This window comes from Carcharodon carcharias, chromosome 12, assembly GCF_017639515.1.
Source record: "Carcharodon carcharias isolate sCarCar2 chromosome 12, sCarCar2.pri, whole genome shotgun sequence".
NCBI classification, from domain to species: Eukaryota; Metazoa; Chordata; class Chondrichthyes; order Lamniformes; family Lamnidae; genus Carcharodon; species Carcharodon carcharias.
The window spans coordinates 137497506-137641684 of record NC_054478.1 but is presented as its reverse complement, the minus strand read 5'-3'; the positions used below and the strand labels follow the sequence as shown (position 1 = coordinate 137641684).

The following is a 144179-nucleotide window of genomic DNA, read 5'->3' as shown; positions in this document are numbered from 1 at the left end:
GGCACAATTGTCTGTCATTTTACCTAGCCCGTCCAACCTTATGGTTGGCGGACGGACGAATCGGCCAGGCGGCCTTTGCATTTTCCAACAAACCTCATCCACGGGCGGGATGGGATTTCTGTGATGAAATAAAATATAAATAAATTTCTGTGGAAAGCATTTTCATAAGCTAAATTTTCAGGTGGCTGAGAGGGATGTGCATCTTAAAGTGGGTGAATTCAATGTCAAATCAGGTACGGAAAGAGAGGAAAAGAAAGATTGAATTGACAGAGGGAGATTGAAAGGAAATATTTGAAGTTTGACAATTTTAAGATCTCCAACATCAGTGAATACTTGAAAGGATGAGACTCCAGTTAGTTTTCAGTGTAACGCCAGTGTCAAATCAGCTGATGTCACAGTCTGCTAACTCTGTGCATGCTCGTAATGCCCTCACCAAGATGGCATTCAGTGCGGACCACGCCAGAAGTAGTGCAGACACCATTTTGGCACAAAGACGGCACCTTTGAGGGCTGAAATGACTGGCCATTCTTTGCCAGTGGGGTGAGGGTCACAATGGTAATCAGGAGTGGAAACCATGGCAATTTCCCTATTCCTAATCCAATTGTAATGTCCTTACCACTAACTGTTACAACCGGGATGGCAGGAGTGCACAGGATCCAGCCCCACGACTCCATAGGTCACAACATTAGTTTAAATATTCAATTCACTCATCAACACCACTGTTACCCAGAATAAAAGAGACTTTAACCAGGCTTCTTCCAATAAACAACGAACTTATTGGGCAGGATTTTCCCATTGGCGAGTGGGGTGGGTGGGGGGGGTGGGGGGGTGGGGCGCTCACCGACATGTAAAATTACGCAGGGTGATGTTGGGCAGAACTCCCAATGTCACCGCACCCCATTTCAATTTTCAGGTAGGCAGGGGCTCAGCAAAATCAGCTGTGCGCCCATCGACCAGTTGAGGCCATTGACAGAGTCATTAAAGTAATTAACGGACCTGCCCATCCAACCTTGAGGTTGGCTGGCAGGCTGGGAGCCCTGGAAGACATTAGAAAAAGCATGAAACCTTGTCCATGGGCGGGGTGAGGTTTCATGTAGATTATGGACATGTCCCAACTCATGTGACACTGTCACATGAGGGGACAAGTCAGGGAATTTTTTTTTTCCTATTTTTAATAACTTGTACATTAGAGCCAATCGCCCTGAGGCAGCACTTCGCCTCAGGGAGATGAATGCGCTCTGTCGTGAGCATGCGTGAAAGAGTGCACTCTTGGTTTAGGGATTCCCCCCCACCTGCACAGGGAGCACATAGCGTTTCCGTGCGGATGTTACGCTGGGCAGGCCTTAATTGGCCCGCCCACATAAAATGGGGCCACGCCCCCAATCGGGGGCTCCGATTGGAGGCACACCTTCGCGTGCCCGTACTTCAACTTCCCCCCCAATGGGGTGGGAAAATCCTACCCATTAGTTTATTATAAAACCAGTCTTGTTGAATAAAAAGGCAAATCTTATCATCATACAATGTGGAATATGAAAGAATAGAAATTACTCTTTCAAGATACCCTAAGCCACACGCACATGCACAAACACACACACACACACACACACACTCCTAAATAAATAAATAAAAATACAGGAATTTGGAAAGAGATTAAAAGTCAATAGTTCAAAGGAAAAAGGATAGATGATGGAGTCATTGAAATGGCATCCGGGCTATGTGGTTGGTCTCTTAGCGCTGATCCACAAAACAATCAATGACCCTTTCATTGCATTTTAGGCGGACTCGAGGAACAATTGCAGGTACTCGATCCCAGCATGTAGAGCAACCTAGGAGCAGCTTTTATTCACTTCTGGCTGTGGACTGGTCAGGACTGCAAAAAGGCTGCTGTCTTCTCCTTAAGCAGTTGGTCCTTCTTCTTCTCAACACCAAAACCAACTTTTAAACACCCTCTTCTAGGCATGGTTTTTCTCAGAGGCATAAAAACCACATGACTCCCTTTGTACACAGTCCACCAGGGTCAAGAGGTTTCTAACATCTTTACAACTGCTTAATTACCATTTCTTGTAAAAGGATTTTTTTCCAGGGATAGCAGTCGAAGTCCTGCATTAACCCTTTAAGGAACAATGTCTATTAAAACACAAGTTCTTCCAGAATGTTCTTAGTCCTTGAAAATCAGCCGTTTTCTCTCATTAAAGTATTCATCACACAACCCGGACTCGCTTAGCGCACACCAGGGGTTGAACTGGGCACTTTTTGGTCATTGTGCCTTAGAGTTGAAGATATTACCATCGAGATGGCCAATAATTGATTGTTTTGGAAATTTACAGCAAAGACACAGCATATAGACTCATTAATACAATCAATCCAAAGCAACAGGAAGAATGAGAATTAAAACCAGAACAATGAGCTTGAAACAAAAATAAATGCTGGAAATACACATCAGGCAAGGGAGCATCTGTGGAAAGAGAACAGAGGAGTTAATGTGAACCTTTCACTTGAGCTTCCATTATCCTATCCAGGTCAAGTATAAGCTGATAAAGAAAAACAATCAAGATGGTTTTGAAAGATGTGATATGGTAGCTCTCAGCTTCCTCACATGGTAAGGATATATAAAAGCCCAGTAATTTAAAATCACCTTCAGTTTTTCTTTGGTTTGGGAGAGGATTTGGATTAGTAAAGCATGAGTCTTTTGTTAAAATTCCCATTCTTTTCTGAATCATTGTGCATGACTTCGAAATGTGCTGGATAAGTTCAGCACCTGCATGGCTTTTTCATTGGTGTGCACAGTGGAACATGCCAACTCAAACATTTGACAGAAAATTGGCTTTGGAAGTGAGCTCTTTGCTCAATCACAGCATCTGGAGTCAATTTCTCCTGCTCCAAGTCTTGGATTGTGTACTTTTTTTGGCAAATTTTCATGTGGCATCAAAGTGAAAGATGTCAACGGTGGGGAATGAAGCACTTTCTGAAATTCTGTGTCTAGTGACAATATCAAGAATTGTCAGATCAGGTAAAGTGCAGGTCAGGTTGAAATGTTAAGTTCACGCTGAGCTTCTCGATTGAACCGTGCAGGGTCAGTCATAGGGTGAGTGAGTAAAGTTCCCTCTACAGTGACCCAACAGCACACCTCTATCAAAAACTCAGAAGGCCACCCCTCCTTATTGCACCAGTCCAATACTTTCCATTTGAAACTCCAGCCTCAGTGAGTGAAGATTCAGTGCCAAATTCTAAACTGAAATGTGATGTGGACTTACACAGTCCAGAAACTGAAAATCATTTCACACGGGCATCAATTAGGAGACTTTCAGCTCATCAGCTTGGAATGCATTTGAACTCAGGTCTACGAGGTGAAAGAACAGTGTGCTAACTCATGCACACCAAGTTCAACTACTTTTCCCTGCCACTCACACATGAATATCAGGCAGAAGTGTCCCAGCTCTTAATTTCTGCAGCCATCATTGGTTGATACCATACAGTCTTATGGGGCAATGGAGTTTGTGTCAGAGTTTCCATTAAGTTGCATCTATTCCAACATCTATTCTAAAACCTCCAGTTCCAAAAAATTCAAACAGAATGAATAAGAAATCCAAGTGCAGATAGGACCAAGTTGCTTGGGCTCCATGAGCTCAATTGGCAGGGTTTTGTTGGGTGGGGTGGGGGAGTAGCAGGACGGTGGGGGTGGGGGGGGGGGGGTGTGGTGTTACCTGCCTTGATTCCACGGGGAAGAATTTTAAGTCCCATGGGTGGGCGCGCACCCGACCTGATTGGGCATAAAGTCAAGCGAGATGATGTCAGGTAAGCATCCCGACATCATCATGCACTTGTGTGATATTCCGCTCGGTGGGTGCATAAAAAAGCTGGAAACATGCCTGCTGGCAATTAAGTGGGCAATTAAGCCCATTAACGGCCCAATTGTCTGCGATTTTTCGTGGCCTGTCCAACCTTACGGTTGGCAGACGGGCGAATCGGGCCAGGTGGCCTTTACCTTCTTTGTGAAACCTCATCCAAGGGCAGGATGAAATCTCTGTTAGGAAATAAAATAAAAAGGAATACCTGGGAACAGGATTTTTATGAGGTATGCTTTCAGGTGCTTTAATGTGATGTTTGGACAGTTGTTTTGCTGCTTTTTACTGCTTCATTTCATTGTTTGCAGGTCTGCAGCTCCCCGAGGCAGCTGTCTGCCTCCAGGGAGCTCTCTCGAAGCGCTCACCCGTGCCCGCTGTGATGTCGTTGCCCACTCTCTTCCTGCTCCCACCCTGGCAGTGCTGAGCTTTTCAGCCAATAGTCAGCTAGCGTGAAAAGCGCGCTGAAAAGCTCAACACTGCCAGGGTGGGTGGTGGGTGGTTGGGGGGGGGGCGGGGGGGGGGGGGGGATCAGGGAAGAGGGCAGATGACCAAAAAGTTCAGGCCCACATCTCTTAATACCCTCACTTAACAAAATCAGTTTTGGCATTTTTTATCGACATAGTTTACATGGTAACAAAAACAAAAATACCTGGAAAAACTCAGCAGGTCTGGCAGCATCTGCGGAGAGGACCAGAGTTAACGTTTCGAGTCCGAATGACCCTTCAACAGAACTAAGTAAAAATAGAAAAGAGGTGAAATATAAGCTGGTTTAAGGGGAGGTGGGACAGGTAGAGCTGGAGAGAGGGCCAGTGATAGGTGGAGATTGCCAAAAGATGTCATAGACAAAAGGACAAAGAGGCGTTGACAGTGGTGATATTAGCTAAGAAATGTTCTAATAGTGACATTAAGGGTAGAAAGCAGGACGAGCAAGGTACAGATATCCCTAGTTGGGGTGGGATGGGGGGAAGGGATCGAAATAGGCTAATAGGTAGAGATAAAACAATGGATTGAAATACATTTAAAAATAATGGAAATAGGTGGGAAAAGAAAAATCTATATAAATTATTGGAAAAAGGGGGGATCGGAAAGGGGGTGGGGATGAAGGAGAGAGTTCATGATCTGAAGTTGTTGAATTCAATATTCAATCTGGAAGGCTGTAAAGTGCGAGTTGGAAGATGAGGTGCTGTTCCTCCAGCAGTTTAGTTTACATGTTTTTTTTTGCAGGAGGGAGTTCCAGATTTCCACTCCCCTTTGTGTGAAGGGGTCCTAGTTTATGCAACCTGTCATCATGCTTGAAGCCTTTTATCCCTGGTTTCATTCTGCCGAATATATGCTGCACCCCTTCCAAGGCCAATATTTACTTGCTGAGGTGCAGTGCCCAGATTTAAACAGTGTGCTCCAGATGCTGCTCAAGTAGAACAACAGCGCCATAATCCCTGGAGTAATGGCATAAACAGTATTTACACCATTTCCTGGGGTGCTCACAGCTGTTTCGTCAATGTTGCAGTGATGATGGGAAGAATCCCCATGGAAATTAACCACTATGTATTCCAGATTTTAATGCAATGAGCCTATGCCCAAAGACAGGTGGTAGAAAGATAATTGGCTTATTGAAAAATCATCATGATGACAGGTACTGAATAGTGATGAAGAAACAAATAAAACAAGTAATCATAATTCATAGCATAATTACAGACAATTAAAATAAAGTATAAGATAATTAAAGGATTGTTCAATTCTCAACATTTCAGTTTATAAATAATTACAATACATTGCAAAGTGCAGGTCTCCTTAATCTATTAATTAAAAATGAAAGGTCTACGACACTGTGCATTTTGTGTTAAAGTCTGTAGATCATATATTGTCAGGTTGAGTTCATTAAATTTGCAATCATTTACACACTATGTATGAGTTTTATAAAGTAGGGATTTGGACTGTCTCGTAGACTATTCAGTCTATATCTTATTTGCAGAATGGTATCTTTTCTCCTGAATTCCATCACAAGTTACTTTCATGTGGTTGGTGCAAGAGATGGTGACAATGGGAGCTAGGGTTCAGGAGCTTTTTTAGAAAAGCCCAGACAGAACTTTCTTCACCTTTCAGCAGGGAAACACATATTTGGACATTTGATGATTTTGTCAGAGTTCTCTCCTTGTTAGAATTGTAAAAGGTTACTCCATGAATAATTTAAATTACTTTCATAAATATTTCATCATTTCTCTGATTATTCCTTGTAAAATTCTGCCTAACATTTGTATTCACAATCCACACAATGTTATCGGCGTAAGTCACCTGTCCACATTTTGAAAACTTACAAAGGACATTCAGTACTCTAAGGCTGAATGTGGGACGAGTTCCATGTGCTGCAAGGCACCTGTCAGTTTTTATGCCAAAAGTCAATTCTTGGCATTATTTTTAAATTGACATCAGTAAAAATGCTTAACGCGTTTTGAATGTTTTTCTGGACATGCTACACTGAAGCCTCTGTCTACCTGTGTATAAACTGCCTGACTGCGCAGCTATCTAATATCAGTCCCAGTGAAATAATGACACCATGCAACCTGTTTTTTTGGAGCCTCTTTGTCTACCAGCACCACCTGATTTAGTCCCAGGGGTGCTTCTGGTTTCAAACTATTCATCATTGAACTGGAGGCTTTCATGCTTTTTGTTCCTTAACTCTTCTCAACCACAATCTCAGAGGCAGCAAGAGGAGAAGCTTTTATGCACAAGGAGTGGTCATCAGGACCAGGGAGAGAAATCATGAACGTTGCTGCTTTTCCTGTTTCATTATTTCTGCATCCCCCATGTCCGCTGCCCCTTTCATCGGCCCCCTCAATCATGCATGATATTTTTTCCCCTTTCCAGATTCACCAATCAACTCACCAAACAATCACAGAAATGTCCTAGTAAAATGATAAGACCCTTTGCTGGCATCTGCTTACAAATATCATTATATGCTGCATGGGTCATTAATATTAAGAGCAGCAACTATATAATGCAGTGTCATTTTTTGTGCATCCTATTGGTGATCCCACTGTGACTATTAAACAAAACAGAGAGTACAAATTTTAACAGCATCATGCAATATTATTATGTTGACAGGAAAATATCCCATTGGTTATTTCTAACACTGTGCAGACAATAACACTGATGTTGGTGACTGCCTCAGCCCTCATTAACATGCCCTGCACATTGCACCATAGGACATGGTGATAGTAAATTCATATTTGGGGAAAAGAGTCAATATTTGCATCCCAGATAAACGGCACAAGATCTTTTCCATTCTGCAGAAAGAGTAAAAGACTTTCCCCTGCCTGGGTTCATGATATTAATCAATATAATTATTTTATACAAGGGGTGTATTTGGATTCTATTTTATCAGTAAACTCACAGAGTAGAAAGTCAAATGACTTCTAAGCAAAAATGTGGAATAATTGAACACCATAGGTCTTCACTGTCAATGAGAAGCATTGGAGCCCTCAGGTGCCTCCCTGTGACACAACTTTTAAGTGGTCAGAGGATAAAGTCTGAATGGTTCACAGTTGTAGCTATGGGCAGAATCTTCTGGTCGGTGTGTGGGCCCCGCCCCGTAAAATGAGACGCGGTGACATTGGGCGTGTGTCCCGATGGCACCGCTTGTCATTCCGATCTTTGGTTTAACGGATGCGCACCGGAGTCGGCTGCGTGCCCGCCGAACTGTCAAAGGTCTGTTAAGGCCATTAATCACCTCATTAAAGTCATCGTCAGGGCAGCCCGTCCAACCTTAAGGTTGGTGGGCAGGCGAAGAGTCCAGGCGGCCTTCGCATTTTTCATGGAACCTCATCCAAGGGCGGGATGAGGTTTCATGAAGGGTTTATAAGTTTAATAAAATTTTTCATTAAAATTCATTGACATGTCCCAGCTTATGTGACACTGTCACATGAGGGGACATGTCTGAATTTTTAAAAAATTCTTTTCTTCAACTTTTCATAATCAAAGTAATCTCCCTGAGGCAGCTCCGTGCCTCAGGGAGATTTCTGTGCTCTTACGCGTGCATGCGCGAAAGAGCACAGACCCCCGACTCTTTCTCCTCCCCCTGCCCGCACAGGTAGCGCTGAGCGCTTCCAGGTGGATGTCATGCTGGGCTGGCCTTAATTGGCCCGCCCATGTAAAATGGTGGCATGCAGCCAATTGCGGGCGGTGATCAGCTGCGCGTCTGCCCGCGCCTGCTCTTGCCCAGCTCACACGACAGGGAGAAAATTTTCCCCTATGTTTTCTTGATCAGTAAGTCTGAAGACACTGCTGATTGCTGCTTCTCACTACAATATATTTTCAATATCTGCAATGCAACACAATTTTATCATGATATTTCAAGACCACAAAAAACTCATAAAAAGCACCAAGATAAAGTGGGATAATAGATAAGTGGACATAAGGGCAAGATTGAAGTAAATGGAAAAGACTCTTGAGAATCATGTTCAGTGTAAAACAGGTTACTGATTCATTATGAGCCCATTACACACTCATATCCTGGCAATTTCACCTAGCAAAGCCTGCTCAGTAAACTTCCATCAGTAACAAAATAATCGGAATTCCAGCCATGATTCCACCCTCTGTTTGCAAGGTAATAATGGATGACAAAGGCCATCTAGCCCAGCTCATCTCATCTCATCTCATCCATCCATATGACATATGAACATGTTTTTGGAGCTGGAGTAAGCCATTCAGCCCCTTGAGCCTGCTCTGCCATTTGATAATGTTGCCTACATTATACCAGTGACTACTACAACTCAAAAGTACTTAATTGGCTGTTTAGCGATTTGGGACATTGTGAAAGGTGCTGTATAAATGTAGGTTTTGTGTTTCTTTCATTACACCTGCATTCAGCAGTGACAGTAACAATGGTGAAATTGGAGGCCCAATGCTGATTCTCTAAGGATAATTAATCACAGAGCAATCAACTGATGTTAGGAAAGTGACTGCAAAGAAATCACTACATTTACAAAACAATTCAACTTTATAGCTAATACAACCTTACCACTCCAACTTCTCTGGCACAAACCCACAACATGCCATAAATAGCACCTGCCCCTATTATGCTAATGACACTATCCCAGGATTTGTCAATCGTTCCTATACCAGCAGCTCAGGAAAAATATGCATTGAATTGTTGATTTTGAATTTTTCAGAGAAGAAAGATACATGGTACAAAACCTCAGTATGGCATTAACTCTAGAATTAGATTGTTTCCCCCCTTCCCCCAGCAGCTGTCATACGAATTGTGTTGTACACTCTGAATTCAGAGCCTATCTGGGGTGAACATAGGATGGGAGCAGAGATTTGTAAAACTTTTCTTCAAGCAATCTCCTAGTGACAAATAACTCACAGATTTTGCAAGAGTAAACACTCTGTTTTGCATCAGTCCCGGTTTTTAGGTTCTTACATTTATTTTGATGACGCTCAAGATTCTCAAGCCTCTGGTACATCAGCACTGCATGTCATCAGAATTGTGTCCAATTTAGGGAATAATGAAACTTAGGGCAGAATTTTCTGGCTGGCGGGCAGGCAGAGCGGAAGCGAGCGTGGACCTGATCGCCGCCCACGATTGGGTCCACACCGCCATTTTACGCGGGTGGGCCAATTAAGGCCCGGCCAGTGTGAATCGTGGCTCCCGAGGACAGCAGGAGTGGGCAGGCAGCAGCAGGGCTGCAGTGACCGCTGGGTCCAATGGTGACCTGGCGGCCTGTTTGAAAAAGCTGCTGCAGCCTTTCAAGGGCTGACAAACATGGCTACTAACAGGGCTCACCAGAGCGCTGCTGGTGAGCATGCCAGGCAGGGGGGCACAGTGCCCCTCATTTTTCAGACAATTGCCTTGCTGCCCTCCTCGAGGAGGTGGCAGCACGTCGGGAGGTGCTCATACCCCAGTACAGGAGGAGGAGGCCCCCCCGACATGACCAAATGTGCCGGAGGAGGTGACGGAGGTGGTGAGTTCCCATGACATGGTGTGACGCACGTGGATCCAGTGCCACAAGCGCTTCAACAACCTCTTGCGCTCGGGAAGGGTACTATGTTGGCATTGGTCATTTAATCCAGCAGGTAGGCTTTCCACCCCCAACCCCCTGCCCCCCCCACCCACCCCCCCCACCCCTCGTCAAGTCTGAGTGTAGTGACTGCATTGAATCATTGACGACATGTGTCCTTCGCTGGGTGGGCCAGCAGATATTGCCCATGCCGAGGTCACCCTGAGAGGGTGGTGATGAAATGGGTTCTGCACCCACAGCATGTGGTACACTGAGACCCACATGACTGGTTTGGGGGCAACCTGGAGGAGCTGCACCTAGGTGCAGTGCTGGAACTCCAGGACATGTCAAAGTCATGGTGATGAGATGCTGGGAGGGGAGCTTCAAGGTGGCGTGGCAGCGATCGATCTGCTGTCCTCTGCGCTCACGTACTTGCGCTTCCTTGCTATGGAAGTTTAGACCGTGTGGTGCCAAAAGTGATCCAGGCAGCATTTGTCCTAGTGTGGGTGTGGGGGTGGGCGACACGCCTGGCATCTTTGTGTACGCCTTTGCATCATTTGGGGTGAGGAGGCACTGGAGCCCTGCAATGTCCCACTCTGGTTGGGGTGGGCCGTCCGCGAAGAGAATCCAGGTACAAGTAGCACTAATCTATGCTCTTCTCTCCTCTTCAGGAGAAGAATGCACATAGTGCCACCGAGCGGGTGAGGACTGGCGGAGGGCTGGCCCAGGTGGTGATGCTTACCTGGTTCGAGCAGAAGGCCCTAGCTCTGGAGAGGAACCATGTGCCCAGGTCCACCAATGTCAGTGAAGTTGGGGTACCATGGGCAGGTATGTTTGCCCAGCAGTGAGGTCACCATTGTTCTCCCAGCAGCCATGGCAGTGCTAAATGTTCAGTGATTGAAATTTGCAACATGGCTTGACCATTGCATATGGAAGGATGGGCGCATTATGATCCGGGGGACAGGGATGAACATTGACATTGTCTCCACATTAACTAATCGCATGTCCTTGTTCTACCTTTCAGCATCAGCGGAGCAGGGCCGGGATGAGGAGCAGCCGGGGCACCCTCTCACAGCTGAGGACCCTGAAGCCTCGGACTCACCAGCGTCACACCATCTCTGCCAGGCAGGCACCAGCGCAGATACCAGCACCTCGGTGGGAATTAGATCATTGGCTAGTGTCCCGGGGCATAGCGATGAGGGCACTTCACTGCACCAGCGGTTGGAGGACTGCAGGGGGCCAGGCACATGCTCAATCAGTGGCTGATGATGTACCTCTGGAGTCGTCCACGATGCAGCAAACACAGGAAATGCAGCTGGGTGTATGGGAGCATCTAGTGGAGATACGTGACGCTATGCTTCGCTTGGTGTCCATGGTGGAGGAGTCTATGCAGACCATCGCTGATGCAATGAGCCTCATGGCTGAGCGCCATGCATCCTCCATGGAGAGAGTGGCGACTCACGTGGAGAGGCTCCTCCAGGAGACTAATCAGGGCTTCCTGGGGATGTGCTCCAACCAGCAAGCCCTCATATCGGCATTGACCTCAGCTGGTCAGTGCCAGTGCCAGCTCAATGCCCATCCATCCGCAGTGAGCAGGGAGGTCCAAACCGACCTCACATTGGTGCAGCAGCTGCCTGTCGTCTCTCTGGGCTCCTCTCAGGGCGCTCCGGATGAGGGCAGCAGCTCCTCCGCCCCTCTGCCAGTGACCGTGGCATCTGATGAGGCTGTGGCGACTGGGGAGATGCCAGCCCCCAGGCGGGGCCAGCACAGGCTCCACGGGCCAGAGGATGGCCGCCAAGGTCATCGAGGCCAACAGGACAGCAGAGAGAGCAGGCTGTCTCAGATGCCAGTTTCAGCGAGGGGTCAGCACCAAGACATAGCACCCAAGAGCGTAAACATAAGGCACCTTAGGCACACTACGGGATTATCACTGGTGCTTTTGTGTTGGCCCACAATGAGGTCTTTATGAGTTGGTGTGATGTTGAACATCTTTGTCATTTTGTTCTCTTAAGTTCCTTTTGTTGTACCATTAAATTCAGACATGTAACCATGAGGGTGCCTCTTTTCTTCTGCAGGTGGATGGTTACCAATAATGTTATGAGCAATTTGTGGGACAATCAGCTTTATTGACAAGGCCCTTAGTTAAAATATAGAAACTAGGAGCAGGAGTAGGCCATTCAGCCCTTCAAGCCTGCTCCACCATTCATCATGATCATGGCTGATCATTCAACTCAATAGCCTGCTCCCACTTTCTCCCCATATCCTTTGATCCCTTTCACCCCCAAGAGCTATATCTAACTCCTTCTTGAAAACATACAATGTTTTGGCCTCAACTACTTTCTGTGGTAGCGAATTCCACAGTCTCACCACTCTCTGGGTGAAGAAATTTCTCCTCATCTCAATCCTAAATGGTCTACCCCGTATCCTCAGACTGTGACCCATGGTTCTGGACTCCCCCACCATCGGGAACATCCTTCCTGCATCTATCCTGTCTGGTTCTGTTTGAATTTTACAGGTTTCTATGAGATCCCCCCTCATTCTTCTGAACTCCAGCAAATATTATCCTAAACGACTGAATCTCTCCTTATATATCAGTCCTGCCATCCCAGGAATTAGTCTGGTAAACCTTTGCTGCACTCTCTCAATAGCAAGAACATCCTTCCTCAGATAAGGAGACCAAAACTGCACACAATATTCTCACCAAGGCCCTGTATAATTGCAGCGAGACATCCTTGCTCCTGTACTCGAATCCTCTCACTATGAAGGCCAAAATACCATTTGCCTTCTTTACCGTCTGCTGCACCTGCATGCTTACCTTCAGCGACTGGTGTGTGAGGACACCCAAGTCTCGTTACACATTCCCCTCTCTCAATTTACAGCCATTCAGATAATAATCTGCCTTCCTGTTTTTGCTACCAAAGTGGATAACCTCACATTTATCCATATTATACTGCATCTGCCATGTATTTGCCCACTCACTCAGTTTGTCCAAATCACTCTGAAGCATCTCTGCATCCTCCTCACAGCTCACCCTCCCACCCAGCTTTGTGTCATCTGCAAGTTTGGAGATATTACATTTAGTTCCCTCATCTAAATCATTGATATATATTGTGAATAGCTGGGGTCCCAGCACCGATCCCTGCGGTATCCCACTAGTCATTGCCTGCCATTCGGAAAAAGACCCGTTTATTCCTACTCTTTGTTTCCTGTCTGCCAACCATTTTTCTATCCATCTCAATGCACTACCCCCAATCCCATTTTACACGCTAATCTTTTATGTGGGACTTTGTCGAAAGCCTTCTGAAAGTCCAAATAAACCACAGCCACTGGCTCCCCCCTCATCAACTCTACTAGCTACATCCTTAAAAAATTCCAGTAGATTTGTCAAGCATGATTTCCCTTTCATAAATCCATGCTGATTCTGTCCGATTCCGCCACTATTTTCCAAGTGCTCAACTATTAAATCTTTTATAATGGACACTAGAATTTTCCCCACTACCGATGTCAGGCTGACTGGTCTATAATTTCCTCTTTTCTCCCTACCGCCCTTTTTAAATAATGGGGTTACATTAGCTATCCTCCAATCTGTAGGAACTGTTCCAGAGTCTATAGAGTCTTGGAAGATGACCACCGATGCATCCGCTATTTCTTAAGTACTTCCTTAAGTACTCTGGGATGTAGATTATCAGGCCCCGGGGATTTATTGGCCTTCAATCCCATCAATTTCCCTATCACCATTTCTCCACTAATACTGATTTCTTTCAGTTCCTCTCTCTCACTAAACCCTGTGTTCCCCAACATTTCTGGTATGTTATTTGTGTCCTACTTTGTGAAGACAGAACAAAAGTATGTACTTAATTGGTCAGCCATTTCTTTGTTCCTCATTATAAATTCCCCTGTTTCTGGCTGTAAGGGGCCTACATTTGTCTTCACCAATCTTTTTCTCTTCACATACCTATAGAAACTTTTACAGTCAGTTTTTATGTTCCCCACAAGCTTACTCTCGTACTCCATTTTCCCCTTCTTAATTAATCCCTTGGTCCTCCTTTGCTGAATTCTAAACTGCCCCCAATCCTCAGGTCTGTTGTTTTTTTAGCCAATTTGTATGCCTCTTCCTTGGATCTAATACTATCTCTCATTTCCCTTGTAAACCATGGTTTGGCCACCTTTCCTGTTTTACTTTTGCGCCAGACAGGAATAAACAATTGTTGCAGTTCACCCATGCACTCTTTGAATGTTTGCCATTGTCTATCCACCATCATCCCTTTAAGTAACTTTTCCCAAACCATCATAGCCAACTTGCACCTCATACCATCGTAGTTTCCTTTATTAAGATTCAGGACTCTAGTCTCAGAATCAACTACATCACTCTCCATCTTGATGAGGAATTCTATCATATTATAGTCACTCATCCCCAAGGGGCCTCGCACAACTAGATTGCCAATTATTCCTTTCTCACTACACAATACCCAGTGTGTTCTCTAGCTGGTTCCTCAATGTATTGGTCCAGAAAACCATCCCATATACACTCCAGGAATTCCTCCTCTACAGTATTGTTACTAATTTGATTTGCCCAATCTATATGCAGCATATATCTATAACTATATATATGTATATACTATATCTCAATCTGAAACCCTCCCCCTCACACCATCTATTCAGCCACGTATTCATCTGATATATCCTGCTATTTCTACTCTGACTAGCACGTGGCACAGGTAGTAATCCTGAGATCACAACCTTTGAGGTCCTCTTTTCAAATTACTTCCTAACTCCCTATATTCTGCCTTTAGGACGTTATCCCTTTTTTTTTAACCTATGTTATTTGTACCAATGTGTACCATGACCACTGGCTGTTCATTCTCCCCCTTCAGAATGTCCTGTAGCTGCTCTGAGACATCCTTGACCCTAGCACCAGGGAGGCAACAAACCATCCTGGAGTCTCATTTGCGGCCAGAGAAACGCCTATCAATTCCCCTTACAACTGAATCCCCTATAACTATTGCATTCCCACACTTTTTACTCCTCCCCTGTGCAGCAGAGCCAACCGCGGTGCAATGAATTTGACTGTTGCTGCTTTCCCCTGAGAGGCCATTCCCCTCAACAGTATCCAAAGCGATATATCTGTTTTGCAGGGGAAAAGCCACAGGAGATTCCTGCACTGCCTGCCTAGTCCTTTTGCTGTGCCTGGTGGTCACCCATTCCCTTCCTGCCTGTGGACTCTTAGCCTGCGGTGTGACCACCTCTCAATACGTGCTATCCACAATACTCTCCGCCTCACGGATGCTCCACACTGTCCCCAGCTGCCGCTTCAGCTCCAAAGCCCAGGCTTCCAGGTTAACTTTAATGTTCCAACCTGGCAGATTTTGCACTCATATCGAGTATAGAGCCTGCAGCCCAGGCTTGTCCTGGAGGTCCATATGTGGCGTGCTAGCTGAAAGTTCATTGGATTAAAGCCTCCCGGGTGTCCCTGCCTCCCTGGAGTGTGCCTGGGTCAACATCTAGCCCCTCAGCATTTCCATGTGTGTACTCATCCTCGGACTCACTGCTGGACTCATCGTGTGCAGCCACAGCTATTGCGTCGACATCTTCGTCCACAGTGACCCCCCCTTTCCAGCACAAGATTGTGGAGAGCGCAGCATGCAACCACTATCAGCGACACACGGTCTGGGGGGTACTGGAATGCACCCTCTGAATGGTCCAGGGATTGGGAGCGCATCTTGAGAAGACCGATAGCTCTCTCCACTACAGCACTTGTGGAGGCGTAGCTCCTATTGTACTGCTACTCAGCTCTGTTCTTGGATGGTAGAGAGGCAACATGAGCCACCTTCTGAGGGGATAGACCTTGTCACCCAGCAGCCATCCATCCAGCCGGGCTGGAGCACTGAAGAGCACCGGCACCTGGGAGTGTCTGAGGATGTAGGCCTCGTGGGAGCTGCCTGGGTACCTTGCACAGACTTGTAGAACCTGCATCCTGTGATCACACACTATCTGCACGTTCATAGAATGGAAGCCCTTCCTGTTGACGAAGGCACCGGGCTCACCTGCTGGTGCCTTGATGGCCACATGTGTACAGTCTATTGCACCCTGGATGCGGGGAAAGCCAGCAATGGCCGTGAAGCCTCTGGCTCGCTGTGCCTGACTTGTCTGGTCCCAACAGTAGAGGATAAAGGTCAATGCACACCTGAACAGAGCGTCTGTGACCTGCTTCACACAAGTGTGGACAGCTGATTGGGAGACACCGCAAAGATCATCCACCGAGCCCTGGAAGGAGCCAGAGGCATAGAAGTTGAGGGCAGCTGTGACCTTCAGAGCCACTGGCATGGGGTGTCCACCCACACAGTTAGCAGAGATCTCAGGGCCTATCATCTGACAGATGGAGGTGACTGTCTCCCTTGAGAGACGGAGCCTCCTTCGGCACTGCACCTCAGTCACATTGAGGTAGCTGCTTCACCGCTTCACCCTGGCAGCAGGATAGTGGCGTCTTCTGTGGCCCCTTCCACCTTGGACTACCTCTTGGCCCTGCACCCCTTGTGCCTGCGCCTCTCCCAAAGGTGGCTCCCCCGGAGGCTGAACGTGCACTCCTGGCCTCCTCCCCCTTCCAGCCCTCCCTTCCTCCTCAGAGGAGGTGCCTCCTGTGGGCAGTTCAGTGTTCATTCCCAGGCTAAAGGAAGGCCTCCTGAAACCTGCAGGCCCAGAAACGATTCCTCACTGCAGAGTGCTGACCTGAAGGCTGTGTGTCCAGTCCAAGCAGCTGCGTTTTGAAGTATTGCAGGTCACACAGGCAAGTATCAGAAACTTTGAAAAATAAACACTTGACAGAGCACACTCGCAACCCCACTGAGCCTCTTATCCTGCCCGTGGATGAGGTTTATACAAATGTGTCCTACCCGCCTGCCCGTTGTACCCATGTGCCGACCCAAAGATCGTACGGGTGCCGAAAAATTGCCATCGATTGGCGCCTCAAGGACCTTAAGTGGCCCGTTAATTAATGGCGGGCGCACATCGCAGATCAACCCCCACCCGCCCAATGAAATATCGCGATGGCGCGCGGTGACATTAGGACACTCGCCCGTGTATCATTTTACACGTCACCGTGTGGGTCCCACCCCTGCGGCCAATGGGACAATTCTGCCCCCAAGACTGCTATTTATATGCTGCTTTACATTCAGGAGAAAATTTGGAGACATGTACGGTATTTAATTTTGTGGCAGTAAACTTTAAAAGTGACCCCCCCCCCAAACCCCCAACCCAGCTTACACCCCCCACACCACCCCCCACACCACCCCCCACAAACACCCGCCCTACCCTCACCCCCACGCAACTCCCACCCACTCACTTCAACCCATCCCCCTCACCTCAATTCCCCACATACACCCAGCGCCTCACCTCACACCCTCACCTTACCCTCAACCCCCTCACCTCATCACCCCATCCCCCCTCACCTCACACCCTCACCTTACCCTCAACCCCCTCACCTCATCACCCCATCCCCCCTCACCTCACACCCTCACCTTACCCTCAACCCTCTCACCTCATCACCCCATCCCCCCTCACCTCACACCCTCACCTTACCCTCAACCCCCTCACCTCATAACCCCATCCCCCCTCACCTCACACCCTCACCTTACCCTCAACCCCCTCACCTCATCACCCCATCCCCCCTCACCTCACACCCTCACCTTACCCTCAACCCCCTCACCTCATCACCCCATCCCCCCTACCTCACACCCTCACCTTACCCTCAACCCCCTCACCTCATCACCCCATCCCCCCTCACCTCACACCCATACATCCCCACCCTCATCTCACCCCCTCACCTTACCCCAACCCCCTCTTCACAACCCCCCCATCCCTCTCACACCCACACACCCCGCCCTCACACTTCACCCCCCACACACCCCACCCCCTCATCCCACTCCCCCATAACCATGCCCCTCACCCCACACACCCTCAGCCCCACAATACCACCTCCACCCTCATCTCACCCCCCCACAACCCCTCCCCTCACCCCACACACCCTCAACCCCACAATACCACCTCCAATCCCAGCTCACCCCCACCTCAACCATCCCACAATCCACCCACTCCACTCATCTCCACCCCTTATCTCATGTCATCCCCGCTCACAGCCCCACCTCTTCACCTCACCCCACACATCCCCACCCCCTCACCTCATCCCGCCCCCCAACCCCATCAGCTCACCTCCCACCCCAATTCCCCCACCCCTCACCTCACCCCCACACTCCTCACCTCACCCCACCACTCCCACCCCCTCAGTTCACCCCCCCTCCACCTTACCTCACCCCCACTATACCCCCACAAACCCCCAACCCTCTACCTCACCCTCCACACACCCACCCCCTCACCCCCATCCCCTCACCTCATCCCACCACCCCCACCCCCACCCCCTCAGCTTACCCCCCCACCTTACCTCACCCCTGCATCCCCACCCACCCTCCACACACGCCCACCTCACCCCCAACACACCCCAAACATTCCACATAAACCCCACACACGCCCACCACACTCACCCCCCACCTCACACTCCGTCTCACACACACACACACCCACACACAAACCCCCCTTCATACCCCCTCACCACATCTCCCCATCGCCACCCTGTCACTTCATCTCTCATCTTACCTCAACCCAGACAACCCCACCCCCTCACCCCTCCCCACTACCACCGCCCCGTTACCTCACCTCACCTGCTCACATACCCCCCACCCCCACCCCCCCACTTCCCCGCACACCTCTTACACCCCCAACGCCCCACCCTTCACCTCACCCCCACACACCCCCATCCCCTCACCTCACACCCTACACATCCCCAACCCACCCCCTCACCTCAACCCCGCACACCCCTGCACTCCCCCACATACTCCCACCCTTCACCTCCCTTACGCACCCCACCACCTCACTCACTCACTCACCCCCACACACCCACCTCCCACCCACACTCCCACACACCTCCACATCCTCACCTCACCCCTCTAACCCCTCACATCTCCACCCCCACCCTCACCCCCGCCCCTCACTGCACCTCACCCCACCCCTCCCCACACCTCCTAACCTCTCTCCCCACTCACACCCCTCACCTCAGCCTCTACAACCCTTCACCTCATCCCTCACCTCACACCCCCCCAAACCTCCCAAATCCACCCCCTCATCTCACCCCAACACACCCCCACACCCTCTCCTCATCACCTCACACACCCCTACCCCTCATCTCAACCCCATCCCCAACCGCATACACCCTCACCTTAGTTTACCCCACCTTCTCACCTAAACCCCTCACAATCTCTCACCTCACCTCAATGGACCCCCTCACCCCCACAGACCCCCAACCTCTCACATCCTCACCCCCATAAACCCCAAATACACCCACCCCCTCCCCACTACGACCCACCCCACACCCCAGCGTCCAATGAGATCTAAAATGATTAAGGGACTCCTCAGCTTTTGAACAGCTCTCCAATCTAGAACACTCTCAGTCGCTGCTTATGACCTTTGGGCACTTTATGTTTTTTTTGGCGGGCTTTTCAAAATCGGAACCATGAAGTTACCCGAAGGCCAGAAGCTGCAGTGCAGCAGCCTCACTGAAACTAAGCTGAGAAACCAGCTTTGAAAAGAAATCAGAACTCTCAGGCTGACGGACCTGTGTTTAAAAAAAAACATCTTTCAGGCCTGGCTCCTCACTATGGGTCATTACAACACCGAGCCCTGGTCCCCCTAGCACCACCTGGACACCCCATTCCCCTGGGCCCTGCCTAGGCCCACCCAGGCCCCAGTGTTTGGCACCATCTGCACCCCCTACTCCTGGGCCTAGAAGGTTCAGCAGCGTATTCATGCCCCGAACAACTTGCTGCATATTTTTTTTTCCCTCAAGTCACCATTGCTCCTTTTGCTAATCACCTTAAATTAGCGCCTTCTGGTCCTTGATTGTTCCATTATCTAGTGAACCACTGCAGCTTGTTATCCAGTGAGCTAAATACAGCTTGTTATCCAGTGAACCACTGCAGTTTGTTATCCAGTGAGCCAGTGTGGCTTGTCATCCAGTGAGCCAAATGCCACTTGTTATCCAGTGAACCACTGCAACCTGTTTCCAGTGAACCACTGCAGCTTGTTATCCAATGAACCACTGCAGCTTGTTATCCAATGAGCCAATGCAGCTTGTTATCCAGTGAACCACTGCAGCCTGTTATCCAATGAACCACTGCAGCTTATTATCCAGTGAGCCAAGGCAGCTTGTTATCCAGTGAGCTACTGCAGCTTGTTATCCATTGGGCCACTGCAGCTCGTTATCCAGTGAGCCACTGCAGCTTGTTATCCAGTGATCCAAATGCAGTTTGTTACTCAGTGAACCACTGCAGCTAGTTATCCAGTGAACCACTGCAACTTGTTACCGTGACCCAATGTGGCTTGTAATCCAGGGAGCCAAATGCTACTTGTTATCCAATGAACCACTGCAGCTTGTTATCCAGTGAGCCAATGCAGCCTGTTATCCAGTGAACCACTGCAGCTTGTTATCCAGTGAGCCACTGCAGCTCATTATCCAGTGAGCCACTGCAGCTTATTATCCAGTGAGCCAAATGCAGCTTGTTATCCAGTGAACCGCTGCCGCTAGTTATCCAGTGATCCAAATGCAGTTTGTTACTGTGACCCAATGTGGCTTGTTATCCAGGGAGCCAAATGCCACTTGTTATCCAGTGAACTACTGCAGCTTGTTAACCAGTGAACCACTGCAGCTCGTTATCCAGTGAGCCGAATGCAGCTTGTTATCCAGTGAACTACTGCTGCTTGTTATCCAGTGAACCACTGCTGCTTATTATCTAGTGAGCTACTTCAGGCTCTGATCCAGTGAACAACTGCAGGTTTAAAAAAAGTAAAGTGAACCACTGCAGGTCTGTCATCCAGTGATGACAAACTGCTGGTTGTTTCTCCAGTGAACCACAGCATGCGATTATCCAGTGAACCACTGCATGATGTTATCCGGTGAACCACAGCTGGTTGTTACTCAGAGGCAGGGGTGCATTTGGATGCGAAGGCTCCCGATGACCTGCTCTAACTGTCAGGTGATGAACATGTCTTGTGCGAGGCCCTTAAGAATTGCCACTTCCTATAGCTTCTGATACCCCCCAGCAACAGTCGGTGCCCTTCAGGAGAAAGCAAAGGAAAATCTGAAAAAAAGGGCCCATCCCTATCCATGTTGGCTGATTGCCCCATTCTAACTTCTGGAGGAATTGTGGTTAAGCTGTAATTACTCATGAGAAAGGGGAAATACTTTATACCGGAAAGCCACAGAAACTCATTAAATTCCTCATGCTTTTTCCTGTAATATCCAGACAAACACAGCGAGCTTCCCTTCTGCATAGTCAAGTGGGAAGAAAATCAACCACATCTGCCACTAATTGACATGCTACTTGTCGATTAAATCTTGTCAGGTTCAGATATAATGCTCCAGTTTATAATACTTTCCTGCTGTGATATATCAGCACGTAGAGTCACTTTCAATTCATTTAGATTTAATTTCTTTCGCTTGAAGCTGATAGTCCAATCACATCTGGAGATATATAGCTCAAATGTTAGATGGGTAATGATCTGTGATAAACTCCATAACAGAAGGCAGGAGCCAGAATTAGACAACAGTGAGAAGTTGTGATACTAACGCACAGAGTTAGGAGGGTCATTGAATAGTGTGGTACGGTATGTGTGCTCTACCTGAAGGTGGGTCCTTAGCTCATTGTCTGCTGATGCTCCATTCTGTACAGCTTTATCTTGGAGTTTTTTCTGCCAGTGGAGGTTTGCCGTTGCCTTCAGGGGCAGGGTGACAAGGCCAGTCTCCAAGGCTACCTCAGCCGGAGTGGGAATCGAACCCATACTGTTGGCCATCTAGCCAATTGAGTGACCTGCCTTCCTTACCGAAACAGCACGGAGGAGCAGAAATTTGCAAAGGTTCATCGATGGGCTAAGCAAGCGAACAAGACTGGCAGGTAGAGTTCAGAGTGGGGAAATGTGAGGTCCTCCACTTTGGACCCCAGAAAGATCGATCAGAGCATTTCCCAAATGGTGAGAAGCTCAGATTGGAGAGATGCAGGGATCCCAGTTGCACAGAAATACACTAAAAGCTGGTGGATAGGCACAAAATATAATTAAAAAGATGAATGGGGTGTTGGTCCTTGTCTCAAGAGGGCCAGAATATAAAGGTGTGGAAGTTATGCTACAGCTTAAAGCTCTTGTTAAGATCCTATTTGGAATACAGCTTTCGGTCCTGGGCCCAGCACCTCAGCAGGGGTGAAGGTGAGGGGGTACAGTTCAAATTCACCAGAATGATCCCGGCTTGAAAAGGTTAAATTATCAGGACAGGTTGCACAGTCTAGGCTTGTATTTCCATTGCACAAAATTATGGAATAATGTAATTGGGAAATTTAAGATGATTGAAGGAATCGATTGGGTAGTTAGAGAGAAACTATTTACCCTCGATGAATTGTCAGACCAAAGTAAACTCAAAAAGGAGGTCTGCTGCCTGCCAATTGAGTGTTGGAAAGTTTGTGGTCATCTTTTAGCTTTTTGCAGGATTTTCAATGCTATCTGTAACTGTTGGCAGGTGTTTAGGCTGTTTTGACTTCTCCTCTGAAGGTAATTCAGCACTGATTGCAGTACCTTTAGCGGCCACTGCCTAAGCTGGTCATAGGCTATTGCTTGACTGTGATGGTGGTGCTGTTGACATGGAGGAACCCTCTGCAAACGCTAAGCCTTTAATTTGAATCAATTAGTTCAGAATAATAAATTCCACGTACATCTTGACGAGCAACGGCAAATTGCTGAGGAATTTAAGTTTGAAAAAGACATCACAAGGTAGGGCCCAGTCTTCCATGATCCTGCTTACATTAAACTACAGCATCTTCCTCTAGTTGGTGTTAGCACAAGAAATGATGTCAACTAGAGGTTTCTGAACAATGGCCACAATTTTCACAGATGGTTGTAGTTGGCCAGGACACAGCAGGAAACCAGTAAATCTCGGACTGCAGGCTGAAAGATTCCTGTGTAAGTCGAGGACGGCTATTCTTTATATAAAACTCGAGTGATCGCTGAATACCAACCTGACTCATGCACAAGAAACAAAAGAGAGACTTGCATTCATGTGGCGCCCTTCACGACCCCAGAATGTCCCAAAGCATTTTACAGCCAACGAAGTACTATTGTCGTCACCTGTTATAATGCAGGGAATGCGGCAGCCATTTTATGCACAGCAAGCTCCCACAAACAGCACTGCGACAATGTAATCTAGGGTTGGGACAAGAAATGCTGGCCTTGCCAGTGATGAGCACATCCCAAGAATGAACAACAATGATACTGAAGGTCACATCTGTAAGTGAAGGCAAGGCCTTGATTCAACTATCCTGTTAACATATTGATTCCGTTGTCTAAATGGAAAGCGATCGATAATCTGGACAGGTATCAAAAGCAACCAATCAGCAATAAAAACATTATCACAAATTGAACAAGGGCAATTAAGGGTGGTCAATAATTGCTGACCTTGTAGCGATGCTCACATCCCAGAGATGAATATGAAAAAAAGGAGAGTTATCAAACACCAAGCCGTGTGAGGAGGTACAGGTGGTGTTGTGGGGCAGTGGGTAGCATCCCTGCCTCTAAACCAGAAGCTCTGGGTTCGAGTCCCACCCAAGGACTTGACAGCCGAGCAAGGTGCGTTCATAATGCGGCCAAACAAGTTGACCTGCAAGTCCTCCCAACACACACCAGTAGGAGGCGGTAAGAGCGGGACAGATTCCTGGTCAGCCATGTGATGGAAAGAACGTTGGACCCTCCACATCACCATCCTTAGCTCCAGACCACAACACGCATGGAAATATGTGTGTTGCCACTTGGAATTCCTGAGTGAACTGGAACCCACCACCAACACTCAAGATAATAGTCCCAGAAACTAATACCTATCAACTCACTCAAATATCTATTCAACTCTCCCATATATTTTTCCATTGCCTCCCTGATAGCTCATTCCCTCTACGTAAACAAATTAAAACAAAACTGAGAGTGCACCTCTCGTCGTCCAGTATGAGCCCTTACAATAGCTGATCTCGGAGTACTGCTGAGGTGTTGTCATGTAGGGTTATAATGTAGGGTATGCGGCAGCCATTTTATGCACAGCGACCTCCCACAAACAGCACTGCGACAATGAGCAGATAATCTAGGGGTGGACAAGGAGTGCTGGCCTTGCCAGTGATGCGCACATCCCAGGAATGAATAAAAATGAAATGGAAGGTCACATCTGAAAGTGAAGGCAAGGCCTTGATTCAATCACCAATGATGGAAAAGCATTCCATTCCCACCGCCTCACATCATCGAGCCTCCTTCTGTCCCCCCAAATTCCACAGTGGAGCTCCCAGTGAAAAGAGTTTTGATGGGACTTGGATATTAAGTGCGTGAGGGGATGCTGTAGCTAATAAGCTCCTTATGTTATCAAACTTTTCTTTAATTATTGCAATTCTTGGACATTTACAGGGAGATGGCAGCGTGGTGATATTGTCACTGGACTAGTAACCTAGTGGCCCAGGTTAATGCTCTGGGGACATGGGTTCAAATCCCACCATGGCAGCTAGTCAAATCTAAATTCAATTAATTAAAATAAATTTGGAACTGAAAGCTACTCTCTGTAATGGTGACCATGAAACTATCATAGATTGTCATAAAAACCCATCTGGTTCACTAAAGTCCTTGAGAGAAGGAAATCTGCCCCCCTCACCTGGTCTGGCCTACACGTGACTCCAGTTCCACAGCCATGTGTGGTTGACTCTTAACTGCCCTCTGAAGTGGCCGAGCAAGTCACTCAGTTCAAGGGCAATTAGGGATGGGTAACAAATGCTGGCTTTGCCAGTGACGCCCACATCCTGTGAGAGAATAAATGTTTAAAAAAATGACACCCGCTGTTAAGAGATGATGTTTTACGATAGTTGAACAGAGGATCAGTATGTTCTGGTGATCCCAACACGGGATAATTTGAAAAGCGTTGGTTTAGCTACATTGGAAGATTAGGCATGTGAATGAACGTTAACTTGCCTGAAAGTATTGGAGAGGGAAGAGTTAAAGTTTATTTTATGATCTTCTTTCTGCTGCCCTGGAATGGGCTGATGGACAGGAATGGGGTTCGAGTTGGGGGTGGCCTCACACTGTGTACACTGGAGGTGAGGAACATCAGTGTCGGTGGTCCACACTGCCCTCTGGTGGCTGATTAGAAATCAGCCTGGATGGCAAGAAAAGACAATTTTCTGCAGTGATCCAATCTGTTCTGTCCTAAAGTGGCAACTGAAGATCTACCTACATCTAGGACTCCACCTTGCATATTAATAAGGCCAACAGCAACTCACCAAGGCTTCTTCGACAGCACCTTCCAAACCCACAAACTCTACCACCTGGTAAGACAAGGGCAGCAGATGCACAGGAACACCACCACCTGGAAGTTCCCCTCCAAATCACTCACCATCCTGACTTGGAAATATATCAGCTGTTCCTTCACTGTCGCTGGGTCAAAATCCTGGAACTCCCTCCCTAACAGCACTGTGGGTGTACCTACACCACATGAGCTGCAACGGCTCAAGAAGGCAGCTCACCACCACCTTCTCAAGGGGCAATTAGGGATGGGTAATAAATGCTGGCCCAGCCGGCGATGCCCACACTCCAACAAATAAAAAATAAGGCTGGCGCTTTGGACAATTTACAGTTGTCCCCTGTAAAAATGGCATTGGTGGAGAGTCAACATTCATGGGTCAGACAGTCTACTGACCCTCCCCATACCATTTTGAGGCCACTGACACCTCGAATGAGCTCACAAAGCGTTGACTCCGGACCAACACCAGGATCACACAGTCAGACCGTCCACCAAACCCCACCACTGCATCTAGCGATTTGACAACGGGCCTCCCTCTCACTTAACCTCTTCATATCCCTTTGCAGACTCCTGATGTGTGCTTCACAAATTACTTTCCTACCTACCTTTGTGTCATCAGCAAATTTAGCAACCAAACATTCGGTCCTATCATCCAAGTCATTAATATAGATTGTAAATAGTTGAGGCCCCAGCACTGATCACTGTGGCTCTCCACTTGTTACATCTTGCCAACCTGAAATTGATCCATTTATGCCTCCTCTCTGTTTCCTTTTAGCTAACCAATCTCCTGTCCATGCTAATGCATTGCCCCCTACACCATTAGCTCTTATTTTGTGTAGTAACCTTTGATGTGGCACCTTGTCAAATACCTTCTGTAAATCTTAGTGCAGCACATCCATGAGTTCCCCTTTATCCATGTTGCTTGTTACTTCCTCAAAGAGTTCTGATAAATTAGTCAAACATGATGCCACGGCATACAAGGCTATGGGCCTAGTGCTGGAAAATGGGATTAGAATAGTTAGGTACTTGTTTGACTGGCACAGACTCGATGGGCCAAAGGGCCTTTTTCTGTTCTGTAAAACTCTATGATTCTACACCCAGAAACGTGTCTGTCCCTCACTGTAATTGTACCGTTAATATGCATCACATCAGCAATGAGTTCAGTTCAAAGAGGCTAGACTCACTGGCAAAAGGAATTCTGCTCATGTGCTATTGTTTGTGAGATGACCCATTTCTGATTTACTATCTCAGTGAGGCCACATCTGGAGTACTGCATACAGTTTTGGTCTCCTTACTTGAGAAAGGATACAATAGCATTAGAAGCAGTTCAGAGAAGAACGTTCACTTGGCTCATTCCTGGGATGAAGGGCTCATGAGGAAAGGGTGAGCAGGCTGGGCCTATACTCATTGGAGTTTAGAAGAATGGGAGGCGATCGTTTTGAAACAAATAAGATCCTGAGGGGACTTGACAGGGTAGATGCTGAAAGGATGTTTCCCCTTGTGGGGGAACCTAGAACTAGGAGGCACAGTTTAAAGATAAGCCGTCTCCCATTTAAAATGGAGATGAGGAGAATTTTTTTCTCTCAGCAGGTCATTAGTCTGTGGAATTCTCTTCCCTAGAGAGCAGTGGAGGCTGGGTCATTGAATATATTCAAGGCCGAGTGAGACAGATACTTGACTGACAAGGGAGTCAAGGGTTACAGGGGACAGACAGGAAAGTGGAATTGAGGCCACAATCGGATCAGCCATGATCTTATTGAATGGCGGAGCAGGCTCGAGGGGCTGAATGGCCCACTCCTAATTCTTGTGTGTGTTGTGTCATTGTTACTAAATAACAGACATATAATTGGTAGTCAGATCAGCCACATTCATATGGAGTACAATTAAATGCTTTCTCTTTTAATTATTAAAAAACTTATAATTATCTGTGTTTATAGTAAGGCTTCGAGGTTCTTACAGGTCTGTGTGTGGAAGAATCATCATGTATGTATTTAATAGCTGTAATATTTATATCCAGGCTCATTCAGAAGTAATGGTTGTAGCAGTGCTTTAAAGCTTGATAAATGAATCTGTTGCAGCAGAACTATCACCAGAGGCTTTGCAAGATAGTTGCACTATTCAGATTTATTTAAACAGGTCGTTAAACTGGCTAACTCATTTTCAAATTCAATTTGCTTTGCATTTCTCTTCAGGCAGCTCAACGGGTGAGACATTTTTCAGGCCACAGTTACTCATGCAGAGTCTCTGAGCAGACAATCTGCAGTAACAGACACACACCCGCACACGCACACACCCACACAGTCACAGAAACACATACACAGAGAGGCCACATTCACACAGATACAGGCCCACAGAGAGGGCACACTCACACACAGACACACAGACACAGACCCACAGAGAGGCCACACTCACACACAGACACAGACCCACAGAGAGGGCACACTCACACACAGGCACAGGCCCACAGAGAGGGCACACACACAGACACAGACCCACAGAGAGGGCACACACACACAGACACACAGAGAGGGATACACTCACACACAGACACCCAGACACAAACCCACAGAGAGGGCACACTCACACACAGACACACAGAGAGGGCACACTCACACACAGACACACAGACCCACAGAGAGGGATACACTCACACACAGACACAAACCCACAGAGAGGCCACACTCACACACAGACACAGACCCACAGAGAGGGCACACTCACACAGACACACAGAGAGGGATACACTCACACACAGACACCCAGACACAAACCCACAGAAAGGGCACACTCACACACAGACACACAGAGAGGGCACACTCACACACAGACACACAGACCCACAGAGAGGGATACACTCACACACAGACACAAACCCACAGAGAGGGCACACTCACACACAGACACAAACTCACAGAAAGTGACACACTCACACAGAGACACACAGACACACAGAGAGGGACACACTCACACACAGACACACAGACACAAACCCACAGAAAGGGCACACTCACACACAGACACACAGACGCACAGAGAGGGACACACTCACACACAGAGACACAGACACAAACCCACAGAGAGGGCACACTCACACACAGACACACAGAGAGGGCACACTCACACACAGACACACAGACCCACAGAGAGGGATACACTCACACACAGACACAAACCCACAGAGAGGGCACACTCACACACAGACACAAACCCACAGAAAGGGCACACACACACAGACACAAACCCACAGAAAGGGCACACACACACACACAGACACAAACCCACAGAAAGGGACACACTCACACACAGACACACAGACACAAACCCACAGAAAGGGCACACTCACACACAGACACACAGACACACAGAGAGGGACACACTCACACACAGAGACACAGACACAAACCCACAGAGAGGGCACACTCACACACAGACACAAACCCACAGAGAGGGCACACTCACACACAGACACAAACCCACAGAAAGGGCACACACACACAGAGAGGGACACACTCACACACAGACACACAGACACAAACCCACAGAGAGGGCTCACTCACACACAGACACACAGAGAGGGACACACTCACACACAGACACACAGAGAGGGCACACTCACACACAGACACACAGAGAGGGACACACTCACACACAGACACACAGACACAAACCCACAGAGAGGGCACACTCACACACAGACACACAGAGAGGGAAACACTCACACACAGACACCCAGACACAAACCCACAGAAAGGGCACGCTCACACACAGACACACAGAGAGGAACACACTCAAACACAGATACCCAGACACAAACCCACAGAAAGGGCACACTCACACACAGACGCAAGAGAGGGACACACTAACACACACACACAGAGACACAAACCCACAGAGAGGGCACACTCACTCACAGAGGGACACACTCACACACAGACACACAGACACAAACTCACAGAGAGGGCACACTCACACACAGACACAGACCCACAGAGAGGGCACACACACACAGACACAAACCTACAGAAAGGGCACACTCACACACAGACACCCAGCCACAAACCCACAGAACGGGCACACTCACACACAGACACACAGACACACAGAGAGGGACACACTCACACACAGACACACAGAGAGGGCACACTCACACACAGACACACAGAAGGGACACACACACACAGAAACACAGAGAGGGACACACACACACAGACACAAACCCACAGAGAGGGCACACACATACACAGACACAAACCCACAGAGAGGGCACACTCACACACAGACACACAGAGAGGAACACACTCAAACACAGACACCCAGACACAAACCCACAGAAAGGGCACACTCACACACAGACACACAGACACAAGAGAGGGACACACTAACACACACACACACACACACACAGACACAAACCCACAGAGAGGGCACACTCACACACAGACACAGACCCACAGAGAGGGCACACACACACACAGACACAAACCTACAGAAAGGGCACACTCACACACAGACACACAGAGAGGGCACACTCAAACACAGACACCCAGACACAAACCCACAGAAAGAGCACACACACACAGACACAAGAGAGGGACACACTCACACACAGACACACAGACACAAACCCACAGAGAGGGCACACTCACACACAGACACACACAGAGGGACACACTCACACACAGACACACAGACACAAACTCACAGAAAGGGCACACTCACACACAGACACACAGACACAAGAGAGGGACACACTAACACACACACACACACACACACACAGACACAAACCCACAGAGAGGGCACACTCACACACAGACACAGACCCACAGAGAGGGCACACACACACACAGACACAAACCTACAGAAAGGGCACACTCACACACAGACACACAGAGAGGGCACACTCAAACACAGACACCCAGACACAAACCCACAGAAAGAGCACACTCACACACAGACACAAGAGAGGGACACACTCACACACAGACACACAGACACAAACCCACAGAGAGGGCACACTCACACACAGACACACACAGAGGGACACACTCACACACAGACACACAGACACAAACTCACAGAGAGGGCACACTCACACAGACACAGACCCACAGAGAGGGCACACTCACACAGACATAAACCTACAGAAAGGTCACACTCACACACAGACACACAGAGAGGGCACACTCACACACAGACACACAGACACAAACCCACAGAAAGGTCACACTCACACACAGACACACAGAGAGGGCACACTCACACACAGACACAAACCCACAGAAAGGGCACACTCACACACAGACACACAGAGAGGGCACACTCACACACAGACACAGGCCCACAGAGAGGGACACACTCACACACAGACACAAACCCAAATAGAGGGCACATTCACACACAGACACAAACCCACAGAGAGGGACACACTCACACACAGACACACAGACACAAACCCACAGAGAGGCCACACACACACAGACACAGACCCACAGAGAGGGACACACACACAGACACACACCCACAGAGAGGGACACACACACACAGACACAGACCCACATAGAGGGCACATTCACACACAGACACACAGACACAAACTCACAGAGAGGCCACACACACACACAGAGGGCACACTCACACACAGACACACAGACACACACCCAGAGAGAGGGACACACACACAGACACACAGAGAGGGACACACACACAGACACACACCCACAGAGAGGGACACACACACAGACACACACCCACAGAGAGGGATACACACACAGACACACACACACACACACACACACACACACACACACTGAATCAGCCAGACAACCTTTACATTTTTCATCAAACCTGACCAAGGGTTGGATAAAATCTCCATTAGGAAATAAAATAGAAAGAAATAGCTGGGGATAGCATTTTTATGAGTTATATTTTCATGCGCTTGTTGGGATGCTTGGGGCATTTTTTTGCAGCTTCATTTCATTGTTTGTAGGTCTGCAGCTCCCTGAGGCAGCTGTCTGGGGGCACTCTCTGGCTGTGCTCACCCCCGCCCGCAGTGATGTCATTGCCCACGCCCACCCCGGCAGCGCTGAGCATTTCAGCACGTGTCTCATGCCGACTGGCCGTTAATTGGCTGGCCAGCATGAAATCGCGGCCGGGGGCCGATCGCAGTCTGAAATCCGTTTCCCGGCTGCTCCTGGTCCCACCGATTGTGCGTACCCAAAGACCGAAACATTCAGGCCACTGAGTATGAGTGTGAAAGAGTTTGAGTGTGAGTGCGTGTGTGAGCATGAATGTGTGAGTGCACTTGTGAGAGTGTGAGCATTTTAACATGCGTGTGCCTGTGCGAGTGTGTTTGTGTATGTGAGAATGAGGGTGCGCGTTAGGGAGTGAGAGTGTGAGTAGGAGTGTGTGAGTGACAGTGAATGACCGTGTGTGATAGAGAGTGAGAGAGTGAGTGAGTTTGTGTGGGTGAGAGAGTATGAGAGTGTGTGAGAGTGAGTGTGAGAGTGAGTGTGTGCGTACGGGCAGAATTTTGCCCTCGTTGGGCAGGCTTGGCAGGGGCGAGTGGCAGTGGTCGGGAAGCTGACCACCGCCGGTGACCAGAGCCCGACCCCGATTTCACCCCAGCGGGCCAATTAAGGCCTGCCCAACGTGAGCTGCATGCCGCAGCGCTCGGCGCTCAGGGCTGCCTGTGGTGGAGGGGGGAGGTGGGAGGAAGGCGAGTGGGGAACTTTGCGCATCTGTGCGGGTGCGCGCTTGACAATCTCCCTGAGGCACTGAGCTGCCTCAGAGAGCTGAAGATTTTTGAAAATTAAAAATAAAGAATTGTAAAATATTAAAAACATGCCCCCTCATGCGACTCTGTCACATGAGCAGGGACATGTTAGAAATTTGTTTGGATTTTTTAAAAAATGTGGATGGAAACCTCATCCTGCCCGTGGATGAGGTTTCGCAAAAATTCCAAAGGCCGCTTGAGTGAAAAATTGAACTTAATTATTACTTTAATGGCCTTCAGAGGCCTTTTAATTGTCAGCAGGTGCACTAAAAACTCCTGTGCATGCCCACTGACCGAAATATTGTGCGAGTGCACAATAACGTTGGGATGCTTGCCTGACACCATTGCGCGTCATTTAATGCTCATTCAGGTCGGGTGTGCGCCCGCCTGGTGAGTGAAAAGTTCCAGCCTATACGTCTGTGAATGTAAGTGTGGGAGTATGAGACTGTATATGAGGACGTGTGAGTGTATGTGTGTCTGTGAGTGTGTCAGCATGAGAGTGTTTATGTGAATGAGTGAGTGTGAGTGTGTGGGATTGTCACTGTGAGTGTGTGTGTGTGCATGTAAGATTGTGTGCATGTGGGAGTGTGTGCACGTGGGGATGTATGCATACATGTGTGTCTGGGAGTGCATGTGTGAGAATGTGTATGTTTGTGTGTGTAACTATGAATGCGTGAGGGAAAGTGTGAGAGCACAAGTGTGAGAGCTTGTATATGTGTGTGTGTGTGCCTGTGTGTGTGCATGAATGAGACTGTGTGCTTGTGTGTGCTTGTGCATGTGCACACATGCGAGAGTGTGTGTGAGAATGAGAGTGTGTGAGTGTGAGAGGGTACATGTGAGGGTCTGAATCTAGGTGAGAGAGAGAATGCGTGTGTATTTTTGTTTATGTGCTTGTGTGAGAATATGTGAGAGAGAGTGAGTGTGAGTGTGTAAGAGCGAGTATGGGGGTGCGTTGAGGTCTTTATCAGTAAGGTTATAATATCTCTTGTCAGCTATCTGTTTTGCTGCCATTAGAGCAGTTTTTTATAAACTGTTGGCTGACCTTTTAAAAACAATTTGTTTTATTTTCCTAATTTTTAAAGGGGGTTCAAGCTTTATCAAAATCTCACAAGTGTTTTCTGAGTTCCATTAAACTCTGCTTCCTGCTATCTCTCCACACTGAGCTTGTGGCTGTTTTGATGTTCCTGTCATTTTTCTCCCTCTTTTGTGAATTCCTGTTGATTTCCCCTCTGCTTGTGTAGTAGCTGAGCTCCGCCAGCAGAGGGTGGTGTTGTATCACTTTAATCACAAGACAGAGAAACAGGTTTGAGGAGGGGACACTTTGACCCTTTTTTAATTCATTCTCCCCCAGAGACAAAAGATCCCCCATTGCAGCAGCCAGCTGCTTCTGAAATGACTTTAGACTCTTCACTCCCAGTGCCAAATCAGTTCCTGAAATGATCTATTCTTTTTTTCTCCCTGGAATTATCTTTCCCTTTAATTAAACATCCTGTCCCGATTCAATTTTTAAAAATTCGGAATTTAAATTCGCAACAGCCTAGTGGTGGGATTTGAAACTCCAATTCACATGTTGACCCACGAGGTGACTCCACATCTTCTGTGATTGTCCGGTATCTCATGTTATGCATATTACAATCACCCTGCCTCCTTTGTGCGTCTCAAAACTTGGAAAATTATTCAGCCATTTTGGTGAAACATTTCATTCTTTTGGGGCAATTCCTGTAAACAGCTTAAGGAACACTATCGAATTCACAGCTTCTTTGGACAACCAAAACTCACATCTCCATTCAAACAACCCTATATCTGCCTGCGCAAAGCTAACTCACAATTCCACAATGCTGGAATGTCAGCTTTTGTCACAGTCCCAATACACCTTTTCCGGATGGGAAAAGTAGATTTTGTTTCCGTGGGATGGCAGTCTTCTGGATAGATATGATACCACGAAAGTATAATAATTTTCATAATATTTTTCTGGTTTATAATAAAGTAGGTATATGGAGTTAAGTATAGTTGGGTATGTCTGTGTGAATTAACTACATTTGAAGTTAAATAGACTGCAAGTTTGACTCATCAAAAGAAGCTAGGTGCTTGACTTGCTAATGAGGAAACATGGATGCTGGCTTAGCATGTAAGGTGTGGAGGGAATTCGCATTTTTAGATAGATGAAGGGAGATTTGGATTTCAAAGGGATCTCAGTCTGCTTAACAGCTAGCCAGATAAGCAAGGCTAAGGAATGTGTTTATTTTTCCTCAAAGGTTACTGACAATATATAGTGGCAGCATGAAAGTTTTTTATATTGTGAGGCAGATACCGTTTCAGAAACATATAAAACAATAGAATTTACATATTAAGAAGGAGAAAAACATATATAAATGGGAATGAGTCTATGTGTCAGGAAAAGGCCTTGTGAGTCTAACAGTGTGGAGTAGCCTCAATGAAGCCTCCAGTATCTGTGCATAAGTCTGCTGTCTACCAAGATTGAAACTGGAGAAAATAATTTGGAATTCCACTGACCAGGGTATTGTGTTAATTTGTTGGATCTGTTTAAAATCTAAAATCTATGTTTGAATCAAGGGGTGTAACTGGGAGCCAGGATAATTAGGAATTTAGGAGTTATTATAGTAGTAATCTGTAATCCTATGTATGTACTTGCGATCTTTTCTTTTGTTAATAAATATTTTAATTTAGTTTTTAAAAAATCTCTAAAAGTCTTGGCGGACTTATTACTTCTGAATTCAGTGCACACATCTCGAAATAAATACAAATTGCAAGAATGTTGTGATAGCGTGATCATGTTTCCCTCGTGGATTTGATCTGTCTGGCACACATCATCAGCTATGTCATAACAATGAGAACATCTTATTGCAACGTTAAGGTACTGTACATATTGAGAATAGCAACATTTACAGCATCCCAAAACACAAAATACTTCGCTGCCTTTTGTTTGAATCCAGCTGTGAAATATCTGCAAATTTTGCTTCTAAGCACTGACAGTGAAGGTGAGAAGTGTTCAACTTCTCCATGGTTTATCATCTCTGCTTCCTCCACCATCCTAGGCAGTGAGGTCCAGGTCATTACCACTGTCTGCGTAATATGTTCCTCTTCACACCCCGCCTCCGCATCCCCCGTGAAATATTAAATCTATTCCCAACAAAGACAAGAATGAAAGGTTTAAAATGGAGTTGGGGGCGGAGGATGCTGGGGAGGGTGGGGGAGAGTGCTGGATCCCTTCACTACCTTTAAACTGTAGCAAGGCACTGGTTCCAGAGTTAGTTAAGGAATGAAGCTGGGCAGCTGGAAAGGGTATCAGTGGCAGAGCATTTTAATGATAGTGATCATCATTTAGATTTCAGAGTAATTATGGAAAGGCCAACAGAGACAAAGAACACAAAGTTCTCAATTGGGGAAAGGCCAATTTTACTAAGCAAACATGGACTGGAAACAGCTACTTGATGGTAAACCAGCACCAGAGCAAAGCAACTATGTTCCCACAAAGCTGGAGCCCCTTGAATTTCAAGGAGGCACAGGGCAGAATAAAGTGAAAAAGGGAAGTTTATGTCAGATACTGAGAACTCAACACTGCAGAAAGCCTAGAGGAGCGGAGAAAGTGCAGGAGCAGAATCAAAAAGCAAATCAGGGAAGCAAAGAGAGGGCAGGAAGAAATATTAGCAAATAAAATCCAGGAAAACTCAAAGATGTTTAATAAATACATAACAAGCAAGAGAGTAACTAAGGAAAGAATTTTAAGAACCAAAAAGGGAACCTGAATATGGAGGTGGAAGATGTGAGCATGGTTCCTAAAGATTACGCTAGGTGTGTGTTCACAAAACAGGGCGGATGGACGCACACACAGACAGACAGAGAGACACACACAAAGACACAGGCACAAACAAGACACATTGGGAAGTGAACACACACAGACAGGGACACGCATGCAGACACAGACATACCCAGAGAGGGCCGCAGACACATACAATTATGGGAATTTACATGTGTGAATGTACGTTGAGGAGGAATAAGTTAGAAGCTAGCCTGTACCTTAAACCAGGTTTATTTCCTAGGTAGAAAAGTAGAGTCACAGACTCTCCCAGATCCTCCCAGGCGCCCAGAGTGAACTGGTTTTTCTCCTCATGCAATGATTCCCTAATCCTTCCCCAATTGGGGACAGCCAAACTTAATTACCAACTTAAAGCATGCATTCTCGGGCAGCACAATTTCAACATTAACAGATTCCCTTCCTTTTTTTTTAAAAAAGGAAAAACACAAGCGCATTTCCTGTTCAGAAAAAAAAGATAGAAAAATAAGTCACCCATTTTCAAAAAAAACTTCACACTCAGTCTTCCCTCTTCTATCACCCCCTATAATCTTTCACTATAAGTATAACTTTTGGTGAAACAATCTGATAACTGATGGCTTGAATCAACCCACTGGAGCTTAGATATTTCCTTTTGCTCCACCATTTGTTTTAGACTTGCAATATCAATTTGTCATCTTCTTTCACTCTCACTCTTTGTGGAGTGTACATTATCCCAAAGGGATTGACTGTCAATATAACATTCTATTGGGATATTTCCTTCATCATTCCCCCATACAGTATTTCCCCTAACCTTTTAGGTAAAAAGAACACTATGTCAACCGCCTCTTCCAGTGCGAGAGTCTCTGCAGCCGGGGTGCTCTTTACTACTCACCTTATTTCCTTGGTTTCCCAAGCCAAGGGATAACATTTCTCACTTTTACCTGCAAGAAATATTATGAAACCCTCTGCATTTGAAAACCCATCAACAAGGTTTGCATGAGAGGAGTCACTGAACACAATCAATGTTATATTCTTGGGATCACTCAAATATGGAAACTACAGTACACTTTTCTCTATCTTCAATTTCTTAAATGTTTTATTTGCTCGTAAGATGTCCTGGACCTTGGGATGTTTCATTATAATACTCAGTTCAAGAACATCAAAGCTTGCAGCCAGCCTCACCTGTGTGTATGCCCAGCCAATTTAGTTGTCTAGTTAAACTCCACAACTTCTGTCTCATCTTTGGAAGCATTTGCATCTTTTTTTTGAGGACTTAGCCCAATTGACTGTGATAAGGCTGATGCTTTCTAAATACAATTGTTGTTAATGTAACCTCAGATCCATGCTGTTTTATTTCTAATCCAATATATTTAAAGGCCCCATTAGCCTGACTCCCAACCTTAAATAAGTGGAGGGTTTCAATTGCCCAGGGCCTAGAATCTTTCACTTTTAGGGGAAAGAGATTTTAGCTCTTATTCCTTTCAGGCTAGGAGCTATTCAGCTGCACTGTCCTCACACAAAACCCTGGTCACCTGGTCAGGCAGCTCCCTTGGTCCAGGACTCATTTCCAGCACCATCCTGTCTTTCATGGCACACTCTGTTCCAGGACTGCAACATTGTATATATCTCTCACCCTGTTCCAGTGGGCATGTCTTTCAAACTGCAGCCATTGTAATTTTAACTCACAGTCCAACAGAAAATAAAAAGATATGTTCTTCACAACAGCCCAACAGAAATAAAAAGATATGTTCCTTACAGTTGTTACAAAAACCTCTTGGTCTTGAGGACTTCTGCTTCTACTATTTTGTTGTGATGGTTCTGCATTCTCTATCCCGCTTTGTCGTCCAGTCAGACTGTGGCCCCTACTTGCCTTTTGAAGTCTTCCAGGCTGCTATTGTTAGATCCCCTATCTGAGGTCCTATCCACTGTATGTGAACACTTCCTTACCGGGATTCATAACCCGATCCACTACTGTAACTCGAGCTACGCTTCCATACTTTCCATTCTCGTACTCCATTCTCCCAATCCATGGCCTTCACTGCTTGTCCATCATCCTGGACATCCAGCCAATTCTTATCATTTCCAGTAGATCTTCCTGCCCGTCCCACTGTTGTTGCATCCCTCCAATTATCCAATCCTTCTGGACAGTACGATACCTGGGAACCCATTTAGGCAGCCGACCTCTGGACAAAATAGCCCTTTCCTGTTCATCACAATCAGATTTTCTACCGATATCTAACCTCTGATCTATGATATTTTGTTCCTCTGGCTCTGTGCTGCAAAATATATGAGTATGAGATTGTACATTGTGCTTTGTCATCTTCTATCACCTTGTCAATATCTGCCAGATCATAATTCATTCTGATGACCTGTGAGGATTGATTCCCATGTTGAATAATCATAGTTTTCCCCTCACACCCTATAACTTTCTCTGGGCCTTTCCATTCCCTTTGTCTCTCTCTCTCCTATAATAAACCAGATCACCTGAATCAAAATCTACCTCAGATGTTCTTATGCAAAGTCTCAATGCTCTCCTAATTCTTTCTGAAACTTCAGCCTTGATAAAAGCCTTCCTGCTTGCATGTAAGGCATTCAACTGGGCAGAGAAAATAGAGCTACTGTTAGTTCCTTCTGGAGCAGGGATAGCATCAGTCAGAACTGAAGGTAACTTTGGATTCCTTCCATACATGAACTGGTATGGGCTGTACCCCTCAATCATTTGTAAAGAATTCATTCCATGTAATATCCATCCCTACACCGTTTGCAACTTGCAATCCATTTGTTCAGCCAGTATCTTATGTAACATGTTAACTATCACCGCATGATTCTTCTCACATAAATCATTGCCAAAACGCCTCTCAGCCACAGTATGCACAACTATAATATTCAAATTTTCACATGTTCTGAAATTTAGCGTTTGCAAATTCCCCTCCATTCTCCATCAGTAATTTTGTTGGTGTTCCTAATCAGGTGCCAATCCATTTCTCCATGACCTTGTCTACAATGGTTTTTCTGTCCTTGCCATTTATTACCATAAACAGACTAAACCTGGTCATCATATCTAGAAAGTGTAGCAAAAGAGAATACTCTGATCCTTCTCCCATACTTTTAACTCCATTGCCACTACACTAATAAATTCCCTGGTCAGTGGCAGACTGGAGGTGTCCTTCAATATTTAACACAAATGTCACATTGAGCCATGATTTGTTCAATACAGTTGTTGTATTCTTTATCAACAACTCCAGCATCCCGCAGCAGAGCTCTCAGCTTTTGTGGTGCTGGATGTGCAAATTGTCTATGCAACTTCCAAACAATCATCTTCTTATCCACCAATCTATTATCCCCAGAAGTTAACAAGACTGCTTGAACTCATTGACGAGAAATAGCTGGATCCCTCAGTGGCAGGCAGTAATGGTCTGACCAAGTAAAATGTAGATCCACACTTTTCCCAAACACAATCGCTCTGTCATTCTCCACGTCTAGCTTCATCTGTGCTTTTTTCAACTGAAGATCTGTTGAACAATAGGGGTATGTCACTGGAGATCACATCAGTACTGATGAAGAGATTGATCCCAGCTAACTTGCAAGCGAGGACTACTCTTTTGAAAGATGTTAGTGTGTTATCATCCCCAAACCTAAAGCAGGTGGAGCTTCCATACTCCTTAACTTTCTGCCAATCTGCCTCATTGAGAAACACTAGGTTGCAGTTAAGCCAATGCACCCCACACACTGTGGGAGTGCAACTGCTGTTCAACACTGCACAGTTGAATGAATCAGCCATCAAAATACTCATCACCGGATTCAAGCACCCAGTGACCTTCACAATTCGTCCATGGAGGTCACCATTATCATTTTCAGACTCGGAATGATCTGTTTCATGCATTATTTCAAAAATACAATTCTTTCACTGCAGTCAGTTCGTTGCATAATGATACTTGGAATCACACCAATAAAACCAATTAACTATTCCTCATTATTTCTCGGGTTCAAATGCCTATGGTCACTGTCCAGACCCGCTTTTTGTCTCAACTCCCAAATTGGCTAAAAGTGTGACCACAGTCAGACCACCTATCAGTGACCCTGTCTTGGTACTGGGGGTGTACCACCATTTTACATGGGCAGGCCAATTAAGCTATGTGCTTCCTGTGCGGGAGGGGGGGAGGGATTCCCTAAGTAGAGTGTTAACTTATTCAGCTTCTGTGTTTTTATCTAAACCTGAAGCAATGATGTATCTAAAGAATCTATTTCTCCAAAGTCCCCAATGTCATGATTGACCTGCACCTTGGATAAGTTCAAATTCATTTATAAAAGTGGATTTCTGATCCATGATTAAAATTTTAAAATTGCAGGTTTAACTTTAAGATATGGCTGAAAATCCAAGATCGCGCCACTGTACGCTTCTTCACAAAATGTTTTCCTGTGCTTGTTGGTGTTGGCAGTCCACCGCAGTAATGGTGTTTGTGATCTTAGTGTTTAATTTTTTTTCAACAATGGGTGCCTGGATCGACTGGTTAGAGTTCCCCCCACTTTAGCACAATGCTCTCGGGTCTTGCAAGGGTCAAATCCTGGCATTCACTGGATTTTTAAAGCTGCCTACTCAGTCGGGATTAATTTTTAATTCATTATTATTTTTGCCTTTCTCCTGAGTGACCTCAGCAGCCACATGTTCAGGCATCAGCTCTGGAATCAGGGTTCTTGGAATGTGATTTCATTGCCATTTCCTGACCACTACAATATCTAACTTTTTTCAGGATTTGTGTTGTCCAGGAATTTTAAATTTTAGCTCACCCCTGCTAGATCTGCTGACTCAAGAAGCTGGACCTCCACAGGGTTCAATAGAGTCTTCTTCTGCAATGAGGAATGTAATTTCTGCAGTCAGATTCCAAGCCTTTCTTTAGAGCTTTTCTCTCACAATTTCCTTCTGTACCTTCATTTTCTGAGCTCTTCTTCAGGTCAGAATGCCTCTTTAATTTTTCCTTCAGTTTTCCAGGATTTTAATTTTCTTTTAGTCTCTGTGATGTTCTGAGTTGTTCCATTCACAGCCACTATGTTGTAAGGTGCTGGACATAGGTCAGTATGTCTTATTAAGGTATTTGTTGTCTTAGCTAGTTCAACAGTAAGTATTCATTAACTATTGAAACTACATAAAGAGGTACAGTTAAATCTAAGCTAGGGGCTGTCTCCATGCTTGCTTCTACACACAGCTCTGTCAAACACTACACTGACCCTTGGTTGCAGGTCATGTGTTCTCTTATATCACTGTGTGGGCAGCACTGTGCTCAGTCCAACATTAAACCTTTATCTGCCAGACCCTTATTCTACAAGAGAGCAACACACAGACATAGACACAGCGAGGCACACAGAGAAACATGGAGAGACAGATATGCAGAAACACACAGATTTCTCCAGCTGCTTCAATGGGATTTGAACCCATACCCTCAGAGCATTAATAGAGATAAAAACAAAAAAACTGTGGATGCTGGAAATCCAAAACAAAAACAGAAGTACCTGGAAAAACTCAGCAGGTCTGCCAGCATCGGTGGAGAAGAGCAAAGTTGATGTTTCAAATCCTCATGAGCCTTTCCTATTTCTACTTATTTCTATTGAAGGGTCATGAGGACTCAAAACGTCAAATTTGCTCTTCTCCGCCGATGCTGCCAGACCTGCTGAGTTTTTCCAGGTATTTCTGTTTTTGTTTTCCCTCAGAGCATTAGCCTAGGCCTCGGAATTACTACTCCAGCGATGTTACTACTATGCCGCCAACTCCTCTTCTAATCACATATAAAAGGAGTTGACAAAAGCCATCACTGTAAGTAAAGGATAGAAATTCAGAATGGACAGCTCTATTTGTCATGCAACATCCTTCTCTCTCTCAATCTATAAACCTCTGTTCCCCAAATACTCCCTTCTCCTGACTGATTGGAACCCTAATCCATCCCAGTATCCTTATTTCCCCCAATTCCCTCTCCTGAGGTTCTGACTCTCACGTTCAGTTTCAGAGACACGTATTGCCCTCCCTAAATGCCACCCAGGTGTCAAAACCTTTACTCCTTATTCCACAAATTGCTCTGCTAAAGGGGCATCACAAACAATTTCAGTGACTAGTTTGTGTCAGGTTAAGGTCACTGTGTCCGCCACCCCTGACTTTTCACCCGCTCCCAGTAGTTTGTGCCTCAGCAGTGTCATGGCGGCCAGAGTTCCCAGAAGGCCCCGCGAGGATGAAACATCTCTATCCGCCGCGTGGACATGCTGCTTGGGAATACGCATGTGCGGAGTGAGGTGGTCAGCGCGATTTTGCGCATGTGCGTGAGCGGAAATGTGATGCGCATGTGCGGAATAAGAGGGAGGAGCTGCGCATGTGTGTAGGGGAAAGCAAGATGCGCATGTGCAGAATGTGTGGAATGTGCTCATGTGCATCGGAGGACCCGATCTGCGTGTATGCGGGGTGACAGCAACGTCACAAAGCCTGCAGTCTGATTGGCTGATCCGCCTTTCCCATCGATTCGGTGCGCCTGTCGGTCAGAGGCTTTCACACTACGTGGGCTCGGTTTCCTCTCCCTCAAGTCGTCATGTGGCATTATGGCCAATGGGAAGGTCTGGAAGACCGGAAGGAGGCTGATGCTCCAACCAATCAGATGGCGTGTTTTGCTCCACTAAGTTTCCGCATTGCCCAACATCCTCATTCACACAATGAGCTTGTTCGGCTGTTCATTACCGTCCAGCGAAGTTGCTGCTGATCCTCCCTCCCTGAATGAAGATTCAGCTTGACACAAAATAAAACTTCCTCTTCTGTCCAACATCTGTGAGTAAAACACTTCCCCTTCACTCCTATTGCTTTTCCAATTCTCGGTTTGCAATGTTGACTTGCAGGAATTGAAGGAAAAGGAAGTGAATCCCGGGTGGGTGCAGACTCTGGAAAGGTTGGCACAGCTTTCTTTCCTAAAGGCATTGAAATCCTTTACTCCCTCAGCTTGGCACATTTATTTGTCTGACAAAAAGAATGGTCACTTTCCTAATGTTCACAATTAAAGGTGAGGTTTTCCCCAGAGGGTGGCAGACATGTAATGGGACTGTATAATAATATAGGACATAGATATGTGTCTAGTGTTGTGATAATAGATATATTATTTATGGTTCTGTAATAAAGTTCATGTATTATTATTTCTAGTCTTGTGAAATAGTACTGCAACTAGGTTATATATATATGGTCATAGAGTCATGGCACAGAAGGAGTCCATTTGGCAACTCAATTCCATGCTGAATCTCTACAGACCTTTAGATCAGTTATATATACATATACATGGCTAGCAGCCTGCATGAAGATTTTCAGGTCTCAGTGCCTGGAGTGGAAGCGATGAACATGGGTTTGTCAATCAGCATCAATTGGCACCTCCAGGACAATTGGGAGGGTGTATTTTCATAGAGGTCTACTGCTCAGAAAAAGGCCCTTCGGCCCATTGAGTCTGCGCCAGTCAAACAACTGCCTAAATATTCTAATCCCATTTTCCAGCACTAGACCCATAGCCTTGTGTGCCATGGCATCGCAAGTGCACATCCAAATACTTTGTGTAGCAGAGTGAGAATGGAGAGAGAGTGTGTGGGATAGTGATTTACATTTGCCGAACAAGAGAGGAAGGAATGTTCCATAGAAATTAGAATTGTCTGTTCTGGCTTTCTATCCTGTACTGACATTGATGACTTTTGTAACCTTATTTAGATATGAGAAGAGGAGGATTTGGAGACAGAAATCTCAAAAAAGTCATGTCAAGATTTGAGAGAGTTGCTTGATTCATGGGAGTTGAATATCATCGACCTTTGAATCTAGGAGATATGGTTCTTTGATTCTAAATATCAGTTTAACTGAGACAGCACCAAGACACAAGCACACCTGAATGAGAGAGTTCCAGTGTACTGACTGTGGAAGAGCTTTCACCAGTTACACAGCCTGAAATATCATTGCACCATTCACAGCTGGGAGAGACCATATACGTGTTATGTGTGTGGACGAGGCTCCAATTGATCATTGAACCAGGAGAGACACAAGGACCCCTGCACCATGGGGAAACCGTGGAATTGTGGGGACTGTGGGAAGGGATTCCGGTTCCCATCTGAGTTGGAAACTCATCAACGCATTCATACTGGGGAGAGGCCGTTCACCTGCTCCGTGTGTGGGAAGGGATTCACTAGATCATCCACCCTGCAGACACACCAGCAAGTTCATGCTGTGGAGAGCCCATTCACCTGCTCTGAGTGTGGGAAGGGATTCAGTGTTCCATCCCATCTGCTGACACACCAGCGAGTTCACACCAGGGTGATGCCATTCACATGCCCTGAGTGTGGGAAAGGATTCACTCGGTCATCCAACCTGTTGACGCACCAGCGAGTTCACACTGGGGAGAGGCCGTTTACATGCCGTGTGTGTGGGAAGGGATTCTCTCAATCACCCAATCTGTTGGCACACCAGCGAGTTCACACTGGGGAGAGACCTTTCACCTGCTCTGACTGTGGGAAGGGATTTATTGATTCCTCCCACCTACTGCTACACCAGCGAGTTCACACTGGGGAGAGGCCGTTCACCTGCCCCGAGTGTGGGAAGGGATTCACTCGGTCATCCAACCTGCTGACACACCAGCGAGTTCACACTGGGGAGAGGCCGCTCACTTGCTCTGAGTGTGGGAAGGGATTCAGTGATTCATCCACCTTGCTTATACACCAGCGAGTTCACACCGGGGAGAGGCCATTTATCTGCTCTGAGTGTGGGAAGGGATTCAGTGTATCATCCCATCTGCGGAGACACCAGCGAGTTCATACAGGAGAGAGGCCGTTCATCTGCCCTGAGTGTGGGAAGGGATTCACAGTGTTATACAACCTCCTGACACACCAGCGAGTTCACACTGGGGAGAGACCATTCACCTGCTCTGTGTGTGGGAAGGGATTCTGTGATTCATCCACCTTGCTGAGACACCAGCGAGTTCACACTGGGGAGAGGCCGTTCACCTGTTCTGAGTGTGGGACGGGATTCAGTATGTTATCTCATCTGCAGAGACACCAGCGAGGTCACACCGGGGAGAGGCCATTCACCTGTTCTGAGTGTGGGAAGGGATTCACACAGTTATACAACCTGATGACACACAAGCGAGTTCACACTGGGGAGAGGCCATTCGCCTGTTCTGAGTGTGGGAAGGGATTTACTCAATTATCAATCCTGCTGAGACACCAGCGAGTTCACAAGTGATTACATGTGATCATCGCTGCTGTTAATCACATCCAGAACTGAGCCATGTTCGTTCTGTCAGTTGGTGAAGTGAGAGGGTTTCTTTTTGCTGGACTTGCTGGTCTCATGATGTTGCCTCCAGTGGGCTGATGAAGTTGGAGCCTGAGAGTGCGTGTTTCCACTGAAATGATCCACAGAGGTTGAAGAAGTACATTTATTTTATAAAAGCAAAATGCTATGGATGCTGGAAATCTGAAATAAAAACAGAAAATGCTAGAAAAACTCAGATCTGACTGCATCTGTGGAGAGAAACAGAATTAACGTTTCGAGTCTGTGACCCCCTTCTTCAGAGCCAATATTTATTTAATCCTGGAGAGTAATTTTTCCCATCACAACAGTTTGGTCTAAAATAAAAATGTTTGTCTCTGTTCTATTAACTCCACAGTACAGGGCCAGGCCTGTCAGTTGAATTGGTCCATGTAGATTTCTGATCCACCTGAGTCTCCACCAACCCCTCCTCTTCTACCCCCATCAGGATATCCTTCTATTCTTTTCTCCCTTGTGTACATACCTAGCTTCTCCTTAAGTGGGTTCTTGCTATTGTTTAGAAATGGGAACTTACCTCAGTAAGTATCCCAGAAATAGCTGTAAATTGGGAATTGGAAGGGAAGGAGGAACTCAGGAAAATTACAATCACCAAGGATGTGGTACTTAGCAAATTGTTGGAGCTGTGGGCTGAAAAATCCTCGGGTCCTGATGGACTTCATCCTAGGGTCTTAAAAGGAGTGGCTAGTAAGATAGCTGGTGCACTGGTTTTAATTTTCAAAATTCCCCAGATTTCAGGAAGGTTCCATGAGATTGGAAAATAGCAAATGTAATTCCTTAATTCAAAAAGGGAGGACGCAGAAAGCAGGAAACTACAGGCCAGTTAGCATAACATCTGTCAGAGGGAAAACGTTAGAAGTTATTATTAAAGATGTTATGACAGGGGACTTGGAAAAAATTCAGGGTAATCAGGCAGAGTCAACATTGTTTTGTGAAAGGCAAATCATGTTTAACCAAATTATTAGAGTTGAGTCACACGTGCTGTGGATAATGGGGAACTGGTGGGTGTACTGTCCATGGATTTGCAGAAAGCATTTGATAAGGTGCCACATCAAAGATTATTATGGAAAATAAAAGCTCATGGTGTAGGGGGTAAGATATTGGCATGGATAGAGAAGATTGGCCAGCTAACAGGAAAGAGTAGGCATAAATGGGTCTTATTCTGCATGGATGTAATGAGCGGAATGCCACAGGGATCAGTGCTGGGGCCTCAACTTTTTGCAATTTATATAAATGACTTGGATGAAGGGACTGAAGGAATGGTTGCTAAATTTGCTGATGATACAAAGATAGATAGGAAAATAAGTTGTGAAGAGGATACAAGGAGGCTACAAAGAAGACCTGGCAAATGGGGTATAGTGTGGGAAAGTGTGAAATTGTCTATTTTGGCAGGAAGAATACAAGAGGAGCATATTGTCTAAATGATGAGAGATTGCAGAGCTCTGAGATTCAGAGGGATCTGGTTGTCCTCGTGCATGAATCACAAAAGGCTAGTATGCAGATACAGCAATTAGTAAAGCTAATAGAATATTATCATTTATTGTAAGGGGGATTTAGTATAAAAGTAGAGAGGTTATGCTTCAGTTGTATGGGACAGGGAGGACATGACTGAGGTGTATAAAATTGTGGGGCATAGATAGGGTAGACAGGAAGGAACTTTTTCCCTTGGTGGAGGGATCAATAACCAGGGGGCATAGATTTAATGTAAGGGGCTGGAGGTTCAGAGGGGATGTGAGGAAGAATTTTTTCACCCAGAGGGTGGTGAGAATCTGGAACTTGCTGCCTGTAGGGGTGGTAGAGGCAGAAACCCTCATAACATTTAAGAAGTATTTGGATGTGCACTTGCGATGCCATGGCATACAAGGCTATGGGTTTGATGCTGGAAAGTGGGATTAGAATAGTTTTGTACTTGTTTGACTGGTGCAGACTTGATGGGCCGAAGGGCCTTTTTCTGTGCTGTAGACATCTATGACACTCAGACCATATTTGGAGTATTGTGTACAGAATTGATCTCATTTAAGGAAGGATGTAAATGCATTAGAAGCATTTCAGAGGTGGTTTACTGGACTAATAACAGAATGGGCAAGTTGCATTATGCAGAATGATTGGACAAGTTAGGCTTGTATCTGCTGGAGTTAGAAGAGTAGGAGGTGAATTGATTGGAACCTTTAAGATCCTGAGCCATCTTGACAATGTGGATGTGGAAAGAGTGTTTCCTCTTGTGGGAGAATCTAGAACTAGGGGCCTTGTTTAAAAATAAGGGTCACCCATTTAAGACAGAGATGAGGAGAAATCATTTCTGAGGGTTAAGTCTTTGGAACTTCCTTTCGCAAAAGGCTGTGGAAGCAGGGTCTTTGAAAATTTTTAAGGCAGAGGTAGATAAATTCTCGATTAAACAAGGGGGTGAAAGGTTATCGCGAGTGGGCAGTAATATGGAATTGAGGTTAAAATTAGATCAGCCATGATCTTATTGAATGGCGGAGAAGCTTAAGGGGTTGAGTGGCCTCCCCCTCCTAGTTTGTATGTTGTACTCCAGGTGGAGGCCGAGGACTCCACTTCCCGGCAGGCTTAAGTATTCTGGGCATACGCAAAGCGTGACAAGGTGACTGGCTGTGCATGCTGTGTTCTAGTTTTTTTTAGTTAAAGGGCTCAGCCATCCGTCACATCAGGATCATGAGACCTAGATTTGGGGCCATAACATGGGGAGTCCCGGGCCCAAGCAGAGGCAATCTAGAAAGGGGCATCTCAGGGAGAGGTCCCAGAGAGAGAATGCACAGGGAAGGAGCCACTAGGGGGAGACCACGGGGGAGAGGAACAAAGAAAGAGGCTTCAAGCAGCATAAGTGCTGCTGTTGGCAGTTTCCAGGCTGTTAGGGCTCGGAGTAGCCCTGGAGAGCTAAAAGGGCAGCAGTGATGTTCTGTTCGGTGTGATTTAAGAGCTGCAGATGAGTCGGTGCTGAAATGCAGCCTCAGGTAACGAGGAATGCAGTCTTAGAAGAGATTAAACCATCAGGTGTTGAGCAATCGTTGAGGCATTCCAACTTGGAGCGACTTTCAGACTGAATTCAGAGGCTGGATCTTTGAAAGTGAAGACTGTAAACCCCTCGTGAGGGAGAGAGATTTAACGAGATTGTGTAACTCACAGCGGATACTGACATCTGGAATGGGTTGCTGAAAAATCCGTGCATCGGTTTTGGTCACATCTGCCATTTATTGTGCAGTGTAGTGTGTTCAACCACAGTTTGTCTGTTAATCCACATTTACCTCACTGATTCTGAATGTTAGAGTAAGATAGATTTTGTAAATTATTTGATGTTTCTCACTGTAAAGTTTATTATGGTTTGTTTAAAACTGGAATCTTGTGCCTTTATTCTCTTACTGAATACCTGGAATCCCAAACTTTATCTACTTTAAACAAAACGATACTGGTCATTAACTGGATTACACCAAAATTTGGGGGTCTGGTCCAGATACATAACACTATTCACCTCAACCAACACTATTCACCTCAACCATTCCCTGCGTTAGCGAGTACATTCTCACCACTTGCCTGGTAAGGAGGTTTCTCATGAAATCTATGTTGGATTATTGAACCCCTTCATAATTTTAAAGACTTTCATCAGGCCACCCTGCAGTCTTCTTTTCTAGAGAGAAGCACTCCAGCCTTTCTTGATGGTTAAATGCTCTTAGTTCTGGTATTATCCTTGTGAATCTTTGTTGCACCTTCTCCTGTGCCTCTATTTCCTTTTTCTAAATGGACACAACAGATGTTGACAGACTCCCAGTGTAGTCTAACTATGGTTCTAAAGAAGTTGAACATAAGCTTCCTGCTTTTCAATTCTACCCCTCGAGAAAGGGGCCTCATGGAAAGATGTGACGTTCTGAGAGAGTCAGAGATTTACTAGAATAGCACCAGGGATGAGGGGACTGCAGCTGGTTGGAGAGACTAGGGCAGCTGTTTAGATCATAGGGCAGAGAAGGAGACCATTTGGTCCATTGAATCTATGCCAAATGTCTCTATAGCAAACTAGTTAGTTACTTGGTCCTGTTCTGTCCCCGTAGCCCTGTAAGTTTATTTCCTTAAGTGTCCATCCGATTTCCTTTTGAAATCATTTGTTGTCACTGCTTCCACCACCCTCGTGGGCAGTGTTCCAGGTCATTACCACATCGCTGCTTAAAGAAAGTTCTTCCTCACAATTCCCTCTCCATCTCTCGTCCAAAACCTTAAATCCTTCTCCACTAGTCTTTGTATAATCAGCTGATGAGTACATAATTTCTTTGTCTACCCTATCTAAACCTGTCACAATCTTGTACACCTCTATCAAATCTCCCCTTAATCTCCTTTGCTCCAAGGAGAACAACCCCAGCTTCTCCAACCTCATCCTTTATCCTTGGAACCGTTCTGGTAAATCTCTTCGGCACTCTTACTAACATCCTTAAGTGTGGTGACCAGATCTGGATGCAATATTCATGATGTGACCTATCTGAGCTTTATAAAAATATATGGAGGCAGAAGATGTGAGTATGATTCCTAAATTAATACTTTGTGTCTGTGTTCACAAAAGAGGGGGGACATTGCAGATATTGTAGTTAAGGAGAAACACATAACGACACACACATACATTAGGAGACAGGGACAGGCACAGAGAGAGTCAGACACACAAACTTTCACGGAGAGGGATGCACACACACACACACGGAGGGACATACGCATATTCATAGTGAGGGACACACACACAGGGACACCCAGTGATAGATCGACACACGCGCACAGTGTGAGTGTGTTTGAAAGTGTGTGTGTTGTTACGGACCCTGATGGGAGTAGTGCACAGTTAATTCTAGCTCCACTTCTCCACAGGTCATAACAATAGTTTAAATGTTTAATTCACCCACAAAACTGGCCAATTGTTAGCCTTTGATACTGTTATTTCCAGCATAAAGACTGTAACCAGGCTTCTTTCAGTAAACACACAAAAACAATTATTACAGCCAGGGTTTTCCCGTTGGCGAGACCGGGGTGGGGGGGGGGGGGGGGGGGGGGGGGGGGCTGTGGTGCGAGGCCCACTTGCCGACACGTTAAATGATGCACGGTGATGTCGGGCGGAACTCCCGACGTCATCACACCCTATTTAAATTTTCAGGTGGGCAGGGGCTCAGCAAAATCAGCTGTGCACACGCCGACCTATCAACGGCCAATTGAGGCCATTGACGGAGTCATTACAGCAATTAATGGACCTCCTGTCCAACCTTAAGGTTGGCAGGCTGGCCAGGAGCCCTGGCGGGCATTAGAAAAAGAACGAAACCTCATCCACGGGCGGGACAAGGTTTCATGTAGGTTTTTAAAAATTTAATTAAAGTGTTTTTAAAAGTTATGGCCATGTCCCAACTCATGTGACAGTGTCACATGAGGGGACATGTTAGGGAATTTTTTTTCCTATTAATATTTGTCAATATGCAGCCAATCTCCCTGAGGCAGCACTTAGCCTCAGGGAGATGAGTGTGCTCTTCCGTATGCATGTGCGACAGAGCGCACTCTCGGGTTTAGGGAATCCCCCTCCTCGTACAGGGAGTGCACAGCGCTTTTGTGCGGACATCACGCTGGGAAGGCCTTAATTGGCCTGCCCACGTAAAATGGTGGCGTGCCCCCAAAATTGGGGGGGGTGCTGATCGGAGGCACACCCCCCCCCACCCGTTCTTCAACTTCCCTCCTGATAGGGGGGTAAATTCTGTCCTATGAAACAAATTACTTTTTAAAACAAATCAATCAACTGCTTAACTGTGTAACAATTTTCCCCCGTTTTAAAAACCTTGATATTTGGACCCCCATATGCTCACACAAAACAGGACAAAACAAACCCAGTCCCCTGTAGAGGCTGGAGTATGGGAACATTTCTTTTAAAAAGATAAAATTTGAAGAGATCTTGACACTGTTGATCTGACAGAATAATAGGTCTGGGAGTTCTTTCAGATGGATTTGTTGGTGAAACTGTCCTTGACTCTTATTTATCACAACTTTGCAGACATCAAAATAATAGGTGATTTATTCCGATGATACGTTTCTGAGGGAGATTTAACACAAAGGTGGGGCAGAGAGAATCTTTGGTAGCTTGCTCTAAGGCACCCCACACACTCTCACACAGAGTTTCAAAGATTAAGATGTTCGAAGAATACTTCTCTTGGGCCAAGTGTTTTTGACCAATCAGCAAGAGTCTTTAGCCTGGCAACAGCAGTTCTTTGTTAATTTAGATGTACAAAATATCTCTTCCATCTCATGGTGTTCCCCCTGGACATCTATCTTGACCTGTGGTTTCTTGAAGAATGGCATTTTCACAGCCCCAAATTAATATTGTAAACTTCTAAAAATAACTCGGGAGGAAGAATGTCCAGAATTCAAAGTCCTTCAAATTCTCCAAAAACAGGTTCTCACAGTGTGCATATGAATTGTGAGATTATCTGTGAGTAAGTGTGAGAGCATGATTGAGTGTGAATGCAAGCAAGTTTGAGCATTTTAGCACGGGTGTGCATGTGCGTGAGAGAATGAAAGTTTCAGAATGAGGGAGTGAGAGAGGAGTCTGAATGTGAGAGAGAATGATGTGAATGAGTATAAGTGTGTGAGAGATTGAGTCAGAGTGAGTGTGTATTTGTGTGTGTGTGTGTGTTTGTGTGTGTGTGTGTGGCAGCATAAGTGAGACTGCCAGATTGTGTGCACTTGTATATGTTTGTGAGAGAGAGAGAATATGAGTGATTCTGAGAGGGTATATGTGAGTGTCTGAGAGAAAATGAGTGTGAGAGAGAAAATGTATGTGTCTGTATTTTTGTTTGTGTGTGACAGTGTGTGGGAGTGCATCAAGGTCTTCATCAGTAAAGTTATAACATCTCTTCTTAATTACCTGTTGAGCTTCCATCAGTGTAAAAGCAGCTTTTTATAAACAGTTCATACCAGGCCAACCTTTTTAAAAACTATTTGTTTTATTTGCCTTTTTTTTTTGCAGGCTGTTCAATACATGTTATCAAGTTTGAACTTGACCAAGCATGACCCAGATCTTCCTGTCACTTGCCATTTCAACACAACACCCTGCTCTCATGCCCACAGGTCTGTCCTTGGCCTACTGCAATGTTCCAGTGAAGCTCAACGCAAACTGGAGGAACAGCACCTCATCTTCCGGTTAGACACTTTACAGCCTTCCGGACTTAACATAGAGTTCATCAACTTCAGATCATGAACTCTCTCCTCCATCCTCACCCCACTTTTGATCCCCTTTTTTCCAATAACTATTATTTTTATATATATTTTTTTTTTCTTTTCCTGCCTATTTATTATTATTTTTAAAATTTATTTCCATCCATTGTGTTATCTCCACCTTTTAGCCTATTTCGATCCCTTCCCCCCACCTCACCCCCACTAGGGCCATCTGTCACTTGCTCACCCTGCTTTCTACCCTTAATGTCACCATAGCACATCCTTTAGCTAATATCATCACCGTCAACACCTTTTGTTTATGACATCTTTGGCAATCTCTCCTTTGCCTCCACCTATCACTGGCCCTCTATCCAGCTCCACCTGTCCCACCCCCATTAAACAGTTTATATTTCACATTTCTATTTCTCTTTAGTTCTGATGAAGTCATACAGACTCGAAACGTTAACTGTGTTCCTCTCCACAAATGCTGTCAGACCTGCTGAGTTTTTCCAGCAATTTTTGTTTCAGATTTCCAACATCCGCAGTATTTTGCTTTTACCAAGTTTGAAAATGTTTTCAGCAGTTTTTAAAATGACTTCAAATTTTATCAAAGTCTTTACATTAAACTCTCTCCACACGACTTGTGGCTGTGTTGATGTTCCTGTCATTTTGGATTGATGCTGCCTCCCTCTTCATGAATTCCTGATGATTTCCCTTCTGCTTGTGTAATAGCTGTGATCCCCCAGCAGAGGGTGGTTTTGTATCATTTTAATCACAAGATAGAGAAACAGGTTTGAGGAGATGATGCTTTGACCCTTTTTTAATTCATTCTCCCCCAGAGGCAAAAAATCCCCCATTGCAGTGGTCAGCTGCTTCTGAAATGACTTTAGACTTTTCTCTTCCAGTGCCAAATCCAGTTCCTGAAATGAAGTTTTCCTTTTTTCTCCCTGGAATTATTTTTCCTTTTAAGGAAACATCCAGTCCAGATTCAATTTTAGATTGAATTTCACACACCACAACCATTCTACATCGTGGATATAAATGAAATAAAGAAATAGTTACATGGGTAAAAAGTGGTTGTACATTAAAAGGTAAATTAAATGTTGGATCACAAAGCTTCTGTCAGCTGAAGCAACCTTTCATCAAACTCAATTTATTGAGGCAGTGTTTGCTCAGGTTTTCTGTTCAAACTTTTGCACTGTCCAGTCACCCCCAGCCCTAAAGTCTTCTGAGATATTTGTGCCCCTACAATCCTGGCCTCTTGAGCATCTCTGATTTTAATCGCTGCATTGTTGGCGGCCGGGCCTTCAGCTGCCTGGGCCCCAAGCTCTGGAATTCCCCCCCTAAACCTCACCACATCTCTCTCCTCTTTTAAGATGCTGCTTAAAACCTACTGCTTTGACCAACCTTTTGGTCACCTGTGCTAATCTCTCCTTATGTGCCTCGGTGATAACACTCCTGTGAAATGCCTTTGGAAGTTTTGCTGTGTTAAAGGCGCAATATGAATGCAAGTTGTTGTTGAATGTGCAGCTGAATATTTTGCCACTGCAATAACTGGACACAATTACCGAGCACAGATATTTCTGTGGGTTCGGGGGAGAGTGGGCGTAGAGATGTGTGTTTGACTCAAAATGTGATTCTCTTTTCAGAAAGGGAAACCATTCAGCCTGGCAGATGATATTGGATGTGGCTCGGGTCAGAGCACCAGAGGACTGGCTGCTTACTTTGAAAAAGTGGTTGGAATTGATGTGAATGGAGCTCAGATTGAAGAGGCCAGGAAGGTGGGAGGACCGGGTAACATCTCTTTCAGGTAACTAATGGATATGTACAAGTTCTCCCCATTTACGTGACTGTGTGCTGCTCCTGTTCAACCCATGTTGGACCCTGAGCCATGGTTTCAGACTACAGACTACACCGTCTTCACCATAAAGAAATCCTCCTGTATCCGTTTCCACGCTGCTATCCAGTTCCACCGTTATCTCTGCACATTCACCCCAAGTCTCACACACATGATCTGTCATCAACTCCAGACACATTTGCTCCAATGTTCTCTCCAGCCTTCATTCTTCACAAATTCCAATTTGCAACCTTAAATCATTCTCCTCCATCACCCCTTCCCTCACAGTCCTCCATTCCTTATTTATAAATCACCTGCAAACATTAACCCCTTATCTCCCTCTGTTAAAACCAGATCCCCTACACGTCAAATCCTTTTCCTTCTATGCCAGTATCTCCAATCCTTCCCTAAGCAACTCTCCGCCCATTTCCACTTGTAACATTTAAGATCCTGAGGGGTCTTGACAGGGTGGATGTGGAGAAGATGTTTCCTCTAGTGGGAGAATCTGGAACTAGGGGGTCACTGTTTAAAAATAAGGGGTCACTCATTTAAGACAGAGATGAGGAGAAATTTTTTTATTCCAGAGGGATGAGAGTCTTTGGAACTCTTCCTCAAAAGGTGCTAGAAGCAGAGTCTTTGAACATTTTTAAGGCAGAGGTAGATAGATTCTTGATTAACAAGGGGGTAGGCGGGAATGTGGAGTTGAGGTTACAATCAGATCAGCCATGATCTTATTGAATGACAGAGCAGGCTCGAGGGGCTGAGTGGCCTACTCCTGCTTCTAATTCATATGTTTGTATGTTCACTTCTGCTTCCCCCGGCCTTTCTCCTCATTGTGAGCAACAGGATGGAACATCCGATTGTCATTGCTCATTGTTGGAAGGCAGTGGTCCCCCTGCTGGTGTCTGCACACCCTGGGGGTCCGTAGAGATGAAATAATGTGAAACGAGAGTAGGGGGCAAAGGGCAGTATGACCGCCACATGTGCAGCGTAGAGTGGGCTCACTGCCTCACCCAGAAGGAGAGCTCGCACAAATAGATAGACCCTCCAGTGAGAAGTAGAACACTCACATCTCAATGATAGCTGTAAGTATACATTGTCTTAATAACATTATTAAAACACTCTTTACATGCCCCACTTTCACGTGATGGGTATCATATTATGTTATGATTTAGACTGGAGGGGCTTGTGATCATTAATCCATTTGCAACAGGCTCCTTTGACCTGACAGCTGCTGCTTTAAGCTGAAGGCTGTGAGATAATCGAGACAGGACAATAAAATCAAAATATTAAAGAGATTTTCATTTTGAATCAAGTCGAAACCTTAAACTCAGGATCACATTGTTTAAACTCTTTCAGTGCACCTCATTAAGCCATTTCAAAGAGTTGCTAGAGAACAAAGTTTAAGCTATTGCTGAAAAAAAGAGGCATTTCTTTTTGTCCAACATTAGATGTGATTCTGCTTTGGTCAACATTTGCTGAATAATCCTCATTGTGTAAAGAATTACACTGACAACCAATTTTAGACTGTCAGTCGGGATCACAGTGAGGTGCATTTGCTTGTACTGGAAGCTACATATATGAACACACAGGGCCCTGTTCTTTGCAGAGAGAAAGAACATGTACACACATTGGACCTGTTTCAGCAAAACAAGTAACAGCCATTCAATAGTTCATTTTTCAGGGCAAGACTTGACCAATCAGAATCAAGCAGCCTGGTTTAGATTTAAAGTTAACCGTCAATCACCATCAACAGGTGCATTCTCCATGGCAATGCCTCCACCAATCAGAATCCACTTGCCAACCAATCAGCACTTTCTTTCCATATAGTATAAATTTGTTGTTTCCCCTTACATTGGTATTCTTGTGAATTGTCCTGATGAGTGCAAGACGGAAAGCTTTGACAAAAAAAAAACATTTTTGAGCAATGCTCAAGTTCTGTACTACCACACGACTAGATGTTGAAGCTATTGGAGTCCGAGTAAAACCCATTTCACAACCAGTGAGTGAGCTGCATGTGAACCCCCTGACACGACATTGCCATACCTTCACCCCACACTCACTCAGTCACGTTCCCAGAAATAAGGCCCCAATATAATATATTCACCTTCATCTTCTTCCTTCTGTTCTGGCCAACAGACCATTTGCCTTCTTCATTGCTTGCTGTACCTGCCTGCTAATTATCAGTAACTCATGAACAAGGATACCCAAGTCCCTTTGAAGTTCAACACTTCCCAGCCTCTCACCATTTAAGAAATGCTCCGTATTTCTGTTTTTCCTACCAAAGTGGATAACCTCACATATTTCCACACTGTATTCCATCTGCCGAATTTTTGCCCTCCCTTAGCCTCTCCAAATCCCCTTGAAATGTCTGTGCATTCTCCTCACAACTCACACTTGCACCTGGTTTTGTGTCATTACTATGGCCGGCCTTCTGATTTCTGCCCTTCATAAACTCCAACTGATCTAAAAATCTGCCACATACATCCTAACCTGCACTAAGCCTCATGTCCCCATTGCCCCTGCCCTCGCCAACCTCCATCGTCTTACCAGCTCCCAGCAAGTGGATTTCAAAATGCTTTGCCTCAGAGCCTCGTGGATAAATAAGCAGCTGTTCTGAAGGGAAATAGAGAGTGGGGGTTGTGAATGATCCACTGACAGAATCCAGCAGGATAGTTGGAGTGGAGTAAAGAGAATGGGAAGAAGACTGGTAAGATTAACCTTCTCCCTGCTGGGTGGGAAGGTCATTGAGAGGGGAGGATAGATCACTTGTTGCCGCTCCATTGTTTAAAGGTAGCGTCTTAATCAAAATCCCGGCAAACAGAAGGTCCGGGATTGCCAGGAGAGGGAAGCTGAGGGTTAGCCAAGGGGATTTGAAACTTGGAAGCGAAGCGGGAGAGCAATGGTTTGGGTTGAGAAAAGCCCCCAAGACAAGAGAAATGAGAAGAGGTTCTGCTGTGAGGGCAGGAAGAGGAGGGGGAGGTCTCAGAGCAGCCTGGAAGAAAGAGATTGAAAGAATAAATGTGGTCCAGAGTGGGCAATCAGAATGCATGAGTATATACAGTGAGGACACAGGTTACTTAGCCATGGCAGAGTTTCGAAGAGAGAAATTCTGTTCGTAAGCAGATCCCTGGAGTTGGATTTTTACATCGTGGATCTTCAGTATGTTTCTGCATCAATACCAACACTCTTGACTCGTGCCTTGCAGATGGTGGACTGGCTTTGGGGAGTCAGGAGGTGAGTTACTCTCCTGAGAATTCCCAGCCTCTGATCTACTCATGTAGGCACAGTATTTATACGGATGGTCCAATTAAGTTTTGAAGGAAGAGGCATTGAGAGGACAGATTCACAGGACATTAAAGGCAACGGCTTGGATTGATAAAACGGGCAAAGAAAGGGATAGAATTGTGGGTTTTTACATTGAGAGATGATGCAAACTTCAACTTCCTCCAGTTTTGACAAAAGGTAATTGAACTGAAACATTAAGTCTTTATCTCTCTTCACCATCGCTGCTGACCTGCTGAGTGTTTCCAGCATTTTGTGTTTTTATATTTGAAAAGGATCTCTGATTTTCCCCCAGAGTTGATAATATTCTATTCAAACAACAAGCATCAATCTCGTGGATCAAAGGCTTCTTTGAGTCTTTTCAGAAGGAGGATCCGGAATCTGCTAAAGCCACAGTTGAAAGAATGGAGCAAAAGTAAGAATGTTAATGACAGTGGGGATTTATTTGATCTCTTTGCCATTGTCAAAGGCTTCACTGGAAGACAAGCTGAACATAAACACTGAATGAGCCTTGGGTGGGTGTGAGTCATAATTACAGAGAGGTGTGGGGTGACAACGGTCTTTGACAGTAATTTTAGGCTAATAGTTTATGAGGTGGACCTAACCCATTCACGCTCCCAAAAACTGGAATTTGGAGAAAAAGCCAAGCTCACATCTCAGGATGTGTTTCCAGGGCAGTAAGTAATTATTGACTGAAATGAGAGCTCATCAAATACCTGATCAAGGAAAGGCTCAATTGTAACTTGGGGCAGGTGGTGTGGTGGGCAGGTGGTTCATGTAGATGAGGGGTTGAGTGAAACTCTCCCCTCATCGGCAGTGTGAGGCTTAGGAGGCGAGTGTTAAAACTGGTGCCTGCAGGAACAGAGAAGGGAAGAAATTAGCATTCCTATAGCGCCAGTCACGACCTCATAATACAGTCATAATCCTTGCTGCACTGAGGGAGTGCTGCATTGTCAGAGGTGCCAACGTTCAAATGTGATGTCAACCAAGGCCCCCTCCCATTTCAAGTGGATTTAAAAGATCCCTTTTGAAGAGGAGCTTGGGAATTCTCCCTGGTGCCCTGGACACTCTTTATCCACCCCCCAGTCACTACCTCAGGACATCCCACAACATTTCCAGACAATTCGGTACTTTTGAATTGTAGTCATTGTTGTAATGTAGGAAACGTGGGAGCCAATCCCCAAGATCCCAACAAGTGTCAGTGAGACAATGACCAGCTAATCTGTTTTAGCCAGTGAATCTCCTCCTCCCCTGAAGCTGCTGGCCCATTTGTACTTCAGTGAGGATGTGCACTGTTAACATGCCAGCCTGCTGCAGTCTTTATTACACAAGGGAGCAGAGTGCGTTTTACCAGACATTTCTATGTGGATTGACAACAGTGGGCATTCCATTCATTACATTTTTGTTTCTTTCAGTTTTCTGCAAGCTATGGGAGTGGCTTCCAGTGAAACTGTGTTGGAAATTAAGTGGACTGCTTTCTGCTTGCTAGCAAGCAAACCCGAGTGAGGCCTATAGACACTGAGTGATGGTGTCTCCCAGCCCAGTTGCAACAAGACTCTCTCCCCATTCCCTTAAGTAGGATGCCAAATCTGTATTTCACAATGAATCATTGGTAGAGGGTAGTTTTAACACAGATGAGATACACAAGACATTGGATAGGAGCAGCTGGGGAGATTGTTCATCTTCAGCAGGGGGCAATATATGGTTGAACATTGTTGTGCAAAGAATTGCTTCCTGACATCACCCCTGAACAGCTGCTCTGTAAGAACTTGGGCTCCTGAATATGCAGATATTTTCTGTCTAGTATGAGGTTAGCTATACAGCATTAATCCTCTCTCTGGAAAGAGGATTTCTAAACACTTTGACCTGTAAACAGTCTTAGTTCAGGCTGCCATGTTGACATTCTTAGTTGGTAGGACGGTGTCGTGTGCTCTCCCTTATGTATGCAAGTGTTTAGAAAGGACCAGGGTTTAAGCTAAAAAGTTGGTCTCAAGCAGGATGGTGAACTGGGGTGGGGGGGTTGGTGGTAAGCACCCTGACAATTTGGGTACCTGTCTGTGTCGATTGGTCAGGACAGTTTGAATAGATGATTGACACTGGGTAAGCTACCAGCCCCTAGAAAAAGAATATATTAACAAGCACTGAAGGACAGGGTCTATGTCCTTCTGAGGTCCTGGTGAGATACTGGTGAGGTTGCAGTGCTGTTAAGATGGAGGAGGAGGAGGTGGGTGAAGAGATCAACACACTTTATGCCAACCGTCCGACTGCCCTCCAGGACCAGTAAACCACTGTCAGCGTCGTATACGTTTTCTGTCTAATTAGTTACTGTATCATATATAAACTGTTGTTTCTTATCAAACTTAATTAAAAATCTTAAAATTACTTAGGACTAGTCGACTGCCTATTTAGGTATCTGTGGGCCCAAACCCCAGAACCTTACAGCTCTAATATTAAGGCTCTGCCATCAATCCTCGATGGGAGCCTCTTCACAGGGCAGTCTGCAGCTTGGAGAGTCTCCGAATCTGTCTGGAATGCTGGCTCCCCTGGTCTGCTGGATCAAGGCCACCTCATGCAGCTTCCTGTTCCCCAATATGTCCAACAATGGCCTTAAATGGGCCCTTATACCCAACACCAGGTTCCTGAAGCAACTGTCGCACTCGGAACTGGGTCATGGCAGGAGACTCCCAGTAGGACAGTAGAAACACTTTAGCGATGTCCTCAAAGCATCCATGAAGAGATCAAACATCCGTGCCGACTTGTGGAAGTCCCTGAATGGCGACTGATCAAAATGGCGAAGGTTTCTATCAGGAAGGCACCGAGCACAGAGAGACTTGGTCAGGAACGTGCAGAGGTGAAGGAGGCATTGGAGGGAGCGCACCAACCTCTAAACAACTGATCCACCCGACCCTTCAAGCACCACCTGCCCCACATCTGCAGGGGCGCATTGGCCATCTCAGAACCCATCAAACCGGAGGGGCAGCAAGTCATACCCAATTCTAAAGGACTGCCTAGGAACAAGAACAGGCCCTTAACTGGTTTAATCAACTGCCCGCACCCACCCATCCCCGTCTTTGCCTCCTTTTTAGAGAATGTACATTTTACTGATAATCTGAAAACACTCACTTAGCTACTATTCACAGGTAGATCATGTTTAATTCATGCAATCGCCTCTGATTAAAACTTGATTGCTTGCAGCCCAATCACTCCTGATCCAAACGGCTTTTACAAATGCAGCACATTGAACTCATTCCTTTAAAACGTTTTATTTTAAAATTTGGCAGAGTTTACAATGTTAACTTCATTCTAAATGGTGTTGATGTTCTGTAAAGTGATACAGATGAGAGGTGTGACAGAGCTGTTCAATATGTCTCAAAAATAGGGAACGTGAAAAGGCAAAGTCCTACCAGGCCTAACTCAGAGACGTATTAGGAGCAGGGTGTTCTCCAATGTTGTGTGGACAGACGTGGAGGTAATCTGAGTCTGTCTGTCAGTGGTGTTTTAACGCAGCAAGCTCATTGATACCTTATTTCTGAGTTGGGTGTCAATTGCATGACAGTGGGTGTAATGAGGACCCGTAAGACACCAGCTCAACTCCAGTATTTGAAGGGCCGGCTCGTCCACCCTTCCCCTCGCATATTCCCCACCCACCCCCAGTGCAACACCCCCTTGCCCTCTCCCCAATTCCTCACCCCTCTACCCCCCCATTCTCCACCACAGAGTTTGTGTGAGAGTTGCTGTGAGTGTAGGAGCACGTTAATGCCAGTGTGTGTGTGTGTGTGTGTGTGGAGAAAAAGGCTGGAATTTTCCAGCCCCTCACGCCCAGTCCCACCGATTTAAACAGACATTTCAGTGGCCTAAATGTTGGGGTGACAGACAGATTTCGGGGCTCGAAAGGTGTCAAGGGCAGAGCTCAGGTGTAGGGTGTTGGGATAGAGAATCAGCCATGATCATATTGAATGGCGGAGCGGGCTCGAAGGGCCGAATGGCCTACACCTGCTCCTATTGCCTATTTTTCTATGAGCGAGGACATGAACTACGTCCAACTTTTAAAAAAAGTTACAAACAGATGCAATAAATAATTCGCCTTTGAGAAAAAAAACTGTCCATCTTCCAACGTGAAGCAAATGTTAGTTACAAATACGAACTGGGAAAAGTAAAATAAAGAGCGGAGGGTTTCAATTGTCTGGTACCTAAAACAGACACAGCGAGTGAGTGACTAAACACCGCAGGGCGGACGCTATAAAGATGTGACCATCTTACCCAACTGCAGGTGAATGAGAGTTGGGATAAAACCCGTTCTGCTGCCGCTGCTGCCGCCGCTGCTGCCGTCTCCAAGGGCGACGGACGGGGCCGTTCCCGTACCGCACTTCCGGTCGCTCCGCTCCGCCCCCATGACACCGAGGCGGATGTGACGTCGGGACAAGTCCGCACAGGCTGGGCAGGCTTTCGGTTCAAAACTGACTCCCCTCCCGACTCGGTGGGGGGTCGGTGGCGGGCGGCTCTCCGTGAGTGGCTGGAAAATGATGCAAGTGAGAAATGGAAATAGGAAAGATGGTGGTTTTGAAGCGCATCAACATCAAACGCAAAAAAAAAAGTTTTAAAAAAGCTTATATTGAGGGGCTAAATACAACAATCAGTTCACTCATTAATTTCATAAAAAGCAAAAAACTGCGGATGCTTGAAATCCAAAACAAAAATAAAAATACCTGGAAAAACTCAGCAGGTCTGGCAGCATCTGCGGAGAGGAACACAGTTAACGTTTCGAGTCCATATGACTCTTCATCAGAACTAAGTAAAAATAGAAAAGAGGTGAAATATAAGCTGGTTTGGGGGGGGGGGGGGGGACAAGTAGAGCTGGATAGAGGGCCAGTGATAGGTGGAGATAACCAAATGATGTCACAGACAAAAGGACAAAGGTGTTGAAGGTGGTGATATTATCTAAGGAATGTGCTAATTAAGGGTAGAAAGCAGGACGAGCAAGGTAGATAGTCCTAGTGGGGGTGGGGTGGGGTGGTGGGGGGGAAGGGATCGAAATAGGCTAAAAGGTAGAGACAAAACAATGGATGGAAATACATTTAAAAGTAATGGAAATAGGTGGGAAAAGAAAAATCTATATAAGTTATTGGAAAAAAAAGGGGGGGAATCGGAAAGGGGGTGAGGATGGAGGACAGAATGATCTAAAATTGTTGAACGCAATATTCAGTCCAGAAGGCTGTAAAGTGCCTAGTCGGAAGATGAGGTGCTGTTCCTCCAGTTTGCGTTGAGCTTCACTGGAAAAATGCAACAGGCCAAGGACAGACATGTGGGTATGAGAGCAGGGTGGAGTGTTGAAATGGCAAGCGACAGGGAGGTCTGGGTAATGCTTGTGGACAGACCAAAGGTGTTCTGCATAGCGGTCACCCAGTCTGTGTTTGGTCTCTCCAATGTAGAGGAAACCGCATTGGGAGCAACGAATGCAGTAGACTAAATTGAGGGAAGTGCAAGTGAAATGCTGCTTCACTTGAAAGGAGTGTTTGGGCCCTTGGATGGTGAGGAGAGGGGAAGTAAAGGGGCAGGTGTTGCACCTTCTGCGGTTGCATGGGAAGGTGCCGTGGGAGGGGGTTGAGGTGTAGGGGGTGATGGAGGAGTGGACCAGGGTGTCCCGGAGAGAACGATCCCTACGGAATGCTGCTGGTTGGGGTGGGGGGGGTGAAGGGAAGATGTGTTTGGTGGTGGCATCATGCTGGAGTTGGTGGAAATGGCGGAGGATGATCCTTTAAATGCGGAGGCTGGTGGGGTGATAAGTGAGGACAAGGGGGACTCAATCATGTTTCTGGGAGGGAGAAGAAGGTGTGAGGGCAGATGCGCGGGAGATGGGCCGGACACGGTTGAGGTCCCTGTCAACCAGCGTGGGTGGAAAACCTCGGTTAAGGAAGAAGGAGGACATGTCAGAGGAACTGTTTTTGAAAGTGGCAACATCAGAACAGATGCGACAGAGGCGAAGGAACTGAGAGAATGGGATGGAGTCCTTACAGGAAGCGGGGTATGAGGAGCTGTAGTCGAGGTAGCTGTGGGAGTCGGGAGTCACTCATTAATTTCAATTGGCGAGATGTGGGCTTGAGCTGCTGTGAGCAGACAAAGAGAATTAAATAAAGCGGGACATGTTTGTATTGGGAAATACATCTGGTGGAATCAAAGGAGATTACATCCGTTGATCGGCAGGGGTTTATCCCAGTTCATATGCTTATAATCTGCTTTTGCTTCTACCCTCTTATGAGATTTGGAGAATGGATATCTCCTTTGTTTATTCGCTTATACCCACTGGTAAACACTCATTTTGAGCTTATGGTGCAACAGACAGCGAATCAGTTGGTATGGACTACAGGCTGTAACACATCTGACACCGTAATGTTGAAGCACAGAATCTGGAAAGTGCAGGGCCAGCATTTGCGTACACTAGGGATGGCTCTGCTCACTATTGCCATCCCATAGGATGTCGTCAACATGCATCATAAAGATGCCCGCAAGTTTCCCAACATGGTACCAATAAAACATGGGAGGATCTGCCTTCAGTTAGAGACAACTTAACTTTAACAACACTCATGAAACTGAAAACTACCACACTCTGGAAGTGTTGTTTAAACCATAGATGTGCTTATTCAGCGTGCAAGGTTTTCTTTCTACCTCTGGCGTCCCCTTCAGAAGTTTGAGGTGATCCCCCTGTAGAAATGCAGCTTTTATATCTATTGACTTAAATTCCCACAAAAACGTTGCCAAAGGTCCAAAAATGTTTTCAAAATTACCTTTCCTGCTGTGGGCAAGTCCACTCTGACCTCTTTATCTGCTAAGCATTTCCCCAAAGCCCAGGCCACCAACCTTGCCATAGACTTATAGGTTCCATCCGGTAGAACCATCATTGTGCAGACCTGCCTTTGTAATAATGCTGGATGACCCCTATTTGGGACCTCTGAATACACAGTAAACTCCCTCCAACTGCCCAACTCCCTCTGTTTAGCCTCCCATATAGTTTTGTCCCCTAATTTGTTGGTTGTTACAGAAACCTCTCGGTCTTGAGGACTTCTACTTCTACTATTGTGTCATGATGGTTCTGCATTCTCCATTCTACTTTGTCGTCTAGTCAGACTGTAACCCCTACTTGCCTGTTGAAGTCTCCCAGGCTGTTATTGTTAGATCCTCTGTCTGAGGCCCTATCCACAGTACACCCTATCCACTGTACATGAACACTTCCTCGCTCAGGATTCATCACCCGACCCATTACTGTAACTCGAGCTATGCTTCCATATTTTCCATTCTTGTACTCCATTCTCCTAGTCCACGGCCTTCACTGCTTGTCCATCATCCTGGACATTCAGCCAATTCTTATAATTTCCAGTAGATCTTCCTGCCCGTCCCACTGTTGTTGCATCCCTCCAGTTATCCAATCCTTCTGGACAGTACGATACCCGGGAACCCACTTTGGGCAGCTGACCTCTGGACAAAATAGCCCTTTCCTGTTCATCACAATCAGATTTTCTGCTGATATCTAACCCCTGATCTATGATATTTTGTTCCTCTGGTTCTGTCCTGCTAAATATATGAGTATGAGATGCACTTTGTGCTTTGTCATCTTCCATCACCTTGTCAGTATCTTCCAAATCATAATTCATTCTGATGACCTGTGAAGATTGATTCTTAAGTTGAATAATCATAGTTTTCCTCTCACACCCTATAACTTTTCCTGGGTCTTTCCATTCCCTTTGCCGCTCTCTGTCATAATAAACCAGATCACCTGAAGTAAAGTCTACCTCAGATGGTCTTATGCAATGTCGCTTTTTATTACTTCTGAAACTTCAGCCTTGATAAAAGCTTTCCTGCTTGCATGTAAGGCATTCAAGCGAACAGAGAAAATAGAGCTAATGGTAGTTCCTTCTAGAGCAGAGGAAGCATCAGACAGCACTGAAGGTAACTCCGGATTCCTTCCATACGCCAACTGCTACGGGCTGTACCCCTCAATAATTTGTAAGGAAATGCCATTTGCAACTTAAAATCCATTTGTTTGGCCAGTATCTTATGTAACATGTTATCCCTCAATGCATGATTCCTTTCACATAAATCATTGCCAAACGGGCCCTCAGCTGCAGTATGCATCACTATGATATTCAAATTTTCATACGTCCTGAAATTAATCATTCTAAATGGCCCTCCGTTATCCGTCAATAATTTAGTTGGTGTTCCTAATCTGCTGCTAACCCATTTCTCCATGACCTTGTCTACAATGGTTTGTTTATCCTTGCCATTTATTATCATAGACAGACTAAACCTGGTCACCATATCTACAAAGTGTCCCACACTTTTAACTCCATTGCCACTACATCAATAAATTCTCTGGTCAGTGGCAGACTGGAGGTTTCCTTCAATATTTAACGCAAATGTCACATTGAGCCGTGACTTGTTCAATACAGTTGTCATATTCTTTATCAACAACTCCAGCATCCCACAGCAGAGGTCTCAGCTTTTGTGGTGCTGGATGTGCAAATTGTCTATGCAACTTCCAAATAATCTTCTTCTTATCCACCAAATTTTTATCCTCAGAAGTTTAAAAGGCTGCTTGAACTCTTTGATGAGAAATATCTGGATCCCTCAGTGGCAGGCAGTAATGGCTTGACTGAGTAAAATGTAGATCCACACTTTTCCTGAACCTAATCGCTCTGTCATTCTCCATGTCTAGCTTCATCTGTGCTTGTTTCAACCGAAGATCTGTCCAACAATTGGGGTATGTCACTGGAGACCACATCACTACTGACAAAGAGACTGATCCAGCTAACTTGCAAGTGAGGACTACTCTTTTGGAAGATGTTAGTGTGTTATCATCCCCAAACCTAAAGCAGGTGGAACTTCCATACTCCTTAACCTTCCGCCAGTCAGCCTCATTGAAAAACTCCAGGTTGCAGTTAAGCCAATCCACCCCACACACTGTGCAAGTGTAACCACCATACAACACTGCACAGTTGAATGAATCAACCATCAAAACACTCATCAAGGTTCAAACACCCAGTGACCAACACAATTCCTTCATGGTGGTCACCATTATCATTTTCAGACTCGGAATGATCTGTTCATGCATTATTTCAAAAACCCGATTCTTTCGCTGCAGTCAGTTCATTGCGTAATGATACTTGGAATCACACCAATAAAACCAATTAACCATTCCCCATTATTTCTTGGGTTCAAATGCCTACGGTTGCTGTCCAGATCCGCTTTTTGTCTCAACTCTCAATTGGCTAAAGGTGCGACCACAGTCAGACTGCTGATCAGGGACCCTGTCTTTGTACTGGAATCTGCGGTTATTATTCTGTCCATCTCGAAATTCAGCCACATTGGAATCCTCCATGCTTTGCTTTACTGCAGAGTTGCCTGTATTTGATAGGACAGCAACTGGAATTGACTGTTTTCCCCAAAACATTATTTAGCCATTTGATCTAGGAGAGTCTTTCCCATGGAATTCAACCCCAGTGAACACCAAAAGTCTATTGACATGAGAAATGGGTGCACAATCGAGGAATTAAAATCCCAATACAGACTCCGGGATGTCAAGGTTAAACTTTTTCAGTCTCTTACACCACTTACCAAAGCCCATAATATATTCCTCCATGGACTGATTGTTGGTTTTCTTAAATCTATCAAAGGTTGACCAAGCTTCATATGCTTCTAATAAATCATCCTTTTTGTAAAACCTATCCAAAGTGTGATAGAAGTGTCCATCCCTCTTTGGAGTCCAAGTCAACCACGTGCAATTCTGAAAAAACTTCACTCCTAATCTTACTGTTTGCAGGTAATGACAAAGCCAAAGTCATACCTTGCTTCTTTCAGGGTAACAAAGTAACCCGTGTCCACATCCTGACTTCATTGTTCCGTCGCTGATATTGTTCCACCTTGGAAAAAAAAAATCAGTGGATAGTCAAAGCCTGAGATTTTGCATCATCCTTCTGCCTTTCTGTAACTGAGTTTGCCAGCAGCAGTATGTTTCTTTTTCTCTCAGAGGATAGAGACAAAAATCTCCTCATTCAGCAACCAATCGCCAAAGCTTAATGTTCATCCTCTGCCACCATAGTAATTCCAATAATTGTATGTTGAGGAATAATGAGTCTGCAGCTAGCCTGTAGCTTAAAATAGGTTTATTACCAAGATAAGGAAGTAAAGTTACAGAATCTCCCAGTTCCTCCCAGACACCCAGAGTGAACTGGTTTATATTCTCTTGCAATGATTTCCTAATCCTTCCACAATTAGGGACATTTGTGCTCAATTACCAGCTTCAAGTATGTATTCTAGTGTAGCACAAATTCAACATTAACACACACGCACACAAACACACACACATACACACACACACAGACGGACAAAGAGAGTCAGACAGACACACCCACACCCACAGAAAGGGCACATAGACACATACAGAGGGATGCACATACAAACACAGGGAGGACACAGATGTTGTAAGGTGCTGGGCATAGTTTGGTAGGTCTTATTAAGGTAATCATACTCTTAGGTAGTTCAGGAGTAAGTATTTATTAACTACTAGAAACTATATACATAGGTACAGTAAAAGTCCAAGCTAGGAATTGTCTCCTTGCTTGCTTCTTCACATGGCTCTGTCCAACAATACATTGACCCCTACTGCAGGTCATGTGTTGTCTTACATCACTGTGTGGGTGGTTCTGTACTCAGTCCCACATTAACTCTTTATGTTACCAACCCTCCTTCTTCACCGCCCCCAGTCTTTAGCCAACATATTTACAAGTTATCCCAGTTTACTCCCTGTATTTACATCATTACCATCCCATCTCACCACCTCAAGTCTCTGACTTCATAGATTCAAGTCGTCTCGAGGCCATATAACCCTCCCATACCTTGTTCTCACCACTTTTAGAGCAGTGGTAGACTCTGTCGCTGCAGGTAAACTTTGTTGAATTGGAGGTTGTTCTGGCATCTGGGTGTCTTTTCATCCTCATTTTCCATCCTTTGGCATTGAGTCACTCTTTGTTAACTACCTAATTGTTGTGATAGATGGTGGTTGATTTATTCCGCTCTTTATGGGGTGGATGAAGTCTAGGCTCATCTCTTCAGTGGTTTATTTTTCTTTGTGCGGCTTGCTGTGACGCATGCTGGGATTAAAGATGGCTCTTCCTGTTGTGAGGACATGGCTTGGTTGTAAACTCACCTTTGTGTTTGGTTGTGTCGTGTGCTGTTATCAATGGATGGCTGCTACTTGGTTCCAGCATCATTTGTTGCCCCATCATGCTGGCTGGGGATTGCAGTGTCTGCTCTTTGATCTCAGGATTTATCTCTCCAACTGGAGTCAGAGCCGGAGGTTGAGGGTCTTCTTGTTGCTGGTTCCTCTCTTGACTGTCATCTACTTGAGATGTTGTGGTAACCATCTGAGTGGTTGGCTGGTGTGACCAATAACAGGCTCCTGGTACTTGTAACAAAAGTGGATAAACCTGCTCTGCAAAGAGAGAAGACAATTCAGAGCTGAAGTCCCAGTCAAGCTTGTTGAAGCTCTTGGGAACTTGCAGTTCTGTATAATTTATGAGAGAGGTTATCTTGACATCTTCTGCCATTCTGAGGAGATTCAGATCTACACAGATATCTCTACTCTAGACAGGAAAAGACTGGTAACAAATGACGTAGCTCAGCTTGAAGACTTGTTTTCTGCCATACCTTAATAGTTCCAGAATCATGCCTATGAATGGAAGTCAGATTCCTCTGGGCCCATAGAGTGTTGTGTTTGTTGTTCGTTGCCAGAGGCCTCTCAGCCATGGTTCTTTGTTTGATAGGACCGTAACACTGGCGCCCATGCTTAAAGCTTGTAAGATGGCCATTAACTGAGATGTCGCATTCCAGAATGAAAGGCCAGGAACTTTGACCTCACCCAAGAAGCGTGGCTGTGTGTTGTTATGGCACAGCCACTGGTAAATGCTGAGCTGCTCAAATCTCAAAGGGAAACTTGAAACAGCTGCCACAACTGTTTTGCAATTTGTATAAATTTCAAGATGCGTACCTTGAATTCAGTAGTAATAAGACCATCAAGTCTTATAGATTTCTTACACGATTAAATTAAATCTTTATTAATAGAAGAAATTATTTTAAATACATATGTATATCTGCAAATTACGACTATGATAACTTCTTAATCCCCTAGTTAATCTAACTCCCAGTTACACTTTCGTTAAGGCAAAAGTAAGACTCATAGGGTGGAATTTTCCCAGAATTGCACTAAGGTTCACCCCTCTGACAATAAAAATCTCTCATAGTACCAATTCTACCAGTAATCTTTGGGAAAAATAAACACTGTTTCTGAACTTCACCTGGCTAGGTGACATATTTCACCCCTTCTTTGAAATCAACCTAGTCTGGTTTATTTAAAAATGCAAATGTTCCCTATACACCTATGTCTACTTACTTAACATTTCAAACCTAGCTTATCTTCTGATACATCAAAGTCTTCAGACCAGCTGCTTTAATTCAATTCAGTTACACACACACAAACACACAAAGACACAGACCCCACTATTACTCTGCTTTACAATAAATTCCAATAATATTATGAGAATTATTATACCTTCCTGACATCCCCCTCCTTATTAAAAAATTAGCCATCATAATTTAAAAAGACATCTTCATTTTCTGAACTCATCTTACATTACCTCCTATACTTATTACACTATTACATTATCAGATGCATGCATTAACAAAACAATATATACACAAAAACTTGGGATCAATAGAAATCATTCTAGTCCAGTGTCCAGGTTTTCAAATGTCCAATTTTCCCTTTAAGGTTCAATCTCTTGACAATGCATTTGCCATCAGATCTTCTCATCCTTTCACATGTCTCTAAATTTGTCCAGAAGCTTTAAAGGATTGTGGTCTGTATAAACAACTGCTTCTGATGAATTGTTTGCAACATATATCTCAAAATACTGCAATGCTAACACCAAACCCAAAGTCTCCTTTTCGATTGTTGAATATCTTCTCTATTGTGCATTAGTTTCCGTGAGAAACACCCTATCGGGTTTTCAGCTTCAGTGTCATCTTCTTCTAACAGAATGACCTAAATGCCTATATCGCTTGCATCAGCAGCCAACTTAAATTGCTTGGCGTAATTGGGTACGGCCAAAACTGGTGTCGTAGTTAATACAGTTCTCAAACTGTCAAATGCCTTCTGACACCCCTGTGTCCATTGAAACTTCTTTCTTTTTTAATAGCTCAGTCAATGGAGCAACCGCACGGCTAAAATTTGGTACAAATTTCCAATAAAACCCACTCATGCTCAAAAATCTCAAAACTTCTCATTTTGTTGTAGGCATGGGGAAATCCATGATAGCCTTGACTTTCACATCTCTCGGAGCTTCCTTACCATGTCCAATAATATGGCCTGGATATATAACTTGTGCTTTTGCAAATTCACTTTTAACCAAGTTCACCACCAAATTAACTTCTTGTAATTGAGCAAATAATTCTTCCAAATGTTGTAAATGCTCATTCCATGTCTGATTGAAAACTATCAAGTCATCAGTATAAACAGCAGGATCGCTTAGATCTGCAATTGCTTTGTTTGTCAAATGGCATGACTTTAAACTGATATAGTCCATCTGGTGTCACAAAAGCTGATATCTCCTTTGCTGTCTCCAATAACGGTACTTGCCAATATCCTTTCAGCAAGTCAATCTTTATAATACATTTTGATTGTCCAACTTTCTCAATACAATCTTTCAACCGTGGTATAGGATATGAATCAGCTCTTGTCACTGCATTCACCTTTTGTTAGTCCACACACAGTCTTTGTGTTCCATCTAGTTTTGGTACCAGCACAATAGGCAAACTCCAGTTACTGCAACTAGACTCAGTGATATTACTTTGAAGCTTGAATTCAATTTGTTTCTGTACTTGTGATAACTTTGCCGGATTTAATCTATAAGGGTGTTGCCTTAGCGAAGATGAAACTTCTACACATACATTATGTATAGCTAAATTTGTCGTCCCCAACCTATTTCCACAAATAGATTTGTGTGACTGAAATCTTCAAATCACTTTGTCACTTTAAAACTTTCAAGTATCCCCTCATTATCCAGTTTGATGAGAGGAAAATCAATTTCAGAATCCTGCATTTCTACTTCTCTCTCATTATCTACCTCCACTAATACCTGCTTATGGTCCTCTTTCCTGTCAAAGTACTTTTTAAGCAAATTTACATGACACACCCTCTGCTTCATTCTTCTATCTGGAGTATTTATTAAATAATTCACTTCACTTAGCTTCTTTTCAATCCTGTAAGTCCCACTAAATCTTGATTTTAATGAGTCACCCAGTACTGGTAACAGAACCACCACTTTTTCCACAGCAACAAAACTACGAGCTGTAGATTTACTGTCTGCTTTCACTTTCATCACTTGCTGTGATATCTTTACATGCTCCCTAGCCAACTCATATGCTCTCTCTAATCTCTCTCTGAAATTTGATACATAATCCAAGAGAGTAGTTTCTGAATTTTGACCCACCAATTTCTCATGAATCAATTTCAGTGGTCCTCTCACCTCATGACCATAAACTAGTTCAAAATGACTAAAACCAGTCAATGCATCAGGAGCTTGCATAATAGCAAATAACAAGAATGGAATTCCTCATCCCAATGCTGTGGATAATCCTGACTATACACCTTCATCATAGTTTTTAGAGTTTGATGCCATCTTTCCAAAGTCCCTTGTGATTCAGAATGGTAAGCTGTTGGCTTAAATTGTTTTATCCTCAAGCTATTCTTTACTTCCTTAAACAGCTGTGACATGAACTTTGAACCCCGATTTGATTGTATTTCTTTTGGTAAACCATATCTTGTAAAAAGATTTAGTTAATTCTTCCACAATTTTCTTTGTTGTAATATTTCTTTAAAGTATTGCTTTAGGGAACCTGGCAGACACATCCACTATTGTCAGTAAGTACTGATTTCCACTTTTTGTCTTAGGGAGAGGCCCTACACAATCAATCATGACATTAGTAAAATGTTCTTCAAATGCTGGAATGGGAATTAAAGGTGCCAGCTTATTCACTGCTTGTGGTTTCCCTAACACCTGACATGTATGACAGGTCAAATTCTAAAAAAATTTGATTACATCCATATGCAATCCAGGCCAATAAAAATGTTTTTGTATCTTCGCCTGTGTCTTTCTAATTCTGACATGTCACCCCATTGGAATTTCATGAGCTATCCTCAGAATCTCATTTCTATATCCAAATGGTTTCATAATCTGATGCACCTCCCTCCAGTTTTCTTTTGCTGAAGCATGTTAAGGCTTCCATATTCTCATCAAATCATTACTCTTAAGGTAATTACTCTTAAGGCCTCTGTTTCTGAGTAAGCTATTTGATATAAAGTTGTATTTGCAAATACTTTTTCTGTAATTCCACTAATCGCCTTGAGTTAAACACTTCAGCTGAATTGTCTTCCAGTCTTTCTTCCTGAACAACCTTATCAAACACTGTGTCAACTAATTGGATTTACACACCTTCTGCCTACCTTTGAACTTCCTGTTCTTCTTGTTTTAACCTATGAGCCTGTGGTCTTGTTATCATACAATCTTGAAACAATCAGGATGCTCTCTCTGCAATGCTTCTGTTGAAAACACTTCTACAGTTTGCTCGAGTACCATAGGCATCACCCACATCTGTGATCCAGCTATATTATTACCCAAAATAAATTGGAGACCTGCAATGGGCAATTTTTCCACTAATCCAACAATCACCTCATCTGTTTTCCACTTACTCTTTAAATTTATCTTCCAGAATGGAATGGGTTTAGCATCTCCATGAACCTCTCTTATTATCATCTGTACCTGCAATACTCCTTCTGAACAACAAATGTCACTATCACACAACAATAAGGATTGACTAGCCCCTGTGTCACTTAAGATTTTAACATCTTTACCTACTCCACTCTGTACACATTGAAAGACTTTCCCTTCACACAGAAAACCTTTAAACATTTCTGCAACCTGCTCCTCAGAATTCTCTTGGGTAAATTGTGTACACATTCCCACTTCTTTACCTACCACTGATTCTTCTTGTTTTACCTGTACACAAACCACTGGTTTTTCCTGTGCCTGAACCTCAGAGCCCACAGTACTTTTACTTCCAGTACTTTTCTGCATCCCTATAATTACAACAGATTTCCCCTACAATTTCCAACACAGATTGTGTATGTCCAATTATTACAATTAAAATGCCTCAATTTTCAAATGTCACTTTTACACTCAGCACCTTCCTTTTTATTCCGAGAAAAAACTTTCTGCGAATTTCCAGCTACTCCTTCTCTTCCCTGACCACCCATCTTCCTTCCACCGTCCCACTTTCTATCCTCTTCTGATTTAAAAGAGTGATGAAAAGAACGTTTAGCTCTATGAACTAACTCATAGTCATCAGCTTTCTCTGCTGCTTGTCTTATTGTTTCAAGCCTCTGTTCCTCCACATGAGTTCTCACTACCGAAGGAATTGAATCTTTAAATTCTTCCAAAAGAATTATTTCTCTAAGAGCTGCATATGTTGTCTCTATTTTTAATGCTCATATCCACTTTGTTTTATACAAAATTAATTTGTTTTACTCTTTTAAACTCAATATAAGTTTGCCCAGGCTGTTTTCTCATATTCCTAAATTTCAGCCTGTATGCCTCAGGAGCCAATCCCTTTCAAAATACCCTTTTTCACCACATCATAGTTTACAAATATTTCTTCTGACAGTGAAGCATAAACCTCATATGCTCTACCCACCAACCTCTCTTGTAACAACAATGTCCAGTTTTCCTGTGGCCATTTCATCTGCTGAGCTAGCTTCTCAAATGAAATAAAGAATGCTTCAACATCTCTTTCCTCAAACTTTGGAAGAACTTGAACAAATTTAAACATCTACCCACTGGGTTCTGGTCTGGAAATAAGTCCTTCTGCACCTACTGGCATCTGTTTTTTAACTGCCTGGATTTTAAGATGGACTAACCTCACCATTTCTAGTTCCCTTTCTTGTTTTATTTCTCTCTCCTGCCTCTATGCCTGTCCATTTGAAATGCTCTTCCTTTTTCTTTGCTGCCTGTAGGTCAAGTTTTTTCATTTTCTTTGCTTGTTCAAGTTCAAGCTTCTTCATTTCTAACTGAAGTCTCGCTACCTCCAGCTGTGATTCATAAGTGCCAGGTATCACTTCCAACTTTAAATGCTGTGCTATACCTTCAATTATATCTGCTTATTCACCCCTGCAGGTAACCCCAATTGTAATTTACCACCAATTCCATTAACTTAACTTTAGTTATCTTTTGAAAACCAGCCAAAGTTATAACTTCAACTCCCAAACAAGTCTTGGCAATTTCCAAAGCCATATTGCAGTCTCACCACTTAAAAATAACCTCACACCAACTCTGGAATTCAAAGTGCTTCTCGTACTTGTAACCTTAAGATTCACCAACTCCAAACTAATCAAGGAATCTCAAATATATCCCACAAAGAGCATCCAACTTTGTCATGGCACAGCTGATGGTAAGTGCTGAACTTCTCAGATCCCAAAGGGAAACTTGAAACAACTGCCACAACTGTTTTGCAATTTGTATAAATTTCAAGATACGTGCCTTGAATTCAGTAGTAATAAGACCACCAAGTCTTATAGGTTTCTTGCACAACTAAATTAAACCTTCATTAATAGAAGAAATGATTTTAAATACATACATAGATCTACAAATTACTGTGATAAGTTCTAAATCCCTGAGTTAATCTAACTCCCAGTTACACTTTCGTAAGGCAAAAGTAAGACATAGATTTTAAAAGATCCAGGCCAAGGACCACGATACCCTGAATAATCCAATTCAAAGTGAATTTTCTTAACTTCAGTTCTTTGTAGACAGCAGCTTGAGGCTTAGATGCTGAAGGCTTTTCTCACTTGTTTACATCTTAGAATGCCTTCCCTTACACACAACCTTTGCTCCTTTATACATATTTTCCTCTTTCAATGCAAATTCCCATTATTTCACTATGTCTTTGGACTTTACCTCTCTGATAATAAAAATCTCTCATAGTACCAATTTTACCAGTAATCTTTTGGAAAAATAAACACATTCAGGAGACTTTTTCCTATGGCAGGCGGGCTGGGCGGGACCAGGTGCAGAGCAGATCGCCGTCCATGATCGGCTGTGCGCTGCCAGTTTATGTGGGCAGGCCAATTAAGGCCTGCCCAGAGTAATGCACAGCCAGTAGCACTCAGTGCTAATTGTGCAGGTGGGGGGGGGTGGGGGGGATGAGGGACAGTCAGGGCCTGCACTCTTTCGCGCATATGCACGAAAGAGCACAGCAATCTCCCTGAGGCACAGAGCTGCCTCAGGGAGATTGAATGGATTAGAAAACTTTGTAATAAATAAAGTAAAAATTTATTTAAACATGTCCCATCATGTGACAGGTTCACAAGAGGTGGGACATGTTTGTGAAGTTAGAAAAATTTATTCATTTATTTTATAAAAGCTTCAGGAAACCTTATCCTGTCCCATGGAAGAGGTTTCCTGAAAATCGCAAAGGCTGCTTAGGCACTTTGCCTGCCAACCAACTTTAAGGTTGGACAGGCAGCCTTCTTAACAAGTTTAACTACTTTCTTAATGGCCTTAATAGGCTATTAACAATTCGGCCGGTGCGCGCCCATCAAATGAAATGATGAAATGTCGCGCAATGTTGTTGGGAAGCACACCCGACATCATCACGCATCATTTTACGCGTCGGCATGTAGGGCCCGCCCCCGAATGCCAACTGGGGATTCAGCTCACTGTTTCTGAACTTCACCTGGCTAGGTGACACATTTCACTCCTCCTTTGAAAACAATCTAGTCTGGTTTATTTAAAAATGCAAGTGTACCCTTCACACCTATGTCTACTTAACATTTCAAACCTAGCCTATCTTCCAATACATCAAAGCCTTCAGACCAGCTGTCTTTAATTCAGTTCAGTCACACACACACACACACACACACATAAACACAGACATAGACAGAGATCCCACTATTACTCTACTTTACAAGAAATTCCAATAACATTATGAGAATTATTATAACTTTCTGACAGTGTCCTGCTGATGTGCTGTCTGGACCTCATGAATGCACTTTGGATATGCTGTGCATTTTGCTCTTTTGGCTTTGCACAGCTTTGCTAGGCTTTCAATTCAGTTACATTAAACACACTGGGCTGAAATTGCTGGACATTGATCACACCTGTTTTAATTAAAAAATACCCACATGTTTTAATTTTAAAAAGGTGCTGGATGTAGCTTGGTATGGCTTATTGAGGTATTCATAGTCTTAGGTAGTTCAATACTAAATATTTATTAACTTCTAGAAACTATATACATAGTACAGTAAAAGACCAAGCTAGGAGCTGACTTCATACTTGCTTCTACACACAGTTCTATTGAATACTACATTGACCCCTGGGCCATGTGTTCTCTTATACCAATTTGTGGGCTGCACTGTACTCAGTCCAACAATAACTCTTTTTCCATCCATTGTTTTATGTCTACCTTTTAGCCTTTTTAGATTCCTTCACCCCACCCCATCCCCATTAGGGCCATCTGTACCTTGCTTGTCCTGCTTTCTACCCTTAATTAGCACATTCCTTTAGATAATATCACCACCATCAACACCTTTGTGCTTTTGTCTGTGACTTCTTTTGGTTATCCCCACCTATCACTGGCCCTCTACCTAGCTCTTCTTGTCCCAACCCCCCCCACCCCACCTTTAAACCAGCTTATATTTCACCCCTTTTCTATTTTTACTTAGTTCTGTTGAAGGGTCATAAGGACTCGAAACATCAATTGTGCTCCTCTCCACCAATGCTGCCAGACCTGCTGAGTTTTTTCCAGGTATTTTTGTTTTTGTTTTGGATTTCCAGCATCCACAGTTCTTTTGCTATTAACTCTTTATGTGCCAGACCCTTATTCTACAACAGAGAGACACACAGACTTACATACACACACTGAGGTACACAGCGAAACACGAAGTGACAGAAACACACACATTTCTCCAAATGCCACGATGGGATTTGAACCCATACCCTAACAGCATTATTCTGAGCCTCTGGATTACTAGTCCAATATTACTACCATGACACCGACACCCCTTCTAATCGCCTCCAAAAGGAGTTGACAAAAGCCCTCACTGTAAGCAAAGGATAGAACTTCAGAATCAACAGTTTCATTTGTCATGCATCATCCTTCTCCCTCTCAATCTATACATCTCTGTTCCCCACACACTCCCTTCTTGCTGATTGTAGCCCTAATCCATCCCATCAGCCTCCTCCTTTTCCCCCAATTCCCTCTCCTGAAGGTTCTGACTCTCACGTTCAATTTCAAAGACACGTATTGCCCTCCCTAAATGTCACCCAGGTGTCAAAACCTTTACTCCTTATTCCACAAATTGCTTTGCTAAGGGGGCATCACAAACAAATTCAGTGACTACTTTGCGTCAGGGTAGGGTCTGCCACCACTGTGTCCGCTACCCCTGACCTTTCACCCATTCCCAATGGTTTTGAGATTGTGCCCCAGCTGCGTAATGGTGGTTAGAGCGCCCACAAATCCCCGCGAGGAGGAAACCGCTCTATCCGACGCGTAGGCGAGCTGCTCTGGACTGCGCATGTGCAGAGTGAGAGTTGGGGCTGCGTATTTCAATGTGACGTAGGGGACGTGTGACGCGCATATGCGGAATAAAAGGGCGGAACTGCGCATGTGTGTACGGAAACGTATGACGCGCATGTGTGGAATGAGATTAGAATCCGCGCATGTGTGTCGGAGGACGCGAGCTGCGTTTGTGCGGGGCGAGAAGGGAACGTCACAAAGCCTGCAACCTGATTGGCTGATCCACTTTTGGCATTGGTAAAGCGCCCGTGTCGGTCAGAGTCTTTCTTACCACGTGGGTTAGGTTTCCGCCACCTCATGTCATCATGCGGCGCATTGGCCAATGGGAAGTACTGGAAGACCGGAAGGACTCTGATGCTCCAACCAATCAGATGGCGGGTTTTGCTCCACTAAGTTTCCGATTGCCCAACATCCTCATTCAGACAATGAGTTTGTTCGGCTGCTCGTTACCGTCCAGCGAAGTTGCTGCTGTTCCTCCCTCCCTGAATGAAGATTCAGCTTGACACAAAATAAAACTTCCTCTTCTGTCCAACATCTGTGAGTAAAACACTTCCCCCTCACTCCTATTGCTTTTCCAATTCTCGGTTTGCATTGTTGACTTGCAGGAACTGAAGGAAAAGGAAGTGAATCCCGGTTGGATGCAGACTCTGGAAAGGTTGGCACAGCTCTTTCTTTCCTAAAGGCATTGACATCCTTTACTCCCTCAGCTTGGCACATTTATGTAAAGGCAAAATATTATGGATGCTGGAAATCAAACAAAAACAAAAAGTGCTGGGAATGCTCAGCAGGTCTGACAGCACCTGTAAAGAGAAAGACAGAGCTAATGTTTCGAGTCCGTATGACTCTTCTTCAGAACATTTATTTGCCTGGCCAAAATGATAATCACTTTCCTAATGTTCACAATTAAAGGAGGTTTTCCCCAGGGGCTGGCAGACATGTAATGGGACTGTATAGTAATATAGGACATAGACATGTGTCTAGTGTTGTCATCTTAGATATATTATTTATGGTTCTGTAATAAACAGGCAGAATTTTCAGGTTGCTGCCTGTGATTGTCTCACGATCGCGGTTTTATGCTGGTGGGCCAGTTAAGGTCCGCCCAGTGTGAAACGCGAGTTCCCAATGATTGGGAAAGGCTGGGCGGGGTCCTGACGGCCGCTGGGTCCAATGGCGAGCTGGTGGCTAGTTTAAAAATAGCACAGGGAGCCCCTGGAAGGCTGCCCGCTGCAGGGAGGGCAGGTTGGGTGGGCACTCAGCCCCACCACCCCCCCCCCTGCCCCCTCCCAGTTTTCGGATCAATGCCTCGTGGACCTCCTGGAAGAGGTGGCTGCCGGGGGGATGCCCTTGTCCCTAGGGATGGCAGGAGGAGGCCAGTGCACCTTATCATATGAGCTTGGGAGGAAGTAGCATTGCTGGTCAGCAGCCATAATGTTGTGTGGCGCACCTGGGCCCAGTGTTGCAAGAGATTTAATGACCTGTTGTGCTCAAGATGGATCACCGCATTGGCATGGATCAGTGTGTCTAAGTGTTAAGGGCTGGCCATCCCCCCCTGTGGAGCTAAGGGGCCTTAGAGTCTGAGTACCAACCGTCAGTGACGCTGGGGCTGGCCAAAGGGGTAAGCCCTGGCTGCTTGAACTGAGAGTCTTGCGGCCATGACTCTAATGTGCCCTGAATGGTGCTGCTCAGGTGGGGTTGGCTAGGCTGTAATGGCGCTGCAGGTAGAGAGTGGACTAATCCAAGCTTCTCTGTCCTTTCAGGAGAAGACAGCCCATAACAACATTGAAAGGTTTTGGACTGGCAGAGGCCCCCAAAGCCTCCTAAACCTAACGACGTATGAGCAGGACACCCTGGAGCTGGAGAGCTGGCACTGACCTCGGCCAACTGGCTGTGGAGAGGCTAGGGTGACAGATGGAAGAGTGCAGAGCACCAAGATGGGAGTTTCAGATGGTGCAAACATTCTTGTGTAGTCTCATCATTGATGGGAGTCTCAAAACTGGAGTCCCCATTGATCATTGAAAGACTATGGCACCATGATGCAGATCTCCATTGTCTCACCAGGGTGCCTGGCATGCACAGTGACAGTGTGGTGACTTAAACTAATGACATGTCATTGTTCTCCCTTAGATTTGCCACTACACAGCCAATCGCAGGAGCCCGAAAGGCCACCCCTGAAGCCAGAGGACTGCCAGGCTCTAGATGCAGCTGCGCCACACCTGCTGTCAACCAGGCACCAGCGCAGATACCAGCACTTTGGTGGGCGTTAGATCAGCGGCTAGAACGTGAGGACACAGCGGTGTCCTCACACTCACTTAAGGTGCAGGCGGAGGCAGAGAGTGCCCAGTGTGCCGACAGTCGGAGGGCTGCTGGAGACCAGGACAATGCTGATTTGAAGGCAGTTGATGAGCCTCTGAAGTTGTCCATTCAGTAGCAAATGCTGGATGTCCATCAAGATGTGCAGGAAGATCTGGCAGAGATCCATGAGTGTATGTGTGCTGTGGTCCCTGTTATGGAGGAGTCCAGGCGGAGTATCAGCACTGCGTTCACCCTCATGGTGAGTGCACTGCCTCCTCCATTGAGAGAGTGTCGACTCTCATGGAGAGGCTTCTCCAGTATCAGGGGTTCCTGGGGCTGTGCTCAGACCTGCAAGTCCTCACACAGGCACTGACCTCAGGTGGTCAGTGTCCGTGTGTGAGATGGATGAGACACCCAGTATCCCAGCTAGGTGCCCATCCATCAGTGGCGAGCAGGGAGGTCCAGAGCAACCTCACGGCGCATGAGCTGCTTGTCGTCTCTGTGGGCTCCTCTCAGGGCACTCTGGATGACAGTAGCAGCTTCTCCGCCCCTCTGCCTGTGACCATGACATCTGATGAGGCTGCGGTAACTGAGGAGATGCCAGCCATGGTACTGGCCGCTCCCTCCCAGGCGGGGCCAGCACAGGCTCCACTGGCCAGAGGACGACTGCCAAGGTCATCAAGGCCAGCAAGACACCAGAGTCAGCAGGCTGCCTCCAATGCCAGTGCCAGCGAGGGGGGAACACTAAGACGTAACATTCGCAAATGTAAGTTTAAGGCACCGTGAGCACAAGAGGGACTGGTCTCGGGTGACCTTCTGTTGAGCAATGTTTTGTTTATGTTTGCTGGTCTGGGGTTGAAGGCTAGAGAAGGTTCTGTTAATTAGTTTCGACTGTCAAAATGAGATCAATTTTTTTTTGCCATAATGGCCTGAGTGTTCTTAAACTTTTTCATTTATTTGGTGCAGGATAGGCCAGTATGTTATGCTGGACGTGGGTGGCTTTAATCTTTATTGCGCAGGCACTTGAGTGGACTTTGGAAAGGGTCATTTCAGACAGCTGGGATGTAGGGGGCAGCCCTGGCATGAGGTGGGAGTGGTTATTTGGCAGCCTAGCTGAAGGAGCGTTGGATGAATGAAGCCCCGAACAGAGATGAACCTGCCAAGTACCAAAAAGCAACCAGCAGCAAACTATCTCCCAAACTCCTCGCTACTCACACTGGCAATGCTGCTGAACCTTTTTATCCTGCCCTTGGATGAGTTTTTGCAAATTGTTGGCTGCTTGCCTGCCGTTTTGCCCATGTGATGAGCGCGAAATCACACTAGCAAGGAAAAATTAGTTTTAATTGCCTTTTTAATTGGCCTCTTAATTGATGGCGGGCGTGGCTCTGACACCCATGTGCGCCCACCAACCGAAATAATGCACAAGCACGGGATATTGTCGGGGTGCTCACCTGACGTCCTCTCACGCTATTTTGTGTATGATTGGGTCAGGCGCGTGCCCGCCGATCAGTGTAAAATTTTGCCATATGGCACAGAAGGAGTCCATTCGGCAACGCGAGTCCACGCTGACTTTCTATGCAGAAATCTAGTCAGGCCCCTTTCCCCCTCACTATGCCTGGAGCCCTGCAAGTTTATTCCTGTCAAGTCCCCATCCAATTTCCTTTTGAGATAATTGATGGTCTCTGCTCCAGGACCAACATAGGCAGCGAGTTCTAGGCCATGATCACTCACTGCCTAAATGCAGTTCTTCCTCACATCCCCCAGTATCTCTAATCAAGCGATATAGGACTGTATATTACACACTGGTTTAGTCCAGTTATATATACATATATATGGCTAGCAGCCTGCATGAAGATTTTCAGGTCTCTGTGCCTGGAGAGGAAGTGATGAACATGGGTTTGTCAATCAGCATCAGTTGGCACCTCCAGGAGAATTGGAAGGGTGTAATTTCAGCACAGCAGAGTGATAATGGAGAGGGATTGTGGGACAGTGATTTACAACATTTGCAGAACAAAAGAGGAAGGAATGTTCCATAGAAATTAGAATTGTCTGTTTTGACTTTCTATCCTGTACTGACAGTGATGGCTTTTGTAACTTCTTTTAATAGGACATTAGAAGAGGAGCATTTGGAGACAGAAATCTCAAAAAAAATATGTCACCTCAAGATTTCAGAGAATTGCTTGATTCATGGGAGTTGAATATCATCGGCCTTTGAGACTAGAAGGAGATATGGTTATTTCTGGTTCAAATCATTCTAACCATCGGTTTGACTAAAGCACCGAGATACATGCACACCTGAATGAGAATGTTCCAGTGTACTGACTGTGGAAGAGCTTTCATAGCCTGAAATATCATTGCACCATTCACAGCCTGGAGAGACCATATACGTGTTGTGTGTGTGTGGGCAAGGCTCCAACTGATCATTGAACCAGGAGAGACACAAGGACACCGGCACCATGGACAAACCGTGGAATTGTGGGGACTGTGGGAAGAGATTCCGGTTCCCATCTGAGTTGGAAACTCATCGACGCGTTCACACTGGGGAGAGGCCGTTCACCTGCTCCGTGTGTGGGAAGGGATTCACTACATCTTCCACTCTGCAGACACACCAGCAAGTTCATGCTGTGGAGAGCCCATTCACCTGCTCTGAGTGTGGGAAGGGATTCAGTGTTTCATCCCATCTGCTGACACACCAGCGAGTTCACACCGGGGAGAGGCCATTCACATGTCCTGAGTGTGGGAAGGGATTCTCTCAGTCATCCAACCTGTTGACACACCAGCGAGTTCACACTGGGGAGAGGCCGTTCACCTGCTCTGACTGTGGGAAGGGATTTATTGATTCCTCCCACCTGCTGCTACACCAGCGAGTTCACACCGGGGAGAGGCCGTTCACCTGCCCCGATTGTGGGAAGGGATTCACTCGGTCATCCAACCTGCTGACACATCAGCGAGTTCACACTGGGGAGAGGCCGCTCACTTGCTCTGAGTGTGGGAAGGGTTTCAGTGATTCATCCACCTTGCTGACACACCAGCGAGTTCACACTGGGGAGAGGCCATTCACTTGCTCTGTGTGTGGCAAGGGATTCACTCAGTCATCCAACCTGGTGACACACCAGCGAGTTCACACAGGGGAGAGGCCGTTCATCTGTCCTGAGTGTGGCAAGGGATTCATTGTGTCATCCCATCTGCGGAGACACCAGCGAGTTCACACTGGGGAGAGGCCGTTCATCTGTTCTGAGTGTGGGAAGGGATTCACACAGTTATACAACCTGGTGACACACAAGCGAGTTCACACTGGGGAGAGGCCATTCACCTGTTCTGAGTGTGGGAAGGGATTTACTCAATTATCAATCCTGCTGAGACACCAGCGAGTTCACAAGTGATTACATGTGATCATCGCTGCTGTTAATCATATCCAGAACTGAGCCATGTTCGTTCTGTCAGTTGGTGAAGTGAGAGGGTTTCTTTTCGCTGGGCTTGCTGGTCTCATGACTTTGACTCCAGTGGGTGATGAAGTTGGAAGTGCACATTTCCACTGAAATGATCCGCAGAGTTTGATGAAGTACATTTATTTTATCCTGGATAGTAAATAGTGTTTTTCCCATCACGACAGGTTGGTCTAAAATAAAAATGTTTGTCTCTGTTCTACTAACTCCACAGTACAGGGCCAGCCCTGTCGGCTCAATTGGTCAATGTTGGTATTTCTGTTCCACCTGAGTCTCCACCCATCCCTCTTCTACCCCCATCAGGATATTCTTCTGTTCTCCCTCGTGTAGATACCTAGCTACCCCTTAAGTGGGGTTGCGCTATTGTTAAGAAATGGGAACTCACCTTAGTAAGTATCCCAGAAATAGCGGTAAATCGGGAATTGAAAGGGAGGGACGAACTCAGGAAAATTACAATCACCAGGGAAGTGGTACTTAGCAAATTGTTGGAGCTACGGGCTGACAAATTTCTGGGTCCTGATGGACATCATCCTAGGGTCTTAAAAGAAATGGCTAGTGAGATAGCTTTTTTTTTAATTCATTCATGCATGTGGGCTTTGCTGGCTGGGCCAGCATTTATTGCCCATCTCTGGTTGCCCTTGAGAAGTGGTGGTGAGCTGCTTCCTCAAACTTGACAGTACATGTGGTGTAGGGACACCCACGGTGCTGTGAGGAAGGGAGTTCCAGGATTTTGACCCAGCGACAGTGAAGGAATGGCGATATATTTCCAGGTCAGGATGGTGAGTTACTTCGAAGGGAACCTCCAGGTGGTGGTGTTCCCATCTATCTGCTGCCCTTGTTCTTCTAGATTGTAGTGGTCATGGGTTTGGAAGGTGCTGTCGAAGGAGCCTTGGTGAATTCCTGCAGTGCATCTTGTAGATGGTACACACTACTACTGTGGGTCGGTGGTGGAGGGAGTGAATGTGTGTGGATGTGGTGCCAATTAAGCGATCTGCTTTGTCCTGGATGATGTCAAGCTTCTTGAGTGTTGTAGGAGCTGCATTCATCCAGGCAAGTGGGGAATATTCCATCACATTCCTGACTTGTGCGTTGTAGATGGTGGACAGGTTTTGGGGAGTCAGGAGGTGAGTTACTTGTTGCACGATTCCTAGCCTCTGACCTGCTTTTATAGCCACATTATTTATATGGCTAACCCAGTTTAGTTTCTGGTCAATGCTAACCTTCAGGACGTTGATAGTGGGGGGATTCAGTAATGGTAAAGCTATTGAACATCAAGGGGCGATGTTTGGATTCTCTCTTGTTGGAGATGGTCATTGCCTGACACTTGTGTGGCCTGAATGTTACCATTTGCCATTTGCCAGTCTAAGCTGGTGCATTGGTTTTAATTTTCCAAAATTCCCTAGATTTCATTAGGGAATGTACCATTGGATTGGAAAACAGCAAATGTAACTCCTTGATTCAAAAAGGGAGGAGACAGAAAGCAGGAAACTACAGGCCAGTTAGCATAACATCTGTCAGAGGGAAAATGTTAGAAGTTATTATTAAAGATGATATGACAGGGCACTTGGAAAAAATTTAGGATAATCAGGCAGAGTCAGCATTGTTTTGTGAAGGGATATTCACGTTTAACCAATTTATTGGAGTCACATGCTGTGGATAATGGGGAACCAGTGGATTACTGTACACAGATTTGCAGAAGGCATTTGATAAGGTGCCACATCAAAGGTCATTGGAAAATAAAAGCTCATGGTGTAGAGGGTAAGATATTGGCATGGATAGAGAAGATTGGCTAGCTAATGGGAAACAAAGTCTGATAAGTGGGTCCTTTTCTGATTGGCAGGATGTAATGAGTGGTATGCCGTAGGGATCAGTGCTGGGGACTCAAATGTTTGCAATTTATATAAATGACTCGGTTGAATGGACTGAAGGAACAGTTGCTAAATTTGCTGACGATACAAAAGATTTCTTTTGAAAATCTTCAGATCGAAGGATATTCATGTGGGATGCATTGATTACTTTTCAGTATATTGTCCAAATAGCCATTCTTCACATGTGAGCCTTGACTATGTATGTAGGTAAGCTTTTCGATTGTGATAGGCAACACAATTGTTTTCCCAGAAGTTGTGATCAAGTGAGGGAAAATTGACATTCTTTTGATCCACTTACTAACACAGCAATAAAGAGGTCAATTGCCACCTGGCTGAAATCAGGTAACTTGGTACACATCATTGATCCCAGTCAGATCTGTTTGGCTTTTTACTGGGGAAGCTGATATTTTAATAAGACCCCTGAATGTCTGTAATATTGTTTTGTCACACTTTTACTAATAGTGAACATATGCTAACATGGTTTCCTCCTGATGTGAAGAAGATTCGCAACTGTTCCCCACCCTTCCAACCTCCAATTTGCAAATTTTGTACCCATTCCCTGTTGGATTTGTGCAGGCTTCCATTGCCTAGAGTTATCTCCCCCGAGGGATCTCACTGACCTGATTTCTGGTCTTGATTTTAACCCCAGTTTTCAGTGACTGATAAAACATTTTCAAAGACTGTCTAGGACAATGCTGTAGAGTTCATTATAAATTACAGATTAAAACTCCTGGTTAGACATGTAATCTTGATTAGCCAGGCTCCAAGATGAATAGCCACTGATTCATGCAAATGGCTGGTGATGATTTGCTGATGATAGGAAAGTAAGTTGTGAAGAGGATACAAGGAGACTACAAAGGGATATAGATAGGTTCGGTGAGTGGGCAAAGATCTGGCAAATGGAGTATAACGTGGGCAAATGTGAAATTGTCCATTTTGGCAGGAAGAATGAAAAAGCTTATTTAAATGGAGAAAGATTGCAGAGCTTTGAGATTCATTGGGATCTGGGCATCCTACTGTATGAATCACAAAAGGCTAGTATGCAGGTATAGCAGGTAATTAGGAAAGCTAATAGAATGTTATCACTTATTGCGAGGGGAATTTAGTATAAAAGTAGGGAGGTTATGCTTCAGTTAATACAGGGCACTGGTGAGACCATATCTGGAGTACTTTGTACATTAATGGTCTCCTTACTGAAGGAAAGATGTAAATGCGTTAGAAGCAGTTCAGAGAAGATTTACTAAACTAATACTTGGTGGGTTGTCTTATGGGGAAAGATTGGACTGGCTAGGCTTGTATATATAGAGTTTAGAAGAGTGAGGGATGACTTGATTGAAACCTTTAAGATCCTGAGGGGTCTTGACAGGGTGGATGTGGAGAGGATGTTTCCTCTTGTGAGAGAATCTAGAACTAGGGGCCACTGTTTAAAAATAAGGGGTCGCCCATTTGAGACAGAGATGAGGAGAATTTTTTTCTCTGAGAGTTGTGAGTCTGTAGAAGTCTCTTTCTCAAAAGGCAGTGAAAGCAGAGTCTTTGAATATTTTTAAGGAAGAGGTAGATAGATCCTTGATAAACAAGGGGGCAAATGGTTTTCAGGGTTAGGCAGGAATGTGGAGTTGAGGTTAAAATTAGATCAGCCTGATTATTCAATGGTGGAGCAGGCTTGAGGGGCCGAGTACCCTACCCCTCCTAATTGGTATGTTTGTATTCTGGGTGGAGGCCGAGGACTCCACTTCTGGGCAGGCTCAAGAGTTCTGGGCATGCAAAAAGCATGACAAGGTGACCGGCTGTGCATGCTCTATTCTAGTTTTGTTTTTAGTTAAAGGGCTCAGCCATTTGTAACATCAGGAGTGCCCCTGCAAGGACGAGAACCAGGTTTGGGGCCATAACATGGGGAGTCCTGGGAGCAAAAGCAGGGAACCTAGAGAGGGACAACCCAGGGAGAGGTCCCAGAAAGAGAGAGAGAACCCGCACAAGGAAGGAGCCACCAATAGCAGACCAGTGGAGAGAGGAGGAAAGAAAGAGGCTTCAAGCACCAAAAGTGCTGCTGCTGGCAGGCTCCAGGTAGTGAGGGCTCAGGAGAAGCCCTGGAGAGCTACAAAGGCTGTCAAAGGTCATTGATTCCCCGCTGCGGCCATTGGGGAAAAGGTAACCCTTTGGAGCAGTGGTGTTCTGTTTGGTGTGACTAAAGAGCTGGAGTTCTGTCCATGTGTTGGTGCAGGAATGCAGGGTGTTGGTGCATGTGTTGGTGCAGGGAACGATTGGAATTTAGTCTTCGGAGAAGAGATTAAACCATCAGGAGGTGAGCATCATTTTAGTATTCCAAGTCAGAGCGACTTTCGGAGAGAATTCGAAAGTGAAGACTGTAAACTCCTCGTGAGGGAGACAGATTTAATACGATTGTGTAACTCACAGTGGATACTGAAGTCTGGGTGGGTTGCTGTGAAATCTGTGGATCGGTCTTGATCGCATCTGCCATTTATTGTGCAGTGCTGTGTATTCAACCACAGTTTACCTGTTAATCCACATGTACTTTAATTCTGAATGTTAAGAGTATAAGATAGATATTGTCAATTGTTTGACATTTCTCACTTTGTATAGTAAAGTTTATTTTGGTTTGTTTAAAACTGGAATCTTGTGCCTTTATTCTCTTAGTGAATACCTGGGATCTCAAACTTTATCTACTTTAAACAAAACGTTACTGGTCATTAACTGGATCGTACCAAAATTTGGGGGTCTGGTCCAGATGCATAACACTATTCACCTCAACCACTCCATGCGGTAGCGAGTACATTCTCACCACTTGCCTTGTAAGAAGGTTTCTCTTGAAATCTATGTTGGATTATTGAACCCCTTCATAATTTTAAAGACTTTCATCAGGTCACCCTTCAATCTTCTCTTTTCTGGAGAAAAACACTCCAGCCTTTCCTGATGGTTAAATGCTTTTAGTTCTGGTATTATCCTTGTGAATCTTTGTTGCACCTTCTCCTGTGCCTCTATTTCCTTTTTCTAAATGGACACAACAGATGTTGACAGACTCCCAGTGTAGTCTAACCATGGTTCTAAAGAAATTGAACATAAGCTCCCTGCTTTTCAATTCTACCCCTCGAGAAAGGGGCCTCATGGAAAGATGTGACGTTCTGAGAGAGTCAGAGGAGATTTACTAGAATAGCACCAGGGATGAGGGGACTGCAGCTGGTTGGAGAGACTAGGGAAGCTGCTTAGATCATAGGGCAGAGAAGGAGACCATTTGGCCCATCGAGTCTATACCAACTGTCTCTATAGCAAACTAGTTAGTTACTTTGCACCGTTCTGTCCCTGTAGCCCTGCAAGTTTATTTCCTTAAATGTCCATCCGATTTCCTGTTGAAATCATTCGTTGTGTCCGCTTTCACCACCCTCGTGGGCAGTGTTCCAGGTCATTACCACATCGCTGCTTAAAAAAAGTTCTTCCTCAAATCCTCCCCATCCATCTCCTGACCAAAACCTTAAATCCTTCTCCGCTAATCTTTGTACTATCAGCTAATGGGTACATCATTTCTTTGTCAACCTTATCTAAACCTGTCACAATCTATCCCTCTATCAAATCTCTCCTTAATCTCCTTTGCTCCAAGGAGAACAGCCCCAGCTTGTTCAATCTAATCCCTTATCCCTGGAACCATTCTGGTAAATCTCCTCTGCACCCTTACATCCTAAAGTATGGTGATCAGAACTGGACAATCTTCAAGTTGTGACCTATCTGAGCTTTATAGAATTACATGGAGGCAGAAGACGTGAGGATGATTCCTAATGAATACTTTGTGTCTGTATTCACAAAAGAGTGGGGACATTGCAGACATTGTAGTTAAGGAGGCACATGCATAATGCCACAGATACACACATTAGGATACAGACCAACACAGACGGGGATACACACAGGGACAGGCACAGAGAGAGAGCTACTCACAGAGAGATATGCGCGCACACACACACAGAAAGGGAGAGACACATCCAGTGACGCACACACTCAGCGAGGGATACACACAGACAGGAACACACGCACAGATAGTACCCAGACAGATGGATGCACAGTATGAGAGTGTTGTTATGGACCGTGATGGGTGGAGTGCACAATTAATTCTAGCCCCACTTCTCCACAGGTTGTAACAATAGTTTAAATGTTTAATTCACCCACAAAACTTGCCAATTGTTAGTCTTTGATAGTTATTTCCAGCACAAAAAGACTCTTACCAGGCTTCTTTCAGCACAGAAACAATTATTATGAAACAAACTACTTTTTAAAACAAGTTAACAAACTGGTTAACATACAAGCTGTGGTTTATATGTGTAACAATTTTTCCATTTTTAAAAAAAATAGATATTCGAACCCCCTTACACTCTCACAAACTCAAAACAGGACAAAACAAACACTCCCCTGCAGAGGCTGGAGTACAGGAACATTTCTGAGGAAGGTTTAACACAAAGGTGGGGCAGAGGGAGGGAAAGAGAGATTCCTTTTCCAGCAGCCTGCTTCTAAGGCTCCACCCCCACCCCTCCCCTCCCCCAACCACACTGCCCCACACACACACACACACACACACACACACACACAGTTTTAAAGACTATGATGTTCAAAGAATACTTCTCTTGGGCAGGTGGTTTTAACCAATCAGCAAGAGTCTTTATCCTCGCAATAGCAGTTCTTTGTTAACTTAGATATACAAAATATCTCTTCCCTCTCCAGGTGTTCTTGCTGGACATCTATCTTGACCCATGTTTCTTGAAGAATGGCATTTTCATATGCCCAAATAAATATTGTAAACTTCTAAAAATAACACAGGAGGAAGCATGTCCAAAATTCAATGTCCTTCAAATTCTCCAAAAACAGGTTCTTCACAGTGTATATATGAATTGGGAGAGTGTCTGTATGATAGCATATGTGTGTGTGCATATGTGAGCATTGTAGCACATGTGCGTGTGTGAGTATGAGTGTTTGAGAATGACAGTGAGTGAGTGAGTGTGAATGTGTGCGAGAATGATTATGTGAATAAGTATGAGACTGTGAGAGATTGTGAGAGTGTCAGAGTGAGTGTGTGTATTTCTGTGTGTCTGTGAGTGAGAGTGTGTTTGTGGTTTGTATGTATGAGTGAGAGTGTGAGAGCGTAAGTGAGAGAGAAAGCTTGCTTTTATGTGTGCTAGAGTGTGTGTGAGTGTGCCACCTTGAAGGGTTTAGTGAAGTTGGGGGCAGCCATTTCATGAGTTAATATTGCCTTCAACCTCTCACTGGCTCCTTCATCCTCCCCTCTTCTTTCTACCTGACATACCTGCACCTTCCTATCCTCCTCCCTACGATGGTTTGGTTTCAACATGTCAATGTGACATAGCTGATTCTTTTTTCTGCGATTGAGGGTGTTTGTCAAATAATTTATTTTACTAACCCTCTTAACTATCTTGTATAGACCACTGGATTGTGCTTTCAGGGGATCCTGCTGAAAAGGCAATAACAACAACACTTCATCCCCTGGTTGAAATGTTCGGGGCTCAGTTTTTTATCTGCCCATTCCTTCATCTTTGTTTGGGAAACTTTAAGGTGTTCTTGAGCCACTTCGCAGGCTCCAGTAAGCAGTTCCTAGAACATGGACACATTCTATGTACAGGATTCATCCCTCTGTCCTAACAACTTTACTTTGATTAATTTCAGAAGACCTCTTATCTCATGTCCATAGATTAATTCAAAAGGAATAAAACTGGTAGATTCATTCAGTGAATCTCGGGTGGCAAATAAAAGAAAATCCAGCCCTTTTTCCTAATCATGGGGATATTCATGACAATGTGCTTTAATCATTGTTTTGAGAGTTTGATAGTACCTTTCTAAATCTGTGTCTATGGATGGTATGCCATGAATTTTAATTGTTTTAGACCCAAGCTACTCATTATGTTTTGACTTAAAATTACATTAGGCATAAAATTGGAACCTTGATTTGACTGAATCTCCATCGGTAATCCATATCCAGTAAAAAAATTGGGTTAGCTTCTCTACCGCAACCTTAGCTGTAATCATTCTCAAAGGGATGGCCTCTGGAAATTGAGTTGTCATATCCATAATAGTAAGGATATACTGGTGTCCCGCTTTTGTTTTTGGTAACAGTTCCACACAGCCAACTAACGCCCTACTAAATGGTTCTCCTAAAACTGGTATGGGAATTAAGGGTCCTGGGTTTGATTGTAGGTTGTGGTTTTCCCACTATCTGGCACATATGGCATGTTTTACAAAACTGCACCATGTGCTTCTGAAAACCTCGCCAGTAAAAATGTTGACTAATGTGTGCTTGGGTCTTTTGGATCTCTACATGTACTGCCATAGGAATTCAAGAGCTATCCTTAATATTTCGCGATGATATTTGGGCAGTACCACTACCTGATGAACCACCATCCACACTTCATCTGCAGGTCCGTGAGGAGGTCTCCACCTCCTCATGAGAATCTCATTTTTAATATAATAACATTCTGGAACTCCTGCTTCAGCTTTGGGTTGAGCTGATTGTGCCACATTATTTAACTCTGGATCGACTTGCTGTTCCTCAATCAGAGACAACTTACTTAACATTTCCTTTGGATTGTCCAAATCCCCAAAGAAAGTTTCAGATAGCCAAATATCTGTTTGTGGTACCAATTTTACCTCTGGCGATGGAGCTTGTTTAGTCATTGCTCGGGCACTACACAAGAAGGAAAAATTCCTGGAACCTTTTCCTGCAACTGCTCTATCTCCTTGACTTCACTTGGTCTTTAGGTAACTACAAGAGAAGCTACTACTTTCACTCCGACCAAATCACTTCCGAGGAGGAAGCCAACTCCATCTACAGGCAAACTATGAACAACTTCTACTGTTACCATTCCAGACATTAGGTCACACTCCAGGTACACCCGATACAAAGGTACTGGTATATACTCCCCGCCAATACCATTCACTAAAACCTTGGCATTTAGTGAATACTCTGATGGAAAAGTCAGGCCTTTCACCAGCAAAAGAGTTTGGGTAGCCCCTGTATCCCTAAGTATAACTGTAGGTTTACTTGCGGAACAAGGAGTTACTTTTCCTTTTGACAAGAATTCCTTGTAGTGTTCAGGTATCTTTTTCACCCTGCCTGCACTCTCAGTCACATGCTCGGACTCACAGCTGCAGTTAACATTGCAACTTGATTAGTCATACTTTCAGTTGAGGCTCTTTTTCCTGAATCAATATCTCATGGATTTCCCACACAACTTCCAGCGATTTGCCCTAATGTGTCCTACCCTGTTACAATGGAAACACTTAGGAAGTCACTCCCATCCTCAGGACTTTCCTTTCTGGTCAAAGGAGGAGATTTCAGCGCATTCCCAGTTGTCCCTTCTCTTCCCTGGCTACTTGCCTTCCTTTCAGCCTCCCACTTTCTATCCTTCTCGGCTTGTAGGGGCAACGGTAAAAGGGTTTGGATTTATGGACAAGCTCGTAATCATCAGCCATTTCCTCTGCCTGTCTAACTGTTGAAAACTTCTGGTTCACTACATGAGTTCTTACAACTGGGGGAGTGAATTTTTAAATTCCTCCAGAAGAATTATTTCCCTAAGGGTCTCATATGTGGCCTCTACCTTAGTGCTGTATCCAATGATCAAAGTTAGTTTGCTTTACCTCCTCAAATTCAATGTAGGTCTGCCCAGGCTATTTTCTTATGTTTTGAAACTTTTGCCTGTGTGCCTCAGGGACCAACTCATATGCACTAAGAATGGCTTTCTTTACTGCATCATCATCCATAGACACCTCTTCCCAAAGTGATGCACAAACCTCATGACCTCTGCCCACTAACCTACTTTGCAGGTGCAATGTCCTGTTTCCTTTTGGCCACATCATTTGCTTAGCTACCTTCTCAACAAAATGAACAGTGCATCTACAACCCTTTCCTCAAGCTTTGGAAGGGCATGTACAAGTTTGAACATCTCCCCACTGGACCCTGGGTTGGGATAAATTCTTCCATCTGCAAAACGTTCCCCAACATCTGGTGCCTCTGTTTTAAATTTCAATCTTTTAAGCTGGTATTGCCTTCTTCATTCCTTCTCTCTTGCCTGAAATTCCAATTCCAGCTGCTTAAATGCTCTTTCCCTTTCTTTCTCTGATCTTTCATTTTTGTCTTTCTGCTCTTTCCTGTTCAAGTTTAAGTTTCTCCGTTTCTTCTTCATGTTCAAGCTGCTTCATTTGCAAGCAAATCCTAGCTAACTCAATTGACTCACCCCCCTGGAGAATGTGGTTTCTCTTGCATCCCTTCCAATTTCAAATGCTGCGCTAATACCTCAACTATGTCTCCTTTCCATGCCTCTTCTGTTAATTCCAACTTCAATTTATCTGCCAATTCCCTTAGCTTAGCCTTGATTACCTTTTGTAAACCAGTGAGGGAAAATTTTTCTATCTTTAAAAAAGTCAAAGCAACTTCCAAAGCCACGTTGGTTTCTAATGAATTAGGAACCTGGTAGCTGTCTTTTTATCCTTAAACAATTTTTATTCATCTGCATCCAATCACTCATTATCCGTGCTTTAAATTCATTGGGAGATGCCAATTTTATATTATGGACCGAGATGGGAGGAATAAGCAGTTAATTCTAGCCCCACTTTTCCTTAGACTATAACAATAGTTTAAATGTTTAATTCACCCACTAAACTGGCCAATTGTTACCCTTTCATACTGTTATTTCTAGCATAAAAGACTCTAACCAGGCTTCTTTCAGTAATTACAAAAATATATTAAATTATAAAATAACCTAATTTTTAAAACAAGTTAATAAACTGGTTAACATACAAGTTGTAGTTTAGAAACATAACAATTTTCCCCTTTTAAAAAAATATTTGAACACCCATACATTCTCTCACAAACACAAAACAGGGCAAAATAAACAGTTCCCTGCAGATATTGGAGTATTAAAACATTTCTTTTAAAAGGATAAAATTCAGATGTGTTGATATGACAGAGTTCTGGTTACAGTAGGTCTGGAAATTCTTTTAGACAGATTTATTGGCAAAACTGTCCTTGATTACTCTTACTTAGCACAACTTTAGACTTTTAAAAATACAGGTGATTTATTCTGATGAGACGTTTCTGAGGAAGGTTTAACACAAAGGTGGGGCAGAGAGAGGGAAAGAGAGAATCTTTTTCTGGCAGCCTGCTTCTAAGGCTACCCACCCTACTCCCACCCCCACCACCAACACACACACTCACAGAGTTTTAAAGATTAAGATGTTCAAAGAATACTTCTCTTGGGCCAGGTGTTTTTGACCAATCAGCAAGAGTCTTTAGCCTGGCAATAGCCGTTCTTTGTTCACTTAGATATACAAAGTATCTCTTCTGTCTCCTGGTGTTCCCCCTGGACATCTATCTTGACCTGTGGTTTCTTGAAGAATGGCATTTTTACAGCCCCAAATTAATATTGCAAACTTCTAAAAATAACTCAGGAGGAAGAACGTCCAGAATTCAATGTCTTTCAAATTCTCCAAAAACAGGTTCCTCACAGTGTGTATATGAATTGTGAGTGTGTCTGTGAGTAAGTGTGAGAGCATGATTGTGTGCGTGTGCATGCGAGTGTGAACATTTAAGCATGTGTGCACATGTGCATGAGTATGAGTGTTTGAGAATGAGAGAGTGTGTGCGTGAGGAGTATGAATGTGTGTGTGAGAATGAGTATCTGAATGAGTATGAGAGTGTGTGAGATTGAGAGTGTCAGAGTGAGTGTGTGTATTCCTGTGAATGTTTGTGTTTGTGGTTTGTATGTGTGAGAGTGTGAGAGCATAAGTGAGAGAGCTTGTATGTGTGTGTGCCAGAGTGTATGTGAGCATGCGTGTGTGTGTGCATGTGAGTATGTGTGCGTGTATGTGTTTGTGTGACAGAAAGTGATTCTGAGATGGTGTATGTGAGTGACTGTGAGTGAGAAAGTGTGTATTTTTGTTTGTATGCTTGTTTGTGAGTGATTCTGTGTGAGAGAGAGAGAGAGTGTGTGGGAGTGCATTGAGGTCTTCATCAGGAAAGTTATAACATCTCCTCTTGTCAATTATCTGTTCAGCTTCCATTAGTGTAAAAGCAGCTTTTTATAAACTGTTCATACCTGGCTGACCTTTTTAAAAACTATTTGTGTTACATGCATCTTTTTTTTTTAAACAGACTGTTCAATGCATGTTACCACACAACGACGTTTGCAAATGTTTTCAGAAGTTTTTAAAATGATTTCAAACTTTATCAAAGTCTTTACAAGTGTCTTCTGAGTTCCATTAAACTCTCTCTCTCTCCATACTGGACTTGTGGCTGTATTGATGTTCCTGTCATTTTGGATTAATGGTGCCTCCCTCTTTAGTGAATTCCTGATTTCCCCTCTGCTTGTGTAGTAGCTGTGATCTGCCAGCAGAGGGTGGTTTTGTATCACTTAAATCACAAAATATAGAAACAGGTTTGAGGAGGAGACGATTTGACCCTTTTTAAATTCATTCTCCCCCAGAGACAAAAGATCCCCCACTGCAGTGGTCAACGGCTTCTGAAATGACTTTAGACTTTTCTCTTCCGGTGCCAAATCCAGTTCCTGAAACAAAGTTTTCCTTTCTTCTCTCTGGAATTATTTTTCCTTTTAAGGAAACATCCAGTAGAGATTCAATTTTAGATTGAATTTCACACACTACAACCGTTCTACATTGTGGACATAAATGAAATAAATAAATAGTCACATGGTTAAAAAGTGATTGTACATTAAAAGGTAAATTAAATGTTGGATTACAAAGCTTCTGTCAGCTGTAGCAACCTTTCGTCAAACTGATAAGTTATCGAAGCAATGTTTGCTCAGGTTTTGTGTTCAAACTTCTGCATTACTGATAAGTTATCGAAGCAATGTTTGCTCAGGTTTTGTGTTCAAACTTCTGCATTGGTTGAATAGTTAACTCACAGTGCACTGTCCAGGGAGTGTTATGAAAGAACTGGCTGGAAAGAGAGATTGATTATAATCACAGTTTTTAATCTTGTGGAGTGTTTATTAACAGATTCGGTGAGCTATTTTTGGGGACGATTACTGGCTAGAGGCTGCACAAGATGGCGTCACGATTATTTGAGGAGCGGGAACATGCTGCCTTATACCAGAAATACCGTGTCCCCTTACCCTCCCAAATCTGCAACCTGGTCCTCAACTACCTGCAGAGAAAGGTGAGAATGTGGAGAGCTAAAGAGAGGCAGTCGCCGAGAGATAAACTGGCAGCTTGTGACTGGACTAGCAAAAGTCAACAACCTTGAGCTGAGAGGGGTTGTAAAGCAATTGAAGCCTCGATGGGTTTATTGGCTGCCACTTATCTTAATTGTCAGTGAACAAAAACAGAATTACCTGGAAAAACTCAGCAGGTCTGGCAGCATCGGCGGAGAAGAAAAGAGTTGACATTTCGAGTCCTCATGAGGACTCGAAACGTCAACTCTTTTCTTCTCCGCCGATGCTGCCAGACCTGCTGAGTTTTTCCAGGTAATTCTGTTTTTGTTTTGGATTTCCAGCATCCGCAGTTTTTTTGTTTTTAATTGTCAGTGAGTTCCTCAGGATATCGGAGTGAGATGAATTTCCATGTGCTCATGTTGGAAATAGCCAACACCCGACTAAAAACTTTCAACGCTTTTCTCCCTCCTGAAATCCATGTTGATCCATTGGCTGCCCTTTGACCTGTCGCTAATGTCTTGTTGTCCATGAGAGATCAGGCTCTTTATGGTTAACCAGCTGTAAATGTTGCAGAAAGCTCTGCACTTAGACTTGAGGGGGGAAAAAAATCTTATCAATGTTTTTAGCCTGAGCTGGGAAATTCTGAATTCCCTTAAATGAGCAGCTAGACTATGGGTGGCTTTCTTGCAAAGAATTGTCGAATGTTATGATTCAACCATCAACATTTTGACAAGGAGGCTGGCAGGAGGGAGGCTGGGCTTTCGGAGGAATTGTGAGGCAGCGAGTGGGACTAAGAGACACAACAGGCCAAATAGCCTCCTTCTGTACTGTAACCATTCACTGGTTCTATGAGCAATGGTACGAGGGTTGAGCATCAGACCATCTGTGTTATCAGTTTGAGATCATCGATATTTTAACTCCTGGGCTTCAGTTATATCCCACTGACCCCTCAGCCTCCACAATGGGCAAAAAGGTCTGCTTTAGATTGGTCAATACGCTTGGGCCTTGGCACCATATACCAGAGCCTTTATTGTGATTGGAAGGAGAGTTCAGGTAAAGGCTAAATCTGTAAGTCTGCGTAGGAAAGCCAAGTATGCTGAGCAGAGCAATGATTTGGGTAGAATTGAACAGATTGTGTCAGGAGGGGAGAGGAAGTTTAACAATGGGAGAGGGGCATTCGAGACTAAGGCATCTTAACGGAAAAAATAGTAAAAAGTGAAATGAAAGCAGTTAGACCTTGCCATACCACCTATCCATCATGGAATAGTTTATCTTTGAGCTCAAGTCCATCTTTCAGAGGTCTACACGCAACGTCCTCGCGGCCCTGCAGGAAAAGGAGATGGTGGATCATGTCGATGGTTCCCCGAGCAGACTGTCAAAGTCATTTGATGGAATGCCTCATCGCTAGAACTTTCAAACAAGTACCAAGATGTAGCTTGGCTGGTGGTGAGAAAAGTCCTCCCTGTCAGTGCCTTCATGCATTGCCTGCAGTCTCAACCCCTTCGCGCATTGCCCTCGAGGTGGCTGTGGTGGGGGAGACTATTGTCTACCTCCTTGTGGAATGTGCCTTTGCAAAGAAGGTCTGGAGAGAGATGCAATGGTTTTTGACGAGGTTCATCCCCAGCAGAATGCAGGACTTTGTGTTCTATGACTGTTCCCAGGGACACACATTGAGACAAATGTGAACTGCAGCTGGAGGATCATCAACTCGGTGAGAGATGCTCTTTGGTCTGCCCGAAACTTGTTGGTCTTCCAGCGCAAAGAGTTGTCCCTGACCGAGTGTTGCAGACTGGCACATTCCAAGGTCCAGGACTATGTGCTGAGGGACGCACTAAAGTTTGGGGCAGCCACTGCAAAGGCGCAATGGGGAAAGGTCTCTCTGTCTAAGACTTTTCAGCCATAGTATAACAAGGGGCTAGAAACTGTGTCGAACACCTCAGGCTGTATGCCTGACATGGAATGTATGTTGCAAATATCAAAAGCATTGACATTGTATTGTGGCACCTCAGAGTGGAACATGCTGAATGGAGAAAAGTTGAATTTTATTGCACTGTCATTTTTAAGTCAAATTATTATTTTAATGTACTTTTATAAATTTTATGAAAAAAGTATATTTTTGGAAAAAACTTAGAAAATTATACTGAAAGATATGATGATGGATAAGGAATGGTAAACATTTTCAGAAATAATTCATAATTCTCAGTGAATATACATTCCCTTGAAGAATAAGATCAAAGTGGAAAAAAGGTACAAGGTGGCTGACTGGAGAAATTAAGGATAGTGCTAGATTAAAAGAAAATGTTTACAGTGTTGACAAAAAGAGTAGTAAGCCTGAAGGGTGGGAGCGTTTAAGAAAAAATTACTAAAGGTTGACTAAGAAAGCCATAAAGAGGGAGAAAGCAGAATATGAGAGTAAGCTAGCCAGAAATATAAAAACAGATCTCAAGGGCTTTTACAAGTCTGGAAAAAAGAAGAGAATAGTGAAGGTAAATTTGGAATAAGAACTGAAAATGCTGTAAATACTCAGGAGGTCAGGCAGCTTCTGTGGAGAGAGAAAGAAGGTTGATGTCCTTTCAGCAGCACCTTCTCCTGCTGGGACCATGTGTGAACTCAAGAATCATTCTGAATAATTCCTGCTCACCCATCAGGCCCAGTGCTTGGTAACCTTATTGGCTTCTGGTCTGGAAATTTAAAATTTTCATCTGGTTTTTAAATCCCTCCATGGTCCCTCTCTATCTCCATTACCTCCCCTGCCCTCAAACCTTCCGAGGTATTTGTACCCCTCCAATCCTGGCCTCTTGAGCATCTCTGATTTTAATCGTTGCACTGTTGGCGGCCGGGCCTTCAGCTGCCTGGGCCCCAAGCTCTGGAATTCCCCCCCTAAACCTCACCACATCTCTCTCCTCTTTTAAGATGCTGCTTAAAACCTACTGCTTTGACCAAGCTTTTGGTCACTTGTGCTAATCTCTCCTTATGTGCCTCGGTGATAACGCTCCTGTGAAATGCCTTTGGAAGTTTTGCTGTGTTAAAGGAGCTATATGAATGCAAGTTGTTGTTGAATGTGCAGCTGAATATTTTGCCACTGCAATAACTGGACACAATTACTGAGCACAGATATTTCTGTGGGTTCGGGGGAGAGTGGGCGTAGAGATGTGTGTTTGACTCAGAATGTGATTCTCTTTTCAGAAAGGGAAACCATTCAGCCTGGCAGTTGATATTGGATGTGGCTCGGGTCAGAGCACCAGAGGACTGGCTGCTTACTTTGAAAAAGTGATTGGAATTGATGCGAGTGGAGCTCAGATTGAAGAGGCCAGGAAGGTGGGCGGACCGGGTAACATCTCTTTCAGGTAACTAATGGATATGTACAAGTTCTCCCCATTTACATGACTGTGTGCTGCTCCTGTTCAACCCATGTTTGGCACCATGTTGGACCCTGAGCCATGGTTTCAGACCACACCCCCCATACACCCTCTTCGCCAGAAAGAAATCCTCCTGTATCCGTTTCCACGTTGCTATCCAGTTCCACCGTTATCTCTGCACATTCACCCCAAGGCTCACACACGATCTGTCGTCAACTCCAGACACATTTGCTCCAATGGTCTCATCAGCCTTTATTCTCCACAAGTTCCAGTTTGCCACCTTAAATCATTCTCCTCCATCACCCCTTCCCTCACTGTCCTCCATGCCTTATTTGTAAATCACCTGCTATCTCCCTCTCTGTTAAAACCAGATCCCCCTACACATCAAATCTTTTCCTTCAATGCCAGTATCTCCAATCCTTCCCTAACCAACTCTCTGTCCATTTCCACTTATAACATTTAAGATCCTGAGGGGTCTTGACAGGGTAGATGTGGAGAGGACGTTTCCTCTTGTGGGAGAATATAGAACTAGGGGGTCACTGTTTAAAAATAAGGGGTCACTCATTTAAGAGAGATGAGGAGAAAGTTTTTTTTCTCAGAGGGTTGAGAGGAAGTGGAACTCTCTTCCTCAAAAGGCGGAAGATGCAGAGTCTGTGAATATTTTTAAGGCAGAGGTAGATAGATTCTTGATTAACAAGGGGGTAGGCGGGAATGTGGAAATATGGTTACAATCAGATCAGCCACGATCTTATTGAATAGCAGAGCAGGCTCGAGGGGCCGAGTGGCCTACTCCTGCTTCTAATTCATATGTTTGTATGTTCATTTCTGCTTCCCCCGGCCTTTCTCCTCATTGTGAGCAACAGGATGGAACGTCCGATTGTCATTGCTCATTGCTGGAAGGCAGTGGTCCCCCTGCTGGGGTCTGCACACCCTGGGGGTCCATAGAGATGAAATAATGTGAAATGAGAGTAGGGGGCAAAGGGCAGTATGACCACCACATGTGCAGCGTAGAGTGGGCTCACTGTCTCACCCAGAAGGAGAGCTCACACAAATAAAGATAGACCCTTCAGTGAGAAATAGAACACACACATCTCAATGATAGCTGTAAGTATACATTGTCTTAATAACATTATTAAAACACTCTTTACATGCCCCACTTTCACATGATGGGTATCATATTATGTTATGATTTAGACTGGAGGGGCTTGTGATCATTAATCTGTTTGCAAAGGGCTCCTTTGACCTGACAGCTGCTGCTTTAAGCTGAAGGCTGGGAGATAATCGAGACAGGATAATAAAATCAAAATATTAAAGAGATTTTCATTTTGAATCAAGTCGAAACCTTAAACTCAGGATCACACTGTTTAAACTCTTTCAGTTCACCTCATTAAGCCATTTCAAAGGGTTGCTAGAGAACAAAGTTTAAGCTATTGCTGAAAAAAAGAGGCATTTCTTTTTGTCCAACATTAGATGTGATTCTGCTTTTTCATTTGCTGAATAATCCTCATTGTGTTAAGAATTACACTGACAACCAATTTTAGACTGTCAGTCGGGATCACAGTGAGGTGCATTTGCATGTACTGGAAGCTACATATATGAACACACAGGGCCCTGTTCTTTGCAGAGAAAAAGAACATGTACACTCATTGAACCTGTTTCAGCAAAACAAAATCAGTGACAGCCATTCGCTGGTTCATTCCTCAGGGAAAGACTTACCAATCAGAATCAAGCAGCCTGGTTTAGATTTAAAGCAATGCTTCACAGTTAACTGTCAGTTGCCATCAACTGGTACATTCTCCAATGCCTCCACCAATCAGAATCCACTTGCCAACCAATCAGCACTCTCTTTTCATATAGTATAAATTTGTTGTTTCCCCTTACATTGGTATTCTTATGAATTGTCCTGATGAGTGCAAGACGGAAAGCTTTGACAAAAAAAACCCGTTTTTCAGCAACGCTCAAGTTCTGTACTACCACACGACTAGATGTTGAAACTATTGGGGTCTGAGTAAAAACCCACTTCACAACCAGTGAGTGAGCTACATGTGAATCCCCTGACACCACACTGCCATACCTACACCCCACCCTCACACAAAGTCACCCTCCCAGAATAAGAGATTCACCTTCATCTTCCTCCTTCTGTTTTGGCATTCTGCTCTCACCCCATTCAGCACCCCCTCTCCCCTCCCCCTCCCACCCCCGGCCAAACTCTTTAAAGTTCCTGAGCCTGGTGGATGAACAAAGGTTGTTTCTCAATGGGTGTGATAAGGCTCTTCCCTGGTTGAACAACCTTTTAAGGAAAGGAACTAGTTGAAATGAGCAGGCCGAGTCAAAGGTTGGGTGTCAACTGCCTCCTAGGGACATGTCCTGCCGACCCGACCTAGAGCTGGACATTGACCCTTGACCTGCTTTTGTTTCCAATTTGTTACCCCAGTCAGAAACTCGACATGTTTTTAATCAATGAAGATTTCTTCCTGTCTGCGATGCTCTGTGTCCCTGTGAAATCCATTAAAAATCTGCAGAGATACTGAAGCTGATGTATTCCTGTGTTTGTTGATTCACTCGACAGACAGGGCCTCGCAGAGAAGCTGGAGTTCGAGGATGGTTCCGTTGACCTGATAATCGCAGGAGCGGCAGTTCATTGGTTTGATATAGAGATGTTTATGAAGGAGGTTGAGAGGGTTCTAAAACCCAAAGGCTGTGTGGCTCTGTATTGCTACCGGGTTCCATTTGAATTACATTACAATGACTGCTCTGAGCATCTGACCCAGATTGTCCATGAGGTAAGTTGGTAATTGGGACTAACTGGGAATCTTCAGTCATTTCAATGGAAATCGAAATCTACATCTATGCATCTATGTGTAACATGTTTGAGACTGAATGCAATGGACTGGTGGGTGAGGAGTGGCTGGATTAGGTGGGCTGAGGTTGAAGGTTCTAGGATTGGCCGTGTCAGTGTGGGCTGCATCAAAATTGGGTAGGTCACCACAGTTCTTCAGTCATATTTCTGCCATAGGGGGTAGTGGGGGTGGGGATACAGTCTGGGATGCACTCCTTGTAGCCCATATTCATGTTATTAATTTGATAATCATTATAATGACCAGTTTTCTCTTATATTTCTTGCTCCCAGATGTTCAAAACCCTCGCACCCTACGAGAGTGAGAAAAGTCAGATTGCTCGGAATGAATATAAAGAAGTATTTGATGCTATCATGTTCCCTGACAAAGAGAGGTGAGACCAGATAATACAGCAGGCAATCTTTGAACTAAGCCTCAATAAACTTGTGAAGAGGTGCTTGCTGATTATCACCCCTTAATGACAGCGTTAATGTTATTGTTCTGCCCCCTGTTGAGGACACGCCCGCCAGAGGAAATAGTTTGTTTTTGTTTATATTAAACACCTCAGATAAACCTCACAATCTGCTTAGATTATCAATCTGCAACACTCTTTGGGTTGGCTCAGTGTTCCCAGTGAGTACACCGAGATATCTGTGAGTTGTCTCTCATGTTGTGTCTGTCCACATACACTGGGGGTGACATCACTTAATTTAGCACATGCTTCAGAGGCAGATTTTCTTCTCCTGATAAATATTTCACAATTATATTGAGGCACCTCAGGGTGCAGCATGCTGTATGGAGACAAGGTGAGTTTTATTGCACTCTCCGTAGTTTCCAAGTCGGAACATTTTGTAATGCATTTTTACAAATTTTATGAATAAAATATATTTTTCAGAAAAAGAATCCTTTCCCCTGATACAACATTCTCCTGTGGGTGGCCCAGGGATAGGACATAGGCTCGAGCTGGATGTGTTAATGGCGATCGCCTCATACAATAGACAGCTTTTGTACAATCTAATCAATCTCCTGGCCTAGTCTCAATTGATTAAAATATTCGGAGTTTTCCAAATATTTCCTATCCTGATGAGCCTAGACTTTTAGATGCTTTTTCACCTCTTCCAGTCGATTCCAAGATCGTATCTATATGTGACACACAAGGGAATAAGAATGGTGCAGGACAAGCTGCATAAATAAAGGGTCTTTTCCCTGTCCGTCATCTCCATTGTTTCTTGCCGAGCACATTGCAGTTAAAGTATTAGTTATAGCCAATATCTCAGGAGGAGTGTCACGGGGCCAATGACGAAAGGAAGACTGAACCCCCAAGAATGAGGAGTCGCTCAGTACAGAAGGTGGGGAGATCTCAGGGAAACATCTGGATCGGGCTCACTGGGGTGAGCAGTGAAGATTTTATAGGCGAGTTCAGAGCTGTTCAATTGAGGAGTGGGTGTCAGAGGAGTTCGGGGACAGACTGAGGTGAAATCTAGTGATAAAGGCCACACTGTCACTGTGGCAGTCTGGCTGGGGGAGGTGAGAGAGTGGGGTGCTATAGTCAGGCAGAGGGGCTTCAGTAAATGGGAAGAACCAAAATTTCAGTCAAAGCCAGGAGGTCAAAGCAATCAAGATCAATGAGGTCATAAGAACATAAGAAACAGGAGCAGAAGTGGACCATTCAGCCCTTTGAGCCTGTTCCACTATTCAATGATATCATGGCTGATCTTCTACTTCAATACCATTTTGCCCCCGTATCCTTTGATGTTTTTAATATGTAGAAGTTTATCAATCTGAGTCTTGAACATACTCAACGACTGAGCCTCCACAGCTCTTTGGGGCAGAGAATTCCAAAGATTTGCCTCTGAGTGAAGAAATTCCTCCTTATCTCAGTCCTAAATGACCTGCCCCTTACCCTGAGACTGTGTCCCCTGGTTCTACAGTCCCACCCAGGAGGAACATCCTTCCTGCATCTACTCTGTCGAGCTCTGTAAGCATTTTTTACGCTTCAATGAGATCATCTCTCATTCTTCTAAACTTCAGAGAATACAGGCCCAGTTTATTTAACCTTTCCTCAGAGGACAACCCCTCCACCCCAGGAATTAGTTTAGTGACCCTTTTTTACACTCCCTCTATGGAAAGTATATCTTTCCTTAGGTAAGGAAACCAAAACTGCACACAACATTCCAGATGCAGTCCCACCAAGGCCCTGTATAACTGCAGTTAGACATCTTTACTCCTGTACTCAAATCCACTTGTAATAAAGGCCAGCAGACCATTTACCTTCTTCATTGCTTGCTGTACCTGCCTACTAGTTTTCAGTGACTCATGAACAAGGATACCCAAGTCCCTTTGCAGTTCAACACTTTCCAGCCTCTCACCTTTTAAGAAATACTCCTGTTTCTACCAAAGTGGATAACCTCATATGTTTCCGAATTTTTGCCATCCCTTAGCCTCTCCAAGTCCCCTTGAAGTGTCTTTGCATTCTCCTCACAACTCACACTTGCACCTGGTTTTATGTCATTACTATGGCTGACCTTCTGATATCTGCCCTTCATAAACTCCAATTAAACTAAAAATCTGTCACATACATCCTATCCTGCACTAAGCCTCGTGTTCCCATTGCTCCTGCCCTCGCCAACCTCCATTGTTTTCCCAGCCCCCAGCAAGTGGATTTCAAAATGCTTTGTCTCGGAGCCTCATGTATAAGTGAGCAGCTGTTCTGAAGGGAAATAGAGAGCGGGGGTTGTGAATGATCCACTGACAGAATCCAGCAGGATAGTCGGAGTGGAGTAAAGAGAATGGGAAGAAGACTGGTAAGATTAACCCCCTCCCTGCTGGGTGGGAAGGTCATCGAGGGGGGAGGATGGATCACTTGTTGCAGCTCCATCATTTAAAGGTAGCGTCTTAATCAAAATCCCGGCAAACAGAAGGTCCGGGATTGCCAGGAGAGGGAAGCTGAGGGTTAGCCAAGGGGATTTGAAACTTGGAAGCGCAGCGGGAGAGCAATGGTTTGGGTTGAGAAAAGCCCCCAAGACAGGAGAAACGAGAAGAGGTTCTGCTGGGAGGACAGGAAGAGGAGGGGAGGGTCCCAAAGCAGCCTGGGAGGAAGAGAGAGGGAGAGATTGAAAGAATAAATGTGGTCCAGAGTGGGCAGTCAGAATGCACACATGAGTATATACAGTGAAAACACGGGTTATGTAGCTGTGGGCAGTCAGAATGTACGTGTGAGTATTTACAGTGAGGACACGGGTTACTTAGCCATGGGCAGTCTGTATATACTTCTTGTGTGTGCATTCTGTCTGCCCACGGCTATGTAATCCATGTTCTCACTGTATATACTTGTGTGTGCATTCTGTGAGAACACAGGTTACATAGCCGTGGGCAGTCAGAATGTACACTTGTGAGCATATACAGTGAGAACACAGGTTACATAGCCGTGGGCAGTCAGAATGTACACTTGTGAGCATATACAGTGAGAATATGGGTTACATAGCCGTGGGCAGTCAGAATGTACACTTGTGAGTATATACAGTGAGAATATGGGTTACATAGCCGTGGGCAGTCAGAATGTACACTTGTGAGTATATACAGTGAGAATATGGGTTACATAGCCGTGGCAGAGTTTCGAAAAGAGAAATTCTGTTCATAAGCAGATCCTTGAGTTGGCTTTTTACATCATGGACCTTCGGTTTCTTAATGTTTCTGTATCAACATCAACACTCCTGACTTGGGCCTTGCAGATGGTGGACTGGCTTTGGGGAGTCAGGAGATGAGTTACTCTCCTGATAACTCCCAGCCTCTGACCTGCCCAGTATTTATATGACTGGTCCAGTTAAGTTTTGAAGAAACAGTGGGGTTTAGGGGACGGATTCACAGGACATTAAAGGCAATGGTTGAGGTTGAAAAAATGGGGAAAGAAAGGAATAGAATTGTGGGTTTTTACCTTGAGAGATGGTAAAGTTGATACAAACTTCAACTTCCTCCAGTTCTGACAAACAAACATTAACTCTTTATCTCTCTTCACAGATGCTGCCTGACATGCTGAGTGTTTCCAGCATTTTGTGTTTTTATATTTGAAAAGGATCTCTGTTTTTTTCCCCCAGAGTTGATAATATTCCATTCGAGCAACATGCATCAATCTCGTGGATCAAAGGCTTCTTTGAGTCTTTATCTTACTACCAAACGTTTCAGAAAGAGGATCCGAAATCTGCTAAAGCCTCAGTTGAAAGAATGGAGCAAAAGTAAGAGTGTTAATGACAATGGGGATTTATTTGATCTCTTTGCTATTGCCAAAGGCTTCACTGGAAGACAAGCTGAACATAAACACCGAATGGGCTTGGGTGGGTGTGAGTCATAATTACAGAGAGGTGTGGGGTGACAATGGTCTTTGACAGTAATTTTAGCCTAATAGTTTATGAGGTGGACCTAACGATCATCACATTTTACTGTTTACCCTCCCAAAAGCTGGAAAAAAGATACAGGTGGAATTCAGAGAAAAAGCCAAGCTCATATCTCAGGATGTGTTTCCAGGGCAGTAATTATTGACCGAAATGAGAGCTAATCAAATACCTGATCAAGGAAAGGCTCAATTGTAACTTGGGGCAAGTGGTGTGGTGGTAGGTGAGGGGTTGACTGAAACACTCCCCTCTCTTTTCTCTGTTAACTGAGACAATGTAAATCACACTGAAAATTTTGGAAATTTGCAATTCCCAGTGAATCTCCTCCTCCCCTGAAGCTGCTGGCCCATTTGTGCTTCAATGAGGATGTGCATTGTTAACATGCCGGCCTGCTCCCGTCTTTATTACACAAGGGAGCAGAGTGCGTTTTACCAGACATTTCTATGTAGATTGACGACAGTGGGCATTCCACTCATTACATTTTTGTTTCTTTCAGTTTTCTGCAGGCTATGGGAGTGGCTTCCAGTGAAACTGTGTTGGAAATTAAGTGGACTGCTTTCTGCTTACTCGCAAGCAAACCCGAGTGAGGCCTATAGACACCGAGTGATGGTGTCTCCCAGCCCTATTGCAACAAAACTCTCCCCATTCCCTTAAGTAGGATGCCAAATCTGTATTTCACAATGAATCATTGGTAGAGGGTAGTTTTAACACAGATGAGATACACAAGACATTGGATAGGAGCAGCTGGGGAGATTGTTCATCTTCAGCAGGGGGCAATATATGGTTGAACATTGTTGTGCAAAGAATTGCTTCCTGACATCACCCCTGAACAGCTGCTCTGTAAGAACTTGGGGTCTTGAATAAACAACTATTTTCTGTCTAGTATGAGATTAGCTAAACAGCATTGATTCTCTCTCTGGAAAGAGCATTTCTAAACACTTTGACCTGTAAACAGTCTTAGTTCAGGCTGCCATGTTGACATTCTAAGTAGGTGGGATGATGTCTTGTGCACTCCCTTATGTATGCGAGTGTTTAGAAAGGACCAGGGTGTAAGCTAAAAAGCTGGTCTCAAGCAGGATGGTGAACTGGGGTGGGGGGGTTGGTGGTAAGCACCCTGACAGTTTGGGTACCTGTCTGTGTCGATTGGTCAGGATTGTTTGAATAGATGATTGACATTGGGTAAGCTACCAGCCCCCAGAAAAAGAATATATTAACAAGTGCTGAAGGACAGGGTCCATGTCCTGCTGAGGTCCCAGTGAGATACTGGTGAGGTGTCGTGGTGAGATACTGGTGAGGTGTTGTGGTGAGGTTGCAGTGCTGTTAAGATGGAGGAGGTGGGTGATGAGATCAACACACTTTGTGCCAACTGTCTGTCTGCCCTCTGGGACCAGTAAACCACTGTCAGGGTCGTATACGTTTTCCGTCTAATTAGTTACTGTATCATATATAAACTTATTTCTTATTAAACTTAATTAAAAATCTTAAAATTACTTCCAACTAGTTGACTGCCATTTAGGTATCTGTGGGCCCAAACCCCAGAACCTTACAGCTCTAATATTAAGGCTCTGCCATCACTCCTCGAGGGAAGCCTCTTCACAGGGCAGTTTGCAGCTCGGAGAGTCTCCGGATCTGTCTGGAATGCTGGCTCCCCTGGTCAACAGAACTAATGTTGAAGGGTCATTCGGACTTGAAACGTTAACTGTGCTCCATCCCACAGATGCTGCCAGATCTGCTGAGTTTTTCCAGGTATTTTTGTTTCTGTTTTGGATTTCTAGCATCCGCAGTTTTTTGCTTTTATTCTGTTGATTTCCCCTCTTGTGTAGTAGCTGTGATCTGCCAGCAGAGGATGGTGTTGTATCACTTTAATCACAAGAGAGAATCTCTCTCTTTACTACACGCACAAATAAATACATTCGCGCACACAAGCTGCCTCCACCACACACTCGGGCAGTGCATTCCAGATCCTAACCACTTGCTGCGTGAAAGATTTTCCTCACAGAGCTGCAGGGATAGAGTGGGGAATTGGGACTGACTAGATTGCTTGAAAAAACCAGCATGAACTCGATAGGACGAGTGGCCTCCTGTGTCACGATACATAAAGGTTTTAAAATGGAACAACCTTGGGAAGAACGTAAAAGGAATGGGAACAGTCACAGATGTGGGTCACAAACACAAGTATGGTACATTGGGCAGATTTGAGGTTTATTTAAAGCAGCTGTTTCCAGAGCATGAAGGTCTGTCTCTCCTCAGGTAGCTCAATGATCATGTTCATTCTATTCCTGATCAAAAACCGCTTTCTGGGTGGGATTTTACGGCCCTGACACCAGTGGGCATTATCACGGGCTGAACAGGAAAATTTGGAGGGCTGTTAAAAGTCAACCGCTCTCCACTTTTTCCAGTCCCGTCTGCGATGATGCCGGCTGGTGTCTGGGACAGAAAATCCCGACCTCTGTCTCAATGCTGCTGTTGGTTCCTTTGCCAATCTCGAGAGACAGAGGCAGAGAGAGAGAGAGACAGGGAGAGCCAGAGCCAGAGAGAAAGAGAAAGAGACACACAGAAAGGAGAGAGAGAGAGAGCGCGTGCGCGAGACAGAAAGAGAGGAGAAAGAGATCTCTCTCCTGCAACAGATACAAATTAAATACAGGAGAAATCAGGAGTGACAGCACATTAAGATCCCAAAGAGAGAGAATGCCAGGAAACCAGATATATTAATCCAATTTTATAGGGTCTGCACACTGGAGAAAAATGATTGTGTACAACAACAAAAATGTGAAGGGAGCATTGGAGCCAGCCCTGTCTCCCTCATCTGTCTCATAGGAAAGGGAGAAATCCTTCTCCAGATTTAAAATGGAGGTGGACACGAGGCTGTGTTTAACTCAAGTTTATTTACATGTCTTCACTGGGCTGGACAGAAAGCATCTGGAGACCCTTAGAAGACAGACACACAGACAGTACAACCCACGGGCATTAAGAAAAAACAACAAACAGAACCCTCAGTAAAACTCCCCATTCTCTGTCTGGTCAGCGTGTTGGGGGGTTTCATGTGAATATTTTGTGGGTGAGCGTGGGATCAGCACTTGACATTTTCAAACTGCACGGATATCCTCAACAAGGAGTTTAACACTGTTTTAACAGTGTTTAACACTGAGCCAACTTCCTTAGCCTAACAGAACTTTGAAATCATTGGGTCTGTTTCATGTTAAGTCAGCACAATACTTAATGGTGATTTTTTTTTATACAGCCACACTTGTCTCAATCAGTACTGCACAGCCTAAAATGTATTAGCCTCCATTTCCCCAACGTATTGTTCTTCTGTCTGCACTTTACATAAGGTTTTAAAATGGAACTATCTTGGGAAGAATGTAAAAGGAATGGGAACAGTCACAGATGTGGGTCACAAACACAAGTATGGTACATTGGGCAGATTTGAGGTTTATTTAAAGCAGCTGTTTCCAGAGCATGAAGGTCTGTCTCTCCTCAGGTAGCTCAATGATCACGTTCTTTCTATTCCTGATCAAAAACTGCTTCACTTAACAGAGCTGACAGCTGGAGCTAAATTAGTCTTGCAAAATTTGGTCACTGTCCTGTATAGAAGTGGCATGTATGTAAGGCCATCTTTTGTATGTAAGGCTAAGATTTAATCCCATCCATAGCTAAGCACCAATGATCTAGACATTGTCTATTTGTGTAGTGTAGAGATTTTATTAAACAAATGGATAGAAAGAGGTATCAGATCAGATGCATGACTGATGGTTTTGATTCTTTAAACCTGTTATGACCAGTCCCCAGACGAGGTCCCCCAGTTTATGATCCCGGATGAGATACCCTAAACTGTTATGCTCCCAGGTGAGGAAGGGTGAACCGACTCCCTTTTCTTATTCAACTTCCTCAGTTGGTTACAACAAGGTCAATTAAAAAGGGATCCCTTCCATTGTGATACGTTTTCCCAGTCCAAATGTATTTGTTTTAAAAGGGGCCAATTTAAACAAGCTTGAGTCAAAGAAAGAGTACGTTTATTAGTTACTAAAACGTGAAAAAAAATTAATAAAATGAACATACAGATACACAGGTTAGAAATGAGTCTAAAAATAAAAGTTAAAAAAGATATACAAATCAGTCTTTGGGTTGTCTGTGATGAGCAGATGGTGAAATGTTGCAGCCATTAGTTGGGTAATTCTGATAGAGCTGAATTTGGCAGTTGAGCAGTGGGTTTGGAGATTCTTGGTTCTACAGATTAGTTGAAAGACGTTGTCCTGTTTCCTCTTCGACTGGCTTTGCTGACTTGCTACCGGCAATCAGAGAGAGAAGACTTTTATACCTGCAAGTGCAGGGATGCCTAGTTGGTCTTCTTCAGTTGTGCCCTTCACAGTACACACTAGCACAGTAGAACTAGAACACCTTACTAGCACACAGAGACCAGGGTCGCAGTTGGCTTTTTAAACCCCTTTTCTTGTGTATTCCTGGAAGGGAAAAACCAAGCAGGTCTTTTGCCCAGAAACTGCTTTCTTTCAACTCAGATCCTGTCCACAATCTGGGCTATAACTCACAGAAGATGGTTTCTGCTGGGATGGTAATCAGCCTCCATTATCTCCACAATCACAGGAGATTACAGTTGAGTTTTTGCATTGCATCTTTTCCATTGAAGTGTCTCTTGGCACCTTTTTAGGTGCATCATTCCATTCTCTGGACTAGTTGACCAAGTGTAATCCACATTGGAATTTTCCAGCAAGTGGTTATTTTACATTCGCAACCAGCTTTGCTTGTACATCCTTTTTTAGAAAAAGGACATCTTATTTAAAAGTTCAATATTCCTAAATAATTCAGGGATAGGATCCGTGGTCATGATAACTTGTACAAGTTTTAGAAAGCACCTTCTACTCGGTCATTTCGCCACTGCCTTTAATTAACTGTTGTTTTTTTAAAATGATGACTTGCATTGGTATAGCAACATTATGGTGAAAACATAACAAACTCACTTCCTCGTGACCCAGGAGCTAGCTCAGTTCGTTGAGCTGAGACCAACCGATCATTAATGAACAAATACTTTTCCTTGTTTGCAGCAAGACAGGGGCAGGGCAATTCCCCATTGTGTTCTTGTGAAAATGGCCTTTATGGGGATCCCAAATTGGGTATCCGCAGTGTTTGTATCTGTTGGTTTGCGTTGGTAAAACTGGCCTCAGACATTATGTATAGAACCAATAGGAATAAAGACAACAAAGGCAGCATAAGGGGTGTGGTGTTTGTGTTCAGTATCAGTATTAACAGGAAGGACTGTTGCAGCATTTTTGCACTGGATTAGTAAAGATTTAAAATAAAGTGTCTTGATTTAAAACATCCATTGATCTACCCAGTGACGGTTACTTACAAGCTGAAGGGATTGGACTGATGTGACCTGAGATAAAACTGCCCTCTCCACCCAGTTTGAATAGCAGCATGAAGTTATAGTTGTAGGAACATAACTGAAAAAAAAAATTATCAGGCCAATTAAGCTCCTCACTTATCTGTAAGAACCAATTGAAGCTGTACAGTGACTCAATTCCAGGACCGTCTCAGCTGAATTTGCTAAACGGATTGAGCTATCCCACTGCTGTGCAGGGGAGACAGTGTCATATTGGTAATGTCCCCCAGCTAATGCTCTGGGGACATGAGTTCAAATCCCACCACAGCAGCTGGTGGAATTTAAATTCAATTAATAAAACAGTAAAAGCTAGTCTCAGTAATAGCGAACATTAAACTATCATTGACTGACATCTGGGAAGGAAATCTACCATCCTTACATAGTCCTACCTGTGACTCCAGACCCATAGCAATGTGGTTGAATCTTAACTGCCCTCTGAAATGGCCGAGTAAGCCACTCAGTTCAAGGGCAATTAGGTACAGGCAACAAATGTTGGCCTTGTCAGTGATGCCCACATCCCATGAAAGGATAAAGAAAAAAATTACCATCTCTGAACTCCAGCTAAAGTCTTGGTACCCAGGGTACATTGTGCACAACAATCTACTTTGAACATAAGGGGTTTTATATCCCTTTTCCATCTTGCTAGCAGACTGTTTATCCATTCTTGGCCAATGTCCTAATTCTCTCTTTGTCTCATTTCACCAGGAGGGCAGGAAGAAATATTACCAGTAAAATCCAGGAAAACCTAAAGGTGTTTAATAAATACATAACGAGCAAGAGAATAATTAAGGAAAGAGTTTTAAGAACCAAAAAGAGAACCTGTGTATGGAGATGGAAGATGCGAGCATAGACATAAGAGAAATCTTAGGAACCATGTTCACAAAACAGGGCAGATGGACACAAAGACAGAGACACCCACAAAGACACAGGCATAAACAAGACACATTAGGAGACGAACACACACAGACAGGGACACATATGCACAGACAGATGTATACCCAGAGGGGGCCACAGACACATACATACACATGTAAATTCCAGTAATTGTATGCTGAGGGGGAATGAGTCAGAAGCTAGTCTGTACCATAAACCAGGTTTATTTCCAAGATAGAAAAGTAAAGTCACAAACTCTCCTGGTTCCTCCCAGGCACCAGAGTGAACTGGTTTTCAAACCCTTGCAATGATTCCCTAATCCTTCCCCAATTGGGGACAGCCAAACTTAATTACCAACTTAAAGCATGTATTTTCGGGCAGCACAATTTCAACATTAACAGATTCCCTTCCTTTTTTTAAAAAAAGAAAAACACAAGCGCATTCCCTGTTCAGAAAAAGGATAGAAAAATAAGTCACCCATTTTCAAAAAAAGTCACACTCAGTCTTCCCTCTTTTATCACCCCCTATAATTTTTCACTATAAGTATAACTTTTGGTGAAACAATCTGATAACTGATGGCTTGAATCAACCCACTGGAGCTTAGATATTTCCTTTTGCTCCACCATTTGTTTTAGACTTGCAATATCAATTTGTCATCTTCTTTCACTCTCACTCTTTGCGGAGTGTACATTACCCCAAAGGGATTGACTGTCAGTATAACATTTATTGGGATATTTGCTTCATCATTTCCCCCATGCATTATTTCCCCTAACCTTTTAGATAAAAAAAAGTCAGGTCAACCACCTCTTCCAGTGCGAGAGTCTCTGCAGGTGGGGTGCTCTTTTCTACTCTCACCTTATTTCCTTGGTTTCCCAAGCCCAAGGGATAACATTTCTCATTTTCACCCGCAAGAAATATTATGAAACCCGCTGCACTTGCAAACCTTGTTGATGGGTTTTCATGAGAGGAGTCACTGAACACAATCAATGTTATATTCTTGAGGTCACTCAAATATGAAACTACAGTACACTTTTCTCCATCTTCAATTTTTAAATGGTTTGTTTGCTCATAAGGTACCTTGGGCCTTGGGATGTTTCATTGTAATACTCAATTCAAGAACATTAAAGCTTGCAGCCAGCCTCACCTGTGTGCGCACCCAGCCAATTTAATGGCCCAATTAAACTCCACAACTTCTGTCTCATCTTTGGAAGCATCTGCATCTTTTTTATGAGGACTTAGCCCAATTGACTGTGATAAGGCTAACGCTTTCTAAATATGATTGTTAGTGTAACATAACCTCAGATCCATGCTGTTTTATTTCTAATCCAATATATTTAAAGGCCCCATTTGCCTGACTCCCAATCTTAAAGTCAGTTCTAATACCATGCATAACTCTGTTTTGAAACTCACTAGCAGGGCTGTCCCAATGGGGGTGGGGGGGGGGGGGGGGAGAAATGTGGGATGTAGGGCAAATCACACTGTTTGGGCCCCTGTAACACTGAGATAAGTTTCCTCTGACGGCTGAGCCCTTGAGCGTGTGTGAAAAGGAGCACCAGCAGCGTCCCAGCTACTGAGCACTCGGTTACAAGCACGTGCTGCATGATAGACTGTGGTAACTGTGTCGCACGTAAAACTACACCTTGCTTCCACTGAACATAATCACTGGCTCCCCTTTTGATAAGGAGCAATCCATAAACTCTATGGGATTTTGTTAGAACATTTTTACCAACACACCCCAACTGGAGAAAAAGGCTGGAATTTTCCAGCCCCTCACGCCCAGTCCCACCGATGTGAACGGAGATTTCAGTGGCCTAAATGTTGGGGTGACAGACAGATTTCTGGACTCGAAAGGTGTCAAGGGCAGAGCTCAGGTGTAGGGTGTTGGGATAGAGAATCAGCCATGATCATATTGAATGACGGAGCGGGCTCGAAGGGCCGAACGGCCTACACCTGCTCCTATTGCCTATGTTTCTATGAGCGAGGACATGAACTACGTCCAACTTTAAAAAAAAGTTACAAACAGATGCAATAAATAATTCGCCTTTGAAAAAAAAATGACTGTCCATCTTCCAACGTGAAGCAAATGTTAGTTACAAATACGAACTGGGAAAAGTAAAATAAAGAGCGGAGGGTTTCAATTGTCTGGTACCTAAAACAGACACAGCGAGTGAGTGACTAAACACCGCAGGGCGGACGCTATAAAGATGTGACCATCTTACCCAACTGCAGGTGAATGAGAGTTAGGATAAAACCCGTTCTGCTGCCGCCGCTGCTGCCGTCTCCAAGGGCGACAGAGGGGGCTGTACCCGCACCGCCCCCATGACTCCGAGGCGTGCGAAGCGGATGTGACGTCGGGACAACGGATGGGCAGGGTTTAAATTCCACCCTACCCCCACCCCCTCCCGGACCCGGGCGTTAGCAGCAGGCGGCTCTCCGTGTGCAGCTGAAAAATGATGCAAATGAGTAAGTGAACTAACCAATCAACGCGAAGAGCCGAGTTAATCCCCACCCCACCCAGACAGTGCAATCTCGCACTCTACCTCGGGACTTGGAGTTCTCCTTGTTCGTTTAGAACTACATCTCCCAGAAGAGCTCGCGCCTCACGGGTGCTCCTGTCACTCGGGCTTCCCGGGAAGAGTTCGGGGCTGTCGTGAGGAGCGCTATCTGCACAGCGATTAGAGCAGTAACTTTTGTTTTGCTTTATGTGGGGACGCTTAAGGAATGGAAATAGGAAAAATGGTGGTTTTGCAGCGTATCATGTGCAAACATCAAACGCAAAGAAGTAAAAAGACGTTATTATATTGAGGGGCTAAATACAACAATCAGTTCACTCATTAACTTCGATTGGCGAGATGTGGGCTTGAGCAGAATCGCGGCTGTGAGCGGACAAAGAATTAAATAAAGCGGGACATGTTTGTGTTGGGAAATACATCTGGTGGAATTAAAGGAGATGACACCCGTTGATCGGCAGGGGTTTATGCTTTTAATCTGCTTTCGCTTCTACCCTTTTATGAGATTTGGAGAGGGGCTATCTGCTTCGTTTATTCGCTTATATCCACCGGTAAACACTCATTTTGAGCTTAGGGTGCGAGAGATAGCGAATCAGTTGGTATAGGCTACAGGCTGTAATACATCTGACACCGTAATGTTGAAGCACGGAATCCCGAAAGCACAAGGCCCGGGGCGATCGCCCCAATTTGCGTACACTAGGGACGGCACTGCTCACTATTGCCATCCCATAGGAAGTCATCAACATGCATCACAAAGATGCTCGCAAGTTTCCCAACATGGTACCAATAAAACATGGCAGGATCTGTCTTCAAACCCAACTTTAACAACACCAATGGAACGGGAAACTACCACACCTGGAAGCGTCGTTTAAACCATTGATGCACTTATTCTGCTTTCAAAGTTTTCCTTCTACCTCTGGCACCTCCTTCTGAGGTCTGAGAAACACTTTTCTCTGGAGGTGATCCCCCTGTAGAAATGCAGTTTTCATATCTATTGACTTACATTCCCACAAAAACATCGCCAAAAGGGCCAAAAGAATCAAAATTACCTTCCCTGCTGAGGGCAAGTCCACTGTGACCTCTTTATCTGTTAAGCAGTCTTGAAAGCCCAGACCACTAACCTCGCCTTGACCTTTCAGTTTCCATCCGGTAGGACCATCATCGTGCAGACCCACCTATGTGAAAATGCTGGATGATTCCTATTTGGGGCCTTTGAATACACACCAAACACCCTACAACTGCCCAACTCCATCTGTTTAGCCTCCCATATAGTTTTATCTCCTAATTTGTTGGTTGTTACAAAAACCTCTCTGTCTTGAGGACTTCTGCATCTACTATTGTGTCATGGTGGTTCTGCATTCTCCATTCTACTTAGTTGTCTATTCAGACTGTGACCCCTACTTGCCTGTTGAAGTCTTCCAGGCTGCTATTGTTAGATCTCCTGTATGCTTTGTCTGAGGCCCTATCCACTGTATGTGAACATGTCCTTACCCGACCCTTTACTGTAACTCGAGCTACGCTTCCATATTTTCCATTCTTGTATTCCATACTCCCAGTCCATGGCTTTCACTACTTTTCCATCATCCTGGACTTTCAGCCAATTCTTATAATTTCCAGTCGATTTTACTGCCCGTCCCACTGTTGTTGCATCCCTCCAGTTATCAATCCTTCTGGACAGTAGGATACCTGGGAACCCACTTTGGGCAGCCCTCTTCTGGACAAAATAGCCATTTCTTGTTCATTACAATCAGATTTTCTACTGATATCTAACTCCTGATCTATGATATTTTGTTCCTCTTGCTTTGTCCTGCAAAATATGAGTATGAGATTGTACATTGTGCTTTGTCATCTTTTATCACCTTGTCAATATCTGCCAAATCATACTTCATTCTGATGACCTGTGAGGATTGATTCCCATGTTGAATAATTACAGTTTTCCCCTCACACCCTGTAACTTTCCCTGGGCCTTTCCATTCCCTTTTCCTCTCTCTCATAATAAACCACATCACCTGAAGTAAAATCTACCTCGGATGGTCTTATACGATGTTGCAATGCTCTCCTATACTTTCTGAAACTTCAGCCTTGATGAAGCTTTCCAGCTTGCATGTAAGGCATTCAAGTGAGCAGAGAAAATAGAGTTAATGGTAGTACTGTCTAGAGCAGGGGAAGCATCAGACAGCACTGAGGGTAACTTCAGATTCCTTCCATACACCAACTGGTATGGGCTGTACCTCCTCCAATCATTTGTAAATAATTCTTTCCATGCATTGCCTATGCCAACACTGTTTACAATTTGCAATCCATTTGTTCAGCCAGTATCTTATGTTGTCCCTCACTGCATGATTCCTCTCACATAAATCATTGACAAACGGCCTCTCAGCCGCAGTATGCATAACTATGATTTTCAAATTTTCACACGTCCTGAAATTTATCGTTTGCAAATACCCTTCTGTTATCCATCAGTAATTTTGTTGGTGGTCCTAATCAATTGCCAATCCATTTCTCCATGACCTTGTCTACAATGGTTTTTCTGTCCTTGCCATTTATTACCATAGACACTCAAAACCTGTTGACCATATCTAAAACGTGTAGCAAAAAACAACACTCTGACCCTTGTCCCATACTTTTAACTCCATTGCCACTACATCATTAAATTCCCTGGTCAGTGGTAAACTCACAATGGGATGTGGTGATGTCCTTCAATATTTAACACAAATGTCATATAGAACCGTGACTTGCTCAGTACGGCTGTCATATTCTTTATCAACCACTCCAGCATCCCACAGCAGAGCTTTCAGTTTTTGTGGTGCAGGATGTACAACTGGTCTATGCAACTTCCAAATAATCATCTTCTTGTCGACCAAACTATTAACCCCAGAAGTTAACAAGACTGCTTGAACTCTATGACAAGAAATATCTGGCTCCTGTAATGGCAGGCTGTAATGGCCTGATCGAATAAAATGTTGATCCATAGTTTTCCAGAACACAATTGCTCTGTCATTCACCATGTCTAGCTTCATCTGTGCTTTGTTCATCACTGGATTCAAACACCCAGTGACCAGCACAATTCCTTCACGGTGGTCACCATCATCATTTTAAGACTCGGAATGACCTGTTTCATGCATTATTTCAAAAGCATGATTCTCTCGCTGCAGTCAGTTCACTGCGTAATGACACAGAATCACACCAATAACACAAATTAACCATTCCCCGCTTTTTCTCAGGTGCCTACGGTCACTGTCCAGATCCGCTTTTTGTCTCAATTCTCAAACTGGCTAAAAGTGCAACCACAGTCAGACTGCCTATCAAAGACCCTGTCTTTGTACTGGAATCTGCATTTAATATTCTGTCCATCTCGAAATTCAGCCACCATGGAATCCTCCATCCTTTGCTTTACTGCAGAGTTGTCTGTATTTGATAGGAAAGCAACTGGAAATGACTGTTTTCCCAAAACATTATTTAGCCATTTGATCTAGGAGAGTCTTTCCCATGGAATTGAACCCCCGTGAATACCAAAAATCTGTCGACATGAGAAATGTGTGCACAATTGCGGAACTTAAATCCCAATACAGAGTCCTGGATTTCAAGGTTAAAGCTTTTCAGTCTCTTACAACACTTTCCAAAGTCCATAATATATTCCTCCATAGACTGATCATTAGTTTTCTTAAATCTATCAAAGGTTGACCAAGCTTCATATGCTTCTAATAAATCATCCTTTTTGTAAAACTTATCCAAAGTGTGATAGAAGTGTCCATCCCTCTTTGGAGTCCAAGTCAACCACTTGCAATTCTGAAAAAAACTTCACTCCTAATCTTACTGTTTGCAGATAATGACAAAACCAAAGTCATACCTTGCTTCTTTCAGGGTAACAAAGTAACCCATGTCCACATCCTGACTTCATTGTTCCGTCACTGATATTGTTCCACCCCCAGAAAAAAAATCAGTGAATCGTCAAAGCATGAGATTTTGCACCATCCTTCTGCCTTTCTGTAACTGAGTTTGCCAGCAGCAGTATGTTTCTTTTTCTCTCAGAGGATAGAGACAAAAATCTTCTCATTCAGCAACCAATCACCAAAGCTTAATGTTCATCCTCTGCTACCATAGTAATTCCAATAATTGTATGCTGAGGAAGAATGAGTCTGCAGCTAGCCTGTAGCTTAAAACAGGTTTCTTACAAACTGGAGAAGTAAAGTCACAGACTCTCCCAGTTCCTCCCAGACACCCAGAGTGTATTGGTTTATATTCTCTTGCAATGATCCCCTAATCCTTCCCCAATTCAGAAAATTTGTGCTCAATTACCAGTTTAAAGTATGTATCCTATTGTAGCACAATTCAACATTAACACACACACACACACACACACACACAGGTATAGGTACAAGGAGAGGGAGGCACACAGAGTTACACAGGCAGACAGACATAAGGAAGGGATGCACACACAAACACAGGAAGGATACAGATGTTGAACGGTATTGGGCTTAGTTTGGTAGGTCTTAGTATGGTATTGATAGTCTTAGGTTGTTTAACAGTAAGTATTTATGAACTATTAGAAACCATATACGTAGGTACAGTAAAGGTGCAAGCTAGAAACTACCTCCATGCTTGATGCAACATGCAGCAGTGTCCAACACTACACTGACCCCTAGGTGGAGGTCATGTGTCATCTTACATCACTGTGTGTGTTCTGTTTTCAGTCCCACATTAAGCCTTTATGCGACAAATGCTTATACTACGCTTTCCCCCAGTCTTTATCCAACGTATTTACAAGTTATCCCGGTTTACCCCCTGTATTTACATCATTACCAACCCAATAGCCCCACCTCAAGTTTCTGACTTCATAGATTCATGGTCTGGAGGCCATATAATCCTTCCACTCCTTGCCCTCACTACTGTTAGAGCGGTGGTAGGCTCTGTTGCTGCAGGTAAACTTTGTTGGATTGGAGGTTGTTCTGGCTTTTGGGTGTCTTTTGATCCTCTTTTTCCATCCTTTGGCATTGAATCACTCTTTGTTAACTCCCTAATTATAGTGATAGATGGTGGTTGATTTATCCCGCTCTATGGGGCAGATGAACTCTAGGCTTGTCTCTATAGTGTTTTTTTCTCTTCTTCCTTTGTGTGGCTTGCTGTGACGCATGCTGGGATTAAAGATGGCTCTTCCTGTTGTGAGGGCGTGACTTGCTTGTAAACTCACCTTTGTGTTTGGCTGTGTCGTGTGCTGTTATCAATGAATGGCTGCTACTTGGTTCCAGCATCGTTTGTTGCCCTGTCATGCTGGCTGGGGATTGCAGTGTCTGCTCTGTGGTCTCAGGATTTATCTCTACAACTGGCGTCGGAGCTGGAATTTGAGTCTCTTCTTGTTGCTGGTTCCTCTTTTGACTGTCATCTACTTGAGGTGTCATGGTAGCCATTGGAATGGTTGGCTGGTCTGACCAATGAGGGGCTCCTGGCACTTGTAGCCAAAGTGGAAAAACCTGCTTTGCAAAAAGGGAAGACAATTCAGTGCTGAAGTCCCAGTCAAGAGAATCTTATTGCTGGAGCTCTTGGGAACTTGCAGTTTTGTATAATTTATGATAATGGTTGTCTTGACATCTTCTGATGTTTTGAGGATATTCAGGGCTACCCAGGCATCTCTGCTCAAGAGAGAAAAAGACTGGTTACAAATGACGTAGATCAGCTTGAAGATTTGTTTACTACCATACCTTAGTGGTCCCAGAATCATGCCTGGAAGTCAGATTCCTCCGGGCCCAAAGAGTGGTGTGTTTGTTGTCCATAGCCAGAGGTCTCTCAGTCATGGTTCTTTGTCTCATAGGACTGTAATACTGGCTCCCGTGTCCAATATAAAGTTTGAGATGGCCATTAACCAAGATGACAGCAGTCTAGAACGAAAATCTAGGAACTTTGACCTCACCCAAAAAGCATGCTTTTGTGTCCTCTTGGTGTGCTGTCTCGAACTCATGAGTCCTCTTGGTATCTCCTGTGCATTTTGCTGTTTTGTCTTTGCACAGCTTCCCAAAGTGTCAGCTACATTGAAAGCTTTGGGCTGAAATTGCTAGACATTGATCATGCTTGTAGGGTTGTTTTGCTACACAGCACTGGCATGGTCGCTCTACTGGTCAGTTAGGATATTGCTTCCCTTGGCTTGAAGTGTCCCTATTTCTGTGCACTCTTATTAACTGGACAGTGGGGTTTACTTTGTATCATGGTTTGCTTTCTCCCCTTAATATGGATCTGTGCTGCAAACAGAATTTAGATAGCCTGGATGGCCTTCTCAATGGTTAGATCTTCCTTCACTTGAAGCCTGTCTGAGAGTGTGTCATCTGCCAGTCCTATAACTATTATATTCCTGATTAGCTCAGATTTCAGATCACCATAATCACACCATTCAGTCATTCTGTATAGCTCATTAATGAAGGAGTCAACAGGTTCACCTGGCTTCTGGACAGGTTTATTAAATTTAGCCCTTTCAAGGACTTCTGAGGCTAAAATAAGCGTCAAATGATTTTAAAGCGTCATCCAATTTTGCAGATGATTCATCGATTCCTTGTCTAGCTATTATGTCATCGGCTATTGGACCTACTGAATAAAGCAGAGTTTTAATTTATTCAGCTTCTGTCTTTTTATCCAAACCTGAAGCAATGATGTATCTAAAGAATCCCTTTCTCCTAAGTCCCCAATGTTGCGATTGATCTTGGCCTTGTATAAGTTCAAATTAATCTGGAAGAGTAGATTTTGGATCCATGGTTTAAATTTTAAAATTGCAGGTTCCGCTTTAAGATGAGACTGAAAATTCAAGATGGTGCTGCTGTATGCTTCTTCACAAAGTATTTTCCTGTGCTTGCTGGTTTTGGTGGTCTCCCGCAGTAATGGAGTCTGTGATCTTAATGTTTAAATTTTTTCAACAATGGCTTCCTGGATCGACTGGTTAGAATCTTTCTCGTTTTAGCACAATGCTCTTGGGTCTTGCAAGCATCGAATTGTGGCATTTGCTTGGTTTTTAAAGCTGCTCACTCAGTTGGGATTAATTGTTAATTTATTATTACTTATTTCTTTGTTCTGAGTGAGCTCGGCAGCCACGTGTTCAGCCTTCAGCTCTGGAATCGGTTTTCTTGGAATGAGATTTCAACATACTTTTCTGACCAATTTTTCAGGATTTGTGTTGTCCAGGAATTTAAAATTTTTGCTCACCCCTGCTGGATCTTCTGTCTCTGGAAGCTGGACCTCCACAGGATTAAATGGAGTATCCTGCTGCAGTGAGGAATTTAATTTCTGCATTCAGCTTCCAAGCCTTTCTTTGGAGCTTTTCTCCTGCAATTTCCTTCTGCGCCTTTGTTTTTTGAGCTTTTCTTCAGGTCAGAATGCTTCTTTGATTTTTCCTTCAGTTTTCTAGGATTTTAATTTTCTTTTACAGTCACTGCGAGGTTTTGAGTTGTTCCATTCACTGCCACCGTGTTGTAAAGCATTGGGTGTAGCTCAGTACGTCTTATTAAGGTATTCATAATCTTAGCTAGTTCAACAGTAAGTATTTATTAACTACTAGAAACTATATACATAGTTACAGTAAAAATCCAAGCTAGGAGCTGTCTCCATGCTTGCTTCTACACACAGCTCTGTTGAACACTACACTGACCCCTGAGTCCAGGTCATGTGTTCCTTTATATCACGGTGTGGGCAGCACTGTACTTAGTCCAACATTTACCCTTTATGTGACAGACATTTATACTACAGCAGAGGCACACAGACTTACACACACAGTGAGGTACACAGAGAAACAAAGAGAATCAGCTGCCATGATGGGATTTCAACCCATACCCTCAGAGCATTGGCCTGGGCCTCTGGATTACTAGTCCAGTGATGTTACTACTATGCCATCAACTCCCCTTCTAATCACCTCTAAAAGAGTTGACAAAAGTCCTCACTGTAAGTAAAGGATAGAAATTTAGAATGGACAGTTCTATTTGTCATGCACCATACTTCTCCCTCTCAATCTAGACATCTCTGTTCCCTGCATGCTCCCTTCTCCTTACTGATTGTAACCCTAATCCATTCCACTATCCTCCTCCTTTTCCTCCAATTCGCTTCTCCTGAAGGTTCTGACTCTCATGCTGTTTCGGAGACATCTATTGCCCTTCCTATATGTCACCCAGGTGTCAAAACCTTTGCTCCATATTCTACAAATTGCTTTGCTAAGGGGGCATCACAAATACGTCCAAACCGACATGTACTTTGTGTCAGGGTAGGGGCAATGTGTCCACCACCTCTAACTTTTCACCCTCTCCTGGTGGTTTGAAGATTGTGCCCCAGGTGCGTGATGGCGGCTAGAGCTCCCACAAGTCCTTGCGAGAATAAAACCACTTTACCAGCCGCCTGTGCGGGCTGCTCGGGAATATGCATGTGCGGAGTGAGAGGTGGGCAACCTATTGCGCAATGTGACGTAATGTTGCGCATTTGCGGAAAGGGCATGTGATGCGCATATGCGGAATAAGAGGGAGGAGCTGCGGATGTGTGCATGCGAACGTAAGATGCGCATGTGCAGAATATGTGCAATCTGCGCATGTGCTTCGGAGGACGCGAGCTGCGTATGTGCGGGCAGAGGCTGCAACGTCACAAAGTGTGCACTCTGATTGGCTAATCAGCTTTATCCATCGGCGTCGGGCGCCTGTCGGCCAGAGTCCTTCCCACCACGTGGGCCAGGTTTCCGCATCCTCGTGTCGTCATGTGACATGTTGACCAATGGGAAGGACTGGAATACCGGAAGGACTCGTGTTCCGACCAATCAGATGGCGGGTTTTGCTCTACTACGTTTCCGCATTGCAGAACTTCCACATTCAGAAAATGAGCTTGTTCAGCTGCTGATCACCGCCCAGCGAAGCTGCTGCAGCTCCTCGCTTTCTGAATGAAGATTAAGCTTGACACACAATAAAACTTCCTCTTCTGTCCAATATCTGTGAGTAAAACACTTCCCCTTCACTCCCATTTTTCTAATTCTGGGTTTACATTGTTGACTTGCAGGACACGTATGTTTATAGAGGTGTACAGCACAGAAAAAGGCCCTTCGGCCCATCGAGTCTGCGCCGGTCAAACAAGCACCTAACTGTTCTAATCCCCTTTTCCAGCACTAGGTCCATAGCCTTGTATGCCATGACATCGCCAGCGTACATCCGATTATTTCTTAAATGTTATGAGGGTTTCTGCCTCTACCACCCTTCAGACAGAGATCCAGTTTCCCACCCACCCTCTGTGTGAAAAAATTCTTCCTCACATCCCCTGTAAACATCCTGCTCCTTGCCTTAAATCTATGCCCCCTGGTTATTGATCCCTCCACTAAGGGGAAAAGTTCCTTCCTGTCAGCCCTATCTATGCCCCTCAATTGTATACACCTCAATCATGTCCCCCCTGAATCTCCTCTGCTTCAGGGAAAATAACCCAGTCTATCCAGTCTCTCCTCATAACTGCCTGACTAAAAGGATGGTCACTTTCCTAATGTTCACAAATAAAGGAGTGGTTTTCCCCAGAGGATGGCAGACATGTAAGGGGACAGTATAGTAATATTGGGCATAGATGTGTGTCTTGTTATATTAGATATATTATTTATGGTTCTGTAATAAAGTTCATGTATTATTATTTCTAGTCTTGTCATATAGTACTGCAGCTAGGTTATTTATCTGTAGTCATAGAGTCATTATGGCACAGAAGGAGTCCATTCAGCCATTTGAGTCCATGCTGACTCTCTGTGCACACCTTTAGTCCTATATTTATGGCTGGCAGCCTGCATGAAGGTTTTCAGGTTTCTGTGCCTGGAGTGGAAGTGATTTGTCAGCATCAGTTGGCAACTCCAGAGAATTAAGAAGGTGTCTATTAGGTACAGCAGAGTGAGAATGGAGAGAGTGTTTGGAACGATGACTTAGAACATTTGCAGAACAAAAGAGCAAGGAATGTTCCATAGAAATTAGAATTGTCTGTTCTGACTTTCTATCCTGTACTGACAGTGATAACCTTGTTTTACAGGATATTAGAAGAGGAGCATTTGGACATAGAAATCTCAAAAAAAAATTCACGTCAAGAGTTGAGAGAGCTGTTTGATTCATGGGAATTGAATATTATCAGCCTTTGTATCTAGAAGGAGATATGGTTATTTCTGGTTCGTGTAATTCTGAACATCAGTTTGACTGAAAAAGCACCGAGATACATGCACACCTGAATGAGAGTGTTCCAGTGTACTGACTGTGGAAGAGCTTTCACCAGTTACACAGCCTGAAATATCATTGCACCATTCACAGCTGGGAGAGACCATATACATGTTGTGTGTGTGGACAAGGCTCCATGATCGTTGAACGAGGAGAGACCTGAGGACACTGGCACCATGGGGAAACCGTGGAATTGTGGGGATTGTGGGAAGGGATTCCGGTTCCCATCTGAGTTGGAAACTCATCGACGTGTTCACACTGGGGACAGGCCATTCACCTGCTCCGTGTGTGGGAAGGGATTCACTAGATCATCCACCCTGCAGACACACCAACAAGTTCATGCTGTGGAGAGCCCATTCACCTGCTCTGAGTGTGGGAAGGGATTCAGTGTTTCATCCCATCTGCTGACACACCAGCGAGTTCACACCAGGGAGAGGCCATTCACATGCCCCGAGTGTGGGAAGGGATTCACTCGGTCATCCAACCTACTGACACACCAGCGAGTTCACACCGGAGAGAAGCCATTCAAATGCCCTGTGTGTGGGAAGGGATTCTCTCAATCACCCAACCTGTTGGCACACCAGCGAGTTCACACTGGGGAGAGACCTTTCACCTGCTCTGACTGTGGGAAGGGATTTATTGATTCTTCCCACCTGCTGCTACACCAGCGAGTTCACACCGGGGAGAGGCCGTTCACCTGCCCCGAGTGTGGGAAGGGATTCACTCGGTCATCCAACCTGCTGACACACAAGCGAGTTCACACCAGGGAGCGGCCATTCACCTGCTCTGAGTGTGGGAAAGGATTCAGTGATTCGTCTTCCTTACTGACACACCAGCGAGTTCACACCGGGGAGAAGCCGTTCATCTGCCCTGAGTGTGGGAAGGGATTCAGTGTGTCATCCCATCTGCGGAGCCACCAACGAGTTCACACTGGAGAGAGGCCGTTCACCTGCCCTGAGTGTGGGAAGGGATTCAGTGTGTCATCCCATCTGCGGAGACACCGACGAGTTCACACTGGGGAGAGGCCATTCACCTGTTCTGAGTGTGGGAAGGGATTTACTGAATCATCAATCCTGCTGAGACACCAGCGAATTCACAAATGATTACATGTGATTATTGTTGCTCTTAATCACATGCAGAACAGATGCATGTTCGTTCTGTCATTTGGTGAAGTGGGAGCGTGAGAGGGTTTCTTTTTGCAGGACTTGCTGGTCTCATGTCTGCCTCCAGTGGGTTGATGAAGTTGGAGCCTGGGAGTGCGTGTTTCCACTGAACTGATGTGCACAGGCTGAAGAAGTACATTTAAAAAAGCAAAATGCTACGGATGCTGGAAATCTGAAATAAAAACAGAGAATGCTGGGAAAACTCAGCAGGTCTGACAGCATCTGGGGAGAGAGAAACAGAGTTAACGTTTCGAATCTAATGACCTTCTTCAGAGCTCACATTTATTTTACCCTGGATAGTAAATAGTGTTTTTCCCATCACGACAGGTTGGTCTAAAATAAAAATGTTTGTCTTAGTTCTATTCACTCCACAGTTCTGTTGGCTGAATTGGTCCATGTAGATTTCTGCTCCACCTAGTTTCCACCCACCCCTCCTCTTCTACCTCCATCAGGATATCCTTCTATTCTGTTCTCCCTTGTGTACGTACCTAGCTTCTCCTTAAGTGGTTTCATGCTATTGTTAAGAAATAGGAACTTACCTTTTGTAAATAGCCCAGAAATAGCTGTAACTTGGGAATTGGAAGGGAGAGAGGAACTCAGGAAAATTGCAATCACCAGGTAAGCGGTACTTAGCAAATTGTTGGAGCTGCAGGCTGAAAAATCTTTGGTTTCTGATGCACCTCATCCTAGGGTCTTAAAAGACGTGGCTGGTGAGAAAGCTGTTGCCTTGGTTTTAGTTTTCCAAAATTCTCTAGATTTCAGGAAGGTTCCATTAGATTGGAAAATAGCAAATGTAACTCCTTTATTCAAAAAGGGAGGGAGACAGAAAGCAGGAAACTCAGGCCAGTTAGCATAACTTCTGTCAGAGGGAAAATGTTAGAAGCTATTATTTAAAGACATTATGACAGGGCACTTGGAAAAGTTCAGTGCAATCAGGCAGTCAACATGGTTTTGTGAAAGAGAAATCATGCTTAACCAATTTATTAGCGTTCTTTGAATGAGTTACATGTGCTGAGGATAATGGGGAACAGGTGGATGTATTGTACATAGATTTGCAGAAGGCATTGATAAGGTTATTGTGGAAAATAAAATCTCATGGTGTAGAGGGTAAGATATTGACATGGATAGAGAAGATTGTCTAGCTAACAGGAAATGGAGAGTAGGCATAAATGGATCTTTTTCTGGTTGGCAGGATGTAATGACTGGCATGCCACAGGGATCAGTGCTGAGGCCTCAACTTTTTTGCAATTTATATAAATGACTTGAATGAAGGGACCAAAGGAATGGTTGCTAAATTTGCTGATAATACAAAGATAAATTGGAAAGTAAGTTGTGAAGAGGATACAAGGAGGCTACAAAGGGATATAGATAGGTAAAGTGAGTGGGCAAAGATCTGGCAAATGGGGTATAGTGCGAAAATGTGAAATTGTCCATTTTTGCAGGAAGAATAAAAGGGAAGCATATTGTCTAAATGATGAGAGATTGCAGAGCTCTGAGATTCAGAGGGTTCTGGGTGTCCTAGTGTATGAATCACAAAAGGCTAGTATGCAGGTGGAGCAAGTAAATTATCATTTATTGTGAGGGGAATTTCGTATAAAAGTAGGGAGGTTATGCTTCAGTTGTATAGGACACTGGTGAGACTACATCTGGAGTATTGTGTGCAGTATTGGTCTGCTTCTTTAAGGAAGGATGTAAATATGTTAGAAGCAGTTCAGACAAGGTTTACTGGACTAATACCAAGAATGTGTGGGTTGTCTTATGAGGAAAGATTGGGCAGGTTACGCTTGTATTTGCTGGAGTTTAGAATAATAAGAGGTGACTTGTTTGAAACCTGTAAGATCTTGAAGGGTCTTGAGAGGATGGATGTGGAAAGGATGTTTCCTCTTGTGGGAGAGCCTAGACCTAGGAGTCACTGTTTAAAAATAAGGGGTCACCCATTTAAGACAGAGATGAGGAGAAATTTTTCCTCTGAGGCTTGTGAGACTTTGAAACTCTTCCTCAAAAGGCAGTGGAAGCAGAGTCTTTGAATATTTTTGAGGAAGAAGTAGATAGATTCTTGATAAACAAGGGGGTGAATGCTTTTCAGGGTTAGGCAGGAATGTGGAGCTGAGGTTAAAATTAGATCAGCCATGATCTTACTGAATGGTGGAGCAGGCTCGAGGGGCCGAGTGGCCTTCTCCTCCTAATTGGTACGTTTGTAGTCTGGGTGGAGGCCGAGGACTCCATTTCCCGGCAGGCGCAAGAGTTCTGGATCTGCGAAAAGGTGACAGGCTGTGCATGCTTCGTTATAGTTTTGTTTCTTTAGTTAAAGGGCTCAGCCATCCGTGACATCAGGAGTCCCCCTGCAAGTATCTCGAGACCCAGGTTTGGGCCCATAACATGGGGAGTCCTTGGACCAAAAGGAGGGAATCTAGAGACAGAAAACTCGGGAGAGGTCTCAAAGATAGAGAACCCACAGGGAAGGAGACCATGGGGGAGAGGAGCAAAGAAAGAGGCTTCAAGCAGCAAAAGTGCTGCTGTTGGCAGGCTCCAGGTAGTGAGGGCTCAGGAGAAGCCCTGGAGAGTTGAAAAGGTCATTAATTCCCTGCTACGGCCATTGGGGAAAAGATAACCCTTTGGAGCAGTGGTGTTCTGTTTGGTGTAATTAAAGAGCTGGAGTTCTGTCCATGTGTTGATGCATCCTCAGGGAATGATTGGAATTTAGTCTTCGGAGAAAAGATTAAACCATCAGGAGGTGAGCAGTCGTTGAGACATTCTGATTCAGACTACATTCAGAGGCTGGATCTTCGAAAGTGAAGACTGGAAAACCCTTCATGAGGGAGACAGAAATTTAAAGAATTGTGTAACTCTGGATACTGATGTCTGGTGGGTTGCTGAGAAATCCGTGGATCGGTCTTGATTGCATCTACCATGTACTATGCAGTATAGTGTGTTCAACCACAGTTCGTCTGTCAATCCACAGGTATCTTATTAATTCTGAATGTCAGAGTATAAGATAGATATTGTAAATTGCTTGACATTTCTTTTTGTATAGTAAAGTTTATTTTGCTACGTTTACAACTGTGGAATCTTGTGAATTTATTCTCCCAGTGATTTCCTGGGATCTCAAACTTAGGCTACTTTAAACAAAATGTTATTGATTGTTAACTGGATCATACCTAATTTGGGGGTCTGCTCCAGATTCACCTCAACCACTCCCTGCGGTAGTGAGTTCATTCTCACCACTTGTCTGATAAGGAAGTTTCTCATGAAATCTATGTTGGATTATTGAACACCTTAATAATTTTAAAGACTCATCAGGTCACCCTAGAGTCTTTTTTCTAGAGGAAAGCAGTCCAGCCTTTCCTGAGTGTTAAATGCTCTCAGTTCTGGTATTATCCTTGTGAATCTTTGTTGCACCTTCTCCAGTGCCTCTATTTCCTTTTTCTAAATGGACACAACAGATGTTGACAGACTCCCAGTGTAGCCTAACTATGGTTCTAAAGAAGTTGAACATAAGCTCCCTGCTTTTCAATTCTACCCCTCGAGAAAGGGGCCTCATGGAAAGATGTGACGTTCTGAGAGAGTCAACAGAGGAGATTTACTAGAATAGCACCAGGGATGAGGGGACTGCAGCTGGTTGGAGAGACTAGGGAAGCTGCTTAGATCATAGAGCAGAGGAGGAGACCATTTGGCCCATCGAGTCTATGCCAGCTCTCTGTATAGCAAATTCGCCAGTAACTTCGCCCCGTTCTGTCCCTGTAGCCCTACAAGTTTATTTCTTTATATGTCCATCCAATTTCCTTTTGAAATCATTCAACGTCTCTGTTTCCACCACCCTCATGGGCAGTTTTCCAGGTCATTACCACATCGCTGCTTAAAAAATGTTCTTCCTCACATCCTCCCTCTCCATCTCTTGACCAAAACCTTAAATCCTTCTCCGCTAGCCTTTGTACGATCAGCTAGTGGGTACATCATTTCTTTGTTTACCTTATCTAAACCTGTCACAATCTTGTACCCATCTATCAAATCTCCCCTTTGCTCCCAGCTTCTCCAACCTAATCCTTTATCCCTGGAACCGTTCTGGTAAATTTCCTCTGCACCCTTACATCCTAAAGTATGGTGACCAAATCTGGATGCAATCTTCAAGTTGTGACCTATCTGAGCTTTATAAAAGTATATGGACGCAGAAGATGTGAGCATGATTCCTAAATGAATACTTTGTGCCTGTGCTCACAAAAGAGGGGGGACATTGCAGACATTGTAGTTAAGGAGAGAGACATATAATGACACAGACACACACACACACACACACACACATAGGAGACAGACCAACACACACAGGGGGACGCACAGGCACAGTGAGAGAGAGAGGCACACACACAAACACTCACAGAGAGATGTGTGCACACAGACATACATGCCGCGACACACAGACAGGAAGACACACACACAGGGACACCCAGAGGTACATAGACACACACATGCACAGAGTGGGAGTATTGAGGACCATGAAGGGAGGAGTGTGCAGTTAATTCTAGCCCCACTTCTCCATCAATCACAGAAATAGTTTAAATGTTTAATTCACCCACAAAACTGACCAGTTGTTTGCCTTTGATACTGTTATTTCCAGCATAAAAAGATTCTAATCAGGCTTCTTTCACTTCAGTAAACACACAAGAACAATTATTATAAAACAAACTACTTTTAAAAAAAAAGTTAAAGTGGTTAACATACAAGTTGTAGTTCAGAAGTATAATGATTTTTCCCTTAAAAAAAGCAAATATTTGAACCCCCATACACACACACACAAACACAAAATAGGCCAAAACACAGTTCCCTGCTGAGGCTCGAGTATGGGAACATTTCTTTTAAAAGGATGACATTCAAACAGATCTGTTGATCTGACAGAATTCTGGTCACAATTGTTCTGGAAGTTCTTTTGGACAGATTTGTTGGTGAACCTGTCCTTGATGACTCTTACTTATCAATGTTTTGACAAGGAGACTGGCAGGAGGGAGGTCGAGCGTTGGGAGAAATTTAGTTGTGGGGCTAACAGAGGCACAATGGGCCAAATAGCCTCCTTGTGTCCTGTAACCATTCTCTGATTCTCTGAGCAGGGCCCAAGGGTCAAGCATCAGACCACCTGTATTATCAGTTTGAGGAGCTGTGAGGCCATTAACAGTGAAAGAGCAAAAGAAGCATCATGGCCTTTAACAGTGAGGGAGTGCGAGAAGCAGCCAGGCCATTAACAGTGAGAGCAAGAGGAGCAGCGCAGCTTTTAACAGTGAGGGAGTGCGAGAAAAGTGAGAAACCATTAAAGAGCATGGAGAACAGCTGATTGGTGAATATTTCTAGACTTTAAAGTAGTAATAAGGTGTTTAGGTCTCTATTTCCTTTTTTTTTCTCTTAAAAATAGCTTAAGTCTCAGATCAATACTAGTGTGTAAAAAAATTAAAATAGAGTGCAAAGAGCAGGGGATTCTTCAAGTGTAAAGAGCAGGGATATGAGAGTAATTAAATAATTAAACAAAACATGATATCGAAGGCAGGATGGGTGATGTGTTGCTGCTGCAGCATGTGGGAGCTGCTGGACGCCAAGGTGATCCAGAGTGAACACACCTGTAGTAAGTGTTTGCAGCTCAAGGAACTTCGGATCAGAGTTAAGGAGCTGGAGTCCGAGCTGCAGACATTGCGCACATCAGGGAGGGGTAAGTTACCTGGACATGCTGCTCTTTTTGCTCTCTCGCTGTTAAGGGCCTCACAGCTCCTCAAACTGATAATACGGGTGGTCTGATGCTTGACCCTTGGGCCACTGCTCAGAGAATTAGAGAATGGTTACAGGACACAAGGAGGCTATTTGGCCAATTGTGCCTTTGTTAGCCCCACAACTAAATTTCTCCCAACGCTCGACCTCCCTCCTGCCAGTATCCTTGTAACTTCAGGAGGCGGTCACACACCTCAGATTAAGTAATTCAAATTTGGTCACAAGTCACAGGTCACAAGTCACAAGTCAGTAAAGCCAAAGTCAAGAAGGAAACAGGACAACTCCTTTAAGCTAACCAGCAGAACCAAGAATCTCCAAACCCACTGCTCAACTGCCAAAGTCAGAACTATCAGAATCACCCAACTAACGGCTGCAACGTTTCATCATTTGTCCTCATGGACAACCCAAAGACTGGTTCGTATATCTTTGTAACTTTTATTTTTGGACTCGTATTTCTCATTTTTAACCTGTGTATGTATGGCGCATTTTTATTGTTTCTCATGTTTTAGTAACTAATAATCTCACTCTTTCTTTGACTCAAGAAAGCCTGGTTAAATTGGCTCCTTTTAAAACATAAATGTATTTGGACTGGGAAAAAATATCCACGATGGATGGGATACCTTTTAAATTGACCTTGTGCAACCAACCGAGGGGCTTGAATAAGGAAACAGAGTCAGTTCACCCCTCCTCACCCGGGAATATAACAATTTAGGGTACCTCATCCGGGATCATAATTGGGGGACCTCGCCCAGGAACTGGTCGTAACAGGTTTAATGAATCATAACCATCAGTCATGCATCTGATCTGAAACTTCTTTCTGTCCACTTGTTTAATAAAATCTCTACACTACACAAATAGACAATGTCTAGATCATTGGTGCTTAGCTATGGATGGGATTAACTCTTGGCCTTACATACAAAAGATGGCACATGCCACTTCTATACAGGACAGTGACCAAATTTTGCAAGACTAATTTAGCTCCAGCTGTCAGCTCTGTTAGGTGAAGCAGTTTTTGATCAGGAATAGAAAGAACGTGATCATTGAACTACCTGAGGAGAGACAGATCTTCATGCTCTGGAAACAGCTGCTTTAAATAAACCTCAAATCTGTCCATTGTACTATACTTGTGTTTGTGACCCACATCTCTGTGACCATTCCCATTCCTTTTATGTTCTTCCCAAGACTGTTCCATGTTAAAACCATCTTGCCTGCCATCTGGATTTTCCAACATACAGAATAAAGTAAGAATACTCCCAGCATCAGGAAAACCAATATATTTTTTGCAGTTCATTGGGCCATGTGTATCAGGCTGTGCCTATGATTTATACCTGGATTTGATGGAATGTTTTTTTACTTTGGATTACTCAATCTTGCTCCCTCTCCACCAAACTTTTCCCTTCTCACTTTCTCCCAGTTGTCGATGGTATGGAGGCCTTTCACAATTCCACATGTCCAATATGTCACACTCATCAGAGTGACCGGCAGAAGTCATCTTCAAAACTGGTGGCCCAGTAAAATGGCAGGCACATGCCATGCCTTGTGGTGGCATGTAATTCCCACCACAATATACCATTACTGTGCCTGTGTACTGCCAGCCCGCCCCAGCAAAACAAGCATCTACTACAGGGCCCCTAATGTGTCGATGGTGAGGAAGTCCTCAGGTTGGACTATCCAATCCCAGCACTTCTCCTCTCTTTCTTTCAATTTCCTCCCATTGTTTGCCACCATAGCAGTCGGTGAAACAGGCACAGGCAGACACCCCCACAGTTTATTATTCTATCCCCTGCTCCTTAACAGGAGGTAAACTAGGTTGCAGGGGGGTTGGGAGGGGATTCGGGGATTAAACATATTTAAATCCTGCAATGGGGCCTTTCTGCCAGCAGCTATGAAAGCGATTTATACTTTAGGCAAGGAGAATTTGAGAAAAATTGAAATAATTTTGATCCTATGTACGACGCTTTCAATATAAAGTGCAGACAGAAGAACAATACGTTGGGGAAATGGAGGCTAATACATTTTAGGCTGTGCAGTACTGATTGAGACAAGTGGCTGTAAAAAAAAAATCACCATGAAGTATTGTGCTGGCTTAACATGAAACAGACCCAATGATTTCAAAGTTCTGTTAGGCTAAGGAAGTTGGCTCGGTGTTAAACACCTTCCCTTGTTGAGAATATCAGTGCAGCTTGAAAATGTCAAACGCTGATCCCACACAAAACATTTACATGAAACCCCCCCAACACGCTGACCAGACAGAGAATGGGGAGTTTTACTGAGGGTTCTGTTTGTTGTTTTTTTCTTATTGGCATCAGTGTGGATTATACTGTCTGTGTGTCCGTCTTCTAAGGGTCTCCAGGTGCTTTCTGTCCAGCCCAGTGAAGACATGTAAATAAACTTGAGTGTCCACCTCCATTTTAAATCTGGAGAAGGATTTCTCCCTTTCCTATGAGACAGATGAGGGAGACAGGGCTGGCTCCAATGCTCCCTTCACATTGTGGTTGTTGTACACAACCATTTTTCTCCAGTTTGCAGTCCCTATATATTTGGATCTATAAGTTTGGTTTCCTGGCCTTCTCTCTCTCTGTTGTTTGGGATCTTACTGTGCTGTCACTCCTGATTTCTCCAGCATTTAATTTGGCTCCTGTTGCAGAAGAAAGGTTGCTCTCCCCTCTCGCTGTCCCCTCTTGCTCTTTTGTTCTTTTTGTCTTTAACATATCCAACACTGATCCTGCCATGACAGTCAATGTTCCTGCAAAGCTCCGTGCAGCAGCCTGAAGGTACCACACAGGCCCCGCTCCCTGATAAATAATCGTGCCACCCTCTCTTTTGGAGAACATAGATTTAAAGTGATTGGCGAAAGAACCAACAGCAACATAGAGACAAAGGCCGGGATTTTCTCTCCCTGACATCAGCCGGCATCATCGCAGACGGGACTGGGAAATGTGGAGAGCGGTTGCCTTTTGAAGGCTCTCCAAGTTTTCCTGTTCAGCCCGTGATGATGCTCATGACGTCTGGGCCGGAAAGTCTAGCACAGAGTGTTATGTCGCTAGAGGCCACTCGGCCCATCGAGTCCATGCTGGTTTTCTTTCGAGCAACCTAGTCAGTCCCATTTCCCCATTCTATCCCGGCAGCTCAGATTACCTCTACGAGCAGGAGTGGGAACCTTACTCTGTATGGTACATAATCTCTTTCGGGCACAAATAGAGGTGTTTTCTCTATTAGCTGAAACAACGTAATTCAACCTGCAAATCCTGGAAATTTGCAGTTCCCAGTGAATCTCCTCCTCCTCTGAAGCTGCTGGCCCATTTGTAATTTAACAAGGATGTGCATTGTTAACGTGCCAGCCTGCTCCAGTCTTTATTACACAAGGGAGCAGAGTACGTTTTACCAGAAATTTCCATGTAGATTGACGACAGTGGGCATTCCACTCATTACGTTTTTGTTTCTTTCAGTTTTCTGCAGGCTATGGGAGTGGCTTCCAGTGAAACTGTGTTGGAAATTAAGTGGACTGCTTTCTGCTTACTCGCAAGCAAACCCGAGTGAGACCTATAGACACCGAGTGATGGTGTCTCCCAGCCCTATTGCAACAAAACTCTCTCCCCTTAGCATAGTGGTATTATCATTGGAATAGTATTCCAGAGATGTAGGGTAATTCTCTGGGGACCTAGGTTCAAATCCCATCATGGTGAACTTTGAATGCAATTAAAACCTGGCATTAAAAGTCTAATGTTGACCACCAAACCATTGCTGATTGTCGTAAAAACCCATCTGGTTCACTGATGTCCTTTAGGGATGGAAATCTGCTGTCCTTACCTGATCTGGCATACATGTGATTCCTGACCCACAGCAATGTGGTTGACTCTTAAAAATGCCCTCTGAACAAGGGCAATTAGGGATAGGCAACAAATGCTGGCCTAGCCAGTGATGCCCAAATCCCATGAACGAGCAATTTAAAACAATGAATCGTTGTTAGAGGGTAGTTTGAACACAGATGAGATACACAAGACATTGGATAGGGGCAGCTGGGGGAGATTGTTCATCTTCAGCAGGGGGCAGTATATGGTTGAACATTGTTGTGCAAAGAATTGCTTCCTGACATCACCCCTGAATGGCTGCTCTGTAAGGACTTGGGGTCTTGAATAAACAGGTATTTTCTGTCTAGTACGAGATTAGCTAAACAGCATTGATTCTCTCTCTGGAAAGAGAATTTCTAAACACTTTGACCTGTAAACAGTCTTAGTTCAGGCTGCCATGTTGACATTCTAAGTAGGTAGGATGGGGTCTTGTGCTCTCCCTTATGTATGCAAGTGTTTAGAAAGGACCAGGGTGTAAGCTAAAAAGCTGGTCTCAAGCAGGATGGTGAACTGGGGCGGGGGGCTTTGGTGGTAAGCACCCTGACAGTTTGGGTACCTGTCTGTGTCGATTGGTCAGGATAGTTTGAATAGATGATTGACATTGGGTAAGCTACCAGCCCCCAAAAAAACAATATATTAACAAGTGCTGAAGGACAGGGTCCATGTCCTGCTGAGGTCCCGGTGATATACTGGTGAGGTGTCGTGGTGAGGTTGCAGCGCTCTTAAAATAGAGGAGGAGGTGGGTGATGAGATCAACACACTTTGTGCCAACCGTCCGTCTGCCCTCTGGGACCAGTAAACCATTGTCAGGGTCGTATACGTTTTCTGTCTAGTTAGTTACTGTATCATATATAAACTGTTATTTCTTATTAAACTTAATTAAAAATCTTAAAATTACTTCCGACTAGTCGATTGCCTATTTAGGTATCTGTGGGCCCAAACGCCAGAACCTTACAGCTCTAATATTAAGGCTTTGCCATCACTCCTCGAGGGGAGCCCCTTCACAGGGCAGTCTGCAGCTTGGACAGTCTCTGAATCTGTCTGGAATGCTGGCTCCCCTGGTCTGCGGATCAAGACCACCTTGTGTTCCTCTGTTCCTCAACACGTCCAACAATGCCCTTAACCGGCCCTTGTACCCAACACCAGGTTCCTGAAGCAACTGTTGCACTCGGAACTGGGTCACGGCAGGACACTCCCAGAAAGATAGTAGAAACACTTTAGCGATGTCCTCAAAGCATCCATGAAGAGGTCAAACATCCCTGCTGACCGTGGGAGTCCCTGAATGGCAACTGACCAGAATGGAGGAGGTTTCTATTGGGAATGCACCAAGCACATCGAGAGACTTGGTCAGGAATGTGCACACTGAACTCAATCCTTCAAATGTTTTACTTTAACATTTGACAGAATTTACAATATAAACTTCATTTTAAATGGTGTTGATGTTCTGTGAAGTGATACAGAAGAGAGATGTGATAGAGCTGTTCGATAGGTCTCAAAAATAGGGAATGAGAAAAGGCATTGTCCTACTGGGACTAACTCAGAGACATATTTTGAGCAGGGAGTTCCCTAATGTTGTGTGGACAGATGTGGAGGTAATCTGAGCCTGTCTGTCAGTGGTGTTTTAACGCAGCAAGCTCTTTAATACCTTATTTCTGAGTTGGGTGTTAATTGCGTGACAGTGGGTGCAATGAGGACCCGTAAGACACCATCTCAACTCAAGTATGAAGGGCCAGCTCATCCACCCTTCCCCTCGCATATCCCCTTACCCCCCCCGCCCCCCCACGCCACCACCCCCCCCACCCCCGCAGTGCAACACCCTCTTGCTCTCTTCACTTGCCCTCTCCCCATTCCTCACCTCTCTGCCTCCATCCTCCACAACAGAGTTTGTGTGCAAGTATGAGTTGGGCGCATGCATGTATGTATGTGTGAGGGTAGGAGTGTGTGTGTGTGTAAGTGTGAGTGTGCGTGGGTGCACGCGTGATTATGAGTGTGCATGTGTGCGTGCACGAGTGTGACTATGAGTGTGTGAGCACCCGCATGAGTGTGTGTGTATGAGTCAGTGTGAGTACGTGGGTGCACTCGCACGAGAGTGAGAGAGAGAGAGAGACTCAATTATCTGGTCAGCAATAAGACCATAAGACGTATGAGCAGAAGTAGGCCATTCAGCCCATCGAGTCTGCTCTGGAATTCATTGAGACACACACACACGCAGACTCTCATTCACTAACACACACAGTATAACACAAATGCAATCATTATCACACTCACAATCACACTCTCTATCTCACCTTCAGACACTCACGTAGACTGTCACTCTCACTCACTCAAATTCACTCTGACACACATAAACACACACACAGAGACAGAGAGACACACACACACAGATCGCCACACACAGACAGTGAGGGACAGAGAGAGACACACATGCATGCATGCGTACACACGCAAACGCACACTATTTGCCTCTGCCGCACTCTCAGGCAGTGCATTCCAGATCCTAACCACTCACTGCATGAAAGATTTTCCTCACAGAGCTGCAGGGATAGAATGGGGAAATGGGACTGACTAGGTTGCTCGAAAGTAAACCACAATGGACTCAATTGGGCCGAGTGGCCTCAAGAGACATAACTCTCTGCGCTGGACTTTCCGGCCCAGACGTCGTAGGCATCATCACGGGCTGAACAGGAAAACTTGAAGAGCTTTTAAAAGGCTCTCCACATTTCCCAGTCCCACGGCTGGTTTCGGGGACAGAAAATCCCGGCCTTTGTCTCTATGTTGCTGTTGGTTCTTTCGCCAATCACTTTAAATCTGTGTTCTCTAAAAGAGAGGGTGGCACGATTATTCATCAGGGAGCGGGGCCTGTGTGGTACCTTCAGGTTGCTGCACGGAGCTTTGCAGGAACATTGACTGTCATGGTGGGATCAGTGTTGGATATGTTAAAGACAAGAAGAACAAAAGAGCAAGAGGGGACAGCGAGAGGGGAAAGCAACCTCTCTTCTGCAACAGGAGCCAAATTAAACGCTGGAGAAATCAGGAGTGACAGCACAGTAAGATCCCAAACAACAGAGAGAGAGAATGCCAGGAAACCAAACTTATAGATCCAAATATATAGGGACTGCACACTGGAGAAAAATGGTTGTGTACAACAACCACAATGTGAAGGGAGCATTGGAGCCAGCCCTGTCTCCCTCATCTGTCTCATAGGAAAGGGAGAAATCCTTCTCCAGATTTAAAATGAGGTGGACACGAGGCTGTGTTTAACTCAGTTTATTTACATGTCTTCACTGGACTGGACAGAAAGCATCTGGAGCCCCTTAGAAGACAGACACACAGACTGTACAATCCACGCTGATGCCAATAAGAAAAAAACAACAAACAGAACCCTCAGTAAAACTCCCCATTCTCTGTCTGGTCAGCGTGTTGGGGGGGTTTCATGCGAATGTTTTGCGGGTGAGTGTGGGATCAGTGTTTGACATTTTCAAACTGCACTGATATCCTCAACAAGGGAAGGTGTTTAACACTGAGCCAACTTCCTTAGCCTAACAGAACTTTGAAATCATTGGGTCTGTTTCATGTTAAGCCAGCACAATACTTCATGGTGATTTTTTTTTTTTACAGCCGCTTGTCTCAATCAGTACTGCCCAGCCTAAAATGTATTAGCCTCCATTTCCCCAATGTATTGTTCTTCTGTCTGCACTTTATATTGGAAGCATCGTACGTAGAATCAAAATTATTTCAATTTTTCTCAAATTCTCCTTGCCTAAAGTATAAATCGCTTTCATAGCTGCTGGCAGAAAGGCCCCATTGCAGGATTTAAATATGTTTAATCCCCGAATCCTCTCCCAACCCCCCTGCAACCTAGTTTACCTCCTGTTAAGGAGCAGGGGATAGAATAATAAACTGTGGGGGTGCCTGCCTGTGCCTGTTTCACCGACTGCTATGGTGGCAAACAATGGGAGGAAATTGAAAGAAAGAGAGGAGAAGTGCTGGGATTGGATAGTCCAACCTGAGGACTTCCTCACCATCGACACATTAGGGGCCCTGTAGTAGATGCTTGTTTTGCTGGGGCGGGCTGGCAGTACACAGGCACAGTAATGGTATATTGTGGTGGGAATGACATGCCACCACAAGGCATTTTATTGGGCCACCAGTTTTGAAGATGACTTCTGCCAGTCACTCTGATGAGTGTGACATATTGGACATGTGGAATTGTGAAAGGCCTCCATACCATCGACAACTGGGAGAAAGTGAGAAGGGAAAAGTTTGGTGGAGAGGGAGCAAGATTGAATAATCCAAAGTAAAAAAAATCCCATCAAATCCAGGTATAAATCATAGGAACAGCCTGACACGCATAGCCCAATGAACTGCAAAAAATATATTGTTTTCCTGATGCTGGGAGTATTCTTACTTTATTCTGTATGTTGGAAAATCCAGATGGCAGGCAAGAAGGTTTTAAAATGGAACATTCTTGGGAAGAACATAAAAGGAATAGGAATGATCACAGAGATGTGGGTCACAAACACAAGTATGGTACATTGGACAGATTTGAGGTTTATTTAAAGCAGCTGTTTCCAGAGCATGAAGTTCTGTCTCTCCTCAGGTAGCTCAATGATCACGTTCTTTCTATTCCTAATCAAAAACAGCTTCACCTAACAGAGCTGACAGCTGGAGCTAAATTAGTCTTGCAAAATTTGGTCACTGTCCTGTATAGAAGTGGCATGTGCCATCTTTTGTATGTAAGGCCAAGAGTTAATCCCATCCATAGCTAAGCACCAATGATCTAGACATTGTCTATTTGTGTTGTGTAGAGATTTTATTAAACAAGTGGACAGAAAGAAGTTTCAGATCAGATGCATGACTGATGGTTATGATTCATTAAACCTGTTATGACCAGTCCCTGGGCGAGGTCCCCCAATTATGATCCCGGATGAGGTACCCTAAATTGTTATATTCCCGGGTGAGGAGGGGTGAACTGACTCTGTTTCCTTATTCAACCCCCTCAGTTGGTTGCAACAAGGTCAATTTAAAAGGTATCCCTTCCATCGTGGATACCTTTTCCCAGTCCAAATACATTTATGTTTTAAAAAGAGCCAATTTAACCAGGCTCTCTTGAGTCAAAGAAAGAGTGAGATTATTAGTTACTAAAACATGACAAAAAATGAAAATGTGACATACATAGACACAGGTTAGGAATGAGAAATACGAGTCCAAAAATAAAAGTTACAAAGATATACGAACCAGTCTTTGGGTTGTCCATGAGGACAAATGGTGAAACGTTGCAGCCGTTAGTTGGGTGATTCTGATAGTTCTGACTTTGGCGGTTGAGCAGTGGGTTTGGAGATTCTTGGTTCTGCTGGTTAGCTTAAAGGAGTTGTCCTGTTTCCTTCTTGACTGTGGCTTTGCTGACTTGTGACTTGCTTCCAGCTATCAGAGAAAGAACGCTTTTATACCTGCAAGTGCAGGGATGCCTAGTTCATGTTCTTCAGCTGTGACCTTCACAGCACAGACTAGCACAGTAGAACTAGAACATCAGATTAGCACACAGAGACCAGGGCTGCAGTTCACTTTTTGATCCCTTTTCCTATGTATTCCTGGAAGGGAAAAAAATCAAGCATGTCTTTTGCCCAGAAACCACTTTCTTTCAACTCAGATGATGTCCCCAGTCTGGGATATAACTCACAGGAGATGGTTTTTGCTGAGATGATAATCAGCCTCCATTATCTCCACAACCACAGGAGATTACAGTTTTTTTGCATTGCATCTTTTCCTCTGAAGTGTCTTTGTCTGAAGTGGCACCTTTTTAGGTGCGTCAATCTATTCTCTGGACTAGTTGGTCAAGTGTAATCCACATTGGAATTTTCCAGCAAGTGGTTACTTTACATTCTCAGCCAGCTTTTGCTTGTAGGTCCTTTTCTAAAAAACTCATCTTACTTAAAAGTTCAATATTTCTAAGTAATTCGGGGATAGGATCCATGGTCATGATAAACAACAGAAGATAACTTTTACAAGTTTTAGAAAGCACCTCCCACTTGGTCATTTCGCCACTCCCTATAGTTAACTGTTGTTTTTAGAATTGATAATTTGCATTTGTATAGCAACATTATCATGGAAAGTGTGCCAATCTCTCACTTCCTTGTGACCCAGGAGCTAGCTCAGTTCGTTGGACTGTGAGACCAGCTGATCATTAATGAACAATACTCTTCCTTGTTTGCAGTGAGACAGGGGCAGAGTATTTCCCCATTTTGTTCTTATGAAAATGGCCTTTAAGGGGATCCCAAATTGGGTATCTGCAGTGTTTGTATCTGTTGGTTTGCGCTGGTAAAACTGGTGTCGGACATTGTGTATAGAACCAACAGGACTAAAGACAACAAAAGCAGCATGATAAGGGGTGTGGTGTTTGTGTTCAGTATCAGTATTAACAGGGAGGACTGTTGCAGCATTTTTGCACTGGATTAATAAATAATAAATGCACTGGATTTAAAAAATAAAGTGTCTTCATTTAATAAATAAAATGCCCAATGATCAACCCAGTGACTGTTACTTACAAGCTGAAGGGATTGGACTGATGTGACCTTTGAGCTGAGAGATAAAACTGCCCTCTCCACCCAGTTTGAATAGCAACATGAAGGCATAGGTGTAGGAATATAACTTTAAAAATTCATCAGGCCAATTAAGTTCCTTGTTTATTATCTGCAAGGGCCACTTGAAGATCTGCACTGACTCAATTCCAAACCGTCTCAGCTAAATTGTGCTAAATGGATTGAGCTATCCCACTGCTGTGCAGGGGAGATAGTGACATACAGGTAATGTCACGGGACTAGTAATCTAGAGCCCTTGGTTAATGCTCTGGGTAAATGTGTTCAAATCCCATCACAGCAGCTAGTGGAATTATAATTCAACAAATAAACCTAGAGATAAAAGCTAATCTCAGTAATAGTGAACATTAAACTATCATTGATTGTTTT

The 144179-nt window shown here is 44.5% G+C and overlaps 2 protein-coding genes across 4 annotated transcripts; both read left to right on the top strand.

The window, feature by feature from the left end:
* Positions 1-42496: 42496 nt before the first annotated feature.
* Positions 42497-128462, top strand: LOC121284575 (zinc finger protein 850-like). Of its 2 annotated transcripts, XR_005944521.1 has the most exons (5): positions 42497-42629; positions 43545-45240; positions 53975-54135; positions 57743-57862; positions 58863-59783. XR_005944521.1 is itself a non-coding variant. In XM_041200042.1 (4 exons), the coding sequence occupies exons 2-4, from the start codon at positions 43884-43886 to the stop codon at positions 127556-127558; spliced, it is 2877 nt and encodes a 958-aa protein (XP_041055976.1). In that variant the 5' UTR covers positions 42497-42629; positions 43545-43883; the 3' UTR covers positions 127559-128462. The 2 variants fall into 2 exon arrangements, 1 of the variants encoding a protein (XP_041055976.1); XM_041200042.1 differs by lacking the exons at positions 53975-54135; positions 57743-57862; positions 58863-59783 and adding exons at positions 82955-83786; positions 126689-128462 and having other exon boundaries at positions 43545-45058.
* LOC121284578 (putative methyltransferase DDB_G0268948) lies at positions 78508-108980 on the top strand. 2 transcript variants are annotated; one of them, XM_041200047.1, is made up of 7 exons: positions 78508-78660; positions 96752-96911; positions 100093-100253; positions 102835-103048; positions 103396-103496; positions 107197-107334; positions 107987-108980. In XM_041200047.1, the coding sequence occupies exons 2-7, from the start codon at positions 96801-96803 to the stop codon at positions 108075-108077; spliced, it is 816 nt and encodes a 271-aa protein (XP_041055981.1). In that variant the 5' UTR covers positions 78508-78660; positions 96752-96800; the 3' UTR covers positions 108078-108980. The 2 variants fall into 2 exon arrangements, with proteins under 2 accessions (XP_041055981.1, XP_041055983.1); XM_041200049.1 differs by lacking the exon at positions 102835-103048.
* Positions 128463-144179: the final 15717 nt, after the last annotated feature.

Bases quoted from the DNA above. Each gene is read 5' to 3' on its own strand.
- LOC121284575 (XM_041200042.1), top strand. From the start codon at position 43,884: ATGGGGAAACCGTGGAATTGTGGGGACTGTGGGAAGGGATTCCGGTTC. The intron at 45,059-82,954 runs GTGATTACATGT...ACGCGTTCACAC, and splicing joins AGACACCAGCGAGTTCACAA to TGGGGAGAGGCCGTTCACCT. The intron at 83,787-126,688 runs GTTCACAAGTGA...TTCCCATCTGAG, and splicing joins TCCTGCTGAGACACCAGCGA to TTGGAAACTCATCGACGTGT.
- LOC121284578 (XM_041200047.1), top strand. From the start codon at position 96,801: ATGGCGTCACGATTATTTGAGGAGCGGGAACATGCTGCCTTATACCAG. The intron at 103,497-107,196 runs GTGAGACCAGAT...TTTTTCCCCCAG, and splicing joins ATGTTCCCTGACAAAGAGAG to AGTTGATAATATTCCATTCG. The intron at 107,335-107,986 runs GTAAGAGTGTTA...TGTTTCTTTCAG, and splicing joins GTTGAAAGAATGGAGCAAAA to TTTTCTGCAGGCTATGGGAG.